Source organism: Melanostigma gelatinosum (genome assembly GCF_949748355.1).
Source record: "Melanostigma gelatinosum genome assembly, chromosome: 3".
NCBI lineage: Eukaryota > Metazoa > Chordata > Actinopteri > Perciformes > Zoarcidae > Melanostigma > Melanostigma gelatinosum.
In genome coordinates this window covers 7,434,733-7,574,848 of record NC_136636.1, presented here as the reverse complement: position 1 = coordinate 7,574,848, position 140,116 = coordinate 7,434,733, and the positions used below count along the sequence as shown (strand labels likewise).

Below are 140,116 nucleotides of genomic sequence, written 5' to 3'. Positions count from 1 at the left end.
AGTGGTTCCTGGTCACCGTGTGGAACCCTCTGACTGTGTGGTTCTATAAAAAGTGCTACTTGCGCTTCTCTACGCAGCCTTACTCACTAGATACACTGGACAGGTAAGACGGGGATACTTCTCAAGAAAGTAGTTGGAGAGTAGAAGCAGTGAGAGGCTTGTATCATTTCTCGAACCATGCCCTCTTAATTCATGTCTCATTGTACTTCTCTTCATTCCTTGTCACCATTTTCCTCTCATCTGTCTTTCCAATCTTGGCGTCTTTACCCCATTCTTGCAGCTCTGTCCACCTGTGCAATAACTCCATCCAGAAGCACCTGACACCGTCCAAACAACGCCATCGCGGTATCCCAGCAGACAACATGTGGTCGGATGACCAGTTCAGGACATTTCTGTCCAGCCAGGGCCGGGAAGCTCAGTGGCAGACGGTGGCGGTCCCCGGGATGAAGAAGGCTGTGATCCACGCATTACAGACAACACAGGATCTGATGGATTCACGCAACAACACATTTGAGCTCTACGGTGCTGACTTCATGTTCGGTAGGATGGGATCACTGTAAATGATGCTATCGTACAGAATATGTTATACTGCCTGTTTCAACACGCATCAACTTGTACATTAAAAATGCTTTTTCTGGAGCTGTAAACAAATATATATGAGGAGTAAAATAAACATGGCATTCTAATACAGATCACATTTTAATAAACACAATTATGAAAACGGAGGAATAATCACAACTTGGATATGTTGTTCTGTGTTTCTAAGGTCCTGACCTGCATCCATGGTTGATAGAACTCAATGCCAGTCCCACGATGGCTCCCTCCACCCCTGTGACAGCCCGCCTCTGTACTGCTGTGCAGGAAGACACATTACGCGTCGTCCTGGACCGGAGGGCAGACCGCACTGCAAACACTGGAGACTTTGAGCTCATATATAAGCAGGTACGGAAGAGTTTTCCTCCTCTTCAGGTTATAGCGTACATTCAAGTGGCCTACTTTGTGAGGGAGGAATACATTACTTTAAATGTTCCCCTTTTTGTCTCTAGGCAGCAGTAGACATGCCACAGTATGTCGGGGCCAACCTACTTGTTGAGGGCTACAACATCAGGTGCCGCCGCTCACTTCCTCCACTGCAGTCCTCCAACCGTTCAGCACCAAAACACTGCGGCCCCGTTAAGGAGAAGGAACCTAAAGCAGAAAAAGTAAAGCCTCTGCCTAAGATGTTGAGTGCTGAGACTCAGCTGAAATGCAGGGGGCTGAAATGCAGGGGGGTTCCACCACTTCCTCCTCCTCTTCCTCCTGTACAAGCCCCCGTTAAAGCCTTCTCATGTCCACTGCCAATGATCGTGGCACCCATCCACCCAGCCACGAGTGCCCAGTCTCACTCTGTACTTTTGTGGTATCAGAGGAGGTCCAACCCTGTACCTCTTTGTCTCTTTCCAAAACAGTCTAGACAAGCAGCACCTTGAGTGCCTAAAACACTTTAAAAAGGTTTGTTGACCAAATCATTGTCGAACTCCTTCAGCTTGAGCTTTCTGGCTGCCGACCTCAGAATAAAGTCAGAATGTAATAAATTGTCACGTCTTGTTTTTTTACTCACTACTTTATTTTAATTTTCTTTGATGTGATTCAACACAAAATTGCCTCTGTTAATTTGGTTAATCCCCAGAACAAGTTGTCAACTATTTGTACTGGGTCTATTTATTTGGTAGAGGAGTTCATGTACATGTTCACAGCAAAGTGTGTGGATTATCCAGAGCAACAGGGAGACTGTTTCAGGAATGTTGCTGTTGATTTTCATAAAGGGCATTTTCAGTGCTGTGAGCATCATAAAATAAATTCCTTTCACCACCTGTGTAGTGTGGTGGAGTCAAAAATCAAGGCAAATAAAAGCAAAACAAACACCATGGCATTAAGTGGGACGATATGTTTTGTTGTAATGTGGTGGGAAAACACACTTTTACAGCACATTCAATTCAATTCAATTTATTTTTGTATAGCCCAAAATCACAAATTACAAATTTGCCTCGGAGGGCTTTACAATATGTACACGTTTGACATCCTCTTGTCCCGGGACCCTCACATCGGAACAGGAAAAACTCCCCAAAAACCCCTTTAACGGGGAGGAAAGAGGAAGAAACCTGTGGGAGAGCAATAGAGGGATAAGGGACTTGATAAGAGACTTGTGATACTGAACTCATGATTTGAAAATTTGAGCTAAGAAAGTTAAGGATAAATAGTAAATAACATTTTTAAATGATATATACGTGTATGTATATATATATATATATATATATATATATATATATATATATATATATATATATATATATATATATATATAGGTTTCTGTGTGTGTCTGTTATGGAAATGAGAGGATTGATTAATCTAAATTGAGAGAAGGAAAAAAGCCAGAGGGAGTAGTCATCATGGTTTGTAGGGAGAAAGCACAGGGGGAGATGATGAGGGCAACGTCTACATTTTATAAAGGAAATCTTGTATTCCATGCCTCCCTAAAATGAAGCATCCAATCAATTGATCTCTAGAATCTAGCAGGCAGAACAGAAAAGTATACACCATAAAAACACCACAACCCAACAAAACTGGAGAAATACAAACTCAATGGAGTCTCCGCTTCATTACTGTTGTCAACTGCAATAACACACAACGGACGGTTGGAGGCGACAATTCCCCAATCGAAGAGGTAAACCACATCTTTATAGGTCGACGAAGAAGAGGCGATACACGACAACAGCCAAAGACGTCCCCCTATTCTACGTTCTGTAACCGTACGAAGAAATGGCGGCGTCCGTGTGCCGAGTCGGGAGCACTGTGGGTCGAACCCTCGCCAAAACCCGCAGTGTAAGTACAGATTTAAAGGCTGGGTAGAAAAGCGTTGAAATGTCCAAGTGGGATACCTGCACTCTTCTTGTTTTAGCGCAACGCTGAAAGTTAATCTGAGAGGTTGTACCGCCCGCTAAGAGCTACGGGACCGGGTTAGCTTAACTGGTTAGCATTAGTTAGCTAGCAGTGAATGCAAGGTCAACTGTCAAATGAGGCAGTACGTCTCGTGAGGGGACACTTGATGTGAAACGTCCGTTTAAGTACGTGTTGTTCAGATCAGCTGGTCGTTGTGTCGGTCTGTCACAAGGTCAGCAGCTGTAACGTGTGTCCCTTGTCCTCACCTGCCCTCACAAGCTAAGCTACCTGCTAGCAGCGTTAGCATGGTGACTTTGGAAACGCCGACTAGTGACAATGCTGTACTTTAGAGTGAGTCGTCAATATGTTCTATTATTGAATACGTACTTTTACATCATGTTGACAGTAATGTCAACACTTTGCACTGAGACTGGTTTTAGATTATTCAGGAAACGAGGTTGAGAAACTCCCTAAATTAATCTATACACACTGCTATATACTGGTATTCTCTAATTTTAGTCATTGGGAGATAGCGGTAGGTGGCTGTGGTGTCAATGTCAGCTGCAAAGTGTTGTCCTGTGCCAAACATTTCTACTCTTGCTTTAATTGTGATCGGATCGACTTGAAGTGTTCAGAACAGACAGACATCCAGACTGTTATGACCCTCTCGTTACTCGATTACTACATTCAGTTTGCGTCTGCGCTTTACCTCTGGTCTTAGTGAGGAAACAAGAGAGCACATGCCTCAAATCTGTTGTGTCCAGTCCCTTAAAATGTAGAAATGTTTTATCTGCATCACATGTAGGGCACACATGAGTCTGCTTATTTTCAGTTGCAGTAATGCATGTTACAGGAAAGAGGAGGAAACGGTATTTCTAAATGTACAGGATTTAAAAATGACGTGTTTTCGCTTCTCCTTCAGCCCATCCTGCTGTCTCTGAGATGCAGCCATGCCTCTGTCAGCTATGCCCAGAGCCTGGTGGGAGCCCCTGAAACTCGCCTGACCACCCTAGACAATGGTTTGAGGGTCGCCTCTGAGGAGACTGGACATGCCACCTGCACTGTAAGAACACAGTAAAGGGGGGGTCTATTTACAACCAATGTAGGAGGTTGTTTCAGCACTTTATGGACAGAGTGAGTGGTATGTGTTGCTGTCGATGATCGTTTCTCATATTCTTCACATATATTTTCCCTGTCATAGGTTGGACTGTGGATCAGTGCTGGTAGTCGCTATGAGAGTGAGAAGAACAACGGAGCAGGCTTCTTCCTGGAGCACATGGCTTTCAAGGTAGACATTAGTAGACTTCATGACCTTAAAGGTACCCTGTTGAGTTTTCCTGTCAACAAATAAAAGTTCGCCGCAGGCAGTTAAATCCAGCATGTCTCATATGTTCAGAAACGTAACTATTGATAAAAGCGGCAAATGAAGCGCACTACGAGACAAAGCACAACTCCTTTGAACAAACGTACCCACTCACATCTAAATGAAGACACAGACAATAAACATAAGAGCCCAAAATGATCAGAATCCTAACGCATGAATTCATTGTCCCAACAATGATGTTACCAGAGAGAATAGAGCTGAAACAAGTGGTTTAATAACCACAGATAAAGTCCATGCTCACTGCATTTAAAAGTGCAGGACAATTCAGTGAAATTCATTGTCTCAGTGAACTAGTCGGTGATTTGACAGACAGTTTCTTCCATTCACCTTTCGTTTTCGCCCCCCCCAGGGAACCAAGAAGCACCCCCAGACTGCCCTGGAGCAGCAGGTTGAGGCTATGGGTGCACACCTGAGCGCGTATACCTCTCGGGAGCACACTGCATACTACATGAAGACTCTTGCCAAAGACCTCCCCAAAGGTTAGATGACCCGGTTAAGCAGTGAAATGCATCATCCCCTAGATTTTACAATCATTTGATAAAAACCCATTCTTGTTTGGAAGATGAAGGCATTAAGAATCAACCAATGAACACATAAACTAAGATTCCTGATGAATTGAGAATCCCAATTACTTTGCCCTATACTATATGAGGCAGTAACTGAGTTCACAATCGCTGTTTCTTGTCTGTTTTCTCAGCCGTGGAGCTGCTGTCAGAGGTGGTGCAGAGCTGCTCGCTGAACGAGGCGGAGATCGAGCAGCAGAGGGGCGTGGTGCTGCGGGAGCTAGAGGAAGTCGAGGGTAACTTGCAGGAAGTTTGCCTTGACCTGCTGCATGCCACTGCCTTCCAGGGCACTCCTCTGGGACACAGTGTGCTGGGACCCTCCAACAATGCCAGGCAAGAGGAGCTGCATGCTCACACACACACTTTCCCTTACTCGTATCTCTTCTACTGCTACTTGGCTTAAGTCAGTGCATCTACAAGGTTAACACCACGGTTCAATTTCAGCCTGCATGCACGTTTTTTTATTCAGCCCAACTGTGTTGACAGCAATAATCATATTGGTAGTGAGAGCAACAAGCTGGTAGACTGCAGAGTGCCTTCTCTCTGCTCCGTGCACACAGTGTGTATAAGCTGCACCCTCGGTGAAACAGAGTTCAGAGGAGAGAAAGAGAAACAAGCGTGACAGCCAGTAAGTGACAGCAAGATGCTGTAAATACTGTCACTGCATCGATGCAGAGTCGCTCACGTCCGCATTGCGATGCAGCTCAGAATTGAGAAGTTATGATGATGCTAATTATCACTTCAAAAGTGGCACAACAATTTGACTAAATGTAACTTTATCACAAAGCGTTTTGCACTTCCTTTCAGTATATCTATTCCATATTATATCAAGTTGTGCACCATTGTGTAAGTTACCACTAATACTCCCATGCAATTCTTCCTCTAGGACTCTGACCCGCCATGACCTAGTGGACTACATCAACAGCCACTACAAAGCCCCTCGCATGGTGCTGTCTGCTGCTGGAGGTAGGCCCTCTTAGTCCTAACACACGCTGGAGGTAGGACCTCTTAGTCCTAACACACGCTGGAGGTAGGACCTCTTAGTCCTAACACACGCTGGAGGTAGGACCTCTTAGTCCTAACACACGCTGGAGGTAGGACCTCTTAGTCCCAGCACACGCTGGAGGTAGGACCTCTTAGTCCCAGCACACGCTGGAGGTAGGACCTCTTAGTCCCAGCACACGCTGGAGGTAGGACCTCTTAGTCCCAACACACGCTGGAGGTAGGACCTCTTAGTCCCAGCACACGCTGGAGGTAGGACCTCTTAGTCCCAGCACACGCTGGAGGTAGGACCTCTTAGTCCCACCACACGCTGGAGGTAGGACCTCTTAGTCCCAGCACACGCTGGAGGTAGGCCCTCTTAGTCCCAGCACACGCTGGAGGTAGGACCTCTTAGTCCCAGCACACGCTGGAGGTAGGCCCTCTTGGTCCCAGCACACGCTGGAGGTAGGCCCTCTCAGTCCTAACACACGCTGGAGGTAGGCCCTCTTAGTCCTAACGCACACTGTGGATTTCTACTTTTCCTGGAATGACTTGGCGTCTTTCTGATGTGCTTCCTCCATAGGCGTGAACCACGAAGAGCTGGTCGGTTTGGCCAATACTCACTTCAGCGGAGTGTCTTTTGAGTATGAGGGAGATGCCGTGCCCGTGTTGTCACCCTGCCGATTTACAGGCAGTGAGGTGAGAAGTGTTGAGGATGTTTCGCGGGAATATTTTCCATCCCTTTAACGTGACTGTGATATCTCAGGAATGCCTTGAGGGAACTTCTTGTAATTTGGCCTCCAACTGTTACAGAATAATTTCAGGTTATTTAACTTGTATTTTAGATTGATGTGTTGGATGCATTAGATGTGATTCTGGCCTGTGGAGGAGCATAGCGCATGTATTGGTAGCGATATTGTTTTCATCGTCACGTATAATTGTTTTGTTGATCTGTTCCCAGATCCGTATGCGTGACGATGCTTTGCCTCTGGCCCACATCGCCGTGGCTGTGGAGGGGGCCAGTGCTACCAGCCCAGACATCGTGCCGCTCATGGTGGCCAACTCCATCATCGGCAGCTATGACCTCACCTATGGTGGCGGAAAGGTTGGTTAAAGATGTAATATATACGTTGGTTAGAATAGTTTTGTACTGTATTTTAGTTTATGCAAGAAAGAAAAGACAGCAATGATGAAAGTTGAACCTTAAAGTAAAGTTAAAGTTAATTCATCTCATGCAGCTGTGTCCCCTTTTAGCTTTGCCCACTTGAGGTTGTTGGTGTTTTGAGTGGCCATTATGAAGGGGTAGACTATGATCCTCTCTGTAAACCTGGGTCAGGGGTCTCACTCCTGACTCCGGACCTGTAGGGAGGAACAAGACCTGAAATTCATACCAAAAAAATGTTTCATGTACAGAATAGAATAGCTGTTTTCGAAATGTCTATACTGCTTTCATTGTCACATACTTGGAGCACGTCAACCTAAATGTAATACCATGAAATATGTTGGCCTGCTACCTGATGCTGGTGTGACTATAATCTCACTCTGATTGTGAACAGTCTGATAATAAATGCCCATTTCTTCCTCTCACCTGCAGCATCTGAGCAGCCGTCTGGCTCGCCTGGCGGTGGAGGAGAACTTGTGTCACAGCTTCCAGGCCTTCCACTCGTCCTACTGCGACACCGGCCTGCTGGGCATTTACTTTGTGTCTGATAGGCACCAAATCGAAGATATGATGCACTGGTCCCAGAATGCCTGGTCAGTCATGACTCCGGGAGGGAGACACACGCTCATAGAACAACATAACTGTCATGTTATTTCAGTTTAGAATTATAGGACAATGTAGGTATTTCTTCTTATTTCCTCCAATCTCTGCGCAGGATCAACCTGTGCACCACAGTGACGGAGAGTGATGTAGCCAGAGGCAAGAACGCTCTGAAGGCCAGCCTGGTTGGGCAGCTCAATGGTACGTTATGTGTCTGTCATGCACTTACACAAACATGCAAACAAACTCCTCCGAATCTCAAGTCAACACACCCGTTTGTCTTTTAGGAACAACCCCGATTTGCGATGACATCGGCAGACACGTCCTGAACTATGGGCGCCGTATTCCTCTGGCAGAGTGGGATGCTCGGATCGATGTGAGTCGACCCTCTGAACCAAGAGTTCTGCTCCATTTATGCCATTAGTACAACTCGATAAAAAGAAGTCTTGTAGCTTGTCTCCAGGGTAAGGGTTCTCACTTCCCCTCCACATCTTTTCTTTCAGGCCGTGACCCCCAAGATGGTGCGAGACGTCTGCTCCAAATACATCTACGATAAGTGTCCTGCTGTGGCAGCTGTCGGTGAGTTCTTTGTGGGTGTTGGTGCTTTTGCAGCGAGGTCAGGGCCCAGGCTGTAACCTCTCTCTAATGTGTTCTTCCTGGCTTCCTCCCAACAGGTCCTGTGGAGCAGCTACCCGACTACAACAGAATGCGCAGTGCCATGTACTGGCTGAGGTTTTAAGATGCGTAGCTGTGTTGCTCCGTGTGTCCCACGCTTGCTCTTCATCCTCCTCCTCAACCGTACTCCCGTTTTCGTCCCGTGAACACCTGAGGATTGACCGCTCATCGGCTTGACAGCACATTCATCCTCTCTCTTCTCCTCGCCTCCCTCTCTAATCCTGCCCACTGATTATTTAGCCATGAGGGGGGGGGGGGCAGCAGCCAGTCGCCAGTCTGCACATTGTATTAAATTTGACACATCGGTTACCTCTTGATTGTACTGTACAGGTCCTCATTACCTGGTACTGACTTGCAGAGAGGGGGGAGACTTGAATAGCAAATAATCATCTACTGGACACACAGAATAGACTCTGAATACAAGTCCGGAGCAAGAGTATATTTATCATTTCTGTAACATTTGTTTCTGTCCTCTATTGTACATAACAGAAGCTCTCATTCTGACAAAATAAAAAATACTGTAAAAGATTGTCCCAGTGTGTTTTTGTGTTACACCTTTAGAATACTGCTGAGCTCAACTGATGATGATCCAAATAACTCTCCTCCTTAATGCACATGAGTCGTTCTCGTGTTTCATTCATTCATTGGTGGACTTGTATCGCACTTTTCTAGTCTAGTTGCCTCTGCCAGACTGATGGCAGCACCCTGCTGCTTTCACTCCTCACCACCTTTCCATTTTGCCACAGTGTCCCTTTGTAATCTATATTTACGCTACTAATTGCTATCATATGATTATTTTTGAACGATATTTTCAATCAGATTGACGTCACTGATCAAAGTAATTGCAATGAGATGCTCTCTGATACGTTGACTTCATCTGATCCAGAAGCTATACGTCAGTGAGCCACTTGAATGACAAAATATAACCTGCTGTGATATATATGTTGGACCCTGAGTCATAGATGTGACGTCATCTTAGATTAGTGCGTGTTGCTGCGTCATGCAGTGTGATAACGATGCTATTGGTTTCGCCTACAACCGACGACGTCGCCGTTTGCTGCTGGATGACGTTTGTGCGACCCCTGTTTGTTTATCTCGGGGTAACTGAGACGGCTTGCAATCCTGAAGGCCCCCCGAGGGCCCAACTGTCATAATCTGCTCTTGTGATATTCATGTCATTAGTCAGATGAGGATAAGTCCCTTGATGGGCTGGACTGGAGATGACTCAGGAAACAAGGTATGGCTTTGTCTTGTTGGTCTCCTTCCTCCTTTAAGTCCTCCAGAGGGCTTTCTTTATGATTGCTCCCGTCTAACCTTCTAACCTCCCAACACCCCCCTCTTCTGTGCGCTTAAAATAGACTCGTACATAATGTTCCTTTAAAAACAATGCACAGTGTCCAGCATTTTTGATTTTTCCATGTCATGCCAAACATGTCGAGGTACCACACAAGAACACACGTGCACATGACTGGGGTGGCTGTCGTTGCACACAATCAGATCTGAGTTGACAACATGAGTTGACACAGATTATTGGATCTTTAATCAAGCCCATCATTTCAAAATAGGAACCCAAGGAGCAAATTTACAGTCTCCGTTATTTTACTTCAATTATGATGAAACACATTAATCCCATTTTAAGAAATGCAATTGCCTCCCTAAACTCTAACTGATGACGTTTAGCTGCTGTTTCTCCCAACTAAATGCTCCCTGTAGAATTGAATCACCGTCACAGTAATGCGGAACAATTTGGGGCTGCTCTTTCATGTAGAACTCCCATGTGAGGAGTTTGTGACGTAGGCTGCTTGTTTTCGGTCCTGGAGATTTGTGTGTGCTCTGACTCTTTGATTTAAACACATTTGAGTAAAACCACAAACACGTACATGGTATCACACCTTCACACTTTCTCTTATGACGGTCACGATACAGTTAAACTATCCATTTTGAGGCCTTGTGGCGTCTCTGTCCATTGAGCACTGTTTCAGAGGATCCTGATGATCTGCTTTCGTCACCCAGTCTGCATGGATGATTGACAATACAGGAACTCAGAACACCAAGAAAGGGATTGTTTTTTGCAGCGTGTTGGTACTTAACTTTTGAACGGGGTTTCAGTTGTGCTTTGACTCGGGGGCAACTCTCCCATTCATTCCAGGCAAACTATTGTGATTACCATTGTGTTATTTTTAGAAAGAGAAAGACGGCAAATGAGTGTAGAGGAAATGAGATGAAATGAAGGGAGGGCCATGGCGTGTAAAGATATAAAAGATAAACAGAGAGGGGGAGGGGCAGTGCCACGGCGAAGACCGACGTGGATGAAGACAAAGTCGTGGACGAGCAGACAGAAGTCCATTTGAACATCCGACTGCGTGTCACACAGGTCCATCCTCCTGCAGCTAGAAGAAGAAGAAGCTGAGAGACAGAAGGCAGTATTATAGGGTCAAAGAGATCAATAGCAAAGCCCTGCTTTAGACCGGAGGAAGGACAAGTGCCTTTTTGTCAAGTTACTTTTCACTGAGTAAGTATTGATTGAGATTATGACATTTGATAATGCTTTATCTAGCCTACATATTTCACAACACATTGCATGATTTTTTTGGGCAGTTGGACGAAACACTATTATTTATATAACAAGTGGACAAAATATTGGAGAATCTGTAATTCCCTGCAGAAAACTGGATAAACAAAGTATTTTTTCAACATGCTTTTATGTCTTTTAAAAAAAATCTGTATTTCAAATCTACCATTTATTGCACTCTGGATAGATCTTTTATATCCATTTGTGCATTGACAGGGACTATTGAAATGTTCATCTAGATGTTCCTGGATATTTCCAAAATATTAGGAATTTCCTGCTTGCATATATATATGTTCTCATCGAATAGCCTCCTGTTTTTCATAAAAATAAAAGATTTGCATATGTAATCAGATTATTGCACATCAGAAAATTCCTGATGCACCCCCGAGAGAAGCCTTGCAGTGTCAGGGTTGTGAAATCTCGAGCCACTGGCTGATCTGTTCTTCTTCTCTCCCTGCAGACAGAGTCCTGACCATGAGAAGTGTGCGTGTGTGTTTCTGCCTGGCTCTGCTGCTGCTGCTGCCTTGGATCGCCCAGAGCCAGCGGAGCTTTCCCGCTTTTGCTAAACTTGGTGAGGACACACAGAGGGATGTGCTGGCTGTCGACATCCTAAACCGCAGCGGCGTGTTGCGCTCATTGCTCCGATCAGAGCATCACACTGTGCTCCGGCGAGCGCGAGCCCCGCGCCCAGCCTCCCGGGTGCCGAAGAGAGCCCAGCAGGGGTCCCGCTTCGCCCTGTCCCTTGATGTTCCCACCAGCATCCTCAGTGTCCTCATAGACCTGGCCAAGAACCAGGACATGAGAACCAAGGCTGCAGCCAATGCAGAACTGATGGCACGAATTGGCAAGAGGAAATAAGAAGCGGGGCCCCTGGGAGCTGCTGGGGGCTCGATGGACGAAATGTCATCTCACAGAGGAGTTCACTTCTTACATTGTGACACTGGCGCCTGGTTAGAAACACTGTTAGTTCAGGCGAAACCAGTCATTCCGGTCAGTATCTGTCCTTTAGAGCTTAGATTTGCTTTACTTTTATACTTGCATTGAATTATTATATGATTGTTTTACACCCAAAACCACATTCCATGGGCTGACTCTTGAAACAGAAGTAAAAAGAAAGAATGATGTAAAACAAACAAAAGGACACTGCAAACCATGTCAAACAAAGTGCGATGAAGCTGGTGTTTTGTCTCAAAGATTGTTCACCCATGGGTCAGAAGCTGTGATCAGGTTCTGAAATCTGTTTCCTGTGTTTGCATGTGTAATCTTGAATTCAAAGAAAAGGTTGTACAATTAAATCCAATATGGCAATCATATTTTTTCTCAAGTCTAATTCATTTCGCTCACTCTCTCACATTGATATCAGGCATGCTTAGTATAATTACAAGCATCAGCAAACCATAAAGCACAAATGAATGGGTCTGAGCCGCGTCACCCACAGCCGGGTCTGATATGTGATAACAGGACAAAGACAGGGCAGGATATTGACCTCTGAAGGAAGAACAGACCCTTTCTATAGACCTTTGTTCACTCATACTTGATGAATTTGGCGAACAAGTCGCAGCTATTTTAAGTCTGATGCATTATCTGCTCATCTGTGCTCCTGCAGTGAGCATGAAATATGAATCAACACAGTGAAATCAACTGCTCATCTGATTTACATCCGCGTTTGTTTTGTTTTACGCTGGTCATAACGTGGAATTGTTTTTTTTGTACCACTTCAAGCCGTGGTAGTTGAAGCACACACGAATGCAAATATTGCAAGAAATGTTTTTAATATGTTGCAGCGACACTGTAAGTACTAAGTCCACTATGAAGTCACTACTGGGGCATCAGAGAAACCCTGCAGATATACAAACTACCCATGTGGTTGTTTCCCCAACTGGAATCAATGAGCACAAGGTTGTTTATGTTTCCATTAGATTGCTGGAACTAAACTTTTTTTAAGGAAGCCCAAATGGTTTTATCAGGCTTTTTCTACAGAACTTAAAACATGTAATAGGAAATTGGCACTTCTGGAAATCATACTGTTTATTAAAAATTGAGTAATAACCTAAAACTTTGTTCTCCACTCTACAGTCTGAAGTGTAGAAATGTGCTCTAATGCTGTCGTGTAAATACAAACAAAACATAAAAACTCCACTCATCATCATAGTTATCACAATACACATGTAAATGGAGGCTAATTTGTTTTATGTAATGATTTATCTTCGCTGAGAAATCACAATTTAAAATTCGTCTTTTCAGTTTGAGTTTAAACATTCTTCACAGATTAGCCTGGAGAAGTTTATTTCTGCCACAGCTGCTATTACAGCCATTTAATCAAGTATTGTACTGCACAAGCCTGAGGAATGCATCATATATATATATATATATATATATATATATATATATATATATATATATATATATATATATATATATATATATATATATATATATATATATATATATATATATATATATATATTTATATATATATAAATATATATATATCTATATATATATATATATAGATATATATATGTATATCTATATATATATATATATATATATATATATATATATATATATATATATATATATATATATATATCTATATCTATATATATATATATATATATATATATATATATATATATACATTATATTATATCTATAATTGTATTTCTTATATATTATATACATCATTTTATTTCTGATATATTATATTATATCTTCTTATACAATCTGTTTCTTTTTTTTCACCGTGGGTTCTGTCACATTCCTGGGTCGGCCTACTTTTACTTGGGATGCTTAAAGTAGCGAAAGTGTGTTGCTAATAGTTTGCATCAGTACTTTTACTTCAGTAAAAATTGAATAACGTTACTATATTGTGCTACTTTTACGTAAATAAAGATGTTCGCCACTCTCCAAAGCATTTTAAAAAATGGACTTCAGCAAGTGACGACGTGTTTCCGACCCACTGAAGTCCAAACTGAGGCAGTTCGTCGTTTGTCCGCGAGATGTCCTCGTTGTTTCTCTTAACTGTGTTTATCATTAGTTTACAGATTAGTTTACAGATATATTTATTACCCAAACTTCTTCACTGAGCAGCCTATTGATTAATAAATTAAACGCACGAAAATCAGCGTGCAAGCAGAGGGAGAGAAAGGAGCCGAAAATGGCGCAAACTGCGGCGGTTAATCAGTCTGATCCAGGTGTTATTAATCAGCGTTGAGGCAGTGACGGGTTCATGTGGCTGCACGTTACGTCAGGAAACACTCGGGGCGGAAAGTAAGTGAATATTTGACTGTTGTTCCACTTGTTTAATGTTTGACTTTCATTGCTTTTTTTTAGCACACTTTGTTCTATGAAATATAAAACAAGCTGGTGCACACATTTAATAGAAACGAGTGCATTTATGTTACTATAGATTTAGCAATACTCTATGGCGCTGTTGGTAGGCTGTTCTCTTTACTTGGCCCAGTCTTAGTGGTTGTAAAATGCTATTTTTTCCTACCTCAGTTTGTCCGCAGTGGACGTGATGTTTTGTTGATCTAAATGCTGCATATGTTATCTTATAAAACAATAAGCTGATTTTCCTCAGTTCCTTGAGTTGGATGAGTTACTCACACAGAGCCCCAACCCTCTTCCTGAAATTCCCACATTTAATTCAGACTGCAGGAAGTCTTTATTTGCCAAGTAAACATGAAGATGATTTTATAGCCTGTCCAGTAGGCAGAGACACATGGGTTGTGTGCTTTCATCTGAACTAAGGTTTATTCATGAGGCAGTATTTTATGCAATGTCACAACAGGTGAGGTCTCACCAGGTCACTTCTGATCCACAAACATTCAGACTTCTTTCTTTATAAACCATTTGAGCAACATTACCAGTTGATTGAGGTCTTAAGGATGGAGAAACACAGTTTTACAGCAGATTTAAAATGGTAGATTTCTGTCACATAGTTTTCATATCAATCCCTGGTTTTTGTTGTAGTCAGGTGATCTCAGACTACGTGTAGGTGTGTGCCGTCATGTGATAACACTGGGAGGTGTGGACAAACTTTGTCTCCATAAGCCGACACGCCAGTGTGCGAGATAACAACATTCAACGATGACCTAATTTGGGAAATTACATTACTGTTGCACATTCTCCGCAACATCTGGCAGAGTTAAAAGTGCAAGTTGTCCTCAGTTTCTCTCAGAGGTTGAAGTTTGAGTAAGTCTGTCGGAAAAATACATGGGATTTAGGGATTTAGGATGCTCAGTTAACTGTAACTATGGCTCGTATAAGAAACTGAAATCCAGGGCTTCCACGGGGGAGGGTCAGAGCAGTGCTCATGGAGAATTGCTCAATAAAACTTGCAACAAGCTCAACAGTCATCGGCACAAAGGTCAGTGGCCAAGTGGTGCAAGAACCGGCGAGAAGAGAAGAGTATCAGAGGTGTAGTGGTGTTAGGAGCAGCACTTCAGGATCACAGCGACCACGATACGGATTATATTCAAACACGGTCAGGACAACAGCTCGTCACCTTTTCTATAACGATGAGATCATATATGTTGTAGATTTTTGTGTTTTTCTTTATTGGGAATTCTTGTGAAATGTGTGTAGTTTGTTGAAGAAAGGGTCTGGTTTACAGATTAGAGTTAATTCTGATGGCTGTAGACACGGGGGGCCTGGACACTCAATGGGGCATACATGACCAGAATGTCCTTTAGATCCTTTGCCCTCATTTTTTATTGCTGTTATATACTTTCAATCTGCAATAGTCACTCATAGCTGCTGCTGCTTGCTCCTTCTGTGAGGCCCGTCGGTAATGTTGCCCTTTGCAAGTGACTGTGTGTTGTCTTACAGTTCAAGTCTAAATGCTAAACTGATGCTACCTCCAATCGCAGATCGATGTGCTCCCAGATGGATTACGCTATGAAGTCCCTCAGCCTTCTGACTCCGTCTTCCCTCTCCAAGTAAGACCACTGCTCCGCGGGTTGGATGGGATCGTCAACAATCGCCAGTTAATGGTTGGACGAGGAGGTTGAGAATGATTTCAGCATTGTGTCGTCTATCTTTTGTCAGGTGTGTGACAGCCAGCGTGTCAGCCAGCGCCTCCATGACCCAGCAGCTGCTGTCGGGTCGAGCTCCTCGCCCGAAGCCCTTCAGGGTCACTAATGCTGACCGCAGTGTGAAGAAGGGCATCATGGCGAACTCCCTAGAAGACCTGATGAACAAGGCAAGGAGCGTGTGTGAAGTGAGCTTGAATTGTGAAGTAGTTGAGAGTGGGTGATGATGAAACGGTGTTTAAAATGACCACAGACAGATCGGCCTGTGACGCACTTGTTGCCGCGTCTTCTGTGAGACTCATGCTGGTTAAAGTTCACAAGACTGAGGTGTACACTTGACTGCAACAATGCTGTGTCTTTTATATAATGGCCGCTATCTGAGTTGCTCCTCCCTGTGTCTCTCAGGTCAGCGACTCGCTGAGCGTACCGTGTGTCGGCGCCCTGGTGCTGGATGAAGACGGCACAGGCGTGGACACAGAGGAGTTCTTCCAGACGCTGCCCGACAGCGCTGTCCTCATGGTCCTGGAGAAGGGCCACAAGTGGATCCTACATCCGGTATGATCGTGTTTGACCGTTTTCCACATCAACCAGCAGGTGACGCTGTTGATCAGCTGCACAGTGTGACGTTTAACATATTGATTGACTGCTTGTATTCAGCGTTTGTTACGCCAGTGATTCGTTGATGTATTGACTGAACAGACGGGGAAATATCATTCTTCAATGAAGCAGCTGGGAATATGGATGGTACAGGAGTCTGTAGAAGAATAATACATTGGAATTTAATCAGCAAATATTGTGTCCTCAAGCTGAATAGAGGAGGAATATGTCAGTTATTGTGCAAAGGCTGAGCTCGGGGTGAACACCAGAGATTAGTTTCTTCCTTCATCATTTTTGAAGAAGAATGGTGTTAAATTTACATGTGTTCTCCCGAAAGCAATTAATTCCCTTAGACTGCTTGCAGTGATTTGCATCCCCCCCCCCCCCCCCCTTACATGTTTCCTCTGGTGACTTCACATTGACCTTGCTTCATTGTAATTTGCCTTTCCCATCACTGCTGGCAGTCCGAAATGTCCGCTGGCGGAGCTCGGTGTTGTTATCTGGTCCGATCGCGCCAACAAAATGTGTCTGTGGCCCTTTGACCCAACTTTTGTCTCCGTTCCTGTCGCCTCACAGAGCAGCCCCTCCAGAGATCAGCTCAGCACACAGCACCGGACAGATGTGGCCAAGCTGACTTTTGACCTCTACAAAAACAACCCCAGGGATTTCATTGGCTGCCTGAACGTGAAAGCGACCCTTTACGGCGCTTATACTGTCTCCTATGACCTGCGCTGTTATGCTGCCAAAAGCATGCTGAAGTGAGTGTCTGGCATTATTATGCATTTGTGTTGAACTGTCGTGTGGTGACTCTGGTGACTTTCCCTAGTAACAGTTTAATCAAGTCAGAAATGAAAATCGACTGAGTTTCTAATTCATAAAATATCAAACGGAACATCGCCTTTGCAATGCTGTTACCCACCAACAATTACATTTATTTCTGGTTGATTTTCTCCTCTATCGGCTGCTTTTCTAACATAACAGCAGCTGCTGTAGTCTGTGCACAACCGCCCAACATGTAATATCTTTTTTTTTTTTAATGCGTAAATACCTGTGTGGGCGGCCAATTTTGAAATGATCAGATTGCAGAAGAACACAGGCTGGATTTTACCGAGATTAAATTCACGTTACGTCATCGCTGCTGAGATCTGCCGTTTTTTAGCGTTGGCACGGCGCTTCAGTCAGAGGGGATTACATTTTGCAGACTTGTCAAATATGGGTCTTTTGTGCTCACAGTGCAGGAGAAGAGGTTTGTTTCTTAGATGTGTGTTTTCTTAGATGCAGTTGTGAGGAATGATTCTTATTTCATGTCAGTCATTTTCTCCAGCTTGTGTCGTTAATTTCCTGTGACAATTACTCAAGACTTTTTCATTTGAAATATAGTACTCTCGGACTATATGTATTTCTCAAGTTACTCCAATGCTGTGTGTCTGTTAAGCCGCTCTGCAGATGGGAATTATGACTACTTTCTCTCTCTGCGCTGTGCTTCCAGGGAGGCCCTGCGATGGACCATCTTCTCCATGCAGGCCACAGGCCACATCCTGCTGGGATCCTCCTGCTACATCGAGCAGCTGCTGGAGGAGGAGGAGGAGGAGGAAGAGGAGCGAGCAGAGAAGCGCCTGGCGCTGCCACAGGAAGGCAGGATCAGGCAGCTGCAGAGCATGCTGCTGAGAAGGATATCCCACTGATCGTGGACTAGAGCTGACGATGGTGGCGCCACCTTGTCCACTCTTAGATTTAGGACACAATGTAGATGGTCGCAGATGAAACGGCTGATCTCTTCATGTTCGTGTCAGTTTCCTGTGCAGTTTGCAGATATTTTAGACATAGCAACAGTCTGTCACTTTCTTGTTCTGTTACATTTATTAATTGTTTGCACCATATGTACAAGCTGATGCCACAAGTTATTCCTCAGTAAGCACATTTACTTATTACTGTAACTTTTTCCTATGGAGATGAATAAATAAAACTAACACTTTTTTATATTCCCGTTCCTGAAAGTCTATTTAAGTCTACATGCATTCGGTCTACAAGTGAGCTTATATGTGCTGTGTGAGCCCATTAAGCTGGCTTTGTGTGCATGTGGTTCCTGGTCTAAGTCGGTGTAATTGGCAACAGGTCCAGCTGTCTCTCCCACGCTTCCCTAATTGTCCCCATGGCCTGCACTGTACTGTCAGCTGCAGCCTGCCCCTGCCTCAGAAAATCAGAGCAAGAGAACGAAGTAAGAGCAGCTGCAGGGGGCGAGAGGCCGGAAGCAAACCATTATACGAGAGAGAAGAGATGATTGCCTCAGCTGGCGTCAGAAGTGCCACTTTTGCTATTTTGTCGTAAAAGGTTGCAGCAAAAAAAAAAAAAAGCAGAGGACAGATTTTCCACTGACTTGGCCGTCTGAGACACTGAGAACAAGATAAATGTCTGAGGTACATATCAGTGGGTCAAGAGTTGGACACTGACTGTGGCTCGCTCCCGCCATCTCTCCTGCTGCTTTTTCTTTTGTTCTGTCTACAGAAAATATAACCAGTAATAATAGTAACGGCGTTCAATTAAATTGCAACTCATGAATGCATGAGCAGGCGTTGCATACAATGCAAACAACATTAAAGTGATTGCGAACACATGGCTAAGTGCCATTGTTTGCACTGAAACGAGTCATGGGGGTGCATGACTGCTGACTTTAATCTATGTTCATTGTGTTTCACAGTATTGCTGATGGCTCTTATGCAGTGTATTGAATTGTAGCCATTTAAATTGGTTTCTACAGTATCTGCTCGGCGAGTGGTTTGATTTGTCGTTCCCTTCACCGTGTTCAGATGCGCCAACTGAAAATACCCAGACATGAGTTTGAGTCTAATGTATTGCTTTACTGTAAATTCTGTGCTCATTAGAAGGGACAACCTCTGATCCACTTGTGAACTGAAGGGTTCACTCCACCAACCAAACAAGGTTGGAACCGGCTGTCATTCCCACAAAGAATTGACAGTTGAAAAAAATGTAGAAACATTTAAAATGTAAGTTTCTATTCCTAAAAGGAGTTGCACTGCTTTACCATCGCACTCCTGACAATGTTACTCATGATGGGCAATTAAAACATGATGCTGCAGAAGCAGAGATATCCTGTTTTGTTTTTTAAATCTAATACAGCTCCCTGTGATGCCACAAATATAGCATATCTTATTTTTCACATGCGCATTTAATAATGTGACTATTTATTTAGTGCTTTACGTTTCTACCAGCATCAAAGCACAGACAGGTTCGGAGTTTTTAAACCTTGGATCTGAATGTCCTCTGTAGAGATGCCTCCTCCGTCCTCCCTCCTCGCTCCTCTCTCCTCTCTCCTCTCTCACTCAGCTGAAGTCATCCTGGCAGCAGCGTCCTCTGAGGATCCAGCAGGAGCGCTTCCTGCGGACGGCCGTCCGTCCCACTGAGCTGTTGTTGCCAGTGGCCCCGGTGGATGCTGTTGCTGCTGCTGAGCATGTGCTCGGCTGTTCCGCAGAGAGTTACTCAACTACTATTGTCCCCACAGGACATAAGGGACGCTTCCCATCAACACACATGTGGACATGAATCGCTGAACGCACGGCTCCAACTCAAAGAGGTAAGAGTGCAAGTTTTGTTCAATAATCTAAGTGGTTTTTTTTACTCTGCGATATATATTTTGTCTGTGCAGCCGTTTGTCCGATGAAGATATTTTGGTGTAAAATTGCGCAGCCAGTTGGCAGGACAGCAGCCCCGACCTATCCAGTCCACCAATAACCTCAGTCCATTGAATCATTTTCTATGACAGTATCGTGTGCTTGAATTTCACACGTTAAAACGCTGTTTTTTAAAAAACTTTTCCCTTTTAGGTTTGCTGAACTTTTACGCAGCGTATTTTAATCCATAACCGTTCGTGTGACTATTTAACAAAATCCTTACCAACTGGAAACACGATGGTAGTGCATTCTGTCAAAGTAAGATGGGCTGCTTGCATTCCTCCCGTGCAGTGCACAGCACATCGCCCTGTGTGCTGTTTGGCACAAAGCGCTCCACGAAATATCGATTTAGCGGTTTTATTCGAACCCACGGGCTGCATGTGGGAGTAGGTGCTTGACACAGTCACGGGCACGGAGGCTGTATTCCTCCCACGCTCCCGAGGGAGTCCTCCTCAATGCAGTCCGCTGGAAACATCTCCCCATGCATGCTGTACATGAAAGCGTGGTTGTCTGTTTGGATGGTGTTTGCGATGTTTTGCATTTTGTTGTGTGTGTCAATATCACTTAAAATATCTTAAATCTCGTCATCTATTCTCACTTCCAGTCAGGATCCGTTTGTTAGGTCTCTATCTGTCCTTAGGAAGAATCAACAAAACAGAACTTACATGAAATAAGGTATAACTAAACCTTAAGGATAAATTGAAAGTGAGAGCGATAAACAGAAGCTAGTACTGCCAATGGTCTGTTAAATTGGGTTTATTTAAAGTTACTTATGCACTGAGGGCTTGTACCTTAATCTGAAACATTTCTTAAGTAAACACTCAAAGGATTTTGTTTCCACCAGGTCTGTCTTGATCTATTTCATCCAAAATGTTGTTTTCAAGTAAAATCAACCTGTCCATCAACAATTTATCTGGTTTGAGTTTATCAACTGTGATTATTTACTGGTTTTATTCGTCTTCTGTGATATTTTGGACTGTTGGTCGGCAAAAACAAGCAGTTTCTAGTCTTCACTTTGGGTTCTGAGAAATGGTGGCAGGCATTTTTCACATTTTCTGAAATTGTTTGTCCAAATGATTAATTGAGAAAAGAATTACATTGATAACGACAGTTATTGTTACATTGTTTTAGTGTTAGTGGTGTTTGGTAAAGCCTTTGGGGTTAGATAGGCCAGTAAGGCGAACACTGTTATTTTTGACCGATGGGACAATATGCTGCCCAGCGTTTTAGAACTCCATTCTGCCCTCACAAAATCAAATAACTGAGATTTATACACTGATACAAACCACGTGTTGTCTCATGCAGTTTTCTTTCTCAGCTCTTCATCACATCACAGGTGGTCTTTGTCAAAGAACACCTAAAAAGAGGGACGTACAGAGGGACAGACTAAGACAGTAAAAGTTAAAGTAAATGCAGTAAGACAAGCGAGACGGAGAGTAACAGGAGGGGTTGGTGGCAACAGTGTGGAGGTGGAAGAAAGCAAAGAGAAGTCTTGATGAAAGCATTTGGGTCTGAGATGTGTCTCCGCCACGCCGGCCGCTCGGCTTTGATTGTGAACATGAAGGAGGGAAACCAAGTCCTGCTGGACACATGAAGACATGGAGTGTTTCTGCCTGTGTGCCAATCCATCACCCTCCCCTCTCTGTCTCACACACAGATTATTAAATTGTCTTCTAATTGATTCCTTCTGCTAAGTAACCTCCTCGTTTGTGGGTTTCTGTTCAGCATCTGTCATCTGTCAGCAGCAACACCCTTCTTTTTCTCTTGTCTCTTTTTCTTCTTTCCCCCCACTTTCCTTCTCTCTGCTTTTCCCCCCAAGCTTAGGTTCTTCAATGGTTATTTAGGTCCATATTTCAGCTCGGCAATAAATAATTCAGGTAACAGGACAACACACAGGTCCTCAGTGAGAGCCTGGATGCTTTGCTCAAACCTGAATTGCCCGTCGTTTTGGAGAATATGTCTGAATAACGGATTTGTAGTGTATTTTGACTGATAGGTCCATTCAAGTTATCACTCAAATAGATCCATACATTAAAAGCACTCTCTGTATGTCTCCATATTTCATGCCGTCCTGCTGGCTCCGCAGCTCCATTATGAAATGAGCCAAAAATATTTATGACTTGGACCGAAATGATGATTGGATTGCTGCATTGAAAGTATGGATGCTTTAACAACAGCCACTCTGGACAGAGGGTCAATAAACCACTCGGAGTGACGTAGATCCCTGACCCTGACCATACCAGTGACGGTTACGAGTGTCCTGACGTAGTATACCTGTGTGTTTGTTTGTGTTGGTCATGAGACAGTGTTGTATTGTCTAGAACTGGCAACTTATTTTTTCATAAAACAAAGTTTTTAATATTTTGAAGAACCTAATCAAGTCAAACAGAAGCTTGAATCCTCCTCACTTTTTGTGGAGACATTTTAAACTTGACTGATGCTACAGCTACTGTGCTCATTTTTAAAAGGAGCATATAACCGTTTTTGGACATATTTGTGGAAACGGCATCTAATCCTCAAACCTCTGTGTGGTCGTCTCCCACGGCAGGACCGGCAGTTTTAGGACACGTGTCAACGTCCATGGTGACTGGAGAACGGTTGGTGAATAACCAACACTTTTTTTTTATTCCAACTCGTCACACTGACCCTTTGTCAGACCCCTTTGAGTCACGCACCGGGTAGCTCAGCAGACGGTCGCAATAGTTTATCGTGAATTTAAATGAAAGCGAAGATAATCTTGCTATTCATGTGAGACGAGCTGATGTAACAGGTTGTCAAACTGCCTCATGGATAAGCATCAAAGTTAATTCCTGACATTGGATATAGTGTTGGACCAAGCAATTTTAACGCAAGGCCCATAATGGCTTTTACTGGCGCTTTAAACCGCATGACATGATCATCAGTGGATGGCTAAATTGTCATGGAGAATCATCTGTTGAAGTGAGTGACATATGGTTGAAAGCTCCGGGATTGTTCTGTTCTATGTTGTCTCAGTCCCAGTAGGGCCTCACAGTTATGTGCAAGGCCGTTTCCCTCAATGTGTCCATAACCATGCCTTGAATGGACATATTGGTGGTGTAGAACTATTTATTTGCATTTAGAATGGTCATGAGCCTTTACATGACAACATAATGCCACTGTAGTATTCGTCCTCGCATTTGAAGCTCGGAGTCGCGCCTCAAAGAGCTGCCGGCTTAAAGGCAGACAACCAGCTCAGTCAGATTCAGTGGGGAAATCTCTATTCAGTTCGTATTTGTTTCCCATTTCATCTGCTGGCAGAGAAAATAATCCCAAACATTCACTACACTGGAAAACACTCCAGCGCTGCTCCAGATGAGACTTTCATCTTCTCTGTATTCATCGACCGCTACGAGACCACTCGGACTCGGCAGGTGTCCCGTTGTACAACTGTGTGTGTTGAAAGACGTGCGTTTCTCTCCCCGGCCGACTTTGTCTCTGACTGGACCTTTTGCCTCCATCGTGACGTGGTGACTGAAGAGAGTGCTCAAATAAGAGCTTGACGGGAGTCTTTTTACACTTGTGCGCGCGCACACACAAATGCTGGTGGGTGTTTAATGCACAGTAGGAGTGTACAGTGTATGTTCCTCGTGTTAACTCCAGCCTCTCCGTTTTGTCATTACTCACCCCCTCACACTGCAGACTCTCAGACTTCAACGCTGTCCTTTCTATGATTGTGTGCTTTGTCCTCAGTAATGTCTGGTTAAAATCAGCATTCTGCTTTGTGGTGGTCTGCTTAATTTCAAGAACCTAAAGTAGACAAAATATTTCTACGACACATTGTGACGGCAAGTCTTCTGTTGTAGTGCGTGTTCTGTCATGGGCCTGCAGTGTCGTCATATATCCGTTAGAATAAATACCCTGACTATTCCCTTGTTTTTCTGTCCTACCAGTGCATGAAACCGTACATGACAGAAATGTCATACTTTCCTCACAGCTTTCCTCGTTTGACTTGAAGTGATTAGATCTTCAGTCCCCTTGCTGCATAAGTTTGCATTTTAATGAGGTTGAACTGATTAACTTTTAACCGCGATACATCTGTGATGTTTATAGAGTTCATGTGAAGGGAAATATGTGGTTATACTTTACTGATTAATCTGTAGATAGCTTACATCACACGAGCAAATGTTAGCATGCTGACATGATAAACTAAGGCTGCGTTCACACAGCAAGCCTTTGTGTTTAATTCTGAATTATTAATCAAATTGGACCTTTGCTAAGCCCCGCCCCTTGCTGCTACGCCGTCACATGGAGTCCACACTATCACTCACTGCACTCACTGAATAAACATGATCAAATTCTTGAAAACATGAAAATATATATCCAGGATGTCAAACTGATTCAACGGTGAAAACAGGTTATAAAGGTGAAAACAGAAGCTAAAGCTACAGATCACAGTTTAACAGTGAACCGCCACATCGCCTGGTGATCGAGACAAAAGACAATGAAATTAAGGAACAACAGTGTTCCTGTAAAGTAGGTCTTTATTCACTGTTACCAAAGCAAACACAGCATGTGTTTACATCCAGTATGCCTTCAGAAGCGAGCGTAGCATAGAGGTACAAATCACATGCAGCACGCTGTCGTACGGAAGTGAACATGGAGGCCACTAAATTTAGCATTTACGCTGACATCAACAAGTTGCTGTGCATGTAGGCCAGTGAATTTGTGAGCAGATGATGAGGACGACGAGAAAGAGGGTCACATTTTTTTTAATCATGGCTTTTTGTGAAGCAGTAGATGCTTCTTCTGTACGTAGGTGTGTGTGGATGCGGAGTGGGAGCCGGTAGTGGTGGGATCCTGATGTGATGTAAAAGTCACATCAATTCCGATATCAGTGTTCAGACTCAGGTACTATTGCAAGAAATCAGATGTGACTTGTAGTTTAAAAAACTGATCCGAGCTACATATGTGCAAAAATAAAAAATCTGATTTGGGCCACTTTTGCATTCACTGTGAATGTCGCCTAAGACGGTGCATCGAGGTAAACATTATACAGATATAAATACATTATATATGTATCATATTATTACAGTAATCACACAGTTTTAGCACTCTTGCTGTATTTAATTAAATCATGATCATTTTTAATGTGGTTGATGACAATACAAATATAATATCCATTGTATTCCCGTAAAAAGACATTACTACTCAACATTCCTACATTACTATTCATGTGCCTTTCCTCTGCAAGTCTTCTTTTCTTTTTTTTTTTACTATATAACAGTTTGACAACCTGTTACATCAGCTCGTCTCACATGAATAGCAAGATTATCTTCACTGTCGTTGAATCTTTATGCTGCTGCTCCTGGGGATTGCTGGTGTGAGCTGTTCAATTATACATGTTCTACAGTCTCTTGTCACGTAGGTGCAGCAGGCTTTAACTCTTAAAATGAAACGTTATTATTCGATCAGTCTCTGCTCGTTTTATCATAAAGCGTTGGAATTTACATTTTAGTTTCACTTTTCCTGAACCTTTATTGCCCAGAATTACTTTCTACAGTCCCCAGCGACCAGCTTTACATTCTTACATTCACGTCTGACTGTTTGGGCGGAGATGCAAATTAAGAAATTAGATGGAAATTGATGATGTCTACTATTTTGCCCCTGAATTGCTGAAAAGTTTTAATGTTCAAATTGATTATCCTGAAGAACGATGGCATAAAAACAAAATCCCAACGCACCAAAGCAAGCGTCCATAAACGGGTTGCATACAAAAGAATATGTTAAACATTGTAAGTCTTTCTAAATAGAACTGAAATGAGATCAAACCAAACGCAGAGAGACACAATGAAAAACACAGGATACGGGATTAGGACCCAGATGTGATGTCAAAGGCTTTGCAGAATGAAATGAATATGTTTACACATTGCACATTTCTGCATTTTGCACTGAAAATATCAGGCATCAACACAAACCAGATATAACCACTGCTAACATTAGATTGTCAAACAACGAAATGTGTTGGGGAGCTTTCACAAATAACAAAATCACATGACTTCTTGGTTCTCAACATCATCACCTGACATTCAGTTCTAGATAGGTGTCATTGCTTTCACATTCGACTTCACTGCAAGTTCCTTGATGTGATATCTTCCTGGTTCTCAGTATGTTAGGATGTTAAGTGCAAAGCCAGATAATGGTCACACACACACACACACACACACACACACACACACACGGTCACCTGGGCAACCCCCTGTTGAGCGTATTCCACTCACAGGCGACATCATTAGGAAGCCATCTTAAGACCAGCGCCTGGTTTTCACACGTGTCTGCCTCTGGCTTACATTAGCTAGCAGGAGGCGTGGGCGCGCTTTCTGACAAGGTTTTATCTGGATTCGTAAATACAAGACCGAACGCCAACCGACCCAGAGATTTACTCAGATTCAGGTTCTTCAAAGAGGGAGACGATTCTGAATAAGCATCTTGTGGATGAAGAACGGTGTGAAACAGCACAGCACTCTCCAGGTCAGACATGAGGCGCGTTGGATTAGAGCAGGGGTCTGGTTGATCGATTTCTCACACTTCTGCTTCACATGAATGCTTTGTGCAACTCAACCTTTTAATTCACAGTGATTCAAGTAGAAAAACATACCATTATGAAAAAATACTGTTCAAAAACCACACAAATACACTCCAAAACTCAGCACAGCCATCACTCCTAGATTACAGGAAAACCTGTGTATCATACAGAGGTCCAGTCCATCAGCTCTTATGCCAGTCAACGACCAGATTGCTTTTTCTTGTGCTAAGCATCTAACCCAGGCAGCCGTCGTGCTTTTCACTCAGGCAATCATAAGTGGAGTCTTTTGGGACAGAAGCAGCCCGTTGGGTACTGGAGGCAACCAGGAAACCAGCACCCTGGGGCATCTTGTTTACCAGTGCTCCTGGCTCGCCCTTCCTTTCTACTTCCTTCACTTCCATTTTCTGTAATCTGTCTCTGCTCTCCAGCAGGCATTTCAGATGTCCTACTTCCAGGTGATGCGTGCCCTCTTTTAGACAGTCTGCTCACGAACGGACCAGCTGGAACGTGGGTCAAGCAGAGTGGCTGCAGGGCTGCGCTCATGCACACGTTCAATTTTTTCACTGGCTGTTCCTCACTTCCCTTTCCCCAGGATCCCTCCTTTCCTTTCTCCTCACATCCCCATGAGATATCTCTCACGGTTTTAACTAAACCATGAATCTGTATCTGCCAACTGCTCCCTCACTTGCTTAAACAGTGCTGTAGAAACAATGGCAAAGTGTGTAATTTGCTGATACTATTTTGCAGTTGCTCTCAGGGGACTTCAGTTTCCTCCCCCATTCTGCTGTTTACAATGCCCAGGGAGAAGAGGAACACATGGAAGTCAACAGAAAAGGCAGACTGAGCGGCAGGGAATTAGTTTTTGTCTCCCTTATCCTTTCCGTGGGAATGTAACATGCTTTTGGAAGTTGATGTTTTAACTCCACTACTCTACCGTCTCTCTGTCACTAGCGTGGCGTCACCAAAAGAGCTCGGTGTCACACACTTCACGACGATCACACCTGTGCCCTCGTTAATCTAAGCTCTCGTAGTGTGGTTGCCGTGGCAACAGAAACTGGGAGAAAACGAGTCCATCGCTCAAACAAAAGTCTCGTTTCCAGCGGTCGATAGTCGACAGTTGATCCGTCGTGTTGTTTGTTTCCCGTGCCTTCGACTTTTAGGGTCGTCGGCAAATGTTTTCACGTTGCGTTCGTGAGTTTCACCTCTTGATGATTTCACGGAAAAGATGGCTGTGATTGGATTCATTCAAGTGATTCCCTGCAGGTGCAATCACTGGCCTCCTCCTTAATCAACTGCGTGTTCTTCAAGATGGGAATTATGGGAATGAACCTGCACTTTCTATTTAAACCTTTTTTTTTAATCCCCACCAAGGTCCCAATGTTTAAACATAGTGACTGAAACATACATCGATCATGCATCCTAGTAAGACCACAGGAGCTAGAAGTTATTTTCAAGAAATGTTTGTGCAATATGTACCACACTACCATGTGTGTGTCAAAGCACGTTGTTTTTACTGATCCACTGAGAGGGAAAGTGATTGGTCTGGTTACTTATCTTAAATCAAATGCCCACTCCCAAGAGCTCCAGTACACATAAGCGATGGCCTGTTGTGGGTTCTGACAGCTTGTGTGCAGGTCTCAGGCTGTGGCTGAGCCAAAACGGTAATCAGAGAATTCTGGAAGGAGAGAGATTGAAGGCTGTTCTGATGCATAATGCACCTGTTCAATCTGCAGACGCTGGGAATGATATATGATGATTTATAACAATTGATCGTAGGTAGGTAGATATACAATGCCTGTTATCTCTGTGTTATGACTTTTCTATCCTAATAGAATGTTGAGATGTCTGACTTGCTATGAGAGAGAAAATGTGTTTGGATTTTCTCCTCCCGCAGTTCATTTTTCATCTGTATGAATTGTGTTTCTGTCTCCGCAGCGCTGTCATCAAGCTGTTATTCATCGCTGCATCATGGAGGCTCAGTCGGGTGCATCATGGGAGCCCATCAACGGCGTGACAAATACAATATATGAGGGCTGACGGGTTCGTCATGGAGACGGACAGCTACACCACTGACTGGGTTGGGACGGTGGCCGGCCTGGAGGGAATGGGACTCCTTCAGGAGCAGGGAGGGGGGGGCTTGGCCAGCGGCCCGGCGTCCTGGTACACGCCGTACTCGCTGGGCTTTCAGGTGTCGCTCACCTCCTTCCTCATGCTGGAGCTGGTGTTGGGTTTCAGCAGCAACCTGACGGTACTGGTGCTCTACTGCTCTCAATCCAACTTAGTGGACTCGGTGAGCAACATGGTGACTGTGAATCTGCATGTGCTGGATGTGGCGGTGTGTGTGCTGTGTCTGCCCCTCACTCTGGTGGTTGTGCTGCTGCCTCCAGGACCAAACATGGCCCTGCTCTGCTGCTTCCATGAGGCCGGCGTCACCTTTGCCAGCATAGCCACGGCCATCAACATCCTGGTCATCAGCTTGGACCGATATGACATCTCAGTGCGGCCGGCCAACAGGCTGCTGACCACACGTAGAGCGACGCTGCTCCTGGCTGCCGTTTGGATCGCCTCGGTGGCTGTGTTTTTTATCCCGTTCTTGGAGGTGCAGTGGTCCAGTGCAGAAGGAGCAGAGGAGAGAGTGCAGGTGACACCCTTGTCGTTGTCCTCGCATGGTATCGGTGCCTCAGTGGCGCCAGCGTGGCGTAACCAGACACTGCTGTGTGTCGGTGGGCAGGGCTTCCACACAGGTCTGGCTATGTACTACCATCTTATCCTGCAGGTACCCATCTTCTTCACCACAGTGGCAGTTATGCTCTTCACCTACTCCAGAATACTGAGGGCTTTAAACATCCGCATTGGCTCCCACATGAAGAAGGGTCCGCGGTTCAGGGGCCCTTCCGGCAGGGGGCAGGAGGGGCCCCACAAGAGACAGAAAATACAGAAGCCGGGGCTCAAAATGAACGATGGTGGGAAGGTAGGAGGGGAGCAGTGCACCGCAGATGGTGCCAAACAGCTCTGCCTCCCTCCACTCATTCCTTCCCCCACTCCCACGGCCACCTCCCCCCCTGCTCTGTCCTCCGCCCCCCTCGTGACCTCTGACACGGGCGCTGCGACCGCCATGCCCACCACCATGGGTGTCCAGGCCTCCGTGTTTGCCATCATTGCCCTGAGGAGGGCAGTGCGGCGACACAGGGATCGGCGAGAGCGACAGAGGCGGGTGTTCAGGATGTCCCTCATCATTATCGTCACGTTCCTGTGCTGTTGGGCTCCCCTCTCTGTGACCAACATGCTAATCTTGGGTATAGGCCCCATTGACGCCTTGGTCAGCCTACGCCTCTGGTTCTTGGCCCTGTCGTACGGCACCACCGTCTCCCACCCTCTGCTCTACGCCTTCACCCGACAGAAGCTGCGGCGTGCCCTCCGTACTAAGGTCAAGAAGAGGGTGGTGTCCCTGCTCCAGGTCGACCCTTCACCGGGGGGCACCGTCATACACAACTCCTGGGTGGAGAACAGAAAAACCAGCCGGCAGGTGCGGCTGGAAGCAAGCGAAGGTACTGACCGCTGCCTGGCAGAGGTCCTGTGAGACTGACACACACGGGCCAGGCTAGTTATCAGTAGCAATTAAAAATAGAGTCACAGGTGTGTTCTGTTGTTAAACTCACTGGTGCGTGAAGCCAGTGTAAGAAATAAACACATTTCCACCTCTGGGAGATGTTTTAATGTAACCACCAAGCCCATGCTAAAGACAGCTAACATTCACACCGGATGCTGTCGACACACCGTCTCTGCGGCTGAAGAAAATCATACGACAGCACGCACACACAAATGTATATCATTTGCACTCTGTCAAATGGTGAAGTCTGTTTATTATGCAGTTGTATGATAGAGCGGCCTCCTAGTGGTGCTTACCTAACTGCTCCAAAGAATGTGTTTAGCCAGCAGATCATCAAGTCTGCCACCCGCTCTAATGCTCCAAGGCAGCTTCAAAAATAACGATTTGATACACTTTGAACAAATAAATACTCCAAAAACTCTTTGAATGTGTTTGATATTGTCTCTGTCTTAGTTCTGCTCTGATGGTATGATGTATATTCTGAACTCAAAGGGGAAAATGTTGGATATTTACAAGCAAGACACCGGGAGGATAAGATGTAAATGTGCCAGGGTTTAGTTTTGCTTAAAGCAGTTATTAAACGGTCGATGTTAGTGTTTTACAAGAAATCTTGCAAAGCTCTTTCGTGTAAATGCAACTCTTTTGCACCGAAATTTGTGTAATGTCTTATTGATGTTTTGCATATACTGCTTGGAGCAGGCAGGTACATTGATTGAAGTCATAGTTTAACATTTTGGGAAATAGGATCATTGATTTTCTTGCAGAGAATTAGATGAAGAGATTGATACCACTGTTACGCAGGAGAGTGCTTTCAAACTTCTCATCTAACTCTCGGCAAGAAAGTCAATAAGCCTCCATCCCAGAATGTCTAGCTAGTCCTCTAAATAGTAAAAAATTAATCTATTTTATTGTATTAAATGTTGACAGACTTATGGGTAGAGTCGACTGGTTGTGCTGAATTAGCTCGTCAGAATGACACCGTAAAATCGACAGGTGACCTTTCAATATAATGCAGTCTCATCACCAAAATCGATAATTGCAAAAATAACCATAGAGTTCAATGAACACCTCTCTGAAACATTCTCAACAAAAACTGAATACTTACAGCCTGAAGAAAAGTCATCATCTTTGTCGCTCGGTTGTTTTGGATTGCATTATATTTCAGGTTTCGGCATGCTAAAAGCATGCGGTTCTCTTTTGAAATACCTTTTATGTACATGCAAATGTTGACCAGGTTAAAACGTATTTCATGTGCAATCTACAATACAAGTCACTAAGACTGTATGTGATTATAGATTTAGAGGAGCGATTCGGTCGCGGCTGGCTCGTCCAAACATGTGGTCCCGTGGGTCAACTCCACCGTAGTGTACAGCAACACAAGAGAGTAACAGTCACTGCAGACTGGAGGATTCTTAATAGGACTTGTGTGTTCACTCTTCTGATGCTGTACTCGCACTGAGGCCACGTGATTTATCTCACACACACACACAATGCATTCTTGAACGTAAACACATGAAAAATGATATATTATATTGTATGTACACCAAGAATATGCTATCTTTATAGGTTTCCTTCATGGTGTTCTTATGTGAATGTATCACCATGCAATGTTGAATTATATCAATAAATATGAAATGCTGAGGTCTGGATTTGCTGCTTTTTTTCTCCTGTGCTCATGACGGTATGAATTCATGTATGCCGCCTGCTGTAAAGAGGTAGGCTACTGAAAAATGATACAAAGTACAAACAATGTTTCTGTCTGAACAGCCCTGGCCTTGGGTTGAGCTGTCATAACAGTTTTTTTCCCCTTACAACCTGCTGTGAGGGGAACAGCATGAGGACAATGTACACAACTGTCCATATACTCACATGATTATTTCCTTGTTACCAGAAGGGACACGCCTTGTCCTCTTGGACACGCGTTGTTGGCAGGGACGGCATGCTGTATGATAAACTGTTTGTGCATTCATTACATTCAGAAAGCAGCCAATAATAAAGTGAGTGGGTGGTGCGATTTGTATGTTAATTTTAGCATTGTCTTGTTACTGTTGGCATGGTTTCCTACTTTCTGATGAGAAGCCATCCTTCTGCTGAATCCTGTTTCAAGTGGGTGCATTGCGCGTTGACAACGGGTCGGCACGAGCACCTCCAGTACCTGCCAGTGTGCATGTCCTGCTCCTCACAATGAGCTATACTGTACGCATTTAGTTGAAAAGCTACCGGCATGCTGTTTGAAAACTTTGCGTGGGCTCTGCGTTGCGTGGGAGGAAGGTGATGCAGACCTCTGCAGGATGGGAGAAAGGAGGTCATCCATGTGGGATGAAGCCCGCAGGGCAAAGTAACTCGGCAGCACTTAAACCTAGCCAGAACCATCAGGAAACTGCTGCTACTTTTGATGATTTTGATATTTGGTTAAAGGCAAATCACATTTAAATAACAGAAAAAATAATGAGCCATTTGGATATTTATTTTAATGTTACAGTACAAGTCAAGATCGACCTCTGCGGTTATTGTCTAACGTTACATCTTGTGCAAGTTAAAGTTCATCTCAGCTGAGAGAGCACTGCACTGAAACACTTTATAGTTGCCTGCCATTCACAAAGACACAAATCTTTACGTTTGAGAAACTATTTTAAAAATGTTTGTAGACTTTACTCAACACAATTAAATACAATACATGTTTGTGGACAGTGAAATATTTGTGGATCATAGAAAACATTTGTGGACCGTCTTCTGGGGGTTACAAACATTACAGTCCGATGAAAACTTCCATTACAGGCAAGGACAAATACAAGCAAACAACTCTCAAACAGGTCTTGACTTCTCACTGCAGCTTGTTCATCAACAACGTAACTCAGTGCTCATCATGAAAGGTTGACACTTAATGCCCAAAAAGGAATCCACAATTTCTACAAGATTGATTGTTGGAAACTGTCCGTATAGATTTATAGTTAGAGTAGAGATTGAACAGTGAAACCATACAAAGAGAACAGAGTATTAAGCTGTAAGGTCACATGATGTCTTACTGTCAAATGACAACAAACATTACGAGAGAAGCACAAGGTAGTCTGGTGAGGTCATGTGAGGTATTTTCTGGAAAAAAAATGTTTTCACAGGACTTTAAAGCTTAATCTCACTCAAGCAAAACTCCCAAACTCCTCCGATGTTCAAAACTGGAAGTCTGTCGAGACCTGAGAACAAGAAAATCAATCAAAAAGAAGACGAGGAACCATTTGGGGTTCATGATTGTTGTTAATGTAACGATATAGGACCTAAAAGGAAGATCCCTTTTATGTAAATGTATTACAATGGGATAGAATCCAGCGCTCATACAAACAACCAGACATTGTTGGAGTGAATTTAGACAATAACTGTAATCTGAATCTGAATCACTGCTCGAATTACATCAGCTCAGACTGCTGAGTGAAAATGCCTATAAATATTATTTAGGCCAGTCTGCCCTCGGTTTAACATCTGCCACACATGCTGCATCTGAAAGGGCTCTTGCATCACGACTGACCTCTTCCATCATGGACTCCATGCTCCCTGAACGTGTGGCTGCATCTTGGCTATATTCTGCCCAGTTTCTGCCGCAGTCTTTCCCCCAGCCTGTCAACAACCTGAGATTTGAACTTTACGTTATGAAGAATTCTAACTTGGGAAAAGGACAGCTCCACCTTGGGGTAGCTTTACTCAATTTAATGTTTACAATAGACGTTTTGGGGACAGAACTTTAAAAGGTCACATTTATTTTCATTTCTTTCTAAATTTGTTCAGCACTCAAGTCAAGTTAACTCAAACTTTAACATCACCGTGTGCAGTGCACCGGCCTCTGTATCGCAGAAACTGCATCTAAAAACCCAACAAGGTGACTCCTCATGAAAGCCAAGATAAAACAATCAAATTAGGCATGTGTTTGAATTAGTTTGATGCACATTCATGTGTGTTTTATAAAAACCCTAACTCTACCCAGGACGTACCATACAGTGTATGCTACAGCATATTACACCACACTGCAAGAGGTATATTTGTTCCTTCTAATTCAGGAAACCGTTCTGTAGACATAAGATCAAAATGCTTTTAAATATTTGTCATTTATCATGAGGGAAAATAATCAGAACATCTCTTGTAACTGTCATTATGGTGAATAATATCCTGAGCTAGACTGGCCTCTGGTGGGTCGATCGACGAATTACACGAAAAAGGTGAACCGCTCTCTTCGTCCGCCGAAATAGCTCAGTTGGGAGAGCGTTAGACTGAAGATCTAAAGGTCCCTGGTTCGATCCCGGGTTTCGGCAGGGACTTGGAACGTTTTGAGCGCAAACTGGAAATGAATGTGTCTAAATCATGGGCAAATGTATAATTGTACTGAATTAAACTGCAAATAGAAGATAAAAAAGATACATATTTACTGTAGTGAATAAATTAAAATTAAAACCTAAATAGGACATCAGTTGATAAATATATTTCTACATTTTTTGTTCACTTTCATTTCTGTATTTCTGTGTCCTTATGTTAATGAGGTAGGCGGTCCTAACCTCGTGCACGATTTGGTAATTAGGGAATCCAGACAGAAGCAAACGAGACCTAGCAAATCTTCCCTGTAGAGTAGACAATGTCAGAAAACTAGCTTAGTGACGGCATGCATCGTCAGTAAGCTATAAGAAGAAGAAAACTAGTTAGTAGTGCACAATATAACATATTTACCTGAACTGGGAAGCCATGTCGTTTTGTTTTTGTGCAGAACAGAGGACCTCAAACGCACTAAGTTCACTTCCAACGCAGGCAGTCACACAATGTGACACCCAGAATCCCAGTGGACGGTAAGTTTCTGCAGGGAACCGTTTTTAATGCTAAATCCCTTGTGTAGACTGAAGTAGTGTCGCTGGTGTTGAGTGATTTCTTCAGGCGTGCTGTGCATCAACAGAGCACACACACTCCTGTAAAGTGTGTCCCTTCCTCTGTCTCTGTCAGCTTCGCATGGTTCTCTAAATCGGTCGCTGATGATCGTAAATCATTTGAAATGACTAAACTATTAATTGACGGTTAAATGAGCTGGCCAACTTCAACGTTACTGTACACGAATCGGCATCATCACACTCCGAACCAATCCTGCTTTAGGCAGAATTTTCTCGATGTCCTGTTTGATTATGAACTTTCATTTATCCATGTATTCAATTATTTATTTCCATATTTATTTCAGCATTTTTTTTTTTTTTATTCCTGTATTTATGTAGACATTTATTTTAGCATTTATTTATGTATTCAATGATATTTAACTAATTTTTCGTCCTCCATACTGTCTATATATACTTTGCTATAGTCAAGCAGGGTATTGTTTATTCTTTTTATGAATGTAGGTTATTATTACTTTAATATACATGTATTATTCTTTCGAGGAGGACATTCTTTGGATAACACACAGCAGTAGTACATTTAACAGCCAGCAGATGGCAGGAGCGTTTTGATACTTTGTTTTCATACACAGGTATCCATTGCATTGCAAATGGCACAACTTTACTTCAGGTCAGGTTTGAAAAGGCTTTAAAAATAAGAAGTCTACTTTCTTTTTGACAAAACTATCTTTTTTTTGTTTCTGTGCATGTATGAAAGTGTAGTGTTTGTTGTTATAGGCTATACTCACATTTGACAAGAGGAATAACTGAAGAGTTGAACAAGTCAAGGTAACAACGGATAATGATAAACATTTCATCCAGGAACGTATATATATATATTCATATTAAGTAGGATCTGAAACAGCTGATATAATGCCAGTATAAATACATGTATGTTAATGAGATGGGTGTGTATAAATGTATTTTTTTTACTGCTCCTAAGTTTAAGTGATGGATAAAGAAGTAGCCTAATGTTATACCAGCTCGCAAGCAACATTGAGGAGGTAATCGAGACAAACATTGGATATAATTTGGTTCAGTATGTTTCTGTGGTTGAAACACTTTGGTCCAAAATAAGCACTTATGTAACAAAACAAACAAAGTTCATGCCACGTCAGGCATAATATCATGCCAAGAGAGACTCAGCAGGACTGCATCAGGTTTCTGGGACCTCCGTGTCTCAGCTGTTCTCACCTGTCCGAGTGCCAGCTGAGGCGTGAGAGAGGCTCGGTCCAAGAGAGCAGGTCCAGGCCGCGGGGGCGGCAAACGGGGCACGGATTTGCGTCATTCCCATTGAAACCTGAATGAATGACCAACCGGCTTTCTGTGTCGATGTGCTAATCAGCAGTGCATTGATAATGAACCGACCCAAAGTGATTCAGAGAACTAACAATGTGGAAGATTGGCAGGAGGGGACAGAAAAGGTGTAAAATGTCCTGCTGAGCTGCAGGGTTGTGAAGAAGCGATTGTGTGTGCGTAATGTTGCCTGTATGCCTTTGAAACACATTGTGTAATTGTGTTTGTGTGTTTGAGGTGTTTGAGGTCAAAGCACCCCTGAAAGCACATTAGTCGACGGAGATTACAAAGTAATTGTTACCTCTTTTTTTCTAATAGATGTCGTGCTTTCTCATTTATTGCTATGTAATTTATTTCTGTTGGTTATGCAATCTCTCTCTCTCCCCCTCTCCCTTCCTTTTGAGTGTTTCCACAACTGTAGTTTGTTTCCTGGTGGCTTTGTTCCCACTGCTCTTGGAGACTTACAAAAAAAAAGAAAATGCCTTAAGATGCCAGTCAAGTCGAGTTCTGAACCAATTCCATTAGATGGTTGACTGACATGGATTCATGGTTGCGCAGAGAGGATGTTTTTGCTCTAATCTCTATTAATTCTAGTTCCACTTCCAAGCAGCTCCCACAGACGCTGCGGTCAGTCTGGCATTGCTTGAAGGCTTGCATAACTTCTACACAGCAAACTTTCTCCCCCGTTACAGCACCGCTCTCTGCAGGGCGATCTCTCTTCCCAAAACAGGCAGTGACGCTCCCTGTCAGGATGCTCTCTGGTGCTGGGCAGGTAGTTTATTTATTTCACCTTTTTGCTGAAAACACCTGCTTTTTTTCATGAGGGAACAGCTCAGGCTGTGTTAAACGTATACCCTGGCCTTCCGCGGTCCTGCAAACGGTTCTTAAATTTCCGCTGCTGTACACATTCTAGAGTGCTCACAAAGTATGAAAGGTCACCAGGGATCCACTGCTGTTGGATTCCTCAAGCCGCTGTCATCGCGCACCAAGTTGGCAAACATGTTGATGAACGATTTCACCCACACCCGACCCATCGCAGGTCTGTGACAGAAGATATGGCTCTGTTCTGTCGGTCACTTTCCTTTCTGTCCGAGTGTGTTAATTGATTTCCTTCCTTTTTTGATCATAAAGTACAGACTTTTATTGGTTTGTTATTTGTACTTTGCATGTTGGTTTTGAGTTTGATTTTAACAATGCAGCTCAGTCAAATCAAGTATTTTTTTTTTATCTGCCAAAAGTGGCATTTGGTCAAATAAATAAGATTTTGCACAGGGCCCCCAAGAATCTAGAAGCGGCCCTGCTAGCTGGTGCATCTTCAATTTGGAGGAGCTGCTGAACAAGATGCAAGAAGTTTAACAACAACTGTGTGCTTCACAAAACATAAAAAAGTCTTAACTCTCATCCCAAATTCATCCCAATATTAAGTTTCATCTGCCCCGATCCTATGTCTTCTTAAAAGAAGTACCGCTGAACTAGTTGACGGTATGAGGAAACTAACATGTTTTTTTTTCTATGAAGGAATGTTAATATACTCTTGTAAAAGCCCAAAATACAATGACTGATGAACCTGAAAATGAGCATAATTATTTTTCATATCAGAAAGTAGAACTGTCACATCACCCAATTCTCTGCATCCCATTTACCACTTAAGACTGCTGTACACTCTCTGCTTGTTTGTCTACTTCTATCACAATAACATGCAGAGACACGATTTGCAAGATATTTAAAGACAATGAAAATCAAACTTAAAGGTGTTTTGTAAAATTCACATTTGTTTACCATTGAATGTTGGGGCAACATGACACACTGTGTACTTTGTTTGTATGTCCCTAAATTGAAGAGATCTGGCCTACAGATGAGAAGCAATGATTCGAAGATGGTCTTGTTGTGGCGATCTAGTGAGACAAGGGAAGGTTGTCTAAGGGAACACGTATGACATCGCTTTTGTCCTTATGTCATCGCTTTTGTCCTTTCAGACAAAAAGGAGGCATTGTCTTCTCCGACTGACTGAGTAGAAAGTAACGAACCCACTCGCTGTCCCATGAACGAGCTCCAAGGACAGCGGGGAGGCTTGTTTCTCGGTGTAATCTGCGTAGATGCTGTTGTTCAGATTGGAGTTCTTTCTCTGAACACTGTTGACCTTTGCAAATGCCTCGGCGCTGCTCTACGTCATCAAATCAAAGCTACAATTGAGAAAAATATGCAATTGCTGTTCTCTTCATCCAAACAATGGGGATAAACCTTGAGTGCTTGTGTGAAAAAACAAATCTAGAATTTAAATATCTCTCATCTTGTGACTCTCTGCCGTGGTAAAATCATCATGCTACTAAGTTCTTTTGAAAAATGCATTTTTACTAGGAAGTGCGATTAAAAAGTATGAGCAAGGAGAAATAATAAACATACCTTTTTGGTAAAGTACACTGTGCTCCCTGCTTCAGTTCCCCAGACATTACCACTTGCTTTCTAGGTTTAGTAAATCTCCTCTTCCTCTGTTCTCTGCTTCTACTGAATGTAGACTCACATACAGGATATGATCACTTGGCTGACCTCCTGCACTGCATGTCCAAACCAGATGAAGATCACTGATGTCATCTCCTGGAGATTGACACTACCCAGGTGCACCAGTCTGTGAACTTCCACAGTCCAAAAACTCACACGCATCACATTCACGACCACGTCACGTAGTTATGCATCTACGTTTCATTTCTGTTCCCCCTCGACTCACAGAAGTCGCAACTAAGGTGAGGCGAGTTACCCAACGCATCAACGTGTTGCACCAACATGTGTCAGTCACACTCTCTCCAGTGGCAGTGCTGTTGTGTTTGCCGTGCTGGTTCATTCCTTTGTTGTTGCGAACGTGTCTGTCAGTGTGTTTGAGCATGTGTGCGTTTTTCTCACATGGGTGGTACATCAGTGGTTTTCCCAAATGAGGAATTTTAAAATAGAAGCTGAGCAAGCAACTGAGATGACAATCACTGTAGGGTTGGGTCCATAAAGCAAACCTTTCCAGGCAGAGAAAGTCTCTCTCTCTCTCTCTCTCTCTCTCTCTCTCTCTCTCTCTCTCTCTCTCTCTCTCTCTCTCTCTCTCTCTCTCTCTCTCTCTCTCTCTCTCTCTCTCTCTCTCTCTCTCTCTCTCTCTCTCTCTCTCTGGATTTAGGTGGAACACTTCACGGTGTTGGTAAAAATTTGTCATTTCAAGAGTTTGTTCCATATTTTCAATAATAATAATATTGGGACAACTTGAGTAAAGTACCACTAACTCCTAAATTGCACTAAGTATGAGTAAATGTACTTGGCCTAATCAGAATCAGAACCATTTATTGCCATTGTATGTTGAACATACAAGGAATTTGACATGATGGGAGGTGCGTAACATTTAACAACAATCAACAATGCAAAGTAGAAACAAATTAAATTTACAGAAAATATAAAATAAAGTGGAATATAAGATAAAGTGGAATATAAGATAAAGTGAAATATAAAATAAAGTAAAGTGGAGTGCACAAACGAACGGATAACAGGACTATAGACCGGTGAGATGTAATTAATTCCCACCTCATTGGTCTGATTTCCCACTTTGGCCTCTGCTACTTCCGGAGTAGTGAGCCAATTAGTGTCATCTGCCGAAACTGGAAAATCAAACTGTTGCTGATATGTACGGCTACGTCATGCACCGTAACGCTGGATAAACAGAACAGACCAGTTTTTGGCTGATTTAACGCTTTGTTCAAGGTACTTTGTGCAACACTAGAATTAACTGTGAGCCTTTAAAAATGCACTTAGTTGCTGTAAGTAAGGTTAGGAGCAGAGAGAGAGAGAGAGAGAGAGAGAGAGAGAGAGAGAGAGAGAGATGCAGGGTATTGATGAGGGGCAGCGAAGTATTAAATAAGTAGGTAGTGAGGTATGTGGTCATGTTAGCAGTCATGATTACATTATGTTTGTGCAAGTGTTTGATACTTGGGGCTGTTGAATCAAAGACTGGGTTATCCTTGGTTGTATCATCGTAGCATTTATAGCTTTGCTGGACCTCTTATCTTGGAGCTGCAAACAATACTTATGTTATTGTGCCAATTCGGCAATTCACTTTCTATAAAAGTCAGAAAACTAGAAAATATCCATCGTCTTAAAACCCAAGGTGGCATCTTAAAGTATTTCGTTTTGTCTGACGAACGGTCCAGAACCCAAAGATGTTTCACAAATAATACATTTATCAAATCGTCACATTTGAGAAGCTGGAACCAAAGACATTTTTGGTTTTGAAATGAATTGAGCAATCAATAAATATAGCTGCCAATTTTCTGTTGATTGACTAATTGATCAATCCCTCTTATCATTTCAGCTGTAGACTGGTGTTTATTTCGTTTGCCTGTTCTTACTACAAAGCATCACATTTGGTAACTTATCTTTCACTATATAGGTTTCAAATACATTATCTTTTCCTCAACATAACCAAGTAGGTTTGTTGCCTAAAGGAGATTTCTTGCAGAAAGGCAAAGTTCTCCCATGTGCAACTACATTTGGTTAGGTTTTTCCACATTTTGATTTAGCATGCAGCTATTGTCATTAAAGTCCAGCCCAGCCAGTGAACCAGCCTTTTTTCACAAGTCGATTAAATCGTGGATATCTCCCCTCATGGATAGGACTCTTCTTTAGCACTCACGTAACACATATGGTGAAGATTCCCCCCACTGGCAAAGGGCTCTGACTGGCTTGGCTGGCCTCCCCCATGCTGTGATAGGATTTTGTGTTATTGAAAATTAAAGCCAGGTGGTTACATGGAGGATGACAAGCTGTCGTCTCGCTGAAGATAGATTTTAGCATCGCATATTTCACGATCACATCTCATTTTCTGTTGCACGTTTTTTTTTCCACAGTACGTTTTGTACGCTGACATAAACGGTTAGTTTTGCATTCAGCACACACAGTATATTATGCTTCCATCCACCCATAACTTCAGTTTGCATATCATTGCATGAAAATCCGCAATTATGTAATTTGCATTTAGTTTTGTACTATCTATGTTGTACTATCTATATATATATATGTATGTCAGCTGGGGCCAGGTTGTTCAAGGTTGTAATTCATCTTGTGTAACAGCAGTTGCACGATATAACATGTAGATATATTGCACAGCAAAGCCAAGCAGCTCTGGTATACATTCGAGGAAATCATATGGGAATTGTGACTTTGTGAGACCACAGCATTGGACTTAATTCCTAATGCAGTGTATGTTGTTTTTGTTGCAGGGTGAGATCTCCCTTGACTCCTGGATTCCCCCTGTTTTCCTGGCAGCAACAAACTCTGGGAGGCCACTGCTGACAACGTGTCTGTTGTGATGTAGATAAGGCTGCCAGCAGTTCATGCAAGGTGACAGACCCAGTAAAACATTATGTAAAACAAATCAGAAGAGAATTGATGCTTCATAAGCTTGCAGTAAAGAGGCCAGAATTGTCTGCAGTGTTGGATCCTAGTAGGCTGGGCTCCATCACAGGGCTACTTTTGTCTGATAATGAAGCTCACAGCCAATACTCACTTGGCAGACTTGCATGTACTGTTTAAGATTTAAAGTGATTGTAAATTTGTATTTTTGCATAACCAAGCCACAGTGCTTAAAAAGTGCCATTTTCACATCACTGAATAGGCATTGCAGTCCAGTTCTTGCTTTTGTGGTCCCTCTTCTCGTTCCGTTATCCCCAACTCTCGAGCCACAGCAGGCTAGCATCTGAGTCACTGCCCCCTTTAGGCGTGCAGCCTCTTGCAGTCCATCATTCAGCCCCTGATAATCTCCCGAACCTCTGATCTGAGAGCTCTTATTACACATGCTCATACACACTGCCATGTTTACTGCACTGTTTACTGGCACTGCGCTGAAAGGGATGACGAGCTTTTTGCTGGTGAAACCAACCAGTGTGCTTACAAGCAAGATAACAAGATGTTTTTGTGTGTCTGATCTGATTTACCTTTTTCGAGCATTGCTCAGTTATCCCATGTGTACCGTAGGCCTATCCACTTAGAGTTGTCACAGAGACATGGTCACACATTTTCTTGACTTTCAGGCACACTGGAATGAGTAACTGGCCAGCAAACACTGGCTTAACGACAGAAACATTCGTTGATGAACACAAATGTACTGTGTCAAAATACCTCCAAATATATCTGCTTAATGCCTCTCCCACAATGTTTACCTTCAGGAAGGTGGACATAAAAGATTGGTCGATTTACACGGGAGCACAGAAGAGCTTCCCTCGGAGGTCAAAACTAAGGGAGAAATAGACACTTGACACTGGATATGGGGAAGATGAAACCAAGTCAGAGTTGTGTTGTGGAGAGAAAGTAACACTGTGCTGGCACCTCATTTGAAGCCCAAGTTTCAAAGCGTGTCCTAGGAGCCAGCAGCGCTTCTTTGACCTCTCTGAATAATTCAGGTCCTTACCCCAATCCAACAGGGTGACTATCAGAGCTATCGGTCCCTCACCAGTCAGTCATTATCTCTCACTCACGGAAAGTGTGACGAGTTTTAATCCTGAGGCTGCATTCGATAATCTGCTGATTCATTCTTTTGATTAGTAGCCAGGAGCCCAGCTTGAAAGGAGAAGCATGGTTCTGTAAGGTTTGGTGGATTGATGGTGGCCCTGCACAGCGAAGGGGAGAGCGTTATTTGTCATTGAGAGGGCGCGGAGCACGAAGCCGTTGCGTTGGATGAGTGGACCACCTGCTCTGAGTAGCAGTGGCACAATCCTGGGCCTTTGCTAGCGGCATGCCTCCATTCACCTCACTCCCTCTAGCTCACATCCTACCGTTCAGACTGACACTTGTTAAGTGCCCTTTTGTTGAGGGATTACTGAGTTTATATTTAACCCCTGTTTGCACTATCGAAGCATTTGCTGGCACTGACAGCTCAGTTAGAGTCCATATCTGTGAGTGTGTCTGGCGTCTGACTCCCTTCGCTGTCTCTCTACATTTGCAGCCCGTCTTCTGTCTCACATCTCTCGGTTCCAAGGACTTCCCTCCCTCTGGACAATAGTCTTTATCTATTTTTGTCGATGCAGGATCTAGTTCCTCCCTGTGGAGACCCCAGCTTGCTTTCACGTGTAGGAACTGAACATCCAGAGAATTACTGCGTCTGTGTGTTCCCATCATTGTGCTGCGTCTGATTAATCAGGCATTACCTTTTGTTCTGAAGTTTCTATGCCTGACTGCCCTCAATGTGTGCACACACATGCACCTTTCATGCCATGTCCGACGCTACTCGTGTATGTATGTTTGTGTGCGTTTGTGTGCATTGTGTTTTGGGAACCTCTGGAGAATTGCACAGCAACTGTCCTTGATGGCGTAAAAACCCTGTCAGGGTATAAGAGGTCAGTGGCATGGAAACAACGGTTTCTATTTTGGGGGTTTGGCTTTGTTTATGACTGCGTATGTGTAACCTTGTTGACTTTTTGTTGAGCAACATATGCACAGTCATAACTCTGAAGTGGTGTTGATGTGTTTCTGTGTGTTTTGTGGGCGTTGTCCTTCAAGCACACAAAGCCAGGAAAAAGGTGTTTGAGCTTCAGGTAAGCATGGTCTTCTCTGGACCCTCAATTGTCTGCAATTCACCCTTAATTCAGTGGTGGACTCATTTTTTACTTTCTGCTCCCAGTCTTTGCCCTCTCCACCTGGTGGGCTCATTCTTTACCTCCGATTTTGGCCCCGACTGTGTCTCTGGTGTGGTTTTACTCGGCCAGGTCATGTTAGTGTTATGTATGTTAGTATAGTTTAGACTTGGAGGTACAGACAGAATACCTGTTGATTCAAACGTCTTCACCAGGAGGTAAAAATAGGCCGTCCCTTTATGGTACACTATATTGTAACTAAACTCCAGCCAGCGGGGAAAGTCCATCTGAATGCCAAATATTTAGTGTCCCGATCTTACCTTATCCAGTTGTCTGCTCACATTTCCTTTTGTCTTAAATTTCTTTCCTTCATATTTTGAAATTCTTGGCTCTTTTAAGAGTATGACTCTGGCCCATACTTTTAAAAACTTGACATATTAGATACACATTGCAGTGTCCCATTGTGTCTATGTCACTGCCTAATACTGTACAATAAGGTGTGTGAGTGAAAACAGAGGGTGTTTGTTATTTGAGCAGATGCTCTACATTTAACAGTTTCAAACAGAGACCTTGCCATTAGGATCAAATAAAGCATGTACTTGTGTGTTCTTCAGGCTTTTGAAATACATGGGAGAGATATGGTACCCATGTCTGAAGGCAAGTCAGGTCTAGCATGTTGATGCAAAAGTGTAAGTAAATTACCGCTGCATGGAAATGCCACTGACACTGCAACAACAACTGACCAGTGGCGGCTGGTCAATAGAGGGCAATGGGGCATGGCCCCCCCTTGAGCCACAAAATTTTTTTTTTTTTTATAATAATCATAAATTATACAAATTGTCAATTGTTGTGTTTTTGAACTATGGAATGTACCCAGTAATATGTGTAAAATATGATATCTGCGCAAAATATATGCTTTTCCACTAGCCTCCACTGCAACTGACCAATGTAATTTGTGGGTTTATGTTTAAGGTGATATTTGCAGTAATACTTTGAGGATATTAACTATTTCATCACGTTGTTTCTGCCCCTGAAACATTGGTTGTTTTTTTTCAGTTTTCGATAACAAGAACCACTCAATCACATGCTTATTGGCTTTGTGTGAGAGGCAGAGGTTTTCTCCAACCAAGTCATAGAGCTGTTGGGGGAGAGAAAACACTGCTCTGCTGTCCCGTCTCAGAAGATTCTTAGAAACTAAACTAAAGAGAGGGGGTGAGCCAATGCCCTTTGACCGTCCTCAGCTGCAGAGGAGGAACACAGCCAAAAGGACATGGAAATAGTCCAGTCCAGGCGTGTGTGAGGGAATGCCAGAACCAAAACCGCTTCGGGAATGTGGGTTTATTGTCACTGTACAAGGCTCACTCCTTTAGTTTGTGTAAATATCATACACATGAATATATAATTGGCGCTATGCACAGAAGAACAACAAGGGATCTTTAAGAAATCCGGCTTATTTCTTCACATAGTAGCTTGATGTCAAATTAATTAGGTATGCTGTGCCTTAACGTTGCTGTCAATGAACGCCGAAAAAAACAACAACACAGTGTTCACGAGGCATTCAGGTGTGTAAGAACCAGTTAGCAATTATCTGCTAGACTGCATTGTGTCAATAGACTGAAGCCAATGTCTGTCTAATAATTCTGAGAAGTGTGGACGGCTTTAAGCGTAAATCCAGGAAGTATGAGACGTCCACATTCCCATGTTCTGTCCAGTGGTGCTGAGCTTTACGGCTGGACCCAAAGGCAGCACAACAAATGACTATGTCAATGTAATCACAACTATTATGATGGTTATTATAATTATTGCTTGTTTTAATATTATTATTACGATATGACCATTATGTGAAACCATGTCATTATATTGTTTTTATTATTATTAGATATTACTGTTGAAGCATATATTTATTTATTACCATTGCAACAATTCCACTACATTTATTTTCCCCAGTATCATATACCGGTACTCCCATTTCACTGTTTTTCCTTGAATCAACTAGGATTTCACTGAAGCCGAAGGAAACTGGCCAATAACATTTCCCGGGTTTCAATTTTGTGTGATAGCGAGAAAATCATGGGTACAACAACATCAACGCTGGCCTCGTTGTCTTTCAGTGTGCCAGTAAACCATGCAGTGGGGTGGCATGCACAGCACCAGGACCTTGTAACTGACACACTTGAATGGAATCGACCGTTATTAAAGCTATACCTGTGTTTGGCAGGTCAAAGTGTCCTCCGTGCGAAATGTCTTTTGACAAGTGAATTGCTTCCTTTCTGTATGGCCCCTGTGTTTATTTGTCTCTTGCATTTGTAATGGAGCAAGCTGTTTATTTATAGCTAGTCCGCAGCCTGAATTACTTCCAGCATGTGTTATTTTTAGTGGGGGCTTAAGTGTTTATCTGCTGTGATGTCATGTGAGGTGATCAGTCTGTAAAATGACCCCGAAAACCACCACACGGGAAAGATCCTTTCTACGCTGCACCCGTGCCAGGTGCCCGACCAGCTGAGGTAGAGCTTGTGTGTTTGTATTTATGTGTTGGTGCAGTTTTTATTTTCCTTTTTTTTGTGTATGTGTTGCTTCGTTTCTGCCTGTCTGCAAGTGTGATTTTCACGACTTTTGAGAGTTCTGCTCACCTGAATATGAGTTGATGTGTCTTCGCATGCTTACCCATGGCCACTGCCTAAAATGGTCCAGGTATAGATCCAGACTCATGCCACCTCATTCAGATTATCTGACTCATGCTAAATCTTTTAAGGCTCTTGAGCTGGATAAGGTCAGCAGTACAAAAGCACACAACAAACTAGTTCTGACACCCATGAAAAGCACCGAGCATACACGTGCCATTTATAAGAGGCATTTATGTAGAAAGGAGTCGTTGTTTGTAAGATTTACTGGATGTAAGAACCACGTGTTAGACCTATCCAAGTTCATGTGTGCGTGTGCTCTTTGTTACTACTTTGCCCTTCACATTCCCCATGTCCCTTGCATTTGTTTTATATCTAAATTCACTCAGCACCTCCATATTAGCCTCCTCCTCCAATGTCAATGGCCACACAAGGGCAAAAGACAGACTGCACCCACCCTTACTTCCCCTCCACCAACCATCCTCCACACCGGTCCTCTTAATACGGACATATCTGCCAATCACCTTTCTAGGACGCCTGAACCTGCTGTGAAGCCCTCCAGAGCTACCGTGATCAATGAATCATCGACCCACTTGACCTCCCCCTCGGTCCCCTTTGCTGCCCTGTTACTGCTGATAGACAAAAGCTCACAGACTAAGTTTGCTCGATGAGCCCTTTGATCTCCGTAAATATGTTGATCGTGGTGAGGAAGGATGTTATCTGCAGGGTTTTGTCTTTGAATAAATGCATGGAGCAGAAGGTGATGCACAGTTAAAAGCCGTTTTTAGGTGGAATATTGTATGAGAAGAGAGACGGTGGCTTCAGCTTTGTGCGTAGCATGAATCAAGGAAGATGGATCCAGGTTTGATTTCTGGTCCATTCTGCGGGGCTTCTCTGTCGTTGTTATTTGTGTGATGGACTGGTGAGATTGACTGTGCGTATACCTCTGTGACAATCCATATAGTTATATGCTGTATATTGTGTGTTTTATTCAGATTGATTTCAGAGTGAACTAAATCCAGCTCATTTCCAGTGTGTGGAATCAGCCTAGTTTCCTAAATGAACCGGAATCTCGCTTGCTGTCATAGAAGAAACCAAAATTGCGACGGACAATCGTAAGGCTGAAGAAAAACAATCCATTTGCAAAGCTGTTTCCCCACACCTGTAGTGGTTCTGGATTCCAACTTCCTGTTAGCTGCGTATCCCAGTGTCTCTGTCTGCGACCGGCACATACCTCATCGGCGCTGTGAAAAGCCCCCGCTAACTGCCCCATGCTGGTCTCGGCCCTTTTCTTTCAAGGTCACGGCGCTCACTCCGCTGTCTCCTTTTTTATGTCCGTTGTTCTCTACAGCATGTCATTTCACCTGCACAGTTCATCATCAATTCATAGTTTGGGCTTCAACTGCTGCAGTTCTACTGCATGGTACGACTCGACTCGACATGCTTGGAACCGTTCTTTTTGCTTTTCCATGGGCAGAAGTTGTGGAAAGTAATCGGGACCTGGTACTTGTTTTGGGATAGAGTCTCCCTCTCTGTGTGTTGTAATCCATGCATCTCTGTGCTGTGTTTACGTAGCTGGTCGGGCTAAGAGTCCCTGTTTTTGGGCCCCACCGGCCAGCTAGTGGCCTCTGCACTGCTCTCATAACGCTGTTCCCACCGATGGCGTCCTCGCATAAGTTTAGCGCTCACCCTCTGTTCCCCTCTGGTTAACACTGGTAGCACTGTTTCCTTTGTTGCCACTGTTCATGCTGTTAGCACCGTTAGCTGCTAGCCGCTGGTTCAGCCTTCGCCGCATTGAGAGCCGCGTGGAGGCAATCCCTCAATCATAGATTTGTTTTTGAATTCCGTATTGAGCTTCTTTAAAGTTGGCTTCTTGACATTGCCAACTCTCTGCCACTCTCTCTTTGATCTAATTTTAATATAGCATGCAATACAGGAGTTGACATTGACATAGTTGTTAAGGCTGCAGGACACCCATGTGATCATGAACTCAGAGATTAAGAGCTAACCCACTTCTGTGTCCACCATCAGACAGAAAGCAAAACTACACGTGTGTTTCAGTGTAACTGTGTCTATTTCCTACTTGTTTGGCATGGTTTCATTTCTAATTGTGTTCCTTTAGGGAGGATTAGAGAGATTAGCTCTGGCTTTCTGACTCTGCTCCTTGCACAACCAGCCAGTGTTCAACTGCAATGTACAGCACAAACCCACGTGCCTGTGCAAGCAGGCGAGCACACAGTCACACGTTTTGGTAATACACCATGCACTTCTGTCTGTGTTGTGTGTTCCCACCAGCAGCGTAAAGGTGGACGCACATGAATGGAGAAAGCAGGGAATGACTGTCTTAATCAGATGTTGTTTTGCCTGCTAGGGCAATCTGTGTCACGAAGAAAAGGAGGATGAATGAGGATTATAGTTTCCACTCTGGCCACAGCATGAGTTCCTAGCAATCCGCTCTTGTCACCCCTCCTCCTTATCTTATCCACCACCTCTGCTGCCATCGACATCTTCTACTTTATCAGTTTCTTTAAATCTTTCAATTGAATCCTTATGGTCTGGAAGAATTTCACTTTACGATGGAGTTTAAATACAGGCAGGATTCCCCGCAACTCTTATTCATTCATCTAGTTTTATGGTCTAGCATATTGTTGCTACGCCACTATAATTCGGGGTGTAAGTGGGAGAAGTAAATACAAAACATATTGACATTTTTAAAGCTGAATGCATACTATACAATTATTATATAAATTATGCAAACTTATTTTCTTAGTCCTTACATTTTGAGTGGGTAAGTTGATTTTGCCATCAGTCAAATTACATTATAGACCTTTACTCCAGTCAGTTAAAAAGGGCATTGTGTAATGGAAAAACATGAATATTAAGTAAGGCAAAAGTGCCTCTTGCCATCTAAAATTGATAGGATCCATGCGGATCTGAAGATGATCCCTGATGGTTGGTAATTGATCCCCCGGTGTAGCGAACACAGAGGGGCCTCGTAACGCCCCTAAACACCGTGTGTAGAAACATTGCAATGCTTTACATTACAGTCATTTAGCAGACGCTTCTATCACACCGTAGGGGAGCAATTTTGGGGTTAAGTGTCTTCCTCAAGGACACATGGACATGTTACTATCGGAGCCGGGGATCGAACCGCCGATCCTCTGATTGAAGGACTTAGGCACAGTCGCTCAGACCGCTCAAGTGTGACCATTTTACTTCAAGTTTGCCCATTGCCGCTCGACCTGGTGGGCCAGAAATCCGCTGTTCTTATCATTTTTCATGTGTATGAGGGAGTGTGCATACTTTTAGTAAAGCTTGTTATTATCACATCATAAGATCATGAAACATTTTGGTTTTGTCTTGGAAAACATTGACAGATTGTTTGGTTTTTATCCATCAACTAAACTAGCCAGACAGAACCACAAGTGAGAGGGTTTAATTAAAGAGACACGCATCTGATTATACGCTACCTTCTGCTATAAGCTGTGAAAGAGACGCTTTTTTCCACCGAACTGCATGAAAAAATGAAAGCAATGTTGGTGGACCTGCTGGCCGCCACAGAGCCTCCAGCTGGGAGCAGCAATTTTGAATGGCTAAACATACTTCTGTTGTAAGTGTGACAACATTAAAATGAAGTCTTCTTGCACCACGTTTTGCGTATCATGTCAAAGCTGTTGGCTCTTTCAGTCCACGTGTTCTGTGTAGTTAGTAAGGCATTTAGTTTTGACCTTTATCAGTGTATTTTGTACTGCACGCCAGTTTCCGTGTTCCTATCTCCCATTTGTTCTGTTGTTCCTTTCTCTAAACCTCACTTTACAGGAAATGGTGTTACTTGTTGTGTCAGGTTGTTAAAACCTGCTGTGACAGAGAGAAAAACTCTCTCTCTCTCTCTCTCTCTCTCTCTCTCTCTCTCTCTCTCTCTCTCTCTCTCTCTCTCTCTCTCTCTCTCTCTCTCTCTCCCCTCCCACCATTGTCTTTGTGTGCTCGCTTCTTTCCCTTGAAGGGTTACCACCCAACAACCTGCTCTGGGCGCTCCTGATTGGTGGATTGCTTGTTATGGGGGTGGGCCCAGTGTCAGGCTTGCGAGAGCTTTACCAGTGGTGAGCCAGCTCTCAGCTGTCACAGAACATTCTGTCTGAAGTGGAGGCACAAGCAGGATCTCTGTATTCTTTATCTGACGCTGCAGCTCTGGTCCAAACCTCAACATTTAAAGGACTTTCTGTGGCTTTCTGTTTCTACTCAGCTACAATAACTGCCAGACAAGGAGTTAAAAAGGAAGAAGATATCCACTAAAACTTGGCTTTTTTTATTCTGTTTCTCTTCTATTTCCTCCTTGCTGTCTTAATGCCCACGGCGGTGTGGTCAGGACCAGAGGAGGATGGGTCCGGCTGTGGAGGCTCAGGCCCAGAAGGCCGTGGATGCAGAGCAAAAGCAGCAACAGCAGCAGCAGTGCTACATGGAGAAAGGGGTGATGCTTGAGCCTTTCCTACACCAAGTGGGGGGACATTGCTGCGTCCTGCGCCTCGGGGAGCAGACCATCTGCAAACCCCTCATCCTCCGCGAACATCAGTTCTACAAGAGCGTGCCTGCAGCAATGAGGAAGTTCACCCCCCAGTATAGAGGTAATGCAAACTATCCTTCCTTCTCTAACCGGTGTTGTGTGATGCTGTGTTGTTGTTCAGCTCTCTTTCTTTATGTCACTGCTCTATGTGCTTATGTGAAAGTCAGGTGGGGAGATGATGCTTTGCAGGTTGTGTGTTAATTTCTTAGATTTCAAGGAAACAGAGCTCCCTGCTCCTGTTCAAGTGTTGTTTCCAGGTGCTTGTCAGCAGCATGTTTCAAACTGTGCCACAGGACGGTGCTGCAGCTGCAGCTATAAGTGGGCCTCCTGCAAACATACCACCCGGTTGCGATGTCCTATTTGTAGGAGGCTGTACAAACACAGGTACGTCACCCATTTATTTTTCTGGCTGACGGCCAGCCCGGTGAAAATGACAGCAAGTGAGATTCTCCCTCGCTTTGATCCCAAAACCCACCACAAGGTCATCTGCATCTGAAATGTCAACATTGGCAGACCTGCCCTAAACCTCCGGACGACTGTGGATTAGTCCACAAGCCCAATGGTCACATCACCACCACGCCCTTTTTAGGATCTTAAACAATGCAGCACAGTAAGTGACGTTAGCAAACAGAGCATACTGGACATGTCACCTCTTAATGAGGGAAGCTGTATGTCACTCACACAGATTTATAACAGGTCTTCAGGTTTCTTATGCTTCAGTGCCATCAACATATTAGTTCACACAAATGTCTAATAGGATAAAATGATGACATTTAACTGACTTCACTGCGACGTCATGATGTTTTGCAAGAACACTTTTCTGGCCATTATGCAACGACATAGCTCAGGAACAGAAAGTGTGATTGTGACCATATTTCACAGTTTTGTTCCCCTCTATTAACGCACCCAACAATAGACAAACAGCAGAACAAGAACAACAAAGCTTGACAAAGTAAAGTCAAATCAATTTTATTTTTATATCCCTATATCACGAATACGAAATTTGCCTTCACAAGCTGTACAGCAAACAACATCCTCTGTCCTTAGACCCTCGACTCATCTATATTCATTCCCTGGATGTTCACTGGTACAGGAGGAGATTGTTCGCGCCTGCGGAAGTCCACCAACCAGCTTCTTGTTTTTTTTCCCTGCGTCGATCTGGAGACAGTTCCGCTGGCAATAGCCCACAAAGTCTGTACTCCTCGATACAAATAGTCTCTAACTGAAGAATGCATGTTTCTTACTGGAAATGATTCACTGGAATCGTGCATATCAATATAGGGATAATGTCAATTTCGCCAAATAATACACATAATACCTTTTATCACGACATCTATTATATGGGACAGACATGGATGTAAAATGCAACTTGAGTTGGCGAAGGTATACAACCGCGAGTTGTTATCTCTGGAACATCCCCCTTTCAAAAACCAATCATTCCCTTCCCTTGCTTTGCTTTAAATATTTTAACGGTCCTGTCATTTCAGCATTTTCACCTCTTCATACTTATTTTTTCACTTACGTTCTCAGTCCTCCTTCTCCTTCAGCCATATTATTGGGCACCGTGGGGAGGAAAGACTTTGTGATGATGATATGTATGTTTGTGATACAAACCTGTCCTGCTGACTGTTATGTGTTGTGCTCTCCAGGTGAAGCCTGTAGACTGGCATATCTTTTTCTTCTGTGTACATTTACAGTGATGCTGTGTTGTTTCTGTGTGGCATTTATGTATATTGCTCATCATCTGTGTGGGATTCAATTTTTGGCAAATAAACAGAAAATTAAATTATGCAGCCTTGTGTCATTTATGTCTGGCTATTATTTTCTCTGTGTTGCGATATGCATTTGAGCATTCCTACTTAAGAGCACCATTAAAACCCAATGCCAGCACACTGATATTGATTGATTGTTCTCTCATTCTGTCCTTTTCTGTGTTGCTTTTAGAGCTCAGTATCTCAGTCCCATCCTTTGTCGTGATTTTGTCCAGGTATCGTTAGGACAGATGTCTTCAAGAGATTTGGGTGTAGACACAAACTACTCTGTAAAGCAGCAGGTTGAGGATAAAAGATTCATTGCACTTAAGAGCTTGTGTTATCTTCTCAGCTTTATCTTGCTTTGCTTCAGTATGAGAGGCATATTATCTTCCCTGCTTCATGATCCAGATGTTTTTCTGTTTCCCTCTATGTTCGGCTCTCAGGTGTGGTGTCAGTGAGCTTCGAGGAGGACGAAGAAGGGAACCTTTGCCTGATTGCTTACCCCATCCAGAGTGACCCAGCAGATGATTTAGAAAACAAGGACCCCTCGGCCGACGGCGAGCCCAAATGCGAGATGCTCATGTGGGGGAAAATGATGGCATCCTGGCCGCTTGTGGACAGCGAAAATTACAGCAAAGATGGCAGAAGCCGCCATTCTTGCAAAGACCAGGACAAGAGGTAAAATAAAAGAAAATGTCCCATCAAAAACAGCAGTACACTGTGGGCCAGTCACGATCTATTCACCATCATCTTTAGTTTTCCATGAATGGTAGAGCTGTAGTCTGTAGACTCACATTAGTTGACAGATGACTCACACTTTAACTTACACATACAACCTTAGGCGTTACATACTGTGAGAGGCTGATCCTTGGCCTTGGCAGCCAGAGAGAGGCTTATATAACTACAACAGATGCATGTCTGCATATACACAAACACTTCGTCAGCCCTGGCTTGGAGTGGCAGAACGGCCGTAAGGCTGATACTGATTGACGGCGAAATAAATGTTGAGATTGATTTAAAATGTTTTGGATGGATCATAGGAAGTGAAAGACACAACAGCATTAGTTTCCTCTTTACATCCATTATAACAGTTTATTACTACACTCTCTTTATGCTCTAAGACCCACACACTTCACCTACGATCCCCAGCAGATGCTGAGTTTGTTTTTTCTTTCTTCTTTGTGCCTAAATCGAATGATATTCTCTCTCCGTCTGCCGTCCAGTGTTAACAAGCTGGAGGAGGAGGCCGAGGTGCTCTACTACAGACTGGAGCGCAGTCACAGTAACGCTGTACCACAGCTCAAACACAACCCCTGGACCCAACAGCACCACCTGCAGAAGATGAAGGACAAAGCCATGCACTGCAACCAATACAGTATCCTTTCCCCTGACTGACAACTACACTGTTTCTCTGGCCCCTACTTTGACGACATTCAGCATCACAGTGCATTAAGAGTTAATGTCCAGAGGTTCAAGGCTAGAGATCATGGTACGTGCATCAGCCAACTGAGCCACCGGGACACCTTAACACCTGATGCAGCTGAAATGTATACATGATTGTCAGTGGCTCCAGCATGTAACCGGAGGGACTATACCTCCTACAATTTCTAGCTATCAATGTCTTTGTCTGGTGGAGTTGTGCTTCCAAAAGCACTCCCATTAGTTACTTGATATTGAAGTGACTTGCCTCTACATACAGTATTGCATGGACTGTAGCATTTATGTGAATGCAGTTAAAACTGTGGAGGGAAAAACTTAGATGGACCCAGGTTTTTTTTTATTGAACCTTGTTAAGCAGTTGTATGTTGTGAACTGATCAGTGTAAGAGATGGCCACATTTTTTACGGCTCTTGCCTCCTTGACTCAGTTTACCAGAATTCCTCCTGCTGGAGAATCTGACGTGGCGGCACACGTTGCCGTGTGTGTTAGACCTGAAAATGGGCACGCAGCAGCATGGAGATGAGGTCCCCGAAGAGAAAAAAGCGAGGAAGATGCACAAGTGCCAGCAGAGTACAGCATCTGTTTTAGGAGTCTGCCTCTCTGGCATGCAGGTGAGCTTCACTGTTCATGGCTACGTTTTAAAGGGACAGTTGGACATTTGAAACACCTCTGAAGTGATGTAGTTATATTATATCTCGGTATTAATGAGACTGTTCCTAATGTTCGTTAACCATTCCTTTCATAAACCTGACTGCCATGTATTGTTATGGAATCTACTCTTCGACACAAGTCTGCAATTAGCACCTGTCAAGCACCAAATGGCAGTGAAATGTGTCTTTAGCTGTTAAATCAAACCGACATCTGTTCATCATCTCTGACTATGACCAATCAAAACAGTGGCTCTGTACATTTTGGAACACTTGTCCTTTTTTCATTCACTGCTGGGATTATTGAACTAGAAACTAGAAAAAAAAGACACAAAACATTTGTTGTACAATTGACTGTTATTATCTCTTTTACCTGCCAGTCTAGTCCAGGTGAAACAAAGCCAATTTTAGGCACTCAATATAGTCAAACTAATCTTGGGTGTGATAGAAGTAGTCACTATTCCCTCTCTACTTTTCCAACCCCTCTATGTCTCTCCATCCCTTCAGGTGTACCGGTGTGACACGGGCCAGCTGATGTTCATGAACAAGATCCATGGGCGCAGGCTGACTGTGTTGGGCTTCAAGGAGGCTTTGTTCCAATTCTTCCACAGCGGACGGCGTCTACGAAGTGAACTCTTCTCATCGGTGCTGTGCAGGCTCAGAGAGTTGCAAGCTGCTCTGGAAACCTGTGAATCCTATCGCTTCTACTCCAGCTCTCTGCTCATCATCTACGACGGAGCGCCCCACCAAAAACACACTGAGGACGGCCTCTCGGAAGAAGAAGAAGAAGAAGAGGATGAAGGTGAGGAGGTGGAGGCTGAACCAGAAATGGAGGAGGGTGAAGTAGCAGGTGCACTTGGTTTTCCTCGCAGACCCTCCACGTCTAGCAATGACAGCACCAGTGGCGGGAGCTCAGGTGTCAGCCAGGCTCGCTTGTCCCTCTCAGACGCTCGTAGCCCCTTGGTGGATGTGAGAATGATAGATTTTGCCCACACCACCTGCAGACATTACCACGGGGACAGCGTGGTGTACGAGGGCCTGGACAGCGGCTACATCTTTGGTCTCCAGCACTTGATCACCATCATCTCTGAGCTGGAGAACCACAGCACAGACTGAAGACTGACACGACACACACACATTTAGACACGGATGCACAGTAACACAGAGGACTAAGAGGAGGACTGGACTACAGAGGCGGAGAGAGATTCAAACATAGACCTGGCCTGTGATTGGACCCAGTTCCTGGTTCCGCCGTTGGTGCTTCTCAATGTTCCTGTTGTTGTGTGTGTCCGTCTTTGGAATATGAAAGAGACCTGCACATAACATAAACCAGCCACCTGTTTGACTGATGTAATCTCTATAAACAGATTCTGCATCTTATCCGTTGTCAGACTGATCGCCGATGGGTTCCCAGATTGTGACTGATGAGGTAATTTACCCGACGTCATCATTCTGTTTAACACAGTTCACTGTTGGAACAAATGGGTAGGCAGCAATTAAAGTAGTTTGAAGTCTTGAGACGGATCCAGACGAAATATTTTCCTTATGTCCGATTCCAAAGAAGGCGTCAGCAATTTGTACGCACAAACGCATCCTGTTGAACAAGTATGTGGTTGCACTGGTACAGGGTTATGAGAGAGAGCAGGAGTTGTATGAGGACAGAGCCGATAGGAGGAGAGGTCGTGAGCCCACTCCCTCCAGTCTTCTTGTTTGCCTGTTCTTTCAGCCATCCTTCTATCCCTGTTCATCTCCACTCAAAGAGACTATGTTCATATAGGTATCAGGGACAGATGACATAGAGTTATTTCTTTATTTGACATGTTTCATAAAATAAACTAAAAGTTCAAAAAAGAATATGAATGAAGAGTACTACATTCCATGTTATTGATGTTATAATAATGATATTAATTAATATTGTTGTTTGACATCTTTGGTACCTCTGTCTTGTATGTATGTGTTGTCCACACTTTGTTGGCAAAGAAAATAAAGACACTGGTTTGTGTAAACATGTCTTCTTTCATATTTGATGTGATTTGTTGAAAAGGTCAGGAACTTTATCATCGCTGGGTTACAGAATGAAGCCACAGACTTGGCTAATTTATATGTGCCGCAATCAAATTACATGGTTACAAAGTACAAATTACGAAGTATGGGTCTGCGTTCAGACCCACTCTCACCATCTGCTTTGCAGACAATTAACTGGAGCAAATGCTGTGGAGTGCAGCCATTACACAAGGTTCCCCGGACATATATAAAGACGTTTTTCCCTTCGTCTAGAATCATTTATTTGTTGCAGAGATGTTAAAACAGAGACGGGTTGTTTTGGCAGGAGGAGGGGGATGACGACACTCTGGGCTGCCTCAGCCGGTCCCGGCCATCTCTTACCAGAGGTGCCGTGTCATGAGGAGTACCGGCGGCCTGTGTGGAGAAGAGCTGTTAAGCAGGCTTGTGTCAACAGAAAGCACAAGCCACTCTCTCTGGAATGTACTGCTGCCATACACATCCATCTGACACACACATTTCAAGTCAATTTGAAGGATAAAGCACAATTTTATATTCATTCATTGTCGTTTTTGTGGACACAGTTTGCTGTTTGACATGTCAATCTTAATGCAACCCCGCCCCCATATTCCTCACCGCTAGCTGTGCAGACACTGTTTTTCTCAATAATGTCATTGGTTGACTGTCAACACATATGTTCTTTATATACTGTATGTTGGAGCTGGCTTATTCTGTAATCCTGTGGTGGTTTAGGACGGTGCAATAAAAGGTCAAAACCTTTACTGTGACCCAGTAAAGGACAGACACATTATTCTGTGAGAGTCTGGGTCGGGGCAGGGTTAGGGGGTGTTTATGAGCACATACCTTATTTGCATGCAACTTTTAGATGCAAATGTATGTTTAATATATTGCCAAAGTTCAGCTGCAGAGCCACAGCCAGTCCCTGAGGCAGTATAGATCTGATGTTCCTGTGCTGTGTGATTGCAGAGGGATGGAAAGATTGATAGATGAGAGGATGGAAAGATAACAAAGATAGGCTCTTCCATCTCAGCTGTACTGGGAAGGGGGGGGGGGGGTCAGACAATGTTGCGTAACAGCCACAGGATCAGTGGTCTGCTTTCAACCATCAATATGACCCCATTCTGCCATCGTATTGTATGTATGGAATGCACACAACACTGCACACACAGTACATCTCTGTTATTCTATATACCATCCATGGAGCTTGCATGCCACTGTTTGACACACGTGTGCATGTGTGTCCTTGTAGCCCGATGCTTTGTGATGTGGAGCAGTTGCATAATGGTTAAAATCACTATGGCAACAGCAGGCTTTTCTGGGAATGAAATAGTGTCAAAGCTTTTTGGGTCACGAGAGTCCCAAAAAAATGAATAAACTCTTTCTCTACTCATTCATCAAGTCTGCTCCGTCATTTCATGAGCATTTAGTCAGTGATTGTAAATTGTACATTCTTGCATAATGTTCATTGTGGTGCACACTTCCATTCAAAGCACAGTCATGTTGTGTGAAAGACAACAATTACTTTGCATCGCAAAAGTCCTCCTTTGCCAACGGAAGTCCATGTCATGCATTATGCAAAATCTATTTCACTTGTCTGTTCACTTCCACCAACTCAATTCCTTTTCTGTCAGCAGTTCACTCATTATCTGCAACAGGCTGAGAATTACTTATGACTGTGAAGCACTTTCACTTATTACACTGTGGGGGGCCTCGACCTTGCCTGAGGCCCCCGTCGTACTCGCGGCATGCCGGGCCACTCTGTCAAACTAATTCACACTGACCTCTTAATTATACAATGAGCCATCAGAGGCACAGATTTACTAAGCACCGTCTTTATTCATGAAATGAAGGAAGTCTTACCCTCTGGGATCACTCCAGTGTTACTCTGGCTCCCATTACACTATTCCACTGCCAGGACTCGATTGGATTCGTTGGCGATTACAGTTTGGGTTTAGGCTTGACAAATGGGAATACTATGAACACATAAAACCATTGTGAAACAGTTTTTAGTCATAAGTGGCTGTGCCTTCCAAATGGAGCCTCAGCTGTCCACAGTCTGACGTGGTTTCAGTGATAGACAGGTGCCAGACATGGTGTTATGACAAGTTTATTATGAAATATTATGAAATTATTAAAGTGTATTAGGCTGTGTTATCCTTTTCAGATCATTAAAGCACAGCAGATTAAACACTCATATCTGGATGGCTCTGTGTTCATCAAAGCATGCATTTGATGAATTCAGAAATAGATTCCCAGCAAACAATAAAAACTTCTATTCAACATATCAAAGCGGAAGTTGACTGCTTTCCTTATGAGCGACAGGAAGAAGTGTACAGTAGATCTTGAACAGACTGTTCAAAACTCTGTGAAAAGCAGAGACTTAGGGGGCTTGTGTGGTATTTGCTTTCTCTCACCTGTTAGCTCACAGCTCTGTGGTCATTATGTAACCACATGAACAAACATTTCTTTATCTGAGGGCAGATGTACTGGCTCCCAACCATCCTCCCCCTTCTTTGTGTGTGTGTGCGTGTGTTTTATTTGTGTGATTGTGACGAGAATAGGTCCAGAAAATTTAGACTGATTAGATGTACAGATGTCTGAACGCTCCGATCATTGTGGTGCTATCGTGTCATCATTATGGGTCAGTGGCTATGTGTGCCACCAGCACTTTGCAGCCGAAGGTGCTCACCGCCATTCAATACCACTGAACTAGAGCTTCACAACTAAAACAAAGTGATGAAATATTCTCATGATAATAGCCATACGCACAAACAGCCTCTCTTCACTCAATCTACATCATCTAAATCTAATTTGTTTTTCTTTGTTTTCATCTAATAGAATACCACTCTCACACACACACACACAGCTAACTTCACCAAAGGAACAACACTGAGCCCTAGTGGTGAGAGCGTCTCAAATGAGATTGCTTCTCAAATAATGTTATTAGAACTGCATGTGTTATGAATGTTTGCAGAACACTCCAAAAAGCCCACTAAAATGTTACACAGTACATTTATTGTCATTGTACAACGGGGTTAAGTAACATTGTAGTCCTATTTTGCTGCACAACAAAAACAAAAGCACACAAAACAACTATATATAGTGTGGGGGGTATTGTCTTTTAATATTCGGGCACAGGAAGTTTTCTTATACAGCCGGTTGAGAGCTTTTTAACCAGGATGGAGATATTCTTTCAACTTAAAACACTGAACTGCTAAGACTTCTTTTTTCTTTTTTTTTCAGTAAATACATTTTAATAAAATATTACAGTAAACTTTGTACAGTCTTTTTTGCACACATACTATGCCAATGCAGTAGCCTACTCCACAGCCACACTTATTCTAAGTAATATTAATATTATTTATTATTATTATTATTGTTGTGGTGTATGTTGTATGCACATATATTATCATAGTATAGAGTTAATAATGCAAGCGAGCAGCAGAAGAGTGGTGGTTATAAGTCCATTACAGTTTGTATCATATCTCTTCTGCAAAATTTGCAGGTATGTCACTTGTCGGTTCTCGTCCAGTCCTGATCCTGAACCCGAGAGGCTCTTTATTTATGGTGAAGCGTATCAGAGCAGCTGATGAGTCCAGAGCATGGCGCCCTCTGGAGGATGGAAGACCTCTGTGTCACATGAGGTTACCTTTATATATGTTAACAATTTAAATCGTGCGTTTTCTGGATTTGTACATCACCTTTAAATAACGTGTCTTCATAGACACGACTGCACACACACCACGCAAATGTGCAGCTGTGTGATGGGTGTGCGCGTGTCTCGGAGAAGTGACGTGTGTTAGCGGCTCGTCTGGTGACGTGTCTCTACTGCCCTCTCTTTTCTCGCGGAGAGGCTGGATGGAGCCACACTACTGACTCCACTGAGCACTCAAACCCGGTACCAGTAAACACGACAGGAGTCGGTCTAAAAGGACACCATGGGGAGTACGTGAAATTCTTCTCTTTTAGACACGTTGTCAAAAAAAATGCCTGCTGTCCTTTTTATTTTTTAAATCTCGCAACTATAACGGACATAATGCTCTCGTCGGCAAGCTAATTAGCTAACCTTGGATATGTTAACGTTGAACGTTAGCTAGCTTATACCTTTTATAGCTTTATAGCTTTATAGCTTTTATTCTAATCAAATTCCGTCTCAACTGGATTAAGTAACGTTTGCTTCACAGTCTGAGCCCATTACGAGCTCCCTGCCTTCCTCTTTGTACAATAGGTTGCAGAAGCTTCCTGTTTTTAAAGTGATTTGCTCACTCGTTTTGTGATTTAATGCTAGTTAGCATCACGCTAGCTCTATGGGCTGTTCAGGATCGTTCCATGAAAAGACAGATTTGATGTTTGTTTCTCCTCCTTTCTTCTGTATGATCACGTTTGTAGATTGTGCCAAAGTGACTACTCGTGTACCAGATAAAATAATTTAGTAGAATCTGTTAAATCGCTTCCTGTCAAACTCAATTTCAGTGATTGAAACAGCTGATCGGCACCAAGACGAAACATTCAGCAGCAACGAGCCCCGCAAACGGTTTAAAAAACTACTCACTGGATACTATTTACTCCAACCGTTGCTAAAGTCTATTCGTTTGTATATCCAGATGTTGCTGCATTGGCCAGGTGACCGCTGGCAGCTGTACACATGAGGGGTTTAGTGATGACGTAGTATCTAATATAACCTGCTGAAACAAGAGACCAGTAGCTTTATGATGACACTATGTGTGATACTGCGACTGTGTAGTATTGCAGTATTACTCATGTTTTACAATCTCTTTTTGCAGTTAAGTTTTTGGAGGTCATCAAGCCGTTCTGTGCGGTCTTGCCAGAAATTCAGAAACCAGAAAGAAAGGTACGTAAAATTCCAGTTAACATGTATAATTACATTGCATCATGTCTGCGCTGTGCATATATGAATGACATGTGCTCATCTTTTTAATCCTCGCAGATTCAATTTAGAGAAAAAGTACTATGGACCGCCATCACACTATTCATCTTCCTGGTGTGCTGCCAGGTTAGTATCTGTTGATGACGACCAACCTACTGGTTCTGTTAGGGGTGATACTGGTTTGTGACACTGTTTTACATCTTTTGTTTCTTGATCTAGATTCCTCTTTTTGGCATCATGTCTTCAGATTCAGCAGATCCTTTCTACTGGATGAGAGTAATCCTGGCGTCCAACAGAGGTGCTTGATTTGTTTAATCACTTTTATGTCCTGTGCAGCGCCAACAAATAGAAATAATCTTAATTTTTGACATAATCTCATTATCACAAGTCAAAGGTCAACAGATAAAGGCCCTTATGCATTGTTTCTGGTGTTGCTGCTGTTTTTGACACTGCTGCTGTTCACCTCCAGGTACTCTGATGGAGCTGGGCATCTCACCCATTGTCACCTCAGGCCTTATCATGCAGCTGCTGGCTGGTGCCAAGATCATTGAGGTGGGAGACACTCCTAAGGACAGAGCCCTTTTCAATGGAGCGCAGAAATGTAGGTATACTTGCTCACTACATTTGCTATTCTTAGACCTCGTCACATGCCTTTTGAAACAGATTTTTTTTTAATTTGCTTTTTAAGATAGCAGACACTGTTTATTGTTTAGTAACATCAGTAGTAGCTGTCCCTGCAAGATTGCCAATTGCAAATCATTTTTTTTCTGTTTTTTTGCAGTGTTTGGAATGATCATCACCATTGGACAGGCCATTGTATATGTTATGACTGGCATGTATGGAGACCCTTCAGAGATGGGTGCTGGTATATGCTTGCTCATCATCATTCAGGTTAATACAAACCTGCTGCTGCTCTCCTGCCTTCACTTTGTGTCTGGAAACAGACTCTGTCATATGAAATTGTGTTTTAGCTCATTAATCGTTAAATGATAATTTACAAATATCTTACAAGTTAAGATGAAATTGTAATCGTCTCCCTTCGTGGGGGAGGCAGAATATTTGAAAATGCAAACCCTGACATGGTGATTTTGACTCTCATAATGTTTTGCTGTTTTGAAAAGCTGTCCGTCTGCCTGAATCGGCTCAATACAAAACCTCTTGTCTGTTTCTTCAGCTCTTTGTTGCCGGTCTGATTGTCCTGCTGCTGGATGAGCTGCTCCAGAAGGGCTATGGTCTGGGCTCTGGAATCTCTCTCTTCATCGCAACCAACATCTGTGAGACAATCGTCTGGAAGGCCTTCAGCCCCACCACTGTCAACACTGGCAGAGGTACGAACACATCTCAAAGCCAAGTGATGATAAATGAGAGACATCATCTGTATTATAACTGCTAACCCCGTGACTCCTGTTGTTTATCCAGGTACTGAGTTTGAGGGAGCCGTCATTGCTCTATTTCATCTTCTGGCCACCCGCACAGACAAGGTGCGTGCCCTGAGAGAGGGTTTCTACAGACAAAACCTGCCGAACCTCATGAACCTCATCGCCACCGTCTTTGTGTTTGCAGTGGTCATATACTTCCAGGTGAGCCGGCAACACCATCTAACTACAGTGTCTTACCTGCTGTTGTTGCACTAAAGGAATTTGGACGACATGTTTTGAAGCAGATTATCAGCTTACTGATCGGCACACTTTGATACCTCACCAGGGCTTCAGGGTGGACCTGCCCATAAAGTCAGCGCGCTACCGTGGTCAATACAACACCTACCCCATCAAACTGTTCTACACCTCCAACATTCCCATCATCCTGCAGTCTGCCCTGGTCTCCAATCTCTACGTCATTTCTCAGATGCTCTCGACGCGTTTCAGCGGCAACTTCCTCGTCAACCTCCTGGGAACCTGGTCTGTGAGTATATCATGGGTGCTCCGCCTCCAGCACATCTGGTCTCAGTCTTTTGCGACACATTTGCAGACCATTAGATTGTGTTTGTATCAAGGAGTCTTGGTTATTGTCATGAAGAGGATCAGTCAGGTTCTGTCTCTTGTGATCTATTTAAGTCATGGACGATCAGCATCTTACGATCAAAATCTTGTTTTGTCCAGGACTCCACAAGTAGTGGACCAGCTCGGGCCTACCCAGTGGCCGGTCTCTGCTACTACCTTTCTCCTCCAGAGTCGTTTGGTTCTGTCCTGGACGACCCGGTTCACGCCGGTATCTACATTGTCTTCATGCTCGGTTCCTGCGCCTTCTTCTCCAAGACCTGGATTGAGGTCTCAGGATCCTCTGCCAAAGATGTAAGTCTTTGTTTGTACAAGCATTTCCTCCTTGCTTCGCGTTAGTCCCACATGAAATTAACCTGCTTATATCACTTTGTGCGTCTCAGGTGGCGAAGCAGCTGAAGGAGCAGCAGATGGTAATGAGGGGACACAGAGAGACCTCGATGGTGCATGAGCTTAACAGGTACAAAGCAAGCGAGTCTCGGGTTTCATGTTTGCTACTTGCAGCACATTGAAAGTTGTCCTCCAGAATATGTATGTATTTATAATGCATTCACTCCTCACAGGTACATCCCCACAGCTGCTGCCTTTGGTGGCCTCTGCATAGGAGGTCTGTCTGTCATGGCGGACTTCCTGGGTGCCATCGGTTCGGGTACAGGAATCCTCTTGGCTGTGACCATCATCTACCAGTACTTTGAAATCTTTGTGAAGGAGCAGAGCGAAGTGGGCAGCATGGGAGCACTGCTTTTCTAGAAAAACACCAACCTTCTGACACACATCAGACACAAAGCATTCCCCCCATCATCTTTTTTTTTATTTTGCTTTTTTATTTTGCAAATCGCACAAACAGTACATTTTGCTGCTGGGATAGGTAATCTTTCTCCACCACCTTGTGTTTTCCATCGTTACCTCTCCAGCATGCCAATGCTGTGAAAACCATAATGCTTACTTTGAGCACAGCATTGTGTTTCTTCAGTCATTTTACTCCAATTGCTATTACCCATCTCTCTGCAGACTGACTGTCTTTATCAGCTGAAGAATGCCTACACGCACACGCGTGTGAGGTGCTGTCTTTGACTTACCTCAGGCATTGTTCATTGCAGCATGTTCAAGGAACACTAAGACGGCGACGACGAGTTGGTGCTTCTTTCAATTTCAAGCTGAAAGCACTGCCTGGACATTTCGGGGGAAATGAAAGAGAACCATGTCATGTTCATCAAAAGTAGCAATCAGGCTTGAGGTTCCTGGGGGCCCATAGTAGGATGTGAAAAGTATAAATATGCTTGTACTCCTAAATAGGGTTCTTGTAATCTCAGACAAGCTGTCTGTGGTTTTTATTTACCTTTTTATTTTAAATGACAGACTGTTTATATTCACTCTGGTCTTATGTAGGGCAAAGTGTTTGTCCTCAAAGGAAAGTGTTTGTCAGTATCGTCGTGCTCTTTTATTCCCAGACTGAATCGCTGCACAATACTGCCGAGATGGTCGGGATGAGGGTGGGTTTGATAGGGATGAAAAGGGGTTTCATTTTGGTTTTTACTTTATGTAACAAACATAATTGTGTTATTAAAAAAACAAAAAAAAACAGGATTTTTTTCCCAACATACTTGGACATTTTGTTTTGATTCCTATTGTCTCGTCCTTGCATGTTCTGTGACCACGACAGGATATTATTTGAGGGTGACATAATGAAGAATCATGTATAGTGGCATAGCAATGAGTTGTGTTGGCACACATTGATAGGTAAAGCTGAATATGACACTACAGGCAAGTAAAACAAACTTGGAGCAACAGGCTATGACATGCTTATTAACTTACTAGGGCTGTTAGTCTGATCTAGAGATGAGACAAGTTTATGTCCCATGAGTTGTGATTTATAACTAGTAGTTTAATTCAGTTGCTGTAACTACAAATCACTTAACTTCCACTCGAGGTCACTGTATGAGGTTTCAGATCAACTTGTTTCACATAGTAAAGAGTAAAATATACTCTATAACCGGGTGAGGGGTTGCTATTCAAGCTGTATATGCCAGTCCATTGCTACCAGCAACCTTCTCACATTACATTCAGTGTTTGTATTAAATGCTGCTTAACAGCGCTCTAATGTGACAATGAAAACAGGGATAAATAAGAGATGAAATGCCTTCAAGACAAACCAGAAGTACAGTTACCCATTACTACTTACTACTAGATAGATATCCTATGATTTGAAGTATGAGAGGCATGAGTTATGAGGCGATGCATTAATGACTATTTAATTAGGTGATCAGTAAGAATACATTAGGTTATTTAACAGTTTGTTTTATTTCTTTTTTTTTTTGCATTTTAGTTAACCATTTTGTCCCAGATACACTTTTGCATCTGCTAGCTCTTTACATGGAAGCTTGCAGCACATTAGACTGTGGGCTCTGAGCGTGGCTACCACCTGTAGTTTGCCATGCACACCTCTGTGGCAGAAATGAATCACCTGCCGAGGGAGTGACGGACAACAACACACCGTTTCCCCTGATCGCTTTCGAAGTAGAGGGGTGTTTTGTATAGGCGTTCAGGTTAACTCATCACTCACAGGTCATATGACTAATAGGAAGCACGAGGCAACTCTGAAGGTCCAAATTATAATCTGACATTATTGTTAAATCTATTTGTAAACTCAGTTTATTTAAAAGAAAAATTCTATTTCACTTTTTTTAAAGAATGATATATATATATATATATATATATATATATATATATATATATATATATATATATATATATATATATATATATATATAAACACCTATACATGTCTTGTAGTATGAATTAAATAGGAAACATTTACAACCTGTTTTAATTATTAGGGTAGTTATTGTGTTCATACATATGTATTTTTCTTCTTTTTTTTTAAAAGCTTATGGCGTCATTACGGTGCGCCCACATGTGACCGGAGGGTCAGAGGTGTAACGGGGCTGTCGGACGCCGGTTAGCTTGTCAAATGAGATCCTTGCAGTTGCCAAGTAGCATTAAATTCCTCTCACACTGGTCATCTTTTACCGCAGCGGGCGACGGCCAAAAGCACCAGAAGGAATGTCGTACTGCAAGCAGGAGGGTAATGGCAATGTTCCTTTCGTTAATTTTTAAAGTCAATGTCATCGAGCGAGCCACCATGCTAGGCTAACGTACATTAGGTTAGCTAACGTTACATGGCTAGCGACGAGGAAAGCAACAGTACAGGGATGTTTATGACAGGCTCTGGCATTATGATGACATAGTAACACTGTTCGCTGCACTTATTTAACGTAACGTCAATTCGCAAATTGGGAGAACCGGTTAGCTCTGGTCCTGACCGTCCTATTAGAGCAAGTTAAGTCGAAGAGCTACTGTCAAAGTGCGCCGTTAGGGGTCACTGTCAACCAAATAGTACAGTTATATTCTCCAGGACCACGGGTACTTCCCAAGTCTCTTACTTGCATCCCCGTTTCCCTCACTTGCGTCCTTTCCTTGCGTCTTAGTCCCTCCCACCAGGGATGCATGGAGGAAACCATGCAAGGAGAGAGGAAACGAGGAAATGTGTTTTAAGAAACATGAGACGTCCTTTCCTCAGTTGCGTCACGTGAAGCGACGTCTGTTTCTGATGACGGTGCTGATGATCACAGCTGATCAGCTGTCAGTCGGCTTTAACAGCTGGAGAGACTTTTGATAAGTTTGTGTCTGTTCACATGATCACTGTACTTAATAATAGTTACTAATAACTAATAAGACACAGTAATCACCACTGTAGAGGTGTTTTCTCTCTGTAGTCTGTTAACAAACTGTGTTCTGTTTATAAGCGCAGGATCGATTTCTACCGGCGGAATGCAATGGTCTTATTTATGAATTATTTGCGTCTGTACGTTTTGAAATTGTGACTGTGGCGGCATTGTTAAATAACCCAGAATATGATTATTGTTTCTCTTAAATTATAAAACTCATCAAACACTCAGGAATGATGTAAAAAGTGTTTCATCTCTCCAGCTCCCTCTGACTTTAATTGTATCCATAATAAAAGTTATTGAGGGAAACATCAGATCATGAAAACACAAATCTTTCTAATAAATGAAGAAAGTTGTTTGTGGTCCTTTTGTTGTTCAGTCTACAATGAACATATATTTAAACCAGATGTTGAATCAGAAACCTAATCAAATATAAAGCTTGAGTTTATTCTGTGATCCGTCTTCACTATGAAACTCCAGTCAGTCCGATCGGCTGCAGCGTCCAATCACATAACTGATGAACAATGAGGGGGCGTGTCGGCCGTTAAAAGACTTCCTGGAAGTCTGTTCTCGTGGTTCCACGGTCATGGCTGCTCCGAGGTCCCTCTTCCATCCTCCATCCTCGCTCCTCCGAGCTAAATAAGAGCTTTGGGACGGCCGTCAATATGGCGGCGCAGAAACAACTTCCGGTTCAAGCGAGGATCGAGGAGCGAGGAAACGACGATGAAGAGACTTGAGCAGTACCCCAGGTCTTCTGCTTGTCTGTAACCCATGATGTTTTCCTTGCTTGTGTTTTTTGTCAATGAAGGTAAAGACCGCATCATCTTTGTGACCAAGGAGGACCACGAGGCTCCCAGCAACGCTGAGCTCATTGCAGATGACCCCAATGATCCTTATGAGGAGCAGGGTTAGTCATTTAGTGGAAACAGTGGGCCAGACTGTCAAACATTCCTAACCTCCATAAAGGTATTCTAACTTGATCCTGTTTCTTCAGGTCTGATCCTACCAAATGGTGACGTCAACTGGAACTGCCCGTGCCTGGGCGGCATGGCCAGCGGACCGTGTGGCTCTCAGTTCAAAGAGGCCTTTTCCTGCTTCCACTACAGTACGGAAGAGGTGAAGGGCTCCGAGTGCATCGACAACTTCCGCAACATGCAAGAGTGCATGCAGAGGTACCCCGAGCTCTATCCTCAGGACGAAGATAAAGAAAGCTCCTCCCAAGCAGAGTCCGGCTCTGGTTCCGTCTCCACCGACCCGACCGAGGGCTCCGCCTTACCCCCTGAAACTGACTCTACCACAGCCGCCTCAACATCCGAGTCTGCTGGCTCGCCTGACAGCCCGTCACTCACAGACAACCAGACCGCCAGCTAAGGCCCGTCACCCGGGCTTCTGTGTGCAAGCACTGCCCAGCATAACTGACTCTCCACGTCAGAGCTGTGGGCGATAGTTACAGGCCATCGGAGAAGGACTTTGTGAAGGCAGAGAAATGTCGCGTTTGTACAAGAGTTTAGGCTGCTTTGTTTGCTGAGCAATCAAAAAACATTGAATAATATCATTTGAATGACAGCTGGCCAAGCTGTTCGCTGCAGGGACATTCGTTGAAAGACTTTACATGCAATTGGAATTTAATTTACTGCGTTTAATAGCAATTTAATAGTAATTAGTAATTTCATAGCTTGTTTGTTAGCGTTCACTATGTGTGTTGTTTGACAGATCTAAACCGTAATCACTGGATTTTTGTTGTTTGAGCAATGTTTCCGCTTTTCTTAGGAATTCACAGTTTTGACTCTTACTATGACGTAACAGTTAATCCCTTTGCTTTGCATCATTTGAGAGACCAACAAGCAGGTAGTTGGTGAGAAAACAAGGCTACTGTTTCGGCTTCTGAGATGTGTTTAGTTGTGTTTTTTGACATCTTGTAGAAACTTCAGGGGTCTCATCTCGCCGCATACGGTCGTCATATTTCCTAATTGACTGTATCTGTTCTAAACCAAAGTGTTTTTTTGGCACATTCAACTGTCACTGCGTAAATGTTCTTGTTGTCTTCTGTGTAGAGTGCAGTTGGATGCTGTGGTCACTGTTCATTGACATTCAGGCCTTAAAAGACTTGATCGATATTTCTCAGACATGTCCAGATTAAAACTATAATCAAACAATTTCAATTTAACTTTTCTGTTTGTTCTTGAGGCACAAATGCCCTCGTATGTCAGTAATGTTCATCTTTACACGTTGAAAGTCTGAGATTTTCTCTCTGAAGTTTCCCAGAATAGTTACAAGTTGACGACAATAAGACAGAACCACACCATCATATTTACAGCTTTAACTTATCTCATTATATTGCCTGTATATTAGTAATTTACAGTTTAATTTCATTGAATCCAAATTATTTTCAAAATGCATTATATTTACCATTTATAACAAAAGTTTTAAATACGAGTAATGCAACCCAACTAGACATTCAAAGAGCTAAAGCTCAAGGGTTTTGTGCTTCCTATTTCTGTATGATAACAACTTAAAGACATTGAAGAAGATATTTGTTGGACTCCAATCTTAACAAATCCAGGAATTCATTTGTCTCTTGTGTTGCACACTCACACGTTGACTCTTTGATAACGTCCTCCTGATGACGCAGCATATTGTCCAGCGACTTTAAGTCTTTTTTTCTGAATTGTCCACAGTCTGAAATTTCCTTAAGAAATCCTCTGAAGCCAGTTCTGCTTTTTTTGGATCTCTATTCACGTACATCCATTCCTCAGACCCTCTGATACAAGTAGTCCGAGTCGGGGTGTCCATGGGACCACCACACTCTGCATGGTGACCAGTAGACGGCCTGTCCCGGCCTCCTCTGGGCCTGCCAGCAGGTACTCCATACCTGGTGGAAAAAGGTAAGACATTGTTAAGTGACCTAATCTTATTACAAATCTATCTCTTTGGTGTTCGCTCGATATTTTTGTAACTTTTGTGTCAATGTTTGTTCACCTTAAATATTAATCTTTTAATGCTGAAAGTCTCTTCAAGAAAACTTTGAACTGACCAGTGCTGTGCTTCGGGTACCACATCACAAATTCATTTTCTTTGTACTGCTTCGAACTCTCCTTACCTGGGTTTAGAATAGGACAGGTGCAGCCGCGGCTGGTCCAGGACAGAGGATAGATGCTGATGGTCCCTAAATAGAGTGCCACATTGCCTGATCGAAGGACTTTGCGAACTTTGACCTGCACTTCTGCGTGGCTGCCTTTGTCGTGAGCAGACAGCACACTGACCTTGATCACTGTCATGAGCCACACAATAAAAACGATAAGACAAGAGACAGTATTTTAAAGCAAGTATGGATAATACCTGATTAAAGAAGTGACAATTGCTCATCATTTCTTACCATAATCATGTTTGATCTTACAGAGGTCAGACACACTTCTCAGCTTTTTCTCCTTACAGCTACACTTTCCTGTGTACAGATGTTGAGTTATATGCCAATCCACTTATAGCTCCATAATTACACTGCAGGATTCCACAATTGTAAGCCTTGCAATGCAGATGAACGTCAAAGTACTACTCACCTGTGTAATGCAGAGCAGAGACCGCAAGCTCCTTCGACCACTGTACCTCTTCTTCTATCGTGAACATGTGATCCAGATCAGGGATTCTTCCACCAATGGGCACATTGAACACCTGGTTATTTAAGGAGCTGCAAAAGTGGAATTGAACTCATCGGGTTCAGGTTCATTGTTAATAGTTACTAGCTCGTTGTTCATTAACCACATGTAGTTACATTTTAGGTTCTGTGTTCAGGCGTAAATGATTTGGTTGAATTAAGCATACATGGCTAACCTGTCCAGACACTGCCCAGTGGTTGGATCACAGCTGTGAGGGCATGTGCAGCATTTACAGCCCTCCTCTCCAAAACCCCAATAGCCAGGCAGGCAGTGGCTGCAGCTCTTGCTGCCTACACCAGATTTGCAGTGGCACTGCCCGCTTCTAGGGTGGCACCAGGGTCCCTCCTCTCCTGGACGAGTAGGCAAAGAGCCCTGTGGATCACACCAGCAGCCTGAGGAACAGAGACACAGATACCGTTGTGTATGCTGCTCAAACATTTGTTTTTATTTCTCTTATTTTATTTACAAACATATGCCAGCAGATGGAGCTATACAACATTATGATTCCTTTTAATTTCATCCTCAAACATCCCACAGGGGTCAAATCAACCATTAAACCTTTATTTAGCTGAAATCACATTACCGTAGCCAATCCCAAGCCAGATCAAGTGAAGCCCCCCCCCCCCCCCAGTTCTGAGTCTCTTACGTGTGCAGGCGTGGGGGGAGTTGAGGGGCAGCAATGGGTGGCGGTGGTGGCCGGGGCGACAGCGCTTGCACCTGCGCCCGACAGTGTTGTGTCTGCAGTCATCACAAACGCCCCCACTGGTGCCACCGGAGGAAAGCCATGCCCGCTGAGAGAAGTGGCAGCTATCTGTGTGACCGTGACACTGGCACTCTGAAGTCACACAGCGGTGTGATGTCAGTGAGGAGAGAAAGGGAACATGGGTGACAAGTGAATCAAAAGTCTGTTTTGTCTATGTAGCGTACTTGTATACTGTAGGCAACTATATATCTAGTGTTGTAGAAATGATTTGCATCCTGTGCTGACATTGACAATACAGAAATAAATGTAAAGAGTCAACTGGAAAGGTAAACCAGGGTCCAAGCAGCCAGAAGCAAAGGTGCACTGACCACATGTGATGAGCAATATGAGGCCATCTCTGAATAGGTCTTAAAAAGACCCTTTAACATGTTTTGTTTGTATGTCTGGGGTCTGATCTAAAAATGAAACGTCTTGAAAAAGTATGAAAATCATTGCTCTTCTAAAAACATCTAGAGTATGTATTTGAAACACTGCTATGTGGTGCCTTAAAAAAATAAATGAGTATTTAATACACTTTAAAGCTCTTCTCTGGCCTTTTCTTTCTCAGCAAGATGAGTATCGTGCAGTCCTGTTTGTGGTCACGTACTCTGGCATGGGTTGGACTCCCCGCTGCTGCTGTTGGCCGGCCTCCAGGGACGATCATTGTAGAGCGGGGCACACTTCTCACAGTGGTCCCCCGCTGTGTGGTGAGTACATAGGCACCGACCAGCGACCTGGAAAAAAACACATCTTGTTCTGCTCAGTTACTTCACCTGCACTAGCAAATGTTACAAACACATGCAGTCTGGGGAGAGCTATACAATAGATCCAGGCAGGTGGTGTAAAGAGAAAATCACTGGCAAAGTTTCCATCAGTAAGTACATTGTACATCTGGACCTAACTTCCTGACATGTGTGTTAACTTATACAAGACTGCAATGGAAAACAGGCGAGTGCAAAAACTGATCGACACACTTTCTCTCATGATGGTTTTTCTTTTACTTTTCATGTACCCACACACACACAGGACAAATCCACTCACCATGGTACTATCCTGTCTTGTGTCTTGACTGCTGTTGTATGGTACACAGTACTCCGCATGTCCATGGCACAGGCAGGTCCCTCTGGCCAGTAAAGTATAAATAGCATAAGGTGCCGAAGCTGGGCTTTCTCTGGTGGATGTTGAATTCAGAGCTGAGGCTGTGGGGCTTGTCGACTCCGCAGGGGGATTTAGAGGTGCAGGACAGGTCTGAGCTTTAAGCAGTCTGATGCGGAGATTAGTGAGGGTGAGGCGGACGAGGGCCTCTGGACTGTAAGGGTCCAGTCTTTTAACACTGCTGGGGTCAAGTGTCCGTATTATTACCTGGAAGGAGAGCACCAATCAGCACTGAATCAAACATTGTGGATATGCCAAAAGGAAATACGCTGCATCTTTGTGCATATTCTCTTACCTCCCCCCCGCTGCAGGGTGTGGGGCTGGTATAACGGGATGTACACAAAGAGCCTGGCTGAATAAAATCATCAGGCAAACCAAACTCCATGCTGCAATTGTGAGCAAATAGCTTAAGAGCTTCCCAGGTCTTTCCAAAGTCAGCGGAACGCTCAAAGGCCATGGCAGCAGGCCGCGGCGACCTGAACACCAAAACTACATGGGACAGACAGAAGTGTGCTTCCAGGTCCAACCGGATCTCATCCTGCTGCTGCTGCTTGGCGGTGCCCGCACCTGATGCCCACCAGGTATCCGGATGCAAGAAAGGGTCGTCAGTCATGTGAGCAGATGGGTGGGTGTCCTCGGGGCAGAGGAGGTGGGGGTTCACCGGAGGATTTGGGCAAGGACTGTGGTGGAGGGAGCTGTTCCCACAGCAGCTTGAGTGGGTGAAGAGGGTCCTGCCACTAGCCAAGTTCCCGATTGGTGGGCTACATGCATGGTCCACACATCTGGAGACTGACACAGAGGGGGATGGAGAGGCAGCAGCACACATACAGGTATTCGGATCACTGCTTTTACAGTATAGCTGGTGACAGAAACATCTTCAAAAAAAGAACAGGCACTTTCCAGCACTGACATCATGGACAAAACCTCCTCATTGTGTTTGTCATGAATATTTAATTTGCCTGTGCCGCTGCTGCTTGCTCTGATGTGAAACACAATCCCGCTCTTTCCCCATTATCATTAAAACTATCAGGTTACATGCACTGGCAAGACACCATCATGCAGGTAATAGGGATATGGCCTTTAGTACTTTTGGGTCAGCGAAACCTAAGCAAACACAATGAAGAACTCACGAAAGACATCATTAGGTCATCAATTTCATATGTAACGCAAGTTGAGTTATCATACGGTCTGCCCAATCAATAACATAGCCCAACCACAAAAACGAAAAGTTCAGCCACACTGATGCACGACTTAGAGAAAGAGGAGCAACAGATATGATGATGATGATGCACCTCACCTGCTCCGCTCCTCGTCAGAGCCAAAAACAGCCAACAAAGCGCCACCAGCATCTGATGCCAAGCATCTCTCCCAAGCACATTACGCACTCTCATCCTTGTGCTGCGTTTACAATATACATGGTGTGACAAACACCTTCCAGCAGAGATTGGTACCAACATTATGTACAGCCTGACAAACGGCCAAGCGCATGTTCTTGCCAATTACGCAATGCGCAAAGCGTACAGATGATTCCAAGGAGTATTTTCCCGATATCCTTCTGGGAACAATGTCGGTGGGAAAAATCCTTCATAAAGTTCAATGCATCCTCAGTAACAGTGCGTCTCTCTGACAGAAGTGGATTCTGCGCCCCCAATGCAGCCAAAGATGGACGGGATGGAGCATTGGTCAGTCCAAGAATGAACGCTCCATATTTGACGTAACGACGAAATGTTACTTAATTAAGATTTGATAGAAGTTTGTCGTCATCCATTTTGCGCAACAAAAAGCGTCTAAACGATGAAAATGATGTGTCCAATACTAGGCTAATTAATAAATGTAAATGTTTTAATTAATTCACAGTCAATGAGAGTTCCGAGTCGCAGCGAGTTTCCTGTGCGTTTACGCACAGGAGAGGAGTGTGCGCTCTATTTATCCATGGTCCTCCCCGCCCACACACACCCACACACTCACCGTGTGTGGGTGTGTGTGTTGGGGGGGGGGGGGGGGGGGGGGGAGGACATTGTACCGCAACAACGCTAAACCAAAACTACCCTGGACGGAGAAGATGTATTTTTTCTCAACTCTGGCCGACTTTCATCCATTTGGCATTCTGCTAAAAATTCGTTTGCAGAGGAGGACAAGCGACTTGCACAGGCTCGTCAACGCAGTTACTGTGAACCAGCCGCACAGCGCAGTTCAGCCAGGTCCCTCCACTGACCAGGGCCTCGTAATGGACCGAGGAAATTAGTTTATCTGCTTCTGCGATTCTGTTTTTCAGCTGCAGTGATTCCAACTTACAAGTCTCTTTGAAGTCTAGCAGGAAGAAACCTGAGAAGAGAGACACAAATAGTCCTCAGTGCAGTATTTGCAGCTTGATGGAGCATTGTGGCACCAAAATAATGCGACAGCTTGGAGTTTAATGCAAATGACTTGAAAAGGGTCTTTCTCCCATCTGTCTGCCTGACTGGATAGATTACCCCGCCATTATTCATTGTAGCCCTGGATAGTGAACACATGGTCTGATACATGACAGTCATTCATTTTCAATTCATTTTAACAACACACGTCAGGAAATCTTGAGTCTTTTGCTATTTTCCCTCCCTTAGAGAATAAACACTGTGTCTCTTCAGTTTTATGGCTCAGATCCAAATGGGGCTCAGAACATTGGAATGGCCGCTCAGAATTGGATTGGTTTCCACAAATGTCTTTAATACCATGCAAATTCTTTACAGACCTGCCTGCTTGCTTTTCCCCATGAATGGAGAGTGAAAACAAAATTACCAAGGAATGCCATATGGGCAATGTTTGCTCTGACAGAAAATACAATATGATGTTTATGAACGGCCAGCAGTGGGTATACTTACATCATCACTTTGTCCCAGTCATCAAACCCTATTAATCTGAAATTTGTCCATCTGTGTTGATTTTAAATGTCCACAGTCTCTCAACTCCAGTTGTACATTTGTCTTTGTTCACCCCTCGCTAGTCTCTCCTTTCATCTCTCTGTCCTCCTGATCTCCACTCGTAACACCAGCTACAGCGTCTCACAGGCCTCCACACAATGAAACCTGGAGGCTCTCCATCTTCTGGCATCTCACAGTTTCTCCTTTCGTCACACTCCAGCGGTGCAGTATATGCTAAGATTAGCTTTATGGGAGATTAGGGTAATGCCATTTATGAGGGATTAGCATGTTATCTGGTTGTGTTAGTGGCATACAGACATAGTTTATGGCTGCCTTGTGCTGATTTGGAGTCAGTTCTGGATCGATGGGACACACGGAAATGAGTTGAACATCGTTTCACGTGGTTGCAGGATGGGAGGACCTGTGTGCATTTGTAATCTATAAAACATAGAGGGAAATCTTCAGTGTGGTCCAGCTGTGGTTTTGCTTCCACTGACAGAATCAGGTTGGTTCTTGCAGAAGTTCGTACTGTATTTATGAATTCACGTCAGGTTTGAGGCCAAGGTTTGCAGCTGAGCCATAAAACATTTTAAGAGCAGCTGGTTCAAGTGAAAGTAAGCTAAGTTTGGTTGCTCATTTCGCCTTTAAAAAAAGCAAAAAAACACATTGCATTCTTAATTGACTAAGTTTTAATTCAGGGTAATTTTCTGTGATACAGGAATGCAGAGCCGCCCACATCAAATAAAGTGCTTGTTTAGATCGCGAGCGTATCAAGGAGGATGAACAACAGAATCCCCACAGCAGTCAATGACACGTGTTTCATTCTAAGTGCCGAGAGAAGAATGTCTTCTCATTTTTTCTTTCAGTACCTCTCGGCGAATGCATTCTCTCGATGTACACGATGTATATTTATCCTGGCCCCCAGCTGGGAGAGGTAAAATACCAGCCAGGAAAGGTCACAGAGATCTCCTACCTGCCGCGTGACTGCCTCTCTAATTACTCCGCTTTCTCTCATTTACAGGGCTTAATAGGGGCCGGGGGTGAGAGAGCTGGGGTCAGACGAACGGGCACTCCCCCTTCCCCGCCCTTATAATCTCCAGTGTGTTGTCCAGGCTTCTTGTGTTGTGGAGCACATGGTGTCGCTCCACAATTCTCCATCTCCCGCCGTGTCTTCTCTCGGTCCTTGTGTTCTACATGTCAGCTCATATATTCATCCACGGATGAAGAGGATTAAGCTGCATCCTTACATGACTTTACTGCATTTAGCCAACATGGTCACGCTCGGATTTGTTTTTCCAAATAGAACGTCTATTCAGTTGGCGCGTGTTCATTTGGAACGATGAGGTTTATATCACGGTTTACTTTACGTGTCGCAGTTTGTTATGGAATTGTTGTTATGGATAACGGCACACAGTAGGCCCCAATATGACGTTATCCACTGGCCACAAGAGCCACCAGTAAGTGCAATGGTTAATAGGAGGTACTTGAGGTAAGCACTGAGGTCAGAGGTAATTATCTTGTTTGGAGGAAGACTCGTAGCTTTAAAAAATCTAAAGTACACAGCACTGATGTCTTATATATATACCGTAGAGCCAAGAAATTCCAGTTTAGACAGTTGCACTTAAAGTCATACAGCACTTCCTAAAACTCTTCCCCAAAGCCAGTCAGTTGACATAGTTTGAAGTTTAAAGGTCAAGGCGATAGGTAAACAACAAAGGCCTCCAGTTCAAGTCCAACAAAACCAAGAGGACTGTCTTTCTTTAGGATCCTTTGAGTTGTTCTGTTGCTTTAATTTATTATCACTGTGCGCACGGTGATCGATGTGGACAGCATGCAAAAGAAAATGTCCTCCCTGTGGATGAGTGCTATGAATTTTCATGTCATGGAGTTTTAAAAAAAAATATGCACAAAGAGACTGTTCAAAGTCTGTTCGCACCTCTAATTTGTGCGAGTGTGCTAGCATGATGGGTTTAAATAGCGTGTTGCCTCTTTGATGTGAGAGGATGAATGACACAGATTAAGCTGTCAGACCAGAAACTGATAGATGCCAGATGAGGCAGGATGACAAATCAAGGCCTCAGTGAAGCTCTCAGGCAGCTTGCCAAACCAATAATGTGTGCATCTTGTTAGCTTGTGTGTGGAATTGTGTGTACGTGTAAGTGGAAACCAGGCAGAACGGTTTCCATTTATTCTTTATTCATGCTTAACGAGGAGGAATTTCAGAAATATTAAAGAGTGGTTTACTTGAGGAGACTTCGGCTGAGCGGTGGTGACTTATATGTAGCTTCAACTCCGGTTTATTATTGGACAACAAATGAATCTCCCGCCCACAAGCACACTTGCAAACACACACTCCTATACTCCTGCTCCCCTCAGTCTTGTGTCCCCGACTGTCTGACTTCTTCATATCTGTTTATGATGTCATCAACCAACAAGACCAAAATGTACTCTTGTGCGTCACCAACTCGCTCACGTAAAAACATTGTCCCTCTGACACACAAACACATGTACAAGCATGCACAAGCACAGACACAATTTCTTGATAAATCGTTCTTGGCTTTCCATCGCCCACCCACGTAAACAAAGTGGAATGCTAGCAGACACACTGGTTTGTTTCCACAAAAACAATCACACACACACACACACACACACACACACACACACACACACACACACACACACGTGTTACAGATTCCATTCACTGCTTTCTTATTCTTCCAGCTCATATTCGCACACCCACTTAGATAAAAGATATCGTGACTTGGCTTACATAACAACTTATTTTAACTGTCTCAAAGAACTTCAATGGATTCAAAGGGACTGTAGCTTGACACGAGGATAAACTAGCCGAAAAAATACCATTAAGTGTGCTGGGGGTCGGAGGTCAGCGCGATGAAGATGGGATAAATACTGGACAGTCATTGGAGTTCAACGTCGGTTAGATGCAGAAAGCCACAACAATAATAAATTCACACAAGCAGCTTTAGTTCTTTAACTTTACATCACTGAAATTCTCTGTCGGGGCTCAATATTTCTATGACTCGTGTCGTCTGACTTTGGTTCTCCTCCTAAAAGTCACACTAACAAATGTAGCAAATGAGAGATGAAAATAAATCAAATGCAGCTGTTTGAGGTCCTGGGCCACAGGTGGGGGGGTTCCAGTCTGTCTCTCATGTCTGGCCACTTTGCTTTATTTGAGGCCCTCCTTTGCTCATTAAACAAGTTTTTATTGGCATGCCAAGAGTCCACCTGTGAGTCATCCAAGCCATGACGGAAACTTCAATGTATGGCCAGGCACAAGGGTCACCGTTAAACAGGACTTCATATGAGTCAAAAACCACATCTGCATGGAGGCGGCCTCGTATGTATGTTGCTGGTATCGGCTTTGCTCTTGTAAAATGCACTGCCACAAAAACACTGTGATGTTAACGTGACCATTGCTGCCCCCGCGGCCGTTACGTTCCATCTGTGAACTGACACCAGTGACAGTCATTGACCACAGCGGTGCTGTCGGGGGGAAAAGGTGCTTCGAAAATGGGGTGCAGCGATGTGTATTGGGCTGTAAATGTGAGGTTTCAATTATTCACACAATGTGTCCAGGAGCTCTATTTGGTCCTGGTAGTTCCATAGTGTCGATGTGAAATCATTTTTTTCGAAAATGAATTGCTTTATTTTAAGATGCACATTTCTGAAAAGCTTTCTGTTATGTCAGTTATTCTTTAATCCAGCCCTTAGTGTACTTGAAATTAGAGTAACATTTATTCATGTATTGCTATGTGTTATTTATAATCCATCCATAAATTAGAAAATTGAGAATAATAATTGTTAAAATATAATTGATGTGCACTTTCTTTGTTTGATTTGACAGTTGTTGACTACACAGAGACGTCGTAGGCTAGGCTTCTTGAATATATTTATATATATATGGCACCAATTAGATGTTATTGTAATGTTCCGGACCTTTGCCCGAGGAGATTTTCTCAATCTGGACCTTTTGGAATTTTAATTGAAGACCCCTGCTCTACTGGAAACCACAGCATGCCTTTGTATGTTTCTATTCCTGCGTGCAAATGCAAAAATAAAATCACCCTGCGACGTAAGGGTGTGCCTGCAATTGTGGTTGGATTGTGTGCGGGAATATGCGCAACTGCTAAACCCTCCTGGCTTGCCCAACAATGTGACAGTAAGAGGGGGAAAGCCAGTGTTTGATCCCATCAGCCAACATCTGGCCCTCAGGAGGACCTAAAGTTAGCGACACATGCTGATGTCATTAGCGTAAAATTTGAGTTATAGTCACAGAGCCATGACCCTCACAACATCCCAATACTGTCAAAGTAGGGCAGAGGGAGGATGAGAAGTGGATACATAATATAAGGATTTGAGGCTGAAGAGAGGATGGATTATACATCTGAGTGATTATGTAAGTGACTAATATTGATGTTCTTTAACGGTTGATGTTGAGCCAGACCTTTCATGTCAGCATATATTTATATATATCTACTGCTGGACCGTTAGAACGGGAAGTGAGAAAAGGACGCCCGTACTCGTCCTTTTCTCACTTTTCTCACTTTTCTCACTGATTAAATCCGAACAAGCTTTGTTACCAAAGCTTGTTCGGATTTAATCAGTTCCACTCACCCAGAGCTGCTGGGCACATCTGTTCAATCAAGTCCCATCGCCACGGTGGGCTCCTGGCTCCAGAGATGGCTACAGTACTGCCAACCAAACATTGGTAGGCGACCATGTTTTGAGGGCCACCGCCTCATCAGAGACTTGTGGTTCTCGTGGGCTTTTCTTTGAAACCTCTCTGGCCCCGGATCTCCTCATTGATTTCATCAATACCATTCAACATGTGTTGATGATTAATAAATTCCTGTGGTCAGGATGCTTTGAGTGTTGAGGCCACTCTGATATGATAATGTCTTTATTAGATGTGGGTTATTCAGACCCTTGGTGAAGTCTTTCATTTGGTTTAGGCTTCCTGGTGATGTCGTTGTTTTGAGACTGAACTCTATTGAGAAGAAGCCAATGAAGCAGAAGGCCTCTTACTACACATTTAAACGGGCCTACACTGAGTAATGACCGCTACACAGTATTGCAGTATCCATAGCATCCATCTCAAGTCACTCTATTTGACCTGTGTTCATTGTCTCCACTGTAAAGCATTTTGTTCAGTGTTGTACAGTGATGTAGTCCCCTCTGACCCCCTTGCCCTCATGATCCCAGCCACACTATACCTCCTCAGTGACTCTCCGGTCCCTTCATTTATCCATGTCTGCGTGGCAGCATGTCCGATGCAAGTGACACGTGAAGGGACATGAGACTATTCATTTGTGCTTGGCTACCCAATCTCCGGCTGCTCTGATGGGTTTCAACTGAAGAGGCCAGGGGCCGGAGCAGGGGCCGCAGTGCATGGTGCCTGTGATCTGCCATGGGAAACAGACAAGGATGCCCTTCTGACCCAGGAGTGTGGGGATCGCACGGGTCGATGGGGTTTTCCCACTTGTGGACACATTCAAGCTGTCATGAGTGTGAACGGAGAAGATTGGAAATCTGCGCAAAGTGTGCATTCCAATCAAATTCCATGAGCTTATTACTGCCATTACCATCACCATCCTCACCAGGAGCAGCATGCATGTGAGTGGCCTGGTGCTTACCTGTGGAGAACAGTGTTATGTCACATTTCTGGAGTGGTTTACTCACAGTTTTGAATATCTATGTCCCAGAGGCTCAAACTAAATACTAACATATATATATATATATATATATATATATATATATATATATATATATATATATATATATATATATATATATATATATATATATATATATATATATATATATATATATATATATATATATATGTGTTAGTATATATATATATATATATATATATATATATATATATATATATATATATACATATATATATATATATAACGTTTTGTATTTACTCTGAGTTATGTTTTAGGTCTTCGGCTTCCAGATTCAAATGCTTTCATCCAGCTGTTTAAATTAGAGGACTAGTTGGACTGGGTGTGGTTTGAATTAATATTTATCTCAGAAGAGACCCTGAGCAATTACTCTCTTAGTGTTTTTCTTATTGTGTTCACACATTGTGTTCATAATCTGTTGCTCTCTCTCTCTCTCGCGCTCGCTCGCTCGCTCTCTCTCTCTCGCGCTCGCTCGCTCGCTCTCTCTCTCTCTCTCTCTCTCTCTCTGCCGTTGGTGCAGCGAAGTCTCCATGATGACCGTTGCCGTGTGTAACGTTTATAACCTGGTCGCATAGAGACCGGTTAGTTAACTTCCTTCACTTGGAAACTGAGATTTCAAAAGTTCAGCTCGACAATATTTTTAGCCATGCAAAGGACAAAGGAAAAGCAGCGTTAGCACTCGCAACTGAATTCAAAGATAAGGTATGTCAAAAGTGAAATAAGAAAACGTTACGTAACGTCACTTGTTATATGTCATGGGGCTCAATCTGACTCGGAACTATCGCAGCACAACGTTGCGTTAAATGTTGTTAGCGCTAGCTGACAGCTGATAGCGTCAGCAGTTGCTTTAACGTACACAGGTGACAAAAGTTACTCACACATGTTTCGCGGGTGGATGTTGTTGATTTCACATTTTCTTTTACAAAATATAGCTACATAACAGTTTTCATCCACATTTAGTATGATTCATAGTAACACATCATCAGTTTCCACTTACAGGACAAAGAAGACCAAGTGACACAGGCAACAATTCATTTGTATTTATTAAGCAACAATATAACTATAACAGAAACAATGTTCTTTACAGACAACCATTAGGTTGAGGCAGCTAGTCCAGTCTACTGATTATTTTAAATGCAGCTAAACAGGATTAAATCCAGGCTTCATTGTTTGACATTAACGTCACACATAACGTTGTTTTATTCTGCTAGGCGATGGAAAGGAAATGTTTTCCTGGTGTCGTTGTACCGGTGCCTCATCCCCCGGGCAAACCTCGAGCTCTAAGTCCCTGGTGCAAACTCCCTCCAATCAGAAAATACATTGTGAATAAACAGATGGGCTTCTATTCGGAAGACATGTTCCAGGTAAAGGCACAGACGCTCATGCTCCTTCATATTCTGACAGACATTTCATTAAAAAACACTGAGCGTAGGGCTGGGCGATAAATCGATTTAATCGATTAATTCGAATGTGTGCTTTAAGGCGATGTGTTTTATTGAAAATCGAGAAAATCGCCCCCACCCTCCCCCCCCGTTGGGTTCCCGTAGTTGAGTGCGCGCGCATTGTTTACAAACGAAAACAATGGCGGCCAGCAGTGAAGCTCTCGTTCTTAAGAGAGGGAAGAATGTGTCTTCGGTGGTCTGGAAATGGTTCGGGTTCGTGTCATCTGACACAGAACAAACAGCCTCAAACAGAGGCATGCCGCCGAGTGGGAGAAGCGGTGCACCCTGAGGAGGGAGCAGGACCGCGGGAGCACAAGCGACGCTGTCTTCCTGGCAAAAAATATTTCGAAAAAACATGCACTACTGTTTAATACTGTTGGTTATGTTGTGAATGCACTTGATTTTGTTTACATGCACTTATTTACTGTGCAAAATATGTTATGTTGATGTTAGATCAGATGTTGCACTTTTGAAAATGTGAATGTTAAAGGGTCACATACATTTTATTTCATGCTGTGTTTGTATCAGTGTATTCAGTTAGAAAAGCTTACTGTAAAAAGTTACATTTGCACAGTTGTTTACAATGGAAGGCTACTATTTAATGCCATTTAATGTTATGTTTAATTTAATTTTATATTTAAATGATTCAGGGAAACAAAAGAGTGACCAAATACTTTTTGTATACTACAGGCACCTTCCTACAATGTTCAGGTTTTGTTTGCACTTTATTTTTATCAACCTACGAGGGAAAATCATCACAAAATAAAATAAAAAATTGTTTTCAACAGCTTCTGTCATCTGCAAAAATTTGTGGGGGAAAAAAATCGATTTAAATCGTGAATCGGATTTTTTGTAAAAAAATCGGAGATTTTGTTTTTTTGGCCATATCGCCCAGCCCTAACTGAGCGTCTGTTGAGTTCTAACCAAAAACCAAGAGACTGAGTCTTCCTCTTTATTGATCAGTCCTGTACAGCGGGACCTGAGATCCAGCAGAGGTCCCGGGGTCATTGCATCTCTGAGTTCGTTGATCTCAACACAACAAAAGGTGCGATGCTACTGTATTACATGCATTCTTTTAGACATGTAGGTATTTCCAGTCATTATTTCAGATATGACAACTATGTATTCAAAAAATCTGTGTCCTTCTGCACTGTTTTCCTTAGCTACAACCTTCAAGACTCCAGATGACCAGTGGATCATTGAAAGCCTAAGCAATAAATATAGGCCTACCACACACGAATCACAAAATTTGTACTTCTGCCGAGGTGGAAATGCACCCAAGGTCCAGATAGCCTACCAAACCGTTCCTGGCCAGATCCCCCGCAAGTTAGCGATAGAGAGGTATGCAGTGTTTGTGAGCATGTATGGCAGAAGAGGACACACCATCTAGTGCTGTGGAGCTTTCCATTATATTCCTGCATTTCTTGTCGTAAGGGTATTGCACATACTGTCATGCCAAATGCACTGGTCATATGTGATTGAGTAAGACAGTGAGCTTCTATCATACAGCACATATTTTGTGATTTTCTGTTATTGTACATGAGCTGGTTTAGTTGGCTCCACAAATTGGTTTATTTTAACTGCGTGTTAAGACTCATTTATACTGTTTGATATTGTTTTCTTGTAGACGTCGAAGGGAATATTTTAAGTTAGACTTTGAACAGCTCCTGGCAGAAAAAGGCATTGACTCCAATCTCCTAATTCCAAGACATCGGAGCAATAGTGATGAGCATGTGACTACAACAGACAATCCGGTATCACCCTACCTCCCCCTGGAGGTAAGTCTTTTACTGCTGCAATCTTTTCTTTAGCATTTAGGGAGCCAACTACCGGTGCACAGCAGCACCCCACACTCATCTTTCCTGTGTTTGTCCTTTTAGGTATTTGACAATGAGGAGTATGACTGCCGGACCCCAGATGACTGGCTTGCCCTGGGCAATGCTGAACAATCACTTGATCAAAAACCTGTTCCTGCAAAAGCCCTGCTACCTACAGATGACCAGATTGCCTCCGGTAAAATGTCCTCAGGAATATACTGAGTAATCAGAGATAGACAGTATTTTTTGTTCTTGGGTGATTACTCTCTTCCCTCTCTTTTGAAGTGGACCCCAAAAGCTCCTCCCATGGGTACAGCTGGCATTTGGTTGGGGTTCTTGACTATAGTAAGGAGAAATACCAGTACCTGGTACAGAAAGTTCTCCAAAACAGCAGATTGACCAATGAAGAAGGAAATCACGCTCTAAATAAGGAACACAAAAAGAGCAAATCTCCTGGTATGTCTTAGCACAATGACACAGTATAATCTCATGATTTCCTCTGGTCTCTGTTGACCATGTATACCTTTGATCTCCCTCCTTTTTTATAGAAGTAAACACTATGACAGCAGGCACTAAGTTCTGGGTTCCCAGGATCAGATTGATGTTCAGTGCTGAGGACCCACGGGTCTTTGTGGAACGGATCCAGTTTGCCCTGCGCTATCGGGAGAACACAGAAGCCTTGCTTCTCTACCACTTGTCTGTGGACTGCATGCCCTTCTGGAGTGGAACACCAGCTATTGATACCCACAGTCTCCAGCGTGTTAAAAGATACGCGCTTTCAACGCCTGGGCTCAGGCTGGAAATGTGAGTAATGTCAGAGAATATTACATTCTGTCATTGTCTCCTTCTTCAGAACGATCTGTTTTATAATAGATCCCACTCAGTTGAAATGTAAACGAAATAACAGGGTGTATAAAGAGAATATCATGTGTGCAGTCTGGAGAAGTGTACAGAGGATCTGGAGAAGGATGTCAAACTGGACTATGAGTTTACAATGAACCGCATCATCTTTGACAAAGTAGTGATGAGCCACCCAGAGGAGTTTTCCCACATCACCCTGCCACACAAGGATCCTGAGTGTGTTCCGCAAAAAGGTACGACGGTTTGCTTTGTACACATTTGTTTGAGTCGATGAAATGTATTACCATCCAAAACATGCCATTCACCCTCAGAATGTTTGTTTGTTTTATCTATGTACAGGGCGTTATCCAGTTCCTTGCTTCCCCTATGAAGAGAACAAAGCTGCTTTTTTCTCCCGTTCCATGCTAACAAAGCCAGAGGTGATCTCTGCATTATATGATCTACGGTCTGAGTGCAACAAAGTAGCAACTATGAGGCTGTTCAATGTCACCTCAACCAAGCCGCTACGACTGTACAACTTTGAAGTCATCCAATCTCAAATGCATACTCAGGTATTGTAGCATTGGGGTTGCTTTTCTTCTGCATACTGGGCTTCAAAGTAGCTTTTATTTCTTTTAAATAACAATTTGAAGACGTAGCACCCAAATTTAACTACCACTAGTGCTCCAATTGCAGCTTATTGTTGGTCAAACCATTTGTAAACGATTAACAGCAACAAATCCTATTCATTCAAATATAACCATGGATACATTTTTGTTGCTGATGTGGATGCCATGCAGATAAAGAAGACACCTGAATATCACATGAATAAAGACGCTTGAAATCTTTTCCTCCCTCTCCAGATAAGCTTGTTTCTGAGGACGGAATGGATTTCCACGATAAGCAACAGCATCCATTCCAACATGGTTAAATGTGGCATCGGCACGTACAATGTCAACGAGTCTCGCTGGGACATATACAAGTTGTCCAAGCTGTACAGAGTGATGGCTGTGGTGCACTTACACATGCGGGACTCCCTGCGCTTCCTCGTGTTGAATTCGCTGGTCAGCTTGACTCAGCTGCTGTTAAACGCTTGCCACAGTGTGCTGACGTGTCCTCAGGACCTGGCCTGGGGGAACGACCTTATCACTAGTCCCTACAAGTAGGATAGCATGCAGTTGCACACATTCATTTATCTTCACACACTTTTTGTGCTTTATGCATGTGTGTTTTCTTATGCTGTTCTTATGTCTTGGAGTTAGTTCTACATTATATACTCAGTATGTATATATTATACATACACATTATAAACTTACAACTTATTACTGTCCTAAATATTCAGTATTGTGTTTGTAATATTCCTCTTTTCTCTATAACTAGGCCAAAAGATAACCCTCTATTCCTGGTGGACTTGGTTCTGAATCAGACTGGGTCGCATTACAGCCTTCCACTGGAGGATTTTGAGACATCTATGGTCAACCTGTTTGACAAGGCCATTCTGGCCACATACAACGTACCACAGCCTGATAAGGTAAAATAAAATCTGCAATCACCTGAATTAGAGAGCATTAACTTAAATAAAGAAATGAAATGTAAAACGTGTTCATGATAGGTTCCTCTGTCCATGGATGATGCTAATGACTCTAAGGGTCAATGATTTAGCGGTTCCTCTCTTTTCCATGCCAGTTTGTGATGCAGAAGTTGTTCAGTGGCAATCCGGTGCTCAATTCAGTGAATCTTTTGGATCCAGAGGTAGCTGAGCTGCGAGAGAAGGTCCGCAATGCTCTGATACAAGCAGCCATACCTCTCAGGGCTTACGCTGCTGAATACGAGAAACACTTGGATTTACACAACTTGGACATAGAGACCCTGCTCAAGTAAGTCTGTTTAAATATTATGTATCCTTCTCCCACAAGGTTAAGGCTCAGTCATATTTATGGCTGTAACAGCATGCTTTTCTCATTAAATGGAGTCACTTTTTAATCTTCTCTGCCAGATCTCATATACATGCAGAACAGACATATCAAGAGGTGAAGGAAGAGATGGAACAAAATCTCAAAGACAAGGAAAGGCTCAAGCACTCTCTTCCATCCTCTATTGTCATTGGTCCATTCATTGTCTCTGTAGAGGCTGTACGTCAGGTTCTCATGAACAAAAAGATGGCTTTAGGCAATGCAATGCTGGATCACCTTACTCTGAAGCTACACAAACAGATTGATAATGTAAGTCATTTTTATGTATGTATATGTGTATACATACAAAGTGTTTTGATAATGCATTTCTTTTCCGCAAGATCTACATTTACTTCCTACTTTTTCAGCTTTCATTTTAAGTTTTTCTCTTGTATGTGCGTAGGCATGTGACGAGTGCATCAGAATGAGTAGAAAGCTATGTGAAAGGATTAACAGCATTGAAGAACTGGCTGAAAAGAAGGAGTGGATAAAGCAAATCCCGGAACAGCTCAAGAGTTACAAGGTGCACATGCATGGACTGGCTATTTCTGTTATATGTCATGTGAAGTGTTGGTTTGTCAATTAATCTGATGATAATCTGATAATCAACAGGAAGATATTGACAAGATCCTGCAAGGCTATGAGGTGACAGAAGGAGGTTGCCGCTGTCTTTCAAGTGAGGATTTTGATCAAAAGTAAGTGTAAAATCATCACGCTGGTGTTCTAATTTATATGCTCATTGTGGGGTAATAAGTGATTTGCTGGGTTCGTAGTGATTTGAGGGAATAGAGGAAACTGGAGTTATTACAGTGATTGCTTTAGTTACAAATCCCTGCAGGTGGACAGCTATTCAGTGGCCTCAAAGGATAATCAGTCAGATGGAAGCAGTAGCCGTCCAGCATGCTGAGGACCAGGAGCGCTTCCATACGATCCATCTGGTTAAACAGGACGACTTTGAGAAACACCTTGTTACGTGAATGTGGGGGGTGACCCCTCACGATTTTTAATTCGATAATAAAAAAATTTAAAAGTTAATTAATTCTTTTTTCTTTTTTCTTTTTTTCTTATTAGAATAAGTATCAGTGTGGTTTGTAGCATGTAAAGAATGCAATCAGTAATGTACCGAGCTGGATCAAACACAACTTACCTCAGGGGCTGAAGGGGATCTGCTGAGGCGTAACCCCTCTCTGGGCTGGCTTCTCAAGAAAATATGAAGAAAAGGATTTGGTCGAAGAAACTAATTCGTTATTTATTTATTTGCATTTAAATCAAAGTGTAGTCTCTTGGTCCAAAATACAGAGAGAAAAAAAATCGTTAATCAAAGTATAATTCTCTTCAGAGCAGTTTACAGACAAATGATCTTTAAAAGCACTGACTCAGCCAGCAGACGGGCTGGCTGTGTAGCCTATGGAGGAAAAAGTTAATGATTCACCCAGCGCAGAACTGGACAGAGTGAGCTTTCTCTCCTGACTCGACTTCAAATAATCTTCTAAGTATTCTTAAAAACTCTGACTCTCAAAGTCCGGAGATCTTGCAAAAAGTTAAAGTTCTCCTCCGTGCAGGCAGAAGCCCGCACGGAGGAGCCTGCACCGCTCCGCACAGCTCCTCACAACTCCTCCGAACTCCTTCCAACTCCGAACTCCCGGTTTAAAACTGTCACTATTTATACTCTTCTGGGGCTGGGGGCCCCGAGCACTTCACCCATAACTTGATTGATGACACATAAATCCCTTACTTCAGCGTAATCTTTGAAAGCCGGGTCTGCTTTTGTCTTTATATCACCCCGTCAGCATTTCCCGTGACTTCACTGTCAAGGGTAAGTTTATTTATATGTACCCAGAGGCTTAACTAATGACCTTAACGCCCTACCAGCTTCCTAGAACTGCTGACTCGGTCTTTTTGACTTTGTCTGGAAGTTCCCTATTTTTCTCTAGAAGAATGATTAACTATTTTAATGGCCAAAACGTGTTCGGGTGCCTCTTTCTTTCCGGCCGCCTTGGTGGCGCCCCCTCTGCTTGAACTTCGGGCTTCCCCTTGCCCTCTCATGAACCGAGAAGCACGCCTGGGGGGGGGGGGTGTGGGTGTGTGTGTGTGTGTGTGTATAGGTGAATGAGTGTGCGCCCACCCGTACACATCAGTGCAACAGGGGTTTTGGACAACAGAAGCCTGTCTGTCTAACCGGTGCAATCTTATAAGAGCCTCCGAGTCATATGCCTGATTTAAACAAGGCTTTGCCGGTAGAGACATCACGATTTCGCAAAACATCCACCGTGTTCAACACCCTCTCTTGCGAATCGTGACTTGTCTCTACCTCCGTTCTTGTATCTTGTATTGAACAGTTGAAGGACAGTCCTGGTAGGTGACACATTTTTATTTTATTTTAGATTATTTTTGATTTTTCTCTGTGTACATAATTTATTGACTCTAGGGTCACATTGTGTTTTTTATGCTTTTAAATGTCTGCTCTGTTAAGCACTTTGTGATATTATTGTCTGTGAAAAGCGCTATATCAATAAAATTCATTCATTCATTCACATCTGTCACCATATCAAACTTGACAAAGTGAAGTGTGATATGTCTGACGTGTTCTTTTCTTGTTGCTTCCTTTGTCCTACACGACGTCAGCGTGCCAGATGGCATCTGTAATCCACAGCAAGATTGAGGACTTCCATCCTTCCATTCATCTGATTCAGGGCCTGAATAACCTGGGGATGAGAAGCCGACACTGGGAGATGCTTTCAAAACGCATTCAGATGAATGTTGTGCCCGAAGCCAACCTGAACTTATCTCGCTGCCTGGAGCTTGGTCTACAGAACCATTTGGATGACATAGCTCATGTGTCTCAGGTGGCTGGGAAAGAGTACACCGTTGAAAAGGTACCCTTTGAACAGGATTCATATTGGAAATACAGTGTTTTATGAAGTGTTAAGTTAGTACTAGGATGTGTAATGAATGGAGTGACCCTATGGAACTGCAAAGCTTGGACAGCATTTGGAAAGCCTACTTTTATTCTCTGCATGATCTAAATGTAGTTCAAGTTAGAATGCAATTTTCACAAGAGGTTCACTTAAGAGGGGTGTTACACCTACAAAGTGATGATAGTAAAACAGTTTTATTTGTTTTTTTGTTGTTCGAAGCAACTCCACTAACTTTTCTTGCTCATGCACATGGCCAGTGTGTGAATATCTGCATTAAAATTGGTGGCTGGTACTTTTTTTGACACCTTCTCACTCAGGCCCTGGAAAAGATGGAACAAGAGTGGTCGGCAGTAGTCTTTGATGTCTTGCCCTACAAGGAGACAGGCACCTACATATTGAAGAGCCTAGATGAAGCATTGCAGCTGCTGAATGACCACATTGTCATGACACAAAGCATGTCTGTCTCTCCATTCAAAAAACACATTGAGGGCCGTCTCAACACCTGGGAGAGCAAGCTCAGGATGACTCAAGTACACACACACACTTATATTCTTGTGTTTTGTATCATTATTTTGCAGCGTCTTATGTTGTGCTACTGCCCTCTTCTGGTGCTTGCAGGATGTGCTTGAGGAGTGGCTGACATTCCAGCGTTCCTGGCTCTACTTGGAGCCCATCTTCAGCTCTGATATCAACCAGCAGCTGCCTGTGCAAGGACAAATATTCCAGCTCATGGATAAAATATGGAGGGAAATCATAAAAAGCGCCTTTAATAATCAAAAGGTCAGAGCTTCTATAACACTTCATATTAAAAGCCTTGTGGTAATTTTAGATCATTATTTTTATGGCAAATAGCATTCATTTTGTAAGAGTGTGTTTTATTTATTTGTTTTCACTTAGAAATTTGTTAGAAAGTTCAACCTCATTTCCATAAAAAGTCTGATAAACTAGCCAAAATGCAGACACTCAGACCTATGGACAAAAATGTTCCCTATAAAACCCATTAAAACGTCAATAAATTGATCCAATGGCCATTACAGCATAAATCATGCATTCTGTCATATCTTCAAAATGGTTTTACTATTTTCCACCATATTGAGCCATTTTTTATGTTTGTCCTATGGGTATGCTATTTCTCTGGTTTCCTGCACAAGAAATAAAAATGCGTCAAAGTCAATGATCACTGACATATCATGCCAATATCCCCTCGCATTTAGTAGAGAGAAAATAGTCTCCATACTAAAAAATGTCTTTTGTTCTTTTTGTTTAATAAAAACTGAGGCATTATGAAAACAAACGGACATTTAAAGGGTTAAATGAATGAAAATGAATTAATTGCATTTATGGTCAGAACTGATGTTGGTTAAAAGATTAAATTGGTAAAAGTGGTAAATAATATTCAAATGTAATTTTATGGCAGATTTCTTGATGCAGACATTTTTGTCCTCGGGACATTACAGCAACGTTTTTATAGTGAGACACAAGGGTCAAAGGACAAAGGTTTTGTTCTTATACAGTGATACAACTTAATTGATTTAAACTGTTAATGTGGGTTTCTGCATTTTTCTCTAGGTAATTGAGCTGTGTCCAGATGTTCATCTACTAAACAAACTGAAAAGCTGCAACACACATTTGGAAACGCTGCAGAAGGGTCTCAGTGAATACTTGGAGACAAAACGAGGTTCCTTCCCCAGGTAAGCCTCGCTGAAAGTGTCCTGAGATTCCCCTGGCTCTCACTTGCTGGTGGTGTTAATAACAAAGTTATGAGATGATTCCACATACCATATTCCTGAAAATGATGTAATTTTTTCATACGATAATAACAATCAAGCCAACAGGGATTGGCCAAATAAACTTGCTTTGGTTGCTATAAATGGAGGTAGCTTTGATACCAAAAGGAAAACAAGCAAATGCCTTCAAAAAGTAAAGGCTAATTTATCAACAATCATATATTTGTGGACGATTTAGGGCCAGAAATGAGTTTCCATGCTAAACTTCAAAACTTTTTATGACTCAAACTTACTACTACTGATCAGTGGATATTTGTCCTTTTAGGTTTTACTTCCTGTCAGATGATGAGCTCCTGGAGATTCTGTCCCAGACCAAAGATCCTACTGCTGTACAACGCCACTTGCGCAAATGCTTTGAGAACATCGCATGGGTTTGTTGTTTCTTTACAATTACTCTGCTCATATATTACTGAAAATATAACACGCATACCACATACGACTGAGACTTCTGTCGGTTCTCAGCTTCAATTCCAGCCAGATCTACAGATCACACAGATGCACTCTGGAGAAGGGGAGGAGGTGAAGCTGTCACTGCCAGTGTGGCCTACTGGAAATTTGGAGGACTGGCTCAGCGTGGTCGAGAAATCGATGAAGGCCACACTGAGGGATAACATTGACCGCTCACTCAAAGTCTATCCGGAGGTCTGCGACCCCAACTCTCACTTTGAAGTGTATTCCAATCTTGTATTGCTTATTTGTACAATTTCAAATCATATTTAAACTGTCCATTTTTTTTGTACCATCTCTGTGTGCTCTCCTGACACCTCAGCAACCTCGTGTAGAGTGGGTGTTATCGTGGCCTGGTCAGGTGGTGATAGCTGGCTGTCAGGTCTTCTGGACTGCTGAGGTGTCTGAGGCCTTGGAGCAGGGAGACTTGTCCAACCGCCTTTATCCCCAACTACAGAAACAGGTGTGGAACATGGGGCCAATATTCAAACTTTAAAAATCCATAATATTTGAAAAATACATGTCGCTCACATTTACACTTAACGTTCTTACCACTACATTCTTAACCTTTTGATTCTGAAGCTGAATCAGATTAATGTGACCTAATCAGATTACTATTATGAAATATATTGTTAGAAGAATATCCTTTCAGGTTACTATTATGCCAGCACTAAGCTGCCTGACCCGCACTACTCTCCAGAGGTCTCCACCAAAGTCTCCCTCATTAACTTCACCCTGTCACCCAGGTAACATGCCTTTAACAGATAAAAGCAAAATTCAGAATTTAAAAACTTCATTTTTGTAGATTTATCATCTATTATTCCAGGTATGATCACACTTTACTCAGCTCCTTCAACATGTAGATCGGACAGAAAGGTTATTGTCTTAATTGGCCCAGCATCCAAAATACACAGGCTTTTGGGGTATGATTTTAGGGTATGAACTTCTAACAGTTATGTCTTGGTGTTATGATCTGTGTTTGTGTAAATGTGCATTTCCAGTGGTCTCGAGGACCAGTTGCTGGACCAGGTGGTGGCTGAGGAGCGTCCAGACCTGGAGGAGGCTAAGAACCGGCTGATCATCAGTAACGCGAAGATGAAGCAGGAGCTAAAAGAAATTGAAGATGAGATCCTGTTCCGACTCAGCTCCACAGAGGGAAACCCTGTGGACAATGAGGAGCTCATCCAAGTGTTGGAGGCTTCCAAGATCAAAGCTGGAGAGATCAAGGTACTAAAGCGATTTGTCATCAAACTGACAAGCTACTATTGTTGGATTTAACGCAAGCTGCTTTTACCGGTAGGCCAAAGTGATGGTGGCGGAGAAGACAGAGCAGGACATTGACGCCACCCGTCTGGAGTATGTGCCGGTGGCTGTGCGTGCTCGGATCCTCTTCTTCTGTGTATCGAACCTGTCCAATGTTGACCCCATGTACCAGTACTCACTGGAGTGGTTCCTTGGCATCTTCATGGCTGACATTGTCAATTCTAAGAGAGCAGGTAGAAATCAATTCCACAGCATTGAAACCAGATGAAGGGATGTTTCTCTGCTTCCACTAATTATTTTTCTTGACATGTTTCTCACAGACACAGTGGAGAAGAGAATCGCCAACATCAATGAATGTTTCACCTTCAGCCTGTACAGCAATGTAGGCCGCAGCTTGTTTGAGAAGCACAAACTCATGTTCGCCTTTCTCCTCTGCGCTCGCATCATGATGAATGAGAACAAAATTGATATGGTGAGAAACAGGGGAGTTTGCACAGTCTCCTTCCCATCTTTAATTTCCTGTAGGTACTCAACAAATACATAAAATGGAGTTAATCCAGGTACATTTAATGAATCTGTGTTGTGTCTCCGTGGCAGACTGACTGGCACTACCTGCTTTCGGGAGGGATGCCCGTCCAAGAGCTGACCAACCCGGCAGTGAGTTGGCTGTCGGAGCGCGCCTGGCAGGACATCCTGGGCCTCAGCGCTCTGGAAAACTTCAGCAACCTGGCAGAGAGCTTCAGCGAATATCTGCAGGGTTTCAAGATCATTTTTGACAGCAAACAGCCTCACAGGCACGCACAGATAAGCACTATGCTGACAAGTGCACACTTGTTTCCTTAATTTGAACTGTGCCAAAGCTGTCAATATTTTACAAGGTGTGCACGTGTGTTTGTTTGCCTCTAGGGCGCCTCTCCCTGGAGAGTGGGAGACAAAGCTGGACTCATTCCAGAAGCTGTTGGTCCTGCGCTGTCTGAGGGCTGACTGTCTTGTTCAAGGCCTGCAGGACTTTGTCTCAGCTCAGCTGGGACAACGCTTCAATGAGCCTCCGGTAGCATCACTCTCCTACCTCTTGCCTTAATGTTGATATTAAAACCAATATGTCTTATCTCTCTGGCAGTGGCTCAGATGTGTGGTAATATTAACATGGCAATGATGGTTCCATTTGTTTTGGCTGGGTCTGCATCAGTGCAAACATTGGTGAATGTTTGGAGTACGGTATTAACTCTGCTAACTTCACCTGAAAATCATTTCCGGTTGTTTGCTCTACAGTATGCCGCAGCGTTATTTATGGCTTGTTGTTGCTTCTCTCTCCATCTTTCCACAGACATCAGACCTGTCCGTAGTATTCAAGGCGTCGTGCCCCTCCACTCCCCTCATCTTTGTCCTGTCCCCTGGGACTGACCCTGCTGCTGACCTCTACAAGTTTGCTGATGTCATGCGGTTCTCCCAGAAAATGAGTGCCATGTCTCTGGGCCAGGGCCAGGTCAGGGTCATGGGGGGGTGCCTGGGAATTATCTCTCACTCTCTCTTTCGTACAGTCTCTCTGACCCTGGGGAGAGGCACTGTGCAACACTTTCTCACAGAACCAGGCCATTCTCATTTGTCTTGTTAGGAATGGCCACCTATGTGCTCATTGTTTCTCTATTCATGGCCATAGGCCAGGACATGTACAATACTACTTTGACAGATGCTAGATTACAGGACACCATAAATAAGCTCAAAGAATAACCATAGAAAATCTCACGTGTACGTTTTAGGATAAATGCAGACTCATCCTCCACAAACCTGAAATCTAGTGGCTGGCCAAACATTTCTCCCAGCAACACACTACCCCTGTGGCTGTTCAATAGGTGTTAGCGTGTGTTTATCACATTACTTTCAATTATGTGAGTTAGAATCCTGGCTCATAGTGGGCTGTTACATCAACCTGTCCTCTGTATCTAGAGCTCTTGAGCCTTTCTGAAAGACTCCTAGAATGTCAAACTGGCTAAAGGGAGATCATTTCATGACTATGTTACTCGCTCTTTAAATACGGAACAACTTTCTAGGAAACATGGATGTTTTCTCATACATGTAAGCCTTGTGTTAAGCTTACTGTTTTTGGCACAACTGTTGTTGTTGTCTTCACATCTGCCTTTTCTTCTTCTGCTGTTGTTATGTGATTTAGGGCCCCCGGGCCGAGATCCTGATGCACTCTGCCATGGAGAGAGGTCAGTGGGTCTTTTTCCAGAACTGTCACCTGGCGCCCAGCTGGATGCCCTCCCTGGAGAGACTCATTGAAAACATCAACCCAGAAAAGGTCAGATCATATGCACACACGTACTTCACACTATTGTAGTATTGTATGTTCGACCAGCTTTCATTTACTTTGCCAGTGTTAATACTTCCTTTACTGCCCACGGGCACCACATGTCCCACAACACCCCAAACAGGTGCACAAGGACTTCCGTCTGTGGCTCACAAGTCTTCCCTGCAACAAGTTCCCGGTGTCCATTCTCCAAAGTGGGTCAAAGATGACCATTGAGCCTCCCAGGGGAATCAAGGCCAATCTTCAGAATACTTACCGAAGGCTCACCAATGATTTTATCTCCTCTTCCACCAAGGTCTGGCTCGTCTTCTGTCACCATCTGAGTCTGTTCCAGCATATTGTATTCATCACTTTATACTTTTGATTAGAAAACCTGCCTTGTAGATCAGCTTTGTTTTTGAGAACATCGAGTACCTAGTAGTATCTCCAACTTATTCCTCTCCTCTGCTCTCCTCTCCAGACCGCACACCTCAAGTCTCTGCTCCTGTCTCTGTGTCTCTTCCATGGAATTGCTCTGGAGCGAAGGAAGTTTGGCCCACTGGGCTTTAACATTCCCTATGACTTCACAGACGGAGACCTGAACATCTGCATCAGCCAACTCAAAATGTTCCTGGACGAGTACCAGGACGTCCCATACAAGGTGGGAGGAGAGAAGGCTTCTGTCAATATTCAACAGCATGTTAAGACAGCAATAGTTCCAAAGCCGCTTCATTTCCAATCACGCTGATGCTGTTCCCTTTCTCTTCCTAACCTGTCTTGTATTCTACATGTCCATTGCTCACAGTTCATTGCTATTGTGACATGTGCCTTGCCCTGTAGTAAGACACCCACATTGTCTCAGAGAACGAGTGTGTGTTTGAGCCTTTTTGTCCTCTACCTGTCCAGGTGCTAAAATATACTGCAGGGGAGATTAATTATGGCGGCCGCGTCACAGATGACTGGGACAGACGATGTCTGCTCAGTGTGCTGGAAGATTTCTACTGTCCCGCTGCGCTCAATGATGATCATGTCTACTCTTCATCTGGAGTCTACCGGCAGATAGACACGAATCTGGATATCGATGTGAGATAAACGCAGGAGCATTCAAAAGATTGTGATAATAAGAGTCGTGCATTAGACTTGACCTTTGTCTGCATCAGTTGGTCTACTCCAAAACCGCATATCTTTTCAAAGGTTGGGCAATCACGTTGCCACTCTCTATTTGGTATACCTATCGTTGAGTCTTCAGGTGATAAGACAACCATCTATGAAACATGATGATGTCTTTATAATTAAACAGCAGAACACTAAAAAAGGGAGCTAATTATTTTAAAAGCAGAAAACAGACAAATTATGTTGAATAACTCATTAAAGGGTCGATTAACCAAGACTGGGTGAAACAACCCTTTAAGACACACAGCATTTTTCTAATGAGAAGACTAACTTTAGCTTGTGCTGGACCACAGGTTGTGTATAACATTTAGTTTTAACATCAAAATGAGAGAAAAATGATAAACTATAGTAAATCAAAGCGCATCAACTTCTGAACTGCTGACTCTGAAACTCATTGACAACAGTTGGTGTCCGCGAGTGACCTGATGTCATGGTAATTCTGACTCTAGGGTTACTTGGCATACATTCATGGTTTGCCCGTCAATGATACACCTGAGATCTTTGGTCTCCATGACAACGGAAACATCAGCTCTGCCCGGCAGGAGACTTTCGCTCTGCTGGGAGTCGTCGTCCGTCTCCAACCCCGAGCTGCATCTGCTGGGGGCAAAACACTGGAGCAGGTACACACATCTATTGATTTGATTTTCGACTCTCAATTTTTTTGTACTACTTGTATAATGTCACAGTTTGCAGGGACACAACACATAATTTCATCATCCCCTCTGAAAATACTTAACTGAGCATTGTTTTGACCCAATGTGTGTGTTTGTAAATGCCTGGACTATGGCTGAGACATGTTGTGTTTCATTGGTGATGTGCTCGTTCCTGTGCCGTAGAGAGTGGAGGAGATAGTGGCCGGCATCGTGGAAAAGATTCCTCAGCCTTTCAGTGTTCAGGAGGTGAAGGAAAAGTACCCGGTCCTCCATGAAGAGTCCATGAACACAGTGCTCATCCAGGAGGTCATCAGGTAACATTAGGCTGTGCTAACGGATAACTTCACAAACCACACCTCAGGTCTCCTTGATAGAAACATAATGATACAGTTTGGTAATTCTTTGAGATCAGAGAAAGAAACTCCCATGTGTGCTGCCCTGAAAGCCTCTTTGGCAATATTTAGCTCAACATTTGCAGCTCAGTGTCCATAATAGTTCTGTGATTTTTCCCAATGTCCAATTGTTTCACTTTTGAGGTAACAAACAGTAATTAAATGCGTAACCAACAGTCGTGTAATATCTCTATTAAAGTCAAGTAGCTGAAATTGTACCCCTCAAAAGTCACAGCTTGTCATCGTAATCATACGTCTCGGTAATCGTACTGTAATATAACGGTTATGTGTGAGTAGCTGCAGCTTGTGATGTCATGCAACTCTCCAGTTGGAAGCTGGAATTGTAATTGCTGATTTATTGATCAACGGTCCTTTCAGCTTCTCACAAATATATTACTTTCTTTTTACACTGTGGAGTAGTAAAAACTTTTCTCATTTTTATCTTTAAGTGTCGTTAAACTCCCTGTAATATTGTTGTTTGCTTGCAATAAAATACGTTTGTCCTTGAACTAATCAATTCATTCATTCAGTAGTGCTGAATCAGGTGTTGGCAGTTTAAATCATTAGTACTTCAGTAATTGGTCCTTGTATCTTTTTGTCTTTCAGATATAATACACTGCTGGCAGTCATCTCTCAGAGTCTCAGTGATATTGTGAAGGCTCTGAAGGGTTTAGTGGTGATGTCATCAGAACTGGAGCTCATGGCCAACAGCCTGTTCAACAATGTGGTGCCCGATATGTGGAAAGCCAAGGCAAGACCAGTTATTCTCCTTCTGGTTCTCTTGTGGGTACCACTGCCCATTGCGCAGATATTAGTTACAACCACTGTTAAACATAACATGATGAAGACAACCCACACCACAAAATGCTGCGTTTCTGTGAATGAATTCTCTTCATTTCAAAATCCTTATTTGTAAACAATTACCGTCTCATATTTTTATGCATTTAGCAATTCTGTGGGCAGGATGGCTCACCCTGGATAATTGTGAAACCTTGACTCACACACACTAAGTCAAAATAGAGGATTTCTTTCGGTAATGCAAACTGAAAATGCAAGTACAGAATACAGCAGTGGGGCTTGAACTGAATAGTATTGTGACATCCATCTGTGTGTTTTAGTGGATGCATTTGGGGATGAGACGTGTACATTTGACCATTGGGAGTGATCTCAGTGTGCAAGATATCGATAAACCTTTGGAGACATTTCTGTCCTGCTCTAATAGTTCCAGCCTCTGTTCTCTAAGAATACATAGCTCTTTGACTGGGAATGCGTCTCTCTCTCGCTCCTTCCAGGCATACCCGTCTCTAAAGCCCCTGGCCTCCTGGGTGTCAGACCTGCTTCAGAGGATCAATTACCTGCAGGGATGGATCAATAATGGCATTCCACCTGTTTTCTGGATTAGCGGCTTCTTTTCCCCGCCAGGCTTTTCTCACAGGAACCCTGCAGAATTACGCCCGTCGCTTCGGCACCTCCATCGACACAATTGGATTTGACTTTGAGGTCTGACATTAAGCTGACGGCTTCAGCCCCACTGGCTAAAAACATACAGATTCCGGGTGTAGCACTACATATTTACCCGTCTAAATTGATTTTGTATGAATATCGACACGTAGGGTCAATTTCTATTCGCATTGCTTTGAAGATTTGCTATTAATGGTTTATACAGGCTGTCACCCAGTCTCTTCCTCATTTCCTTTGTAATCCCTTCTACCTCAGGTAAGAGTGAAGTCAGCATCAGAGATCACAGAGAAACCAAACGCAGGGTGCTACATCCAAGGTCTATTCCTGGAAGGGGCTCGCTGGGATTACGAAGCAGGTCAACTCAGCGAGTCCAGGGCCAAAGAGCTCTTCACAGAAATGCCCGTCATCTGGCTGATCCCCAAACCCAATCGCACACCTCCAACCTCTGGGGTCTATGTCTGCCCCGTCTACAAGACCCTCACACGTGCTGGTTAGTACACAGTATCTGAGCTTGAGTGGATTCATCTGTACGACAACTAATATTATTTGCTAGATTAAATTGTGCTGGAATTCATTTTTTTAGTCAAGAAAAATGAATTCACTGAAACTTTTGCTGAGCTGTTTTTCAGTGCGACTATAGGTGTTGCTCTGCTCGCTCTAGTGTTTGTGTGTATCCCCTTTTGGTGGTTTTATTACTCACCCAAAATAGACTCCAGTTAGTGTCTTGTTTCACGAAGCGTCTGAAAGTGCAGCTCTGTATTTTCCACCCACAGCGCAGTAGCCAACACCTCGTGTGCTGGCATGGTAGACTGCTCCGAAACACTGAACTCAGTGCTGTGGTAGAAAATACAAACAATTCAAATGCTTTTATGTCACTGAACTGCTTTGTGTGCCTTTGTAGGGACTTTATCTTCATCCGGTCATTCCACCAACTATGTGATGGCGGTGGAACTGCCTACAGATATCAGCCAGAGACACTGGATCAAACGGGGAGTAGCCCTCATCTGCGCACTGGACGACTAAATTCTGACAAACACAAGAAAAAAAAAAAAAAGCATCTGTTGTATGCACACTGTGTAATAAACTGTTTTTAATAATGCCTTATGAGTGTAATATTGTTAGATTATTTACTGTGGTTGAGGTTAGAGGGATCCTGTTCAGTGGTTTGCTTTAAATCAACTCTCCTCCCACCTTCACTTGTTCTCCACAGTGCTCACTGGACACTGAACTGAATGTACGTCCTGCTCCTTTAAGGCTTCCACAGAGATGTGAATTATGACTTAACTGTAGGAGGGTGGTGCTTAAACAAACGGTGACAGTGACTGGCCATGTGACCACTACCAAAGGACTCCAGATCACCGAGAAGCTGAGATCAGCAGAATCAACGGAATATCGTCACACTTCTGTCTGTTAAAGACTTCTCTTGCTGGAATTACATTTTTGTGACATTCAGATAATCCAAAAAATATTCGGATTTCTCTGAAGAGACCGGTTGAAAGAATAGTTGTTGTTTTTAATTGGCGGGTATTAAAGTTCAGTGAGAACAATAGCTATTGGGCAGTTTAAGCGAGTGTAATTTGTTTTATAAACTATTTATTTGAGACACAGAGGAATTAGTGTGTGGAGTCCAGTGCCCAGTGGCTGCGGTGTCCAGGACAACCAGACGCGCCAGCGGTGCTCAAGGATTCCTCTCACCTTTACGCAATTACCGGAGGGCAGCGGGCGTCATCGCGTTACTTTGGCGAATTACTCGCGCTTTTTCTACTCCGGAGTACCGCTGGTGACAAGAAGCCGGTGTCAACATGCTGCAAAATGGAAACGGAAATGAGAAGCCGCTGCAAGCGCCAATGGCTGAGGCAGAGCCGGACTCCCCGGCCGACGAGCCGAAACTGCAGCAGACCGCTCCCCCCGCAACTGACAGAGAGGACCCGGGCGGCGACTCCACACACTTCGCCTTGCCCGAATATCCCAAAGTGGATATAAAGCGCAACGCGGTGACGGACGAGTATAAGATCTCCAGTAAGGTTCTAGGCTTAGGGATCAACGGAAAAGTTCTTCAGTGCTTCAACAAGAAGACTGGAGAGAGGTGCGCGCTGAAGGTACTGAAGTCACCTGACACACATGTTTGTGTTATCAACAGGGAAGTAGACAATAGACCCCTTCAGCTCTGTTTACACTCCCCATAAGTAAACTTCTACTTGCCCAGTCAGCACAAAGTTAGATTCAGTGTAGTGCAGGTCACTTACAGCATCATGGAAGACTTTTAAGCATTGTGTGTGCCAAATGATCCCGCTTGAGAAATAGTTTCACTTTGTTTTTAGTTGTTTTAGAGCTGTCAATCATTTTGGAACAGAGCGGAGGGATACTGTGAGCATTTAGCTTTTAAATAGAAACATTTGTAAATTATATAAAAGTGAGTTTACTTGTGAGTCTGTAGCCCAGATTCAAAAACATTGGCCCTTTATTGAGGTCAGATTTCTGTCACAGACATACAGGACAAACACTGAAGCTGTTAAACTGTTCAAACTGTTACAAAGTTGAGGCGGCCAAAAGAGCACAAATACCCGGCATCGGTGATGTGAATATACATGACTACATTTGAAATTATGGATATGATTTTACACAAATATAATTAAAACACAAATACATTTTTCTCCCACAAGTGACAAACAAAACTCCTCTTTGTGTCACTTTGTTCAGAGACCTACGCTCATGTCAAGACGATGACTGGCGTACAAGCATGTCTGGGCTCTGCTTTTCATATTGGGTTTGAAATATACCGCTCATGTTGCCCACTGAGCTCACATGATGCTCGACACGTGGACAGGTTGAGCGTGAAGCCGATCACTGTATATCAGATGCAAGTTAATTAAAGGCCGCATTGGTCACCCAGCCATGTGCCCTGATATGTACGCTGCTTCGTGGGGGCACGTGGAGTTTGACAGTGGCACCTTGTTCTGGGGGGCAATGGAAAACTTGAGCACGCCCCCTTTAGAGGCACACAAGCTCAGGTCGTCAGGCTGTCACCACAGACTCTGGTGAGAGATTTACTGGCTTACACTAATCCATCTGGATCTGAGCTGCCAAAAACGGGCAGCAGTGGCACAAGCAGAGCGGAGCTGTAGAACCAGACTCTGGGACAGATAGAGAAACAGAGGATGAGAAAGAGTGAACTGCAGCAGACAATAGGGACTCAAAAACAAGGGATGAAAGAGCAAGAGGGATCGGATGCCTCATCGTGTCATGTCAGAGAGGGAGAAGAACACGGTTTAGAAATGACAGCGGAGAGAAAGATAAATAAATATGTATATATACTGTATATAAAGTCGTAGTAGAAACTTCTTGCTGGCTATAAAGCGAAGGTGTGTTAATCTGTGGAAACGGTTTGCTGTGTAGTCATGTAACTGCTGACTGCATCCATAAAAGCATCGCTTGGTGCTCGACAGACCTCAGACTCCACCAGAGAAAGCTGTAGCCGGCCAGCGTGACCCCAGCTTCGTGGTAGCACCACAAACCCACCACTCTCAGCGTCTGAATCAACTTTGATCCCTTAAAAGGCTTTGAGAGATGAGAAATGAAACACTCGTAAAATCACAAAACACTTTCTCTATAACAGCTCTCACTGGTGTCTGTGTGTGTTTGTTTGCTCGTGGATTGTACTGGACTCAGTGACGGAGTGTACCTGATAGAGTTTTTATTTGACTTCATTACCATTCAAGCTAATTTACCACTTGTCTGTATTGTTTTAATCTCAAGGCAAAAAGAGAGCAAAAGGAAATAACCGAGAGTGTTTGTGACTGAGGAGAGTTGACCAGCTCACTGGCTCTTTAATTAAGTGTTGCTCTCAGCGCTAAACGTAGTGGATGGGTGGTAACGATGTAATCCACCTTGCAGCAGAGCTGGAGGGGAGCCATCCTGTTAATGTCATTCAGTTCAAGTCATCAGGATTCGTCTGACTCCCTAGAGCAGGGAGCCCCGTGGTGCGCGGCAGTCCTCTTGAGCACTTTAACTGTTAAAACCTTTGGGGGCACGTATTTGGCCGCTGATCGTTCCATCTTAGCGCCTGAAGTGCCTTCCAGCTTAGCACGTGGAAAGCTGTACAAGCCACAGGTTCGTGTACCGGCAATCCAATTCACAGTTCATGTGTTTGTGTGTGTGTTCACCACTGTGATCAGGCCTTTGGCATGATTGTGACACATCTGGGTTTCCTCTGGGAGCCACAGACACCAAACTGTCGTAGAAATTCTCAATAGTTTGATAAGCTCTTCATGGAAGAGACCTGGTGTACCAAAACCACAATCAGATCTTACGCAGGTTCGCTCCAGGCCACCGGTGAAACAAGTTAATCAGTCTCAGAGGTTTGCAATTCAAGCTTATTACCGGCTTCGACGGCAGCATGGAGGAAACATGCTGCAGGACTGAAGCGCCACGAGGTTGTCGTGAATGAATGCAACGAAAGATCCGTTCTGGTTGAGGATATATTTTGATCCCCTGACTTTTCCTCCCGTGCCATCATGAGTATGACGTTCATGTTGCCCTTTGGATGAATTGTAATGACTTTAGTGATCCCTTCACTTTTCATTGATGAACTGTATGCCACTCTGTTGTAGACTTCATGAGCAGCGATTTATTGGTAGAAGTTGTAAAGATAAATCACCTTTTTATCAAGACAGATCAGATCAGGACTCTCTGAGCCGCTAATATGTGACAGAGTTTAAACATGCTGGAGCCATATAAGTGTGTGTGTGTGTGTGTGTGTGTGTGTGTGTGTGTGTGTGTGTGTGTGTGTGTGTGTGTGTGTGTGTGTGTGTGTGTGTGTGTGTGGCTGTTAAACTCATTATCATGTATCATGTGTGTGTCTCAGTGTGGGTTATCCACAGAGATCTGATTGGTTTAGAGGAGTGTGAGGATGTGGTTGATTGGTATATATATCACGATCGGGGGCAAGCGTGTGTTTAGTCGTCATGATATGGCCTCACATGAGACAAGAGTCCATCAGAAGATTAACTGTCTGTCTCATTCTCTTAATCGTCTCTTTGCCCCCCCCCCCCCCCATGTTTTATTGATGTATTTAATCCAATACAGTCCTCTTTTATTGGAGCCAACTCTGGTTCAATGCAGGAAATTAAGGAAAGCAGCTCACATGCTATCTGCTCTGATTAAAGTCGTAAAGCTTCAAATGACACAGCAGACACAAACCTGCCCACTCCTTTGCTTTACAAAATAGGACACACGTAGTTGTAGATCAGACGAATAAGTCACCGGAAACCCTCAACTTCTACTTTCAACACGCTGCTGCTCCGAAACACTCGGCCCTCACTTCCTCTTTGACGTTAGCGAGCTCAAACACAATGTTCTTTTCACATTTTGAGAAGTTTAAAGTCACCTGTTAGAGAACACGGGTTTGTGTGTGTGTGTGTGTGTGTTTGTGTGTGTGTGTGTGCGTTTTGTACGTCAATGAGTCAGCCTCTCTGTGTGTCATGTACTCCAGGCTCAGGCCTTGTGAACAGCAGGAGATCACTCCATTCCTGTCACAGCCAAAAATACACCCTGACTGAAGATGTGTGCTATGTCAAGGTCCAGCTGCTGGTGTGTGAGTGTGTGCGCGTGTGTGTGTGTGTGTGTGTGTGTGTGTGTGTGTGTGCGTACTTATGTCAAATGCACATCCTGACCAGGCTGCCTTACGGATTGTGTTTGTCCTACACTTAGTGGGTCAGTGGAGACAGTCAGTTGCATCGATGTTGCTCATTATTATGAGCTTTTATTTGTCTCTTACTGGGTCGACACTATTGAGGCTCACTTTTCACCAACTAAAACAAAACAAAAAGTACTTAATATTGAACCACGTACGACTACATTGATGGTGTAGGTCACAAAAAAGTATGAATAAATTAAATATAAGTGTTTTGACCAAATGATTATAATATTTGACATGATGCTACACCTGACAGATTTTAGATCATTACAACATCAACAATGATTCTTTCTGATATCAACATCAGCGCCGCAATTATCAATCATTTTCATCATTGATTGAACCGCCTGTTATTTTCTTGATTGATCCATTAATTGTTGATACAATAAAATATTCATCACAGTTTCCTAAAGTCTAAAGTGACACCTTCAAACTGCTTGTTTTGTCCAACCAACAGTCCCAAAGCCAAAGATATTGAATTTACAGTCATAAAACAGAGAGACGCAGCAAATCCTCAAGAGAAGCTGGAACGAGGAAAGAAAATGAAATGACTCAAACAATTAATTGATCAATCAAAGTTGTTGCAGATTGATTTTCTGTTAAATTTACATGAGACCAAAAGCTTCATAAATGTAAAGCAAAAAGGTGAATTTTGTGAGTTTGCTCTGAAACGTGAATTCTGACGATTACATGATGACATAAAGGTGATGATGGGATTCCACTGCAAGTCCATCAATGACAATATTGAACCAGCGTAGAATCTAGCAATATAAATGAATATATGAAGCTGGTCAGTCCTGTCATACTCATTGAGTTTCTACGAATCACTAATTCAATGCATATTCATCATATCACATCTCTGTGTCTCCCAGATTCTCTACGACAGCCCCAAAGCCAGACGAGAGGTGGAGCTCCACTGGCGAGTATCAGGAGGGCCGTATATAGTTCGCATCATCAGCCTGTATGAAAACATGCATCAGGGAAAGAAGTGCCTGCTCATCATCATGGAGTGGTAGGACTCACATTTCACCACTCCACCCATCAGCTTACACACTCTCACACACACACACACACACACGCCTGACAACGATCTATTCCCTTATGTCTCCATATTTGGTGATATAAATAATGATTCAATTCCATGTGTCGTAAAATAATTGATTAGACAAATGATTTAAATTGGGCAGTGATGAGTGAGTGAGCTATTTTATTATCAGGCTCAAACTTAAGCCTTACAGTGACTACAGTGTGTCCTAAATCACAGCTCTGCTCTCTCTGATCTGCCCCGCGGAGCACAGATCTTAATAAGGAGGATGATGGGGATTTATTCAACGAACCTCTTTCAAACAAACGTTGCCCAGAACATGAGAAGTTACAATGACTCTGCTCAGATTCCACAGGTTTCCACTGGAATATTTGCATTTGCTTTGCGATGAATAAAGAACACAAGCTCCGTAGCGACCAGACGTGTGACCCGACATATTTATTTCAACAAGAGGCCGCTGGTACAAATCAACACACTTTGTGTGATCGCCGAATCACATCTTTATAAACACATCAGACTGAAACTGTTGCTTCAGTTTTCACAGCAGGTTTGTTTTGTCTCATGAAAACAATCTGCGTATTACAGGACTCGACTAAAGCCACTCTCTGCAAAGTTCTGTCGGAAAGTCATTTTTCCAATATATTGAATATGTTCTTGTGTTTTCACGCAAAGTCGAGCCTTAAGCAGAAGCTTTGTGCCACTGGGAGCATGTTAGAGGTCCGTCATAAGGCCTGAGGACGTCTGCACTGATGGTGAGAGAGAGAGAGAGCTTTGACGTAGATACATTTAGCTGAACTTTGTTCCTTTTATTGCCGCTCACTTGTGAATGGAAAAAAACAATAATTCAGTGGAACAGAAAGAAACCACAGAGGCTGACAGCCGAGAAATGACACCGTCCTCTGTAACTTCAAGGGGATTTTAGATAGTGATTAACTTCTCATCATCACATTTAGTGACAGAGCAACTGTTTGCATTGTTCTGTGTGTGTGTGTGTGTGTGTGTGTGTGTGCTCTCTCAGTGTTCACTCACTGCTTCCTGTGTGAGCGAGGGTCAGAAGAGGACAGTCAATTCACATATAGACTTCTCTTTCACCGATCTGTTCATCTGTGTGTGTTAGGAACCACAATAAGTACGCTCTTACTGAATGCTTACTTACCTCCGTGTCAGCACAAACATTTGTCTGAGTAGCGGAGCGGAGAGTCTCGGGCATCAGAGAGCCGTTTGATGAGTGGTTGTGATTCTGAAACTGTCTGAACTTTAAAAGAATTAGATAAGAATATTTTGGTACTTTTCCTTTCTTCCGTATTTCGGTTCGGTTTTCCACTCTGTTTTTTTCTGCTTTCACTTTCACGCATCATTTCTGAAACTGAAAGCTTTCGGTGAAAGTGTTCAACAGATTTCCACTGAAAACCAACCCAGCGGATTTTCTGTGACGTGTGTTGCATTCGACACATCATCACAGAGACGTTTGTTTCATGATATATAGCTCATTTATTCTCTTTGTTGTGGAACAACGTACAAAAAATCCCATTCTTTCCACCGACAGTAAATGCACCAAATTAGCGTATAGCGGTCAAAACCTTTTGCCCTTCCGGGGTCAAACACCTGACAACCACGGCGATTTCAGGACCGATATACCCGAGCCCAGGACATGAATACAGCGCCACCTAGGGCTGGGCGATATGGCCTAAAAATAAAATCTCCGATTTTTTTACAAAAAATCCGATTCACGATTTAAATCGATTTTTTCCCCCACAAATTTTTGCAGATGACAGAAGCTGTTGAAAACAATTTTTTATTTTATTTTGTGATGATTTTCCCTCGTAGGTTGATAAAAATAAAGTGCAAACAAAACCTGAACATTGTAGAAAGGTGCCTGTAGTATACAAAAAGTATTTGGTCACTCTTTTGTTTGCCTGAATCATTTAAATATAAAATTAAATTAAAGATAACATTAAATGGCATTAAATAGTAGCCTTCCATTGTAAACAACTGTGCAAATGTAACTTTTGACAGTAAGCTTTTCTAACTGAATACACTGATACAAACACAGCATGAAATAAAATGTATGTGACCCTTTACCATTCACATTTTCAAAAGTCCAACATCTGATCTAACATCAACATAACATATTTTGCACAGTAAATAAGTGCATGTAAACAAAATCAAGTGCATTCACAACATAACCAACAGTATTAAACAGTAGTGCATGTTTTTTCTAAATATTTTTTGCCAGGAAGACAGCGTCGCTTGTGCTCCCGCGGTCCTGCTCCCTCCTCAGGGCGCAACACTTCTCCCACTCGGCGGCATGCCTCTGTTTGAGGCTGTTTGTTCTGTGTCAGATGACACGAACCCGAACCATTTCCAGACCACCGAAGACACATTCTTCCCTCTCTTAAGAACGAGAGCTTCACTGCTGGCCGCCATTGTTTTCGTTTGTAAACAATGCGCGCGCACTCAACTACGGGAACCCAACGGGGGGAGGGGTGGGGGCGATTTTCTCGATTTTCAATAAAACACATCGCCTTAAAGCACACATTCGAATTAATCGATTAAATCGATTTATCGCCCAGCCCTAGCGCCACCCAATGTACACACAAAGAAATACAGTTGTATTTACAACACCATATTTGGCTCTAACACTAACTGTGGGAACGATTCCATTATAGTTACTTGGAATTTTGTATGGCCAATAACATGTCACTGCTGTAGTCATGTCAGCTGATCGTTTCAAAATCACCTTCAGTGTACTTTGCACCTGTGACGTTTACCTGCTACACTGTGCCTGTGGTGCTGAGTGCAGATGCATTGCCGTTCCCCAGTGTCTTGCGCTACATGACACAAGTAGAAACGTATGAAGGCAAATCACAGTCAATGTCCACGAGCACAAATGAGAATAGATTAAACTAACCAACAGTATATAAAGGAGGTAAAAACATGCAACATACACTTTAATGCAGCAATGATATATATCCTAAAAACATCGGATATCATTGTAAAACACTGACAGGGAACATTTTAATGCACGGGTACTTTTACTTTCGGTACTTTAAGTACATTTTGCTGATAATAAAATACTTGACTCAGGTTTTGAATGCAGGACTTTTACTCGTAGTGGATTGTTTCATCAGTATGGTGCTAGTACTTTTAGTGCAGTGAAGGATCAATCATTTTTCATCCACTAATTCAGTGATTTAAGTTTGGGAACTCACTTGGCAAACAGTTAATATACAAACAGGGGTTCCTAACCTTAGCTCCAGATCCTTGACCGGGTCAAGGGTCATTTTATCTGTTAACTTCTGTAAACACAACAGTATGATTAAATATGATCACATCATGTTTGAATCAATTAAGATCAAAGGGTTTCTTTGAGCTGTTTGTCACAAGAGGTTTGACGATGAAATGCACATAGTATGGAATAGAAAGATGGATTTAAAAACAATCTGTGCAACTTGACTTCAGTTTATTTACAAAAGAAACACATTGAACAATTGTATTTCAAAACGCTTTAGCACATTGTATTTCATCAGCCTCTACAGTCTGAAAAGTTAACAAGCTGTCAGAGAAATGAATATTTTCCTCTGAGATGTAGTAAAAAGTACAATATGCGGCTGTTTGAGTTGCACATGCGGGACCTCTACACACACACAAATCATCTAATTTGTGCTCATGGATATTGACGGTGATTTGCCCTCAATGAAAGGCTTAAATTCAAATATGGAGAGCATTTAACAATTTGAAAAATGTTCTTCCTACATTTTTTTTTTCTACCGAAGGCGAAAATATCAAAATGAGAAAAGAAGATTATTACTTGATTATTACTATCAAGGTTGATATCTGTGATACAGAGACGACATTATGCCCTGGATCGTCGTTTGTACATTTTGTAAATGTGTGTGTACGTGTGTCTGCAGTATGGAGGGAGGAGAGCTGTTCAGCCGAATCCAGGCCAGAGGAGACCAGGCCTTCACTGAGAAAGGTGAGGACTGATGGACTGTGATGGATGTGAGAGAGAATAAACCGTTATTAACGGGGAAGAACGATATAAGGCAGCCATCTTGGCCAACATTAGACAGAGAGTTATATATATGTTCCTTTCTGATCCCCGTTTTATTTGTATCTTTTGTTGTGTGATACTGGAATTGCTTCTGGTTTGAGAGTGTGTTCTCCTCTTTTCCTCCCAGAGGCTTCTGAGATCATGAAGGACATCGGCACGGCCATCGAGTATCTCCACCACATTAACATCGCGCACAGAGACATCAAGGTGCAGAGCGATCAAGAGTCAAGACCTCCACCGAACTCATGAAGAACGTGATCCGTTCTGGGTCATTAAAGAACATTTTGTCATATTTCTTTGTTCTTCCTCTGCCTCCTAACCAGCCAGAGAACCTGCTGTACACCCTTAAAGAAAGAAATGGGGTCCTCAAATTAACAGACTTTGGCTTTGCTAAGGAGACGACGCTACACAACCCTCTGCAGACCCCCTGTTATACACCGTACTACGTGGGTATGTTGCTTTATCTTGCTTTTAAAAGATTTTCTTTTTTTTCCTGACATGTGAACTGTTTGAGGGAAGGCTTGGAAACATTGTCATGTATTTTTGTACATGGTGTTTCTATTATTTATTTATTTTTTGATAAGAAATACAACATACAATATTTTTTGCCACTGAAATCCATTATATGTTTTGAAATCGATTTCTTTGTGTTCATGTTTTGCCAATGATAAGCTCCTGAGGTTTTGGGTCCGGAGAAATATGACAAGTCATGTGACATGTGGTCTCTGGGCGTCATCATGTACATCCTGTGAGTAATGGACGTGGGGTTGGGTCGGGGGCCTGCTTTGTATGATTGATTTGGTGTATGGATGCCTTTAAACAAAGCCTTCAAGGTTTTAAAGGTCGTCTGTCTCAACCTGTTTCTCTCTGTAGGCTGTGTGGCTTCCCTCCGTTTTACTCCAACACCGGCCAGGCCATTTCTCCGGGGATGAAGAAGAGGATCCGGATGGGCCAGTACGAATTCCCCAACCCAGAGTGGGCTGAAGTGTCACAGGAAGGTGTGAAGCCCCCTCTCCAAAAACACACTCACACTTAAACATTTCAAAATGCTTGTTTTTCTCTCCATTTCCAGCCCCTGAAAATGTAGTTTTTGAAAAACATTTTCCAAAATACAACCTGCTATCAATGGAATATTAAACTCATATCTTCAACCACACATTTGTGAAATTATCACATCATGTGGGTGAAGTACTGCACTTTGCTTTTAGACAGCTTCAGTTTACGTCTACACCTTTTAGCTTCTCGTGTCCTTACCTAAGTGCAGTCTCTTTAAACACACATTTTCCAACGATGGTAAACTATGGTGTCTCTGTCTGCTGCCATGCAGGTCACAATGGCTCTATTTGGCTCACTGGCTTTATTTCCTGCTGCTTTTCCTTCAGTTTTACTTCTAAAGAAATACAACAAACGCTCTATGAGACGTCAGAGACAGATAACTAAAAACACATCATGCAGCTGGTGTTGTCCTCCTAACCAACTGCGATGATGACAGTGCATGATGCTGTGCACACGCTGTCATTTGCACACGCTCACTCTTTCCTCTCAAGTAATCCCATTCGCTGTGAAAGTAGGCCAGTCTGTCCCTGAGTCCTTGAAAAGCTCCACAAGACACACAATTAGGCATGTACGTGTTCTGCTGCTGATAATGTAATTGTCTTTGCATTGCCTTTGCTCTTCCAGCCAAAGATTTGATCCATGAGCTGCTGAAGACGGACCCTAACGAGAGAATGACCATCACTCAATTCATGAACCTCCCCTGGATTAATGTAAGAATCTGAGGGTCAAGTACAGATAGACATTGTATACTTCCTGTACTGCTTCCTGTTTGTCTGCGCATCTGTTTGCTCGTATCTACAGCTGCGGTTTTATGCCCTCTGCAGAAGTCTATGGTGGTTCCCTCCACTCCGCTCCACACCACCCGGGTGCTGACTGAGGACAGAGAGCTGTGGGAAGATGTGAAGGTCAGAAGCACAACAACACTGACCCCCTCTGGTCACATATTCACATTACAACCTCTAAACTCAAAGCTTTAGGTTGTCCCCAGTGTTACAGTGCCACTCCTGCAATTCAGTATTACACATCTGTAAATGTAGGGAGTAGTGAGAGACAGATTAAAAAAAGAATGGTCAAAATCAATGAGGCAGAGGCCGAGGTATCCTGACTTTTAGTCTCTAGTAAGGGGCAAGCTCTGAAAGTGCTGGATCCTACGTTTCCCAGAATGCAACTCAAGAGCATCTTATATGCATGCCTGGTAAATACCCATATGCTTCAAACTCCTCTCCCTCAGTTTGTGATACTCTTTGTTAAAATGTGGAGTCTCCAAGCCCAAACTGAGATACCCCCTGATGACATCACTGTGACATCATCGGGGTCATTTTCTCAGCCCTTACAAAACTCGTCCAGAACCACAGAAGACATACAGTATACAATAGGGGTGTCACGGATCACAAACCTCACGGTTCGGTTCGGATCACGGTTCAGGAGTCACGGTTCGGATCATTTTTCGGATCAACAAAGAAAAGGGGAGGAGACAAACATAACTTTGCTTTCCATTTATTCATTAAAGAACTTCAAGAACACTTAAAGCAAAGAACTTTGGGCGATAGTCTTACATGAAAACAAAAATATTGAAGATGTCCAATTTGAAACAAAATGAAATAAATAAATAAAAATAATACATTCAAGAATTCTGTTAAGTTTAAGTGCAACATGAGGTATGTTGATATCCTCGTCCTTTGATCAATACTGAAAGAAAGAAACAGCCAGTGAGCTAGCTTCCACTGTTTACACTGAACTGAACTGCTCGGCAACAACTTGGGTCTATGTTTACTTCCTGTCAGGTCATTCAAATACACAATAATGTTACATTACTGTGACATTATTTTCAAAAAGATGAGAATATCTCCATTGTCTGGGGAGAGGGTCGACCTTTCTGTGGTGAGTGGAATATTATTGGGCCTGTCCAGCTTCACTCTGATACTTCTGTCAGCACCTGAACCAGGTGTGTGTCTGTGTGACTCTCACAGAGGGGGCGTGTCTACAGCACCTGAACCAGGTGTGTGTCTGTGTGACTCTCACAGAGGGGGCGTGTCTACAGCACCTGCCCCAAGTGTGTGTCTGTGTGACTCTCACAGAGGGGGCGTGTCTACAGCACCTGAACCAGGTGTGTGTCTGTGTGACTCTCACAGAGGGGGCGTGTCTACAGCACCTGCCCCAAGTGTGTGTCTGTGTGACTCTCACAGAGGGGGCGTGTCTACAGCACCTGCCCCAGGTGTGTGTGTGTGTGACACTCACAGAGGGGGCGTGTCTACAGCACCTGCCCCAGGTGTGTGTCTGTGTGACTCTCACAGAGGGTACAATATCGGTACGATACAGTGGAGCCACGGTTCGGTACGGTTCGGTACAGTAGAAAACTATAAATGCCAGAGAAATGTACTTGATGTTAAAATATATTTATTCATTACAACTAACATCATGAAGTTATTCTTTGACTTTGAACAATGATGGAACTATACCTGAGTGACTCATCTTCTGGGGTGTCTTCCTAGCAACACATAAGCATAAAAAACAGAAACTGCTCCTGAATGTTATGTAGTATTGTTACTTACATCTTGTATTGTTACTTACATCTTGCAAAAGAGATTTTTAATCTCAATGGGACTACCTGGTTAAATAAAGTTTTTTTTATTCAAACGTATTCGGTTCGTCATGCGTACCGAACCGTGAGCCTCGTACCGAACGGTTCAATATGAATACGCATATTGTTACACCCCTACTAAGTAGTACTATATGACTGGTAAACAGATTTTTGTGTGTAAAAAAATGTATGTGATTGCCCCTCCAGTGATTATAATGATTACCACATGAAAGCCAGCAAAGGAAAATTGCTATTTTTATTTTATATTTTTACACCCTTCAGTCAATGAAACTAATTAAAATGCTTCAAACCTAGGACTTGATGGTCCCCCGATAGCCAATAGGGGGAGGCAGTGGTCACAGTCTTGTCTGTACTATGAGTTAGTTCAGTGTAACTAACATTTAACACACACACATGCAGTTTGTGTTTAACACACACACTTAAACACAGAGGATCTTAGCTGCCCTGTGGTGGTTTTTTTTCCAATTCCGTTTCTAGATTTACGCAAAGCAATGTGTTTCCAGAACAAGAACGCTGTTTGCTCTTATCAAGTCACCGTGGGCTTAATGCACAGTGCTGTACGTAATGTACTGCACAGTTGTGGCTGTAAATGTGAGCGAACATCATGGAGAGAATGGCACATTCCTCCACAACAGGTGAATGAGAAGGTTTGAAGCGACACGCTGTGAAAAGAACATTTCCTCAAAAAGATACGGACACAATACGCCTCTGTTCATTCTACGTCGTGCAAAACATTTCACGGATTGCACACTCTTGAGCAACCACTTCTCAAAAAGCACAAAAACGTTACACTCTTTCTACATAGGTAGACTGACACGACTGGCAAGTGGCTTCAAATCGTGAACCATAAAGGATGAAGTGTTCGAGGCTTCACGTTTCCAGCGCTGTAGCTCTCAGCTCCAGTTTGCAGACCAGTCTTCTCTTGTCCCCGGACAGTGATGAATTGATCTTTCCCAAACTCGTAAAAGTGTTCAGTTTCTCTCTACCGTTTCCACTTTTGGTTATTTTTACCTGCACTTCCAATCCGTTAGTGAAATATGAGTACTTTGACATTTTGGGAAGCAGGCTTATTGGCTTTTCGAGACTCTCATGTCTGTATGTTAAGGTTAAAGCCAGCAGTCGGCGATCTTAGTGTAGCATAAAGACTGGAAACTGTTGTCCAATGGTAATAAAAAACACCTACCAGCACCCCTAAAGCTGGTGTGTAAAAATGCAAAGTTGTGTTTTTTTACGGAGGGTTATGTGCCGGACAGTGTCTATGCCAGCAATCTGACCATTTGGTGCTGGTAGGCTGATCTTATTACCTTTGAACAGAGCTATGCTAGCTCTTTCCCTCCGGTTCCAGTCTTAACGCTAAGCTAAGCTAAGCTAACCAGCTGCTGGCACCAGCTACATGTTTACTGTAGAAATGTAAGAGTGGTATCAACCTTCTCATCTAACTCTGCAAGAATGGGAATAAGCATATTTCCAAAAATGTTAAACTATTGCATGTCTGCACTGATTAGCTCAAATCTATTGATGTAAAGGGGGTAAAAGTTGCAAAGTCAATATTTTAAAAACTCCTAAAGCCCCAGTTTAAATAATTTCTTTGTTGAGAATAGGGTTCAACTGAAGTTTACTTGCAACATCATATTATTGCCCTGTATCGTATCATCGCTGCCCTCTTCGCTGAACTAACACGCTGTGCCCTGTCTCTCACAGGAAGAGATGACCAGCGCTTTAGCGACCATGCGTGTGGACTATGACCAGGTTAAGATCAAAGATCTCGACACCTCCAGCAACCCGCTGCTCAACAAGAGACGCAAGAAGGCCGCTGCAGGGGCCAAGAGTGGCTCCACGGTCTGCCAAAGTCAGTGAGACGCGGAGGACTGTTGGTGGAAACCCAAGCGGGACAGCCGATTGTGATGGCAAGCGGTTCACAAGAGGGCGTAAAAGCTGATTTGTGCAGGAGAAGATAATTCAGAGATTTGCCCGAGACTCTTGAGAGACTGGATGTCGAGGAAATAAAGGGACAACATAGGAACAACATCACAGTGAGAGCTGGACATTTAGAAGACGTATCAAGACATGATAGCACCTGTTTCTCCTGTCAGTGGCAGAAATCAACAGCTCTGTTCACTGTGGTTTTATCTGTTTTTAATCATTTTTATGTCTGTACGTCATTTTTAGACCATGCCAGTTTGTAAGCGTGTCCGTGTGCAGACATGGAAGTATTTCTAGTGTTCGTGTTTTGTGTATTTCAATGCTGGGTTGCCTATTTGAGGTCTCCTTTTGTAACTATGCACCAGTGTGCAAATCACACACAAAGAGAGACGAAGCAACCTGTGGACAGACTGAAACTAGTGCACTCACTATTACCTGCGTGGTGTTAACGCTGTCCGTCAAAGCAACGCCTGACACTGACTGTCTTGTCAATAACATCCACTGCCTTCGACCCCAGTGAGTATTTTTCATTGAAACAACAATAAAAATGGCCCCACACGTATTACCCTGCAGTGACTTTCCCTCTGTGTCACTGCTGCAGATCAACACTGTGTCTTCTTGATGGAGCTACGAGAGGCAGCACACAACCTGTCTGCTTCCTGTGAGTGTGAGGCCAGAGCGCTTCTTGTTTTAGTGGCGTCATGGTTGTGACACTTGTCTTGAGGAAGGTCTTGCGCGTGTGTTTATGGGGGTTGACTTAGCTGCTTCCAGTAAATAGGGGCTGCAGTTTCACGTCACGTTAAAACATCAGCAGTGCAGCCTTTCGATAATGGAAACCTCATCTATCAAGTACATCCACTCCGTGTAGAAATTGGATTTGTTCATACGGTTGTAAATAAAACTTTATAAAGCAAAGCTTCACGTGTTTTTTTTCCCCCGAGGACCTTGGAACGATTGCTTTTGTATTCATGCCTTTCAGGCTTTGTGAGGCCGCTATAAATAGCAGCAGTGGAATAGTTATTTGGGATGCAGCTATCTGGAGTTAGACTTGGAAAGGTCAACAATATTATATTTAGATTGTATGTTGAGTACCTTTCCCCCACTTTGATCACATGCAGTATTTAGGTGATGGGTTAAGGGAAGCTTATCATAAAAAACTACTTGGCTTCCCCGCAGTAAATACAGGATGTCAGCCATGATTAGATGTGGCCCAAATAGAGCACGACCTCTCAGCTGTTGTCCGCTGCTCCGTGACTTTGAGTATAAAAGCTCTCAGAATAGAACAACAGTGTATTTGTTGGTGGAATTTTACAGAGTTTTGCAAATGATATACTTCCTCATGAGGTGGCAGTCGTAGGTACTTTTCCTTTGTTCGACAGCCTCCTCACAGACAGGCGCAGTCATGATTACACCAGGTATCTGTAACACCACTATGTTGACATAATAGTGTCTCATGCACATGCTATTTGAGTTACTTCACACAAGTCACTGATCCTCCCCTTCCAGCCTCCTTGACATTGGCTCACGGAGACGCCTGACTACGACACGTTTTTTCAGCAATATTCACAGGACAGACACAGAGCTAGGTCTCAAACGCTTCAGTTACATTTCTTATTATTATTTAGGGGATTCGATTGATTGATCATTTTCAAGTGTACCGTTATTGTAATACAGGCTGCAGTCAGACACAGTACCTCCTGATAAAAGACATATCTCTCCAAAAACTGTGCAATGAAAGTTGTATATATACATGACATAGCCTGGCGTGTAGAGCAGACTGAGGCGTAATCATTGACTATTACATGGTCATGTACGGTTATTTTTATTGCATTGTTATGTTTACAGAAGATTTAGGAGAATTGCCAAAAAAGGGAAATTGTGTTTGCGACTACACAACGGTTAAAGCTGTAACCCCTAAACTCTGAGATGGAGCCCAGCGAGACAAGTCTGACTACGTGAGTGTGGTTGGGGGTGTGGCGTGCAGGGTGAGTGTATATGTAGATGGGGTGTTAGATCTCTTTGCCTTTTGGGGAGGAAGAAAAAGTATTTTTCTGTCATGCTCAGTCCAAGTGGTCTCAAACTGTCTGAGATCCATTCGTTCCCTTTCTTTATGTTTCATGGCCTCCGTGGTGCGAAGGACTCAACGATTCCCTGATTGTGTGTGTGTGTGTGTGTGTGTGTGTGTGTGTGTGATTGTCTCATTCATCCACAGATGTGCAATCAAAGGCCTTGTGCTTGACAATAAGCGGCACCACTAGCACAGGCTCCTTGTAAAGGGCATCATGACTGCCACTGAAATATAAACCCTAGAGTGTGATTTCCCCAGGCCACGGGATTTGCATGACTTCATAGCACTGTACTTAGAGGATGAGACGGCGGGGTAAATGATCTGAAATTGGTGATCGTATTTCAAAAATATGCTCAACCCCACATCATTCCTCCTTTAACTTTTTCAGCGAATCTTTACAAATGTATAAACATTGAACACATTGAAGTCTCTCCCACCTGAGCCATGAAAGCCTGCAGCTCATTCACAGTGTCCACAGGTCTCTTGTTGTCCTCCATCAATAATGCATGTCTCTCATTTTCTTCTCACTAACCTTCCTGTGAATGACACATTACCTCTTAGTAAACTTTGCCGAGATATGTTGTGTGTGCATTATCCTCATGCTCCCCTGTCACACCCTAAGTACACACAGGTAGTCAACAAACAACTAAGGCTGCACCAGTAATGGTTTAGATGTGTCAAAATAAAAGGATGCACAGTAATGCAATCCAATTTTAAGAAACCTTTGATCAACTATAGAGATTTCCTTACAATTTGATATTAAGGACTCTCTTGAGTTCTGCTTATTCATGACAAAAAGCCCGATGTTACATAATTAAACACGGGCCCCTTTGAAGTAGGGTGAATGCTTTTACAAGCACTGCAGAAAAACAAGCTCTGCAAGTTTGACTGCTGCTGGGAAACGTCTAACTTTTCCTGTTTTATTCCCACACATGGAACTCACATGGTGAGTGATATTGTATGTATCATATAAAAAGTAGCCTATAAGTTAAGTATGGGAATTGTTATGGGAATTGTCTGAGATTTTAATGTTGAATATTGGTGGATTTATATTGTGGTACAACCACAGAAGTGTCGTGGTATGCCTTTAGCTGCGTGACTGGAATGTTTCCAGCAATGCATATCCTCCATAAGAAACGGAACAACGTTATCCCTGTCGCGACATGTGGGGACATTTCTCAGCAGTCGAGTGGTGGGTGGGGTGTAGGAGGGTGCAGGGGGGGGGGGGGGGGGGGGCAGGTAGGCTGCTACCTCACGACATCCAGTTTTGGAGAAATCCTCCCTCCCGGCCCGAGGTCCGCCTGTAAGTGCGTACTGTACTGTACGGTGAGCATCAGTGAAGAGAAGCGCTCAGCAGGCTGCCGTTTGACGCACGTATAGGCGCTGCGCTCCATCAGACAGACGCCCATGATGAGAGGCTGCTCCAGCCGCACCAAGCTCACACAGAACCGGGACACAGCGGGTAAGACGCGTCGCTTTGAAGGCGTTAGTCGTTTTAATTGTGCGTCTTTAAACTGGATGACAGAGAGGTGGATGTGGTCGAGAAGCACCGATGTGCTGTCGGTGTGTTGGCGCTGTCACCGTCGAGACCTTTACCCTACATAGCAACAACAAGCGACAATCGTTGGGTTTATTATAGCAACCAGCCTCGTTCGTAGCGGCAGCAGCTTCACACAGAGGGTCAGGAGCCAGGCGGATGTTGTTGGACTGCTGCCGAAAAAACAAACAAACAAAACAATCTCAACGCTTCGTGCAGCCTGAAGCGGATCTCCTCGGGTTTCTTTTCAGTTGTTCACATTGTCACTTCCCATACGTACACTGATCATGACGGAGATGCTGCTGACGGTTGATGGTTTGCGTTTTCTGGCTGTTTATGTTTGTGTTGTGATTGTACAGCTCGTGCTGGCTGCTACGATGCCATGATTGTTGTTTTTGTCTTCTATGTTGGTTCTTGAGCTGAAGCGGCCTCTGATGCGTGGTGGGTATTGGTTCACTGTCGGGTGTAACGTTAACATACTATATTGGGAAATGACTTGTCCAGCGTAGTTTCGGGGCTAAACGCTGCTAGCAGCAATCAGAGCACTGACAGCTGCTGTGTCGGGGAGGAGCTCGCCGAGCTGTTTCCTGTTCGTTACCCATTGTAAAGTATGCAAGAGTGTGTTGACATTTTCACCACAAGTGCGGATGTGAATGACTGTTTTCACACGGGCTACCCGAGCTACTTAAAAGAAGACATGTTGCCTGACCAGCATGAGATAGTGTGCCATTTATGTGCGGACCTGATGCACCCGACCTGACATGTTTTATAGTCTACGTGCAGTCAGGGAATTTGAGGGAGAGAGTAGGAGCTATTTAATTCGAAAAACCTCCATCCCGCCATATTTAGGTCACAGGCCCTGTTGCTCTGTAAAGACTGACTAAAGCTTAATATAATCAGTGCTTCAGATAGTCCAGGAACAGATGAACAGTTATCACCCTATCAGGCGAGCCTGCACATTCAGTCCAGTACAACGCCTCAAAGTCCTGTCTTTGTAAAGCCTAAACTGTTCAGTTTTTGTTGACACTGTGTAAGTGTGGAATTATCTCCATGGCAATTGTGATAGCAGAGTAACCGGACTCTGGCACTCTGAGATGGTCAAAATATTAGAGACACCCTTATAGAGATCCTCTGGTACCTCCCAACCCACACACTCACACCATCTGAACATTATAAACATTGCATCTATAGGAATTTGCCGCAGGGCTGTTGAGTTGGATTGCATTACAGGTGTGTCTTATACACTAGTTTTAAAAGTCTAGTCAACACACATACAGAGGAAGAGGGAGAGTAATGCTTCCATCTCGTGGGCATTGTCAGCTCGTGCTTGATGGAATGCACCCTCGATAATAATAGATCAAATACGTTTAAAACATTTGTCACTTAGTGATGGCTGATCTGTGGAAACTTGCAGTCGGCTATCAAGAAATAGAGTGGCATTATCGTCACAATAGATGTTTTTGTTACACAAGATATTTTGACTTATAGAGCTCTATTGTATTACAATATCCCAGTAAGTTATGACAGTGTGACAGTGAGTCAGCATGCACAATAGAACCTGAAACTGAAGCAGCTCAATGGACAGTCATCATTAATTTCATTATTTTTACACCTGTGCTTTTCCGGCTTGTGACATGTCAAAATGTCTTCTGTGAAAAAGGGCTGTCGGTCAGCAGAAAATGTTGAAAAAGGAGAATTTGTCTTCAAAAATAATCTGAATCTGAATACTCAAAGTAGTGGTTGGGTTCGTACTCTAGCCCCATAAAACATCCAGCCAGTTGTCCTTTGCCTTGCTTTTATTTTGTCACAAATACTGGCTCAACACACGCAGCACTGCTGTTGCTTCAGAGGTACTGGTCGGCATATTTTTGCCGTTTGTAGCGAGCAAGGCTTTCTGTTTCCCACTGCTGGTTCGAGTTTCATACATGGTGCACAGCTGTGAGTGCTTATCGATCCTGCCATTTTTCTTTAACCATGACCTACATCTTTTGCAAACTTTAGCAAAGCAGTTTTAGTGAACCAAACCAATGAGCTGGCAGAATATAAGAGTAATGTTTAGTTTATTTTTTCATGAATATCTGAATATATATATATATATATATATATATATACGTATATATATATGTATATATGTATATATATATGTATATGTGTATATATATATATATACGTATATATATATGTATATATGTATATATATATGTATATGTATATATATATATATATATATATATATATATATATATATATATATTTTTTTTTTTTTTTTTTTTTTTTTTTTTTCGTGAAATCAGGCAACATGATGAGTGGAAACCCCTGTGTGGGTGGATCATGGCGACAGACAATGGAGCAAATGACGATGTGATGTGAGAGAGGTACATTAGCAGAGTTACATTAGCAGCCGACAGACTAAGTTAGCTCCTACCTGTTAAATATATGGAGCATTTAGCAGCCAAGGAGGAGTCAGATATTTCATTCATGAACTAAGGTAGAGTTTTTGACTTATGTTTGGGTGACCCGAAACAGACCTCCAAATAAACACCAATGATGCAATTTTACTGTTTTTAACTGTGTTTTGGTAGTCCTGCTGCCCCAAGCGGCTAAAACAATATTGCATTTGCTAAGTGGCTAACTAACTTAAGACAATAGACCTTTTCCACTGCAGGCAGACATCATTAGTGTTATTCGACACACCTTCAGCATCACCTGTTGCCCAAATAAGTCTAAAACGTCGTTTTTTCACAGTTATACTTGTGCCCGAAAGCGGCTTTGAATATCTTGTTTTGCACTCAGCGCAGCTAATGTCACTTACGGTAAAGCAGAAGATGCGCTGCGCCCGTATTATGGTCATTACGGCCAACCGTTGATTTCCATTGTGGCCTGACTGGAGCACGTGACAACAGCTCTGAGAGCGAGCGAGAGAGAGACCAGCCGGCGGATCATCTCCATCACCGCAAAGCAGCGCGGATGAAACACCGGTCACATTCAGAGCAGCATTCGGGGAAAAGGCCCCGTGTTCCCGCCGCGGCCTCCTCCACCTCCTCACTGCCGGACGGAATGGAGGACAAAACACCGGCAAAGCCGTGGGAACTCACTCAAAACCCACTCAAGAAGATCTGGATGCCGTCTAAAAATGGCCTTCCTGAAAAGCACATTTCTCAAAGAAAGGGTGCGTATGACAACGTGGCGTCACTTGTTAGCATCTTTATCTATGTCACCGGTGGCGGTTTGGCCAGAAGCTAATGCTAATCCGTCCCCTCTGCATGTAGTATGTAGCATGTATCTAAATCCATTATGTGTCAGCTTAACGTCTCTACGGTTATAAACGCGAGGACCATAGTTCGCAGAGTTCATGTGCCTCGCTGCTGCTGCAGCCATCTGGGTTACTCAGTTATGTAAGGACTCGCATGATGAAGGCTGCTCGCATCGTGGAGAAAAGGACTGATACTAGCGGTGTCAATGTCATTGTTACTGTGGGCTAAGTCAACTACCCGTTGATAACACACAAATTCTTTCCCTGTAGTCATGTGAGGGATTTGCACCCCTGCGTGGATGTGCCGTTGCATTTGCTGTCACTTCAGTAGGAGCTGGCTCAAATCGTGGCAGCGGCAGCTAGTAGAGGCACTTCCTGTTGCAAGCTCAGCTGCCACGAAAGTCGTGGCAGCTGAGCTTGCAACAGGAAGTGCCTCTACTAGCTTGCAACAGGAAGTGACTGCCACTAGCATATTGTGGCAGCTGCCACTAGCATATTGTGGCAGCTGCCACTAGCATATTGTGGCAGCTGCCACTAGCATATTGTGGCAGCTGCCACTAGCATATTGTGGCAGATTCCGCAGTAGTTTAGCCTTTATTTGTCGTTATTTGACATTATATGACAAAACATTAAGGTCATTGAAGGCACGACTGTTGGTAGTTGTAATTAGTTTATTAAAAAAAGGCAGAATTGTAATGGTATGGCCACTCGTTTTTGTCAACAAGCTAATTGCGGGCTAACTTCCATTGGTACTTGTTGCCCATGGCAACGATAAACACTTTCATGCTGCAGACTAAAGGAATGCAGGTTGTAAATATGGATGATATGCATTGTACTGTTTAGAATGATGACAACCCATATAAGGTGTAGGTTGTCACAAGTTTTGGGAAAGGTGACACGGCTGTTTGGTCAATGGTTTATTTAAAAAAAAATTTATTGAACAACAAACAATTTGACATATTGTCAATAATAACAGCAAAATACAGACATTTAAACTAACATACATTGACAGTGAAAGGTTAGTGAGTTACAACACTCGGAAAGCACATGTAGAATAATTATTTCTCCTCAAACCTCGAAAATACTTTAAAATTGTTTTTATCAGTAAGCTCTGTGCAGAATTTGTCATAGTCCTTCTGTTTATCAAAAACAAAAGTGAAAAGCTCTGCTGGAGACTCTTCACTTGGGTCATCTTCGCAGTTGTGCAGCTCCTGGAGGGCTTCCTGTTCCTTTTCATCCATGGAAAGGACAGCGGGAACTTTAAACCCTCCATCGAATTGTGTCTTGCGACACCAGTCAGCTGCAGCCAGGCTGTCTCATCAACATATGTGCCATTCAACATCTAAAAGTCAAATCTATTTAGAGAAATAAGCAACAAAGAACAAACAGTAATGCTGGATGGGTTCCATCGAGAGCCTTCCAAATTGAATGGCAGTATATTATAACATTTACCTGTATTTTGTTATGTAAATTAATACTGACAATAAATAGTTGCAAACCAATTCTAGCCAGAGCTTAATCCATGCGCATAATTAAGTACCAATCTTATTAGATATCCTGTAATCCCTGGCTCCGGTTCTGCTAGTCGCATGTCAAAGTGTCCTTGAGCTTAGCTGTGCCTACAGTGTAGAAATGTGATACTCTGAATTGTAAGTCGCTTTGGATGAAAATGACTGTAATGTAATATATTGTCTTATGATCATGCAACAGACAATACCTTCATGGTGGATCTTATGTCAAAGGCTAAATGACATTCATTTATATTTACAGTTTTAGTATTTCATGCTAATCCATTTTTTATTGTTTATCAGGCAGCCCAAAATCTATTATTTCTTATTTTTGTATTGAAGAATCTACTTCATTCATCGAATCGGTTTATATTCAGCTTAATTGTTATTCCTGTACATGCATGCAATACATAATACGAAGTTCTGATGTTTGTGAATGTGCTGCATGGTTTCCGCCATCAAGCATCTGTGTCTCTGACTGCAAAGATTTTAACATTTCTTACCTCTTCTGTGCTTTCTCTGTCACTTGTTGACAACTCTGGAGCACTGAAAAAATATATATTATCTGTAAATGAACCACTGCCACATTCAGTCATTACAGTTATGTCAACTTCACATGCAAAACCACTCTTAGCCAGGATTGGCATTATGGATTTAGTGATGTTACACATATGCATGCTCACCCACAATTCAAACACAAGTCATGTAGTCTACCTTTTCTCTTTATGTGTTCTCCAGCAGCACAGATTCTGCCTGGTATCTGCACATGTTGCTGGTCCTTTGCAACCACTGAATCACAACCTACAAAAATGTATCGACAAGATGCTAGTGGCAGCTGCCACATACAGTGGCAGTCACTTCCTGTTGCAAGCCCAGCTGCCACGGAAAGTCGTGGCAGCTGAGCTTGCAACAGGAAGTGCCTCTACTAGCTGCCGCTGCCGCGATTTGAGCTTGCCCTTTCTCCACTTGTCTGTATGGTCAGTGTCTCCTCACCCGAGGAAACAATTACAATGGCATTGAAATCAGGTGCTTGTGGTGGGTGAACGGGTCTGTTTGTGTGGAGTGAAATGGGTTTTGGTAAAGTCAATAACAACCAGGGAGGTAGTGAGTAATGCATGCACCAGGACAGACTGTTTGGGAGGTAGGTGTGTAATACATGCACCAGGACAGACTGTCAGGGAGGTAGTGAGTAATGCATGCACCAGGACAGACTGTCAGGGAGGTAGTGAGTAATGCATGCACCAGGACAGACTGTTTGGGAGGTAGGTGTGTAATACATGCACCAGGACAGACTGTCAGGGGGGTAGGTGTGTAATGCATGCACCAGGACAGACTGTTGTGCCCTCCTCTGATAGTTAGTTTAGTCTGCCCCCCCCCCCCCCCCCCCTATACTTTTACAGACAGGGAATATTAAAACATGGACATCATCTTACAAGAAGACTTGAAGTAGCACCCCATGAAAACTATCTCGCTCTCTGACCCAGTCGTCTGTGCACACACTGCAGCTGAGTATGGCAACACGAGCCTGGTGCCACCGTGACCTCTGTGATGGGACTTTATCTTCATGGCAGATAACACAGGATTACACACCCATATCGATAATAGACAATCTAATATTTAAGTTAATATTGACTCTTGAAAATCGGTGGAGGCATATTCCAAGCTGTGAGAATAGTCATTGAACAAAACCTTGAGATAAGATGATGTGCTTGTACTGAGGCGTTGCACATTTTACACTGAAATCACTTTGCATAATGTGTGACGAGCGCACGACTTAAGCTTTCTTTCCCCTCCTCATTCTCTCGTTGCAGTATGTATGACCAACTGTCCCACCCTGATTGTGACAGTGGGCCTTCCTGCCAGGGGGAAGACCTACATCTCCAAGAAGCTGACCCGCTATCTCAACTGGATCGGAGTGACTACCAGAGGTACCACTTCTTGGGCTCGAGTGAATAGTTTTGTAGACGCATCGATTCTAGAGACTAAAGGGAATGGATTTCAGGAAGTGCATCACAGGTTTCATGTTAAGAGAAAGTTCTCTCATGTGTCCTTGCCTCCATCTTTGCCATAGAGTTCAATGTTGGGCAGTACAGGAGAGAGTGTGTGAAGATCTACAAGTCCTTTGAGTTCTTCCGTCCAGACAACGAGGAAGGGTTAAAGATCCGACGGTAAGAGTGTGAACTGGCCTCGGACTGCCTTAAGAATGTATTTAACCACCAGCCATGTGACCGTTTTAACACATGTTATCTTTGATCTTTACAGACAATGTGCCTCAGCAGCATTGAACGATGTGCGACAGTATCTCACAGAAGACGGAGGCCAAGTGGCGGTGGGTCAAATATTAAATGCTGTTTTGGTTTAGATGGTTTAGGTCGGTCAAACATGGTGTGCGATGCTAAAAAAGCGTATCCATTTACGTCTATGTTAAACAGGTTTTTGATGCAACAAACACTACCAGAGAAAGACGGGAAACCATCATCCAGTTTGCAGACCAGAATGGCTTTAAGGTAACTGTTATGGGAGGACATACCGCATTAGTTCACATCATAGAAATACAGTAGAAGTAGAACGGACGCCCCGTTCAAATCAACGTAGCAGGTCAGAGTGGTGGCCATTTTTATGTTTACCATTGCAACCTTTGAGATTAGCAAGCTAACTAGCAGACAGGTGGCTATTAGCTAGCTTGCCAATTAAGCCATGCTTCAATGCTACACTGGTTACAACAACTGAACAGTGGACTTCTGGCCAGAGGTCCCTCTGCATCACTCCCTAACGCTCAGTAGAAAGACATGCTAGCTAGCTAACTAGCCATGGTTGACATTCACACTGAGCTTGATTAGTTCCTCCTCCTCTTCTCTCAGGTGTTCTTCGTGGAGTCTGTGTGTGAAGACCCAGATGTCATACAGGAGAACATAGTGGTAAGTCAATGAGTTTATCTGTTTATTTTGTCTCAAGAGAGAAAATGAACTCCCGTCCCAGTTGTCCTCACTCCTCTCTGCTGTTTCTCTGTTCAGCAAGTGAAGCTGGGAAGCCCCGACTACACCAACTGTAACACGGAGGAAGCAGCGGAAGATTTCATGAAAAGGATCAAGTGTTATGAAAACTCCTACGAGCCGCTGGATGAAGTCCTGGACAGGTGAGGGGAAAGCTGGTGTGGAGGGTGTGTTTCAATCTGTGCGCGGGTTCGTCTCCGTCCGTGTTAAATGGGAGGCGTAATGTTTCTGTGGTCTCCTCTCAGGGATCTCTCCTTCATTAAAGTCATGGACGTGGGTCAGCGCTACTTGGTCAACAGGGTGTTGGACCACATCCAGAGCCGGATAGTCTACTACCTCATGAACATTCACATCACGCCGCGCTCCATCTATCTGTGCCGCCACGGTGAGAGCGAGCTCAATGTCCATGGTCGAATCGGTGGAGACTCTGGCCTCACGCCTCAGGGGAAAGAGGTATATCCGACTTTTTTCATCTATATGTCTTCAGTTTTTATCACTTGACTAGAAGAGATGGTAACATTTCTTTCTTCTCCGTGCAGTTTGCCAAGAAGCTGAGCCACTTCATCCAGTCTCAGGGCATCAGCGACCTGAAGGTGTGGACCAGTCAGATGAAGAGAACCATCCAGACGGCCGAGGCTCTCAGTGTGCCCTACGAACAGTGGAAGGTCCTGAACGAGATCGATGCTGTGAGTACTACGTCCTCGACTGCTAAGCATGCACAGCTGTCTGCTTGCATGCGTGCGATGTTAACAGAAGTGTAATCTGTGTGTGGTGTCATTTTAGGGCGTGTGTGAGGAGATGATGTATGAGGAGATTCAGGATCACCATCCTCTGGAGTTTGCTCTGAGGGACCAGGACAAATACCGCTATCGCTACCCAAAAGGAGAGGTCAGTGGCTAAAAGTCAACTTAATGTTTTGTCTTATGATGTTGTTATGTAACTGTTCTTGTATTTTAACATTGAAGTAGCATGCTTGTGGACAGTGTGTCTCTGTTTTTAATGTTTCAACTTCCCAAAGCAGTCTGTCCTCTGTGAAGATAAGGAAGCTCTCTCACTCACTCACTCACTCTCACACATATATTAAAAACTCACACGTCACGACGAACCCAATAAAACTGTGTCCACATGGCCACTGGCCACTTACTCTCTGCTAATGAGCCTCAACGTGGACGAGCAGCCTCTTAGAATGATTTGGCTAAACACCAGATTACAGTAAACAAAGACTTCATGTGTGTGAGAGAACTGTGGGGTCAGCTTGTTTACTGTGTGTCTGAATGCCTGCTGGTCTGTTCTCACCTTACGTTCATCCCATTACCTCTCCATTAATCCAACACAGGAAGATGGATGTGGGCATTAGCTGGCTGCCCAGGCGCACAGGGCTTTGGAGAATCTTGTTAAAGCTGGTGCTTGTCTAGACGGCCTAGATGGATTTTTCCACCTGCAAAAGATGTAAATCTGTTTAAGAGATTGATTGTTCAGCAGACTGTGAGAAGAAAGTGGATCGTGTGGAAGTTTTAATTTACTGATTCACGACTTTCTTTGTTTTATTTTTATTTTGACTTCAAATGTGAAGGTGTCGGTGTGCTCTTTCTCTGATTTGCCTCTTTTGCCATCTGTTGTGACTCAGTCCTATGAGGACCTGGTGCAGCGGTTGGAGCCGGTCATCATGGAGCTGGAGCGGCAAGAGAACGTGCTGGTCGTCTGTCACCAGGCCGTCATGCGCTGCCTGCTGGCCTATTTCTTGGACAAAACGGCAGGTCAGTCCTTCAACGGAAGCCCTGAAGGCAGCGCTCGTTAAATCAGACACTTGACTTCTTCAGAGGTGGTGGCAGATGTAGGAAGTCACTCAATCCACTCGGTAGATAAAGTAAGTTGAGGGAAAAGCATGGTTTAATACTTGACACCAAAACAATAACCAGTAGAATGAAGATTACATAAGATTATCTTAAAGGCACATCTTCCCTTCACCGTCGTAAAGTATTTCTGACTCATTTTGAATAAATCACTGGATGAAGTGATTTGTACACCGTGAAACGTTCAGTGTACAGCTGTGACATACCTCCATAGTGACCAGATTGAGAAGTGTGTTTCACGCTTTGCTGACTGACCTGAGTTCCATGTTGTAGACCTGCACTAGCACTGCAGCAAAACAATCTGATGAAAGATGAGATTTATTTTTCCTTTCGTTCCATTTTTTTTTCTTTAAAAATACTACCGGTAGAGTTTATCTTCTATATTTCAAGACTATAGATGACTATTAGGATTTTATTGATGCTAGTGTGGTCCGATACTTCATACATACTCTTCTCTGCTCTTTTTTTAATTTTATAAAATGTAGGAGTCAAATTAGAACAGGTTTAGAATGTATTTAGAACAGTCCACAGAAATGCGTTATGATCCTTCATCCTGTTCACTGTCCTATTGCTGCTAATTCTAAAAAAGAGAGAAAAAAAATGTATTCGAATTAGCTTCATAAAGATTAACTGTTGGACTAATTTGCTCTGTGGCTTGAACATACCAGTGATTAACGGTGACACTGCAGACACAACAAGTTTATCCTTGTTGAACAGGCATTTCAATAAATTACTCTCGTCTTTTTACTCATAAAGTTTTCATTGCACCCTCTCAAGCAATATCTTTACCTTCCCACTCCTGTCCTTGCTATAAACATTACTCCTTGACGATCACAAGTTATAGGTTAAAAAAAGTAGTGTGTGGAAGTGTTGTTCAGGAATAAGAGCTCTTTGTTTCATGAGTGTGTGTGTTTGTCTCCACACAGAGGAGCTGCCCTACCTGAAGTGCCCGCTGCACACTGTGCTGAAGCTAACGCCAGTGGCCTACGGTGAGACTGGTCTCCTGTTAGCTTATATTGCACGTGATCAATCTATTTCTAATTGAAAGAAAGAGGGGAAAATAACTGAACTAATAGAAACAAATGTTCTGTCTGCTCAGGCTGTAAAGTGGAGTCCATCAGTTTAAACGTGGATGCAGTCAACACACACAGAGAAAGGCCGGAGGTGGGTATATTGTTAACGGCACACACACACACACACACACACACACATACACACATACACACACACACACACACACACACACACTGAAGCCACTTTGTAAAAGGAAGATGGTTCACAAACCGGTTGCTACGACAGCCTCAGGTGCCGGTTGCACCAACAGGTCCAATGTCGGTCATTACTTGCCGTTCTAAGCCCGACCTAATAGTTACTGTTTGCACCATCTAGGCTTAATTAAGCCTTCTTCTCACTTAGACCAGGTGTAAATCTTACGCCTAGTCAGGAGCCGGTAAAAAGTCCAAATCCAAGTCGGAACAATCAGTTATCACCTAAGTAGTCGCCTCATAGCCGACTACTTCCTTACAATCCCTCAGAATGTCGTAAAACCGCTTGAAACTGAAACTATTAATGAGAAAGTTGTCTGTGCGGGAGGTGTTGAAGATGTGCCGTGTGAGGTGACTGGAGAAGGCAGAGTGTGTGTAGCCACCGTGGTGGGCCCTGTGGCACTCTGGTGCACATAGAGAGTCGTGCACTGCAGCCATTTCACACACAGACTACAGGCTGTGTACCCAAAGCTAAATATGATGCATCAGCAGACTTCTACAGAGAGGCACGTATGGTGTGATCCCTGTCTGTCACACCAGCTGGATCGTCACGAAATATTGAGCAGAATCAGATTTTGTTATTTAAGTTGGTTTATATGTTTTACACTTGAAAGGTGCTGATGGGATAGTTATGGCTCATAAGCACAAATAACACTGCTGGTTTGAATGTTTGTTGTAGTTGCGGAGGCATTTACATGAACGTGCATCTACGTAGTTAAGACCAGGCCGAAGTTCAGTTGGTCCAACCAATATGAAGTCCATTATGAACACTGAGGTTAGCCGTTAGGACCAGGCTTAGTAAAGACCAGTTGGTGCAACCAGGTGCTGAACATCATGTGTCACATGTGGTATTTCACCGTCACCGCAGTTCCCTCTGACGGCTTTCTGGTTTTTATATCAGTGGTAATCATGCGCTATCAGGACGACGGCAATCAATAATACTCCGGTTGCTTCTGACCTTCCACGTTTTCACCGTCGCACCCTTTAGACAAATATGCCACCGTGTGTGGATCGTGTTAGAGTTTGATAGACTGATAAAAGTAGTCGAGTAGTTCTCCGTGAAATATACCCGTGGTAATACAAATTTTTAGTTGAGTAATGTAAAATGATGCAAGGCCAAGAAAACCAATACATCAGGTTAATTTATTCACACTTACAGGTGAAATTTGGGATTTTTAGACGATCGTCCATTACCCATTAAGCCTCTTTGTGGGATCAAACGTTTTTCATGTTTTTGTTGCAAAGAAATCCTCTGATTTTCTAAGAAAAGCAGGCCTGCAGTGATTTGATTGTATTCTTGCACTGCTAACACGTGAGTGACGGACACATAAACGCACCTCTAAACGTCCGGGTCTTAGCTTGGTCTGTGTGCAGTGGATTTAGTATCTCCTATGTGTTTTCATCCCTCCCCCTCTTTGTGTGTTTTGTTTTTTTATCAAACAGAACGTAGAAGTGTCGCGGATGTCAAAGGAGGCTTTGCTAACAGTGCCAGCTCACCAATGAGGCAGTTACCCTGAGGCATGAGGCAGTTACCTTCACCCGTCTTCACGCACACTGCACCGGGCAAACTCGGCAACCTCTCGTCTTTCTTCCCCACCTTCCTTTGATTGAATCACCCTCCGCTGTTCTGATCTTCTCCACTTGTATTATAAGACATGATGATGATGATGATTGACTGGAATCCAGTTATTAATTTTGACGCGGATCTTGTGTCTCGAGCACGTTCTCCCATTTTTGGAGAATGAATGAAAATGCAGATGAAGGGCTTCTGAACTGATGCCGTAACCCAAAGTGTGAAGCATTGAAATTGAAGCACCGTTTGTTTGTTGTGATGTAGTTTGTTTTCTTATAGATTTTGCCTTTTGAACTTATTTTACAATGTTAACTTTTAGCGGTCTTCTTTGTATTTCTGTTGGTAGAAGTCGGGTCGCTCTACTCTTAGTTTTACAGCTTTGCACAACCCAAAACTAAATTGTGCCTTTTTATATTTTGCACATAAACGAATCAACTGTTTATTTTCTTATTAAATGTCCTCTATTGCAGCTTGTCTCTAGCTTTAGGATGGTTAACACTGTCTTATGAAGATCCTCAAAGCACATTCATACTTTGTTTCATTGGTTTTTTGTTGTTGAATGTGAAGGTTCTTAAAGTATAATACATAAGAGGAAATATTTCAGTTTATTTCTAAATAAACTCAACTCAACCGTTTCCCTTCTTGTGCCTCATTTTAAGAACATTTGAAATGAAAAGAGCTTTCCTCTCTAATATCTGAAAGTTGGAATCATGGGTTGACTTATTTATCTTGAATCGAGGTCCTTGATGGTTTATCTTGAGATAAAATATGTCTAGACTGCTGAGCTGGATGTTTCTTACTCTTGTGACAGAGCACCTCCTTCCTATTGGTACGATCCACAGCGGTTCCCTTCCTGCGTACTGTGCTGTGAGAACTGAAGACTCCGAGGTGAAATTTGAACATGTTTTTGTGAAGAACGCATCTGAGGTGCAAAGGTTTTGGAAAATAATAAGCTCAAAGCTATTGATGTTGATATGGGTGATGACTTCAAAATGTGGATGAGGTTCTGGGTTCTCCGTCACATGTTGGTTCCCTGACATGAGGAACTGAAGGGGAGGAGGAGGCTGCATGGTCAGAATCAAATAGGTGAGCAGGGAGTGTCCACAGGGTTATTTGATCGGTTTATCTTGCCGTTTTCAGAAAGATTTTGCCAATAGGTTGTGGCACAATTGTGGTTGGGATAACCCTTCGTCAACAATTATTACTTCAGTGCAGTTGAGCAAGGCATTTCACATCCAGCATTACAAGTCTTGTGGATCAGAGGTGTGCGTGTGTACCTGTAGGGCGGTATTGCATGTCCAGCCAATACTCCCAAGGAAATTAAGAGTGAATTTTCAAAAGTTATTCTTATTTTGAATTTGCCTCTTCTCTGTGAACTACAGTCTATAGTTAAATCATTTGGATCGCATTCATGTGAACAAATGGTGTAAAACCAGAAAGTTTCAGTCTGCTGTTACTTCCCTTTGCCAACAGCTGAAATAACACAGTAAATATATATATATATATATAAAAATAAAGAGAGTTGTGGTGAAGAGCTAAATACAAACGACTTCCTCAGACAGAACAGATCTGTTTAAAGGTACAGCAGCAGCACAAATGACACAGGATGATATTTAGTATTTAAACAGGAACACCAAAAGGTATAAACAAGAGTTTTATTATCTTTCATCATTATTTTCATACATGTGTTTTGGTGGTTTCTGTATAGACAGCTCTTGCTCCGTGACAGTCATTGAACGCCACACAGACTACTTTCCGCAAACATGGCGTTCCTGAACAGAGAAAATTTAGGAAACTAATTTGAACCGAGAGTGACAGATCACGCTGACTCGCATACACGAAATTCAAAAACCCGGCCGGTTTATTTGCAACGGCACGTTCTCAATGCCCCTGTACTCGTGGCTATCATCTGGATTAATACTTTAAGGACCCGCCTTTGAATGGGGATTTGTTCTACGTGGCTGAAAATGAAACTGGTAGATATTTCACTATATACAGTCATTGATATTCATGAGTACAGGGAAGTACTCGAGAACGGTGCAAATGGTGTCATCGCCGGATTGGTCATGTCCCTCTCATCTCCTCGCTGATTGGCTGTTTACTCCTTTAGTTGTCCACTCTTGTGCTGATTGGCCCTTTGGAGCGTTTTCCCTGCTTGTTTGGGACCAGCATTGCACTCAGAACTGTGGAGAGGAGAAAGCTAATTATTTCCATGTTTCTGTCTTTATCAATACAGAACATGTGTCCACAATTACAGCTATTATTCTGACTGTTATATGCAGAAAAAAACAACCAAATAATATCTAAATTAAAAGCCATAAAAAGCAGAGAGCACGTTTCTTACGTTCTTGAGGAATTCCTCAGCAACGATGCGGGCCCTGGCATTAACGGACAGCTTCATCTCGCTGATCTCCTTGTCGATCTCCTCCATGAAGTGGATGACATAGTCCACCAGCTTGTGTTTGTACATCTGCTCCGTGTGGAAGTTGGTAATCAAGAAGCTAATATCATATCCCTGAAATCACAGCGCAAGGGACGAAGAAAAGCGTTGGTCAACACATTTGAATCACTTGTGTCATTGTAATCACGGGAATATTGAGGGATTTTATGCCAGTATATCATTTCTATGACATATTTGCATGAAGAGCACTTCCACATTTTTTCATATTAAAGATAAACTCTGTTCCTGTTTTGTTTTTTTATTCTTCCTGTATATTGATTCCTCTTTTGTCCCTCACATTATTTTATACAAAACCCAGATTACCCATTCATCTCTCTCTCTCTCTCTTCTCTTACCTCTACTGGTTTCCTCCTCAGAATGAAGAAGTTCTCCGCTCTCATCATCATGAAGCGCATGAACTTGTGGCAAAGGATCTTCTCAATCTCATCAGCCTGCAGTGAAGAAGTTTATATTTAAAAAATGCATTTTAGACTGTGAAAGAAAATTAGGAAGTGTGTGTTGTGCATAGCTCATAACCAATAACAGCCTGTTCTAAAATCACCTGTTTGACAGCAATGCTGACTCTGACAGAGTTGATGGATCCCTCAATGAGAACCTTCTCCTTGTCATTACGGCTGATCACCACAGGTTGAAGTAGCAGCTCCTTACTGCTCCTGTAACCACAGAACAATCCAGCTGTTACAATCTTCTCATTGGATTTGAAAAAGCCACCTCCAAATACGCTGCGGCAAGTCCCCGCAGGCCCATTTCAAGGCCTTGCTCGTGCTTGTGCCATTCTTTTCCTCCCCTCATAGATTTTCTTATGCAAGTTGGCACAAGTCTGCACTTTGTGTGAAAGCTGCAGAAACTGCAAATCAGGGGGGCAACCAGTCAGACTGCACAACTCCAAACACACATGCCATCAAACATACCTGACCTCCACCTCCGGCTTGTTGTGACGCTCCACCACCTGAGAGGAGAAGTTCTCCAGACAGAGGGCCGCTTGCAAGGTGGCCCTCACAGCGTTTAAGTAGGGGCGCAGAGTCGCTGTCTGAGGAGACATTGCATTAGGTCATTATCTAGGTATCAAGGAGATCTTGTTGGATGATGCATTTGTTAGTTAAGCGTTTGGATCAGGTTTAATAAGCATTCTGGACCTCCCAGTCTAGTGAGGGGGACTTGATTAGCAGGGTCAGCCTGTGAGGTCATGTTTGACCAGGAACCACAAAAATGTGCTGTGTGCAGTGGATGCTGCTCAGTTGCACTTTAAGGTTTCCATCTTTATATTTTAGAGAAAGAACGAGTCTGTCTTTTTTAGAAAGACAAACATGATGGTAATCCATATCAGGGTCTTTAGAACATTGATTTCGCTCGCGGTAACGTTAGCAGATCGGTGACCGACATTGCAGCCCACTCACATGATTTAACGTCCTCCTACATCACAACAGATACACATCTTCCTCCTAGTCTCGTGACAAGAGCTTTTGGGGGAGCTGACTCTTCGCAATGATGAGGAAAAAGGGGGGCCGAGAGGAAAAAGACAGCTCAGCTCGATCACTTTAGTTTCTGCAAAGCGTTTCAAGGATGCCCGTCCTCTCATTTCACCACAAACCCCCGTCCACGACAAATACGGCGCTAGCTAGCTAATCGCGCCTTAAATGTAGCCACAGCTGGCGGAGATAAATGGCTGAATAATGAAATATACAGGTACATTTAGAGCAAGACACTTACCATTTTTGTGTTGTAAAAGACGGAAGTTCCTCAGCCACGCCTGGGACTCCTCTTCCGTAAATTCTACATCGTCTAGTACAGATAGGGTGCGCTTGTTTTCTATATAGCTCTTTGGTTTGACGAGACGGATTTCTCCGCACCACAGAGATGCAACTGTTTTTAGTGTATAACTCCGCTCAGTTGGAGTATGATTTCACTAAAACGAACATACCCTACGATTAATCCATTCCGGTCTCTGAAGAGGGGACATATCGCTCCGCGACCGTTGGTTCAGAAGTAATTTTTACATTTATAACATGTTCTTGAATTAAAAATGTTAAATAGCAACGTTACAATACACATATGATCCAATTGTATTACGGGACGACGGGTTTCGCGAAAATGTTTTTAGTATGCACCGTGACAAAATATGGTTTGATCCGATGATACCATTGTACCATTAGCTCGGTACTCGCCGTCACGTCACTCAAGATGATATTGCTATGTTAACACAATAACACAACCTAAATCTGCAATGTGTATAGTATTGTGTGATCCAATAACGTTCTAAATGCGACTTTATCGAAAAGAGGCCATGTATCAATTTGAACAATTTTCACACCCCTCTGTTACCACAATGGCTCCATCCATCATGGACGCAATACACTGAACGTAAATATCAATCCTCTTAAACATTCTTCGATATACATCTGTGCTTTTCGTTAGTTCTATTCAATTATTGTAATTTGGTCAACTGAATGTAAAATGTTCGTGTGCAAAATCGTGAAATCATAGCTACCGATATTTACATGTAACAGTAATTTGGGCAGTTTGGGCCCAGCGAGTTCGCGTTCTACACAGCAGACCTGCGTGTACGTGTATTTGCGTGCGTGCGTGCTTGAGTGTGTGTGTTAATGCGTCTATTGATGGAGAGATGCAGAGGAACTGAACCACAGCTGGACACCTCTGTGTCAGTGTCTTAATGATCATAATAGCCCACGCACTGTCGATCTTCTTGTGTCAGTTACTTCAGACGCTGCCAGGTCTTCGCCACACAGCATCATGAGTGAGTTGAAGGACTGCCCCCCACTGAAATACTACGACTTCAAGCCCGTGGAGCATGTCAAAGTGTGTCCCCGCTACACTGCTGTGCTCGGCCGCTCGGAGGACGATGGCATCGGCATTGAGGAGCTGGACACCCTGCAGCTGGAGCTGGAGACGCTGCTCTCCTCAGCCAGTCGCCGCCTCCGAGCCCTAGAGGAGCAGAGACAGGTATAGGTCACATCTGGATTGCCTCTAGGTCTGCTTGGGCTTATGCGCTTGCTGCACCTTCTCTTTCTACAGGAACGGACGAAATAATGACATATTGACCAAAATAATCGTGATTATAACTTTTGCCATAATCAAGCAGAGGTGGAGGGGCCTCCACAAGACATGTGCCCAGGGGCCTCACGGGTCCGTGATCCAGTCCTGTTTGTAACCCCTCTTCTCTGCGCTGCCTCTCAGATCCTCACAGACTGGCAGGACAAGAAGGGAGACAAGCGCTTTCTGAAGCTGGGAAAAGACCCAGATCCAGCTGCCTCATCTCGCCACAAACCAAAAAAGCAGAAGTTGGACGGCAAAGGCGCTCACGCTCCAGGTCCTGGCAGACCCAAATCCAAAAATCTGCTGCCTAAAGTCCCAGAGTATGAATTCACAGACGATCCACAAGACATTCCACGCACACCTAAAAACGATGCACCCAACAGGTCAGCAACAACCGCCATTCATAATATCGCTCAGTTCTGTATTGGCTTTGTTTGTTCTGGCAAGGTTGTTTGTGTTCATTTATTTGTATTTTTTCAGATTTTGGGCATCAGTTGAGCCATATTGTGCCGATATCACGAATGAAGAGATACGATTGCTAGAAGAGCTTCTGAAACCCCCGGAGGATGAGGCTGAGTATTTCAAAGTACGACATAAAAAAAGCCACGTACCTTTATTATTGTGTTACACCTCAATCAAGTCAAGGCATAGCCAAAATGATGGGTGTTTTTATTGTGTAATGCACAATTTTCATTTTTAGATGTGTGTTGAGCTTTACTGTCTGTGTGAACTGTAGATTCCGGCTCTGGGGAAACACTACTCTCAGCGGTGGGCTCAGGAAGATCTGCTGGAGGAGCAGAGGGAAGGAGCACGAGCTAATGACAAGAAGAAGAGCCTCATGGGAGGGCCGCTGTCTGAGCTGGATGCAAAAGGTGAGGGAAAACTGCATCCTGCACCTTGAATGACGGCACAATGGCATAACCATACAGCACAAGCATGTCTCCGCCTTAATGCTCCTCTTCATGTTCAACTGCTGTAGATGTGGACTCCTTGTTGAAAAAGTCTGAGTCCCAACATGAATCTCCAGAAGACGGATGTCCCTTCGGTCCTCTCACACAGCGTCTGCTCCAGGCCCTCGTAGAGGTCAGTGTGCTGCGATCACGTGCACTGATAAAACGAACAATAATGCACATTGGCTTTTGAAAATACAAATGACTGATGAGTGAGATATGGCATCTGAAATAGTCATGTTTGAATATTGTGAAAACGCTCAAACACGACCACGTTGTTCTTCCAGGAGAACATTATATCCCCCATGGAGGATTCACCCATACCGGACATTTCAGGGAAGGATGCTATTGATGGCGCTGGGACGTCTCCTAGAAGCCAAGGAAAAGCTTTCAGGTATTTGTCCAACACTACATTTGAATATAGAAATCAGAAGCATCAAGATTAGATCGCCGCCGTAGGACAATAAACACGTGTTCATGCCATTCGTACCAGACTATCGTGGGTTAATCCCAGGTCACTGGGCCTCGTTCACTAATGTGTGCGTAGAAATGTTCTGACTTTGCACACAAGATGAGTGCACACGCAGAATTACAGCCGTGTTCATATCATGTGCGCACCGGCCAATTTAGTTCTGCCACCATGAATCAGAACCAGTCTAACTGAACCGTGTCCGCTGTTTCAATCAGCCTACTGCCACGCCCCCATTTTCTATACAAGGAAATACTTATGAAGAAATGAGATAATCGTCTGAAGTGGAAGGCAGAAAAAGCTTTCTGAAGTGTTTCCACGAGAGTGACGAGGATTTAAAAAACAACAACCGATAGGCCGAGGCGCTGAATGT

At 43.3% G+C, this 140,116-nt stretch overlaps 13 protein-coding genes across 16 annotated transcripts in view; 11 read left to right on the top strand and 2 right to left on the bottom strand.

The window, feature by feature from the left end:
• The window catches only part of LOC306775576 (tubulin monoglycylase TTLL3-like), a gene marked incomplete at its 3' end in the record, with an annotated part of 4,927 nt that extends 3,474 nt beyond the window's left edge, over window positions 1-1,453 (top strand). The window contains exons 11-15 of the mRNA XM_079266033.1: window positions 1-103; window positions 281-540; window positions 767-942; window positions 1,047-1,329; window positions 1,449-1,453. The exon at window positions 1-103 is cut by the window's left edge and continues 141 nt beyond it. Of these exons, the coding sequence (XP_079122159.1) occupies window positions 1-103; window positions 281-540; window positions 767-942; window positions 1,047-1,329; window positions 1,449-1,453 (827 nt within the window). The remainder of the gene's footprint in view (window positions 104-280; window positions 541-766; window positions 943-1,046; window positions 1,330-1,448) is intronic.
• A 1,275-nt stretch (window positions 1,454-2,728) lies between these two features.
• On the top strand, window positions 2,729-8,795 carry uqcrc1 (ubiquinol-cytochrome c reductase core protein 1). Its single transcript, XM_079296901.1, has 13 exons — window positions 2,729-2,862; window positions 3,842-3,982; window positions 4,121-4,207; window positions 4,653-4,782; window positions 5,001-5,199; window positions 5,753-5,832; window positions 6,431-6,546; window positions 6,809-6,952; window positions 7,442-7,602; window positions 7,725-7,810; window positions 7,897-7,985; window positions 8,113-8,188; window positions 8,284-8,795. Exons 1-13 carry the CDS (start codon window positions 2,800-2,802, stop codon window positions 8,346-8,348), a joined length of 1,437 nt encoding a protein of 478 aa, XP_079153027.1. The 5' UTR covers window positions 2,729-2,799; the 3' UTR covers window positions 8,349-8,795.
• A 6,501-nt stretch (window positions 8,796-15,296) lies between these two features.
• On the top strand, window positions 15,297-18,406 carry LOC306775790 (lipid transferase CIDEC-like). The gene is made up of 6 exons (XM_079266301.1): window positions 15,297-15,348; window positions 15,734-15,802; window positions 15,912-16,065; window positions 16,301-16,450; window positions 17,069-17,250; window positions 17,982-18,406. Exons 2-6 carry the CDS (start codon window positions 15,738-15,740, stop codon window positions 18,175-18,177), a joined length of 747 nt encoding a protein of 248 aa, XP_079122427.1. The 5' UTR covers window positions 15,297-15,348; window positions 15,734-15,737; the 3' UTR covers window positions 18,178-18,406.
• Window positions 18,407-28,772: 10,366 nt separating this feature from the next.
• LOC306775051 (G-protein coupled receptor 22-like) lies at window positions 28,773-30,305 on the top strand (the record flags this gene model as incomplete). Its single annotated transcript, XM_079265262.1, has 1 exon — window positions 28,773-30,305. One exon carries the CDS (start codon window positions 28,773-28,775, stop codon window positions 30,303-30,305), a length of 1,533 nt encoding a protein of 510 aa, XP_079121388.1.
• Window positions 30,306-50,895: 20,590 nt separating this feature from the next.
• On the top strand, window positions 50,896-57,131 carry LOC306775049 (inositol hexakisphosphate kinase 2-like). The gene is made up of 5 exons (XM_079265260.1): window positions 50,896-51,364; window positions 53,501-53,735; window positions 54,281-54,432; window positions 54,933-55,108; window positions 55,652-57,131. Exons 1-5 carry the CDS (start codon window positions 51,121-51,123, stop codon window positions 56,258-56,260), a joined length of 1,416 nt encoding a protein of 471 aa, XP_079121386.1. The 5' UTR covers window positions 50,896-51,120; the 3' UTR covers window positions 56,261-57,131.
• Window positions 57,132-60,976: 3,845 nt separating this feature from the next.
• LOC306797699 (protein transport protein Sec61 subunit alpha) lies at window positions 60,977-65,652 on the top strand. The gene is made up of 12 exons (XM_079297089.1): window positions 60,977-61,111; window positions 61,951-62,018; window positions 62,115-62,180; window positions 62,274-62,352; window positions 62,524-62,655; window positions 62,836-62,945; window positions 63,229-63,382; window positions 63,474-63,634; window positions 63,759-63,956; window positions 64,154-64,345; window positions 64,435-64,511; window positions 64,615-65,652. The coding sequence occupies exons 1-12, from the start codon at window positions 61,105-61,107 to the stop codon at window positions 64,799-64,801; spliced, it is 1,431 nt and encodes a 476-aa protein (XP_079153215.1). The 5' UTR covers window positions 60,977-61,104; the 3' UTR covers window positions 64,802-65,652.
• Window positions 65,653-66,986: 1,334 nt separating this feature from the next.
• Window positions 66,987-69,935, top strand: chchd4a (coiled-coil-helix-coiled-coil-helix domain containing 4a). The gene is made up of 3 exons (XM_079297036.1): window positions 66,987-67,136; window positions 68,588-68,686; window positions 68,774-69,935. Exons 1-3 carry the CDS (start codon window positions 67,115-67,117, stop codon window positions 69,148-69,150), a joined length of 498 nt encoding a protein of 165 aa, XP_079153162.1. The 5' UTR covers window positions 66,987-67,114; the 3' UTR covers window positions 69,151-69,935.
• A 269-nt stretch (window positions 69,936-70,204) lies between these two features.
• On the bottom strand, window positions 70,205-89,174 carry LOC306775833 (netrin-4). Of its 2 annotated transcripts, none has more exons than XM_079266368.1 (10): window positions 89,145-89,174; window positions 73,625-74,118; window positions 73,216-73,536; window positions 72,782-72,908; window positions 72,079-72,267; window positions 71,608-71,824; window positions 71,337-71,464; window positions 71,156-71,224; window positions 70,880-71,050; window positions 70,205-70,651 (listed from the first exon to the last, which is right to left on the bottom strand). In XM_079266368.1, exons 2-10 carry the CDS (start codon window positions 73,940-73,942, stop codon window positions 70,515-70,517), a joined length of 1,677 nt encoding a protein of 558 aa, XP_079122494.1. In that variant the 5' UTR covers window positions 73,943-74,118; window positions 89,145-89,174; the 3' UTR covers window positions 70,205-70,514. The 2 variants fall into 2 exon arrangements, with proteins under 2 accessions (XP_079122494.1, XP_079122495.1); XM_079266369.1 differs by having other exon boundaries at window positions 71,337-71,422.
• LOC306775575 (dynein axonemal heavy chain 1-like) lies at window positions 82,523-101,432 on the top strand. Its single transcript, XM_079266032.1, is given in 43 exon segments — window positions 82,523-82,648; window positions 83,158-83,310; window positions 84,352-84,433; window positions 84,552-84,729; window positions 85,016-85,166; window positions 85,269-85,401; window positions 85,491-85,661; window positions 85,754-86,009; window positions 86,142-86,299; window positions 86,406-86,617; window positions 86,909-87,207; window positions 87,426-87,576; window positions 87,732-87,922; window positions 88,042-88,267; window positions 88,401-88,520; window positions 88,610-88,692; window positions 88,836-88,965; window positions 90,337-90,352; window positions 90,623-90,873; window positions 91,233-91,445; window positions 91,534-91,695; window positions 92,485-92,606; window positions 92,968-93,073; window positions 93,165-93,344; window positions 93,472-93,612; window positions 93,786-93,895; window positions 94,151-94,376; window positions 94,450-94,645; window positions 94,733-94,884; window positions 95,010-95,237; window positions 95,239-95,463; window positions 95,740-95,898; window positions 96,583-96,714; window positions 96,848-97,018; window positions 97,184-97,363; window positions 97,609-97,785; window positions 98,325-98,495; window positions 98,712-98,842; window positions 99,527-99,671; window positions 100,213-100,338; window positions 100,340-100,420; window positions 100,637-100,871; window positions 101,283-101,432. Coding segments are annotated over 42 exon segments (6,849 nt in total). The 5' UTR covers window positions 82,523-82,648; window positions 83,158-83,160; the 3' UTR covers window positions 101,405-101,432.
• A 341-nt stretch (window positions 101,433-101,773) lies between these two features.
• Window positions 101,774-117,665, top strand: mapkapk3 (MAPK activated protein kinase 3). Of its 2 annotated transcripts, XR_013773136.1 has the most exons (11): window positions 101,774-102,480; window positions 106,949-107,088; window positions 111,036-111,100; window positions 111,306-111,385; window positions 111,502-111,628; window positions 111,851-111,926; window positions 112,052-112,176; window positions 112,859-112,944; window positions 113,059-113,139; window positions 116,538-117,275; window positions 117,361-117,665. XR_013773136.1 is itself a non-coding variant. In XM_079296897.1 (10 exons), exons 1-10 carry the CDS (start codon window positions 102,184-102,186, stop codon window positions 116,691-116,693), a joined length of 1,233 nt encoding a protein of 410 aa, XP_079153023.1. In that variant the 5' UTR covers window positions 101,774-102,183; the 3' UTR covers window positions 116,694-117,665. The 2 variants fall into 2 exon arrangements, 1 of the variants encoding a protein (XP_079153023.1); XM_079296897.1 differs by having other exon boundaries at window positions 116,538-117,665.
• Window positions 117,666-120,128: 2,463 nt separating this feature from the next.
• On the top strand, window positions 120,129-133,444 carry pfkfb4a (6-phosphofructo-2-kinase/fructose-2,6-biphosphatase 4a). Of its 2 annotated transcripts, none has more exons than XM_079297147.1 (14): window positions 120,129-120,289; window positions 126,937-127,053; window positions 127,197-127,293; window positions 127,388-127,454; window positions 127,558-127,632; window positions 127,987-128,043; window positions 128,140-128,261; window positions 128,364-128,571; window positions 128,658-128,804; window positions 128,902-129,006; window positions 129,746-129,875; window positions 130,898-130,960; window positions 131,071-131,135; window positions 132,680-133,444. In XM_079297147.1, the coding sequence occupies exons 1-14, from the start codon at window positions 120,235-120,237 to the stop codon at window positions 132,737-132,739; spliced, it is 1,368 nt and encodes a 455-aa protein (XP_079153273.1). In that variant the 5' UTR covers window positions 120,129-120,234; the 3' UTR covers window positions 132,740-133,444. The 2 variants fall into 2 exon arrangements, with proteins under 2 accessions (XP_079153273.1, XP_079153272.1); XM_079297146.1 differs by lacking the exon at window positions 120,129-120,289 and adding an exon at window positions 122,734-123,533.
• A 1,006-nt stretch (window positions 133,445-134,450) lies between these two features.
• Window positions 134,451-137,133, bottom strand: arpc4l (actin related protein 2/3 complex, subunit 4, like). The gene is made up of 6 exons (XM_079266354.1): window positions 136,981-137,133; window positions 136,182-136,300; window positions 135,812-135,923; window positions 135,606-135,701; window positions 135,154-135,324; window positions 134,451-134,992 (listed from the first exon to the last, which is right to left on the bottom strand). The coding sequence occupies exons 1-6, from the start codon at window positions 136,981-136,983 to the stop codon at window positions 134,987-134,989; spliced, it is 507 nt and encodes a 168-aa protein (XP_079122480.1). The 5' UTR covers window positions 136,984-137,133; the 3' UTR covers window positions 134,451-134,986.
• Window positions 137,134-137,498: 365 nt separating this feature from the next.
• tada3l (transcriptional adaptor 3-like) overlaps window positions 137,499-140,116 on the top strand; it is a 4,295-nt gene continuing 1,677 nt past the window's right edge. The window contains exons 1-7 of the mRNA XM_079297225.1: window positions 137,499-137,631; window positions 137,984-138,231; window positions 138,466-138,707; window positions 138,805-138,910; window positions 139,061-139,196; window positions 139,304-139,407; window positions 139,562-139,668. Of these exons, the coding sequence (XP_079153351.1) occupies window positions 138,022-138,231; window positions 138,466-138,707; window positions 138,805-138,910; window positions 139,061-139,196; window positions 139,304-139,407; window positions 139,562-139,668 (905 nt within the window). The 5' untranslated portion in view covers window positions 137,499-137,631; window positions 137,984-138,021. The remainder of the gene's footprint in view (window positions 137,632-137,983; window positions 138,232-138,465; window positions 138,708-138,804; window positions 138,911-139,060; window positions 139,197-139,303; window positions 139,408-139,561; window positions 139,669-140,116) is intronic.

What these genes read in the sequence shown, in the direction of transcription:
- uqcrc1 (XM_079296901.1), top strand. Translation starts at nt 2,800, where the DNA reads ATGGCGGCGTCCGTGTGCCGAGTCGGGAGCACTGTGGGTCGAACCCTC. An exon ending in CCCTCGCCAAAACCCGCAGT is followed by an intron (nt 2,863 to 3,841) that starts GTAAGTACAGAT and finishes CTTCTCCTTCAG; the next exon opens with CCCATCCTGCTGTCTCTGAG. An exon ending in CTGGACATGCCACCTGCACT is followed by an intron (nt 3,983 to 4,120) that starts GTAAGAACACAG and finishes TCCCTGTCATAG; the next exon opens with GTTGGACTGTGGATCAGTGC.
- LOC306775790 (XM_079266301.1), top strand. Translation starts at nt 15,738, where the DNA reads ATGTGCTCCCAGATGGATTACGCTATGAAGTCCCTCAGCCTTCTGACT. An exon ending in TAGAAGACCTGATGAACAAG is followed by an intron (nt 16,066 to 16,300) that starts GCAAGGAGCGTG and finishes TGTGTCTCTCAG; the next exon opens with GTCAGCGACTCGCTGAGCGT. An exon ending in GCTGCCAAAAGCATGCTGAA is followed by an intron (nt 17,251 to 17,981) that starts GTGAGTGTCTGG and finishes CTGTGCTTCCAG; the next exon opens with GGAGGCCCTGCGATGGACCA.
- LOC306775049 (XM_079265260.1), top strand. Translation starts at nt 51,121, where the DNA reads ATGGGTCCGGCTGTGGAGGCTCAGGCCCAGAAGGCCGTGGATGCAGAG. An exon ending in TGCAAAGACCAGGACAAGAG is followed by an intron (nt 53,736 to 54,280) that starts GTAAAATAAAAG and finishes TCTGCCGTCCAG; the next exon opens with TGTTAACAAGCTGGAGGAGG. An exon ending in CATGCACTGCAACCAATACA is followed by an intron (nt 54,433 to 54,932) that starts GTATCCTTTCCC and finishes TCAGTTTACCAG; the next exon opens with AATTCCTCCTGCTGGAGAAT.
- LOC306797699 (XM_079297089.1), top strand. An exon ending in AATCCTGGCGTCCAACAGAG is followed by an intron (nt 62,353 to 62,523) that starts GTGCTTGATTTG and finishes GTTCACCTCCAG; the next exon opens with GTACTCTGATGGAGCTGGGC. An exon ending in CAGTGGTCATATACTTCCAG is followed by an intron (nt 63,635 to 63,758) that starts GTGAGCCGGCAA and finishes ATACCTCACCAG; the next exon opens with GGCTTCAGGGTGGACCTGCC.
- chchd4a (XM_079297036.1), top strand. Translation starts at nt 67,115, where the DNA reads ATGTCGTACTGCAAGCAGGAGG. An exon ending in GTCGTACTGCAAGCAGGAGG is followed by an intron (nt 67,137 to 68,587) that starts GTAATGGCAATG and finishes TTGTCAATGAAG; the next exon opens with GTAAAGACCGCATCATCTTT. An exon ending in TGATCCTTATGAGGAGCAGG is followed by an intron (nt 68,687 to 68,773) that starts GTTAGTCATTTA and finishes CTGTTTCTTCAG; the next exon opens with GTCTGATCCTACCAAATGGT.
- LOC306775833 (XM_079266368.1), bottom strand. Translation starts at nt 73,942, where the DNA reads ATGACTGACGACCCTTTCTTGCATCCGGATACCTGGTGGGCATCAGGT. An exon ending in ACTGGGCAGTGTCTGGACAG is followed by an intron (nt 71,465 to 71,607) that starts GTTAGCCATGTA and finishes CCACTTTTGCAG; the next exon opens with CTCCTTAAATAACCAGGTGT. An exon ending in CTCTGCTCTGCATTACACAG is followed by an intron (nt 71,225 to 71,336) that starts GTGAGTAGTACT and finishes ATCTGTACACAG; the next exon opens with GAAAGTGTAGCTGTAAGGAG.
- mapkapk3 (XM_079296897.1), top strand. Translation starts at nt 102,184, where the DNA reads ATGCTGCAAAATGGAAACGGAAATGAGAAGCCGCTGCAAGCGCCAATG. An exon ending in CTGCTCATCATCATGGAGTG is followed by an intron (nt 107,089 to 111,035) that starts GTAGGACTCACA and finishes GTGTGTCTGCAG; the next exon opens with TATGGAGGGAGGAGAGCTGT. An exon ending in TTATACACCGTACTACGTGG is followed by an intron (nt 111,629 to 111,850) that starts GTATGTTGCTTT and finishes GCCAATGATAAG; the next exon opens with CTCCTGAGGTTTTGGGTCCG.
- pfkfb4a (XM_079297146.1), top strand. Translation starts at nt 123,332, where the DNA reads ATGAAACACCGGTCACATTCAGAGCAGCATTCGGGGAAAAGGCCCCGT. An exon ending in TCATACAGGAGAACATAGTG is followed by an intron (nt 128,044 to 128,139) that starts GTAAGTCAATGA and finishes TTCTCTGTTCAG; the next exon opens with CAAGTGAAGCTGGGAAGCCC. An exon ending in TCCTGAACGAGATCGATGCT is followed by an intron (nt 128,805 to 128,901) that starts GTGAGTACTACG and finishes GTGTCATTTTAG; the next exon opens with GGCGTGTGTGAGGAGATGAT.
- arpc4l (XM_079266354.1), bottom strand. An exon ending in AAGCCGGAGGTGGAGGTCAG is followed by an intron (nt 135,924 to 136,181) that starts GTATGTTTGATG and finishes CTGTGGTTACAG; the next exon opens with GAGCAGTAAGGAGCTGCTAC. An exon ending in TGAGGAGGAAACCAGTAGAG is followed by an intron (nt 135,325 to 135,605) that starts GTAAGAGAAGAG and finishes CTGTGATTTCAG; the next exon opens with GGATATGATATTAGCTTCTT.